This window comes from Oncorhynchus nerka, linkage group LG2, assembly GCF_034236695.1.
Source record: "Oncorhynchus nerka isolate Pitt River linkage group LG2, Oner_Uvic_2.0, whole genome shotgun sequence".
In the NCBI taxonomy this organism is placed as follows: domain Eukaryota; kingdom Metazoa; phylum Chordata; class Actinopteri; order Salmoniformes; family Salmonidae; genus Oncorhynchus; species Oncorhynchus nerka.
In genome coordinates this window covers 39,678,804-39,783,952 of record NC_088397.1, presented here as the reverse complement: position 1 = coordinate 39,783,952, position 105,149 = coordinate 39,678,804, and the positions used below count along the sequence as shown (strand labels likewise).

Sequence of the window (105,149 nt, the reverse complement as noted above, 5' to 3'; positions counted from 1 at the left end):
CTTAATATTTTTTTACCTACTTTGCAACTACTTAGCATGTTGCCTAATCCTTCTCCTAACCTTAACCCTGTTAGATAACCCTTCCCCTAACCCTAATGTTACCCTTAGCTAAAACATCCCCTAACCATAACCCTTTAACCTGACTCCTAACCCCTAGCCTAGCTAATGTTAGCCAGCTATCTAACGTTAGCCACCTAACTAGAATTCATAATGTATCATACGTTTTGCAAATTCGTAACATATAATACGAATTGTAAATAATAACATATCATACAAAATGAGTGATGGCATCCACAAATGAATACATCCAGAATAATATGAAATGCTCTGAGACCAGGTTGAAAATAGAGGTAAATTACTACCAGATAGTCTTGTCTTGTGGACCCGTTTGTCAAATTTAGGTGGACACACAACTCCGAAGCCATATCTTTGACACTGCTTGAGACCCATTGGTCTATTACATACAAAATTGGGTAGGCCTATAAACAATGTATAATAGGCCTACATTGCCTAATTATAACCTATGTAATAAAATAGAAAGGTGACATCAGGTATAGGTTTGTAACAGCGTATTAGGAGAAGTTGCAGCCATGCAGACTACAACAAAAAACAAACAATGGAGTGCTAAATCCTATATTGTCACTTAATAACTTTATCCCACTCACGGGGAGGGGTGGAATTGAGAGAGCTCTCAGCCGAATTGAGGTGGAACATTAGATTGTGTAGAGCCCTTAATCTAACGTAGCAGGCATAAAGGCCTCCCTGAAACGCAATACAACCAATGTTACATATATATATACACACTATTGTTCAAATGTTTGGGGTCACTTAGAAATGTCCTTGTTTTTGAAAGAAAAGCAAATTTTTTGTCCATGTAAAATAACGTTTAAATTGATCAGAAATACAGTGTAAACATTGTTAATGTTGTAAATGACTATTGTAGCTAGAAACAGCAGATTTTTAAAATATTTTTTTTATGGAATATCTACATAGGCGTACAGAGGCCCATTATCGGCAACCATCATTCCTGTGTTCCAATGGCACGTTGTGATAGCTAATCCAAGTTTATCATTTTAAAAGGCTAATTGATCATTAGAAAACCCTTTTCCTAAAAATAGGACCCGCAAAAAAACAGTCTCAATTTTAACAGTGAAGAGGCGACTGGAATGCTGGCCCTCTAGGCAGAGTTGCAAAGAAAAAGCCATATCTCAGACTGGCCAATAAAAAGAAAAGATTAAGATGGCCAAAAGAACACAGACACTGGACAGAGGAATTCTGCCTAGAAGGCCAGCATCCCAGAGTTGCCTCTTCACTGTTGACATTGAGACTGGCTGAGGACTTGTGAGGTGTCTGTTTCTCAAACTAGACACACTGATGTACTTGTCCTCTTGCTCAGCTGTGCATCGGGTCCTCCCACTCCCCTTTCTATTCTGGTTAGAGCCAGCTGTGTTAACCTAATTGCAAAAGGGTTTTCTAATGATTATTTGCCTTTTTTTAAATGATAAACTTGGATTAGCTAACACAACGTGCCATTGAAACAAAGGAGTGATGGTTGCTGATAATGGGCCTCTGTACGCCTATGTAGATATTCCATAAAAAATCTGCCGTTTCCAGCTACAATAGTCATTTACAACATTAACAATGTCTACACTGTAGTGTGATCAATTTGATCACAATATTACTACACTGTATTTCTGATCAATTTGCTGGTATTTTAATGGACAAAAATATGTGCTTTTCAAGGACATTTCTAAGGGAGCACAAACTTTTGAATGACACACAAAGTGCCTCAGAAATTATTCAGACTCTTGGACTTTTTTCACATTTTGTTACGTTACAGCCTTATTCTAAGATGATGTATTACATCAATCTACACACAATACCCCATAATGACACAGAAAAAAACAGGTTTTCAGAAATTGGGGAAAAAGTATTAAAAATAAAAAACTGAAATCACATTTACATATGTGTTCAGACCCTGTACGCAGTACTTTCTTGAAGCACCTTTGGCAGCGATTACAGCCTCAAGTCTTCTTGGGTATGACCCTACAAGCTTGGCACACCTGTATTTGGGGAGTGTCTCACATTCTCCTCTGCAGATCCTCTCAAGCTCTGTCAGGTTGCTGCACAGCTATTTTCAGGTCTCTCCAGAGATGTTAGATCGGGTTCAAGTTCGTGCTCTGGCTGGGCCACTCAAGGACATTCAGAGACTTGTCCCGAAGCCACTCCTATGTTGACTTTGCTGTGTGCTTAGGGTCGTTGTCCTTTTGGAAGGTGAACCTTCGCCTCCAGTCTGAGGTCCTGACTGCTCTGGAGAAGGTTTTCATCAAGGATCTCTCTGTACTTGCTCCATTCATCTTTGCCTCGATCCTGACTAGTCTCCCAGGCCCTGCCACTGAAAAACATCCCACAGCATGATGCTGCCACCACCATACTTCACTGTAGGGATGGTGCCAGGTTTCCTCCAGATGTGACGCTTGGCATTCAGGCAAAATAGTTCAATCTTGGTTTCATCAGACCAGATAGTCTTGTTTCTCATGGTCTGAGAGTCTTTAGGTGCCTTTTGTCAAACTCCAAGTGGGCTGTCATGTGCCTTTTTACTGAGGAGTGGCTTCCGTCTGGTCACTCTACATAAAGGCCTGATTGGTGGAGGGCTGCAGAAATGTTTTGATACCCTTCCCCAGATCTCTGTGCCTCGACACAATCCTGTCTCTGAGCTCTACGGACAATTCCTAAAACCTCATGGCTTGGTTTTTGCACTGACATGCACTGTCAACTATGGGACCTTAGGATGCACCTGAGCTCAATGTTGAGTCTCATAGGGTCTGAATAGTTATGTAAATAAGGTATTTTTAAAAATAATTTTGCAAAAATGTCTGTAGATTGCTAAGGAATTATTATTATTTATCCGTTTTAGAATAAGGATGTAACGTAACAAAATGTGGAAAAGGTTCAGGGGTCTGAATACTTTCCAAATGCACTGTATGATGGCTACCATAAAGAGACGCTGGGGATAGGTTTTCAATTTCATATCATGTGAGCGAGAGGTGGAGCCATATGACGTTAGCTACCGCGACCGCTATAAATAGGGGTGTATTCATTACACCGATTCTGTTGCAAAACTTTTCGTAAACGGAAGAAAACGGAACGAGGGCGAGACCTACCTGAATGTGTCCAATAGAAACTCTTGTTTTTGTTGCAAAACGCAACTTTTTGGACTAATGGTTACACCCTGTTGAGGAAGAGGCGGTGTGCTTCTGAACAGACTATTAGACCAACAATACGAAAGCCCCCGCGGGAATAGCCTATACAGTCGCTGTCATGATCGGCAACTAGAGAAGTCCAGTCCATTTCAGCGCAGGCCGTTTTTATAAAGATACTACACGTTTTTAGAGATTTACATTTGCTATATGCCTGTAAGAGTACTGTAGTGCAGGAGAGTACACCGCCATCTGTTACCTTAGTGCTGCGTAGGCACAATGATGAGCTCCGACGCGCTCCGGCCGACACAGAACTCCGGGCGCAAAGCGCTTGGTAAACTCGCCAGCAGGTTAGAAGAAGTGAAGAACCCATGGCGACAAGGCTCGACGCTCGAACTCAGCCACAACGAGGCGGCCAGGTTGGCAACCGACGCTCTGTTGGAGTCTGGGGAGAAGGAATACAGACGAGTTCTGACAGAGGAAAGGGAATTAAATTTTCTCTCGCCGCTTGAGATTCATTATATTACGGAGAATGCAGCCAGGAACTGTAGCTCCGAAAACAGCTCAAATGGCACCGAGGGGGACATTGGGGAGGGGGATACGGTGTCGGAGCTTACCTCGGGGACCTATTTCCCAATGATGTCCGACGAAGAGCCACCTATTCTGGAACTAGGGTGGCCAGAAAACCCCCAACGATACGGACCCTCAGAAACACAGATCTATTTCCAAAGGGACAAGACTCACAATGTGAAAGACCTCATTCGGTCGTTAATTAATAAAGCAAAAAGGGTAAGTCATTGAATTTTATATATATATACACACACAGAGAGAGAGAGAGAGTAACGGCCAATGGCTATGTTCCCCCCTTATTTTCCTACCTCTGTCCACTCCTGTGGTATGGCTATGGGCTTATTTTTGCTTTAATACAAACAATTGAACTATTTGACATGTCTAAACATGCCCATGTACTGTATGTTTTGCAATCTTATCTGGAAAAGCTGTGTGTTGTCGCTAAAACACATACATTTACATCCATGTATTTTAAAGGAAATTGGGAGACATTTACAAGCCTTTAAGGTTTCGTTTTGGAGCAAGAGGCCTCCCCATACAGTAATCCATAGGCCCAGGCTATAATTTTCTTAGGGTCATCAATGTTTCATACATTCATTTCAGCCTGTAATGTGTGTGTAATATTCATTTGAAGAAAAGGTAGCCTAGTGCAATAGCAATACTTTTTACTACAGCATGTACAGAGGCAAAAAGCCATGTAGACTTGTGTTGGATAAAAATGTTAACATTTCCTATGAATACCCTCTGCAATGTAATGCACACCATAGGTGTATTAATCATATATTCCTACATTCATATAGCATTATGACCAATACTATAAATGCCTTAAAAAGCTAAGTGTTTTGATGCCCTATATGTAAACCTCATTAAGAGAACATTATATTGTGCTCATCAGGGTATATTCCTATTTTTTTCAATAGGCTAAAAAGGGTATATTCCCATTCTCCTGCACACCCTCTAATACAGTGTTTCAAACAAAAAAAAAAACTCTCCTCTGGGACCCCCTGACGTTTCACAATTTTGTTGTAACCCTGAACTAGCTCACCTGATTGACTTAGTCAAAGGCTTGATGATCAGTTGGCAAGTTGAATCCGGTGTGCTAGCTCTGGAATATATCAAATACATAGAACGGCTGGGGGTCCCTGATGAGAGGTTTGAAAACGACTGCTTTAATACACCTAGCTGTCTTGCACACCAAACATGTAGTTGGTGATTCTGATTCTAAAATTGTATGATTTAACGTTTTAATTATCATTCATACTTGGCTGGTACAAAATACAGATGTGATATAAAAAAACAAGTATTATTATAGGCCTATAGATAAAATGACCAAATAGAAAATAGCAGCATTGTATCCTGTTGTCCATCCGTCAAATTAAATGTTTGTATTTATCAACTTTTCCCTGTATGTGCAGGTCATAGCGTTGGTCATGGACCTCTTCACAGACGTTGATCTGCTGTGTGACTTGATGGAGGCCTCAAACAAACGCAAGGTCCCTGTGTACATTCTCCTGGATGAGAAGAATCTCAACTACTTTGTTGACATGTGTGCAGCACTGGACATCCAGAACTCTCACCTGGGTGTAAGTATGGGATGTGGTGGGTGCATGGGTTGATGGATTGCTGAATAGAATGTACTATTTCTACTCTGTATTTCGCTCCCTCTTTTCTCCCCCTATCTCGCTGTGTTTCTGCTTCTCCTTCTCTCTTATTCTGTGTGTGTGTGTGTGTGTGTGTGTGTGTGTGTGTGTGTGCATGCATTCATTATACAATGTGCAGTGGTACACTTCTTCAGTGTGAAAATGGAAGATGGGTTGATACCATTTATTACCTGCAAACATACATCATGATTCGTTAGATATTGTTAATCTCATTGGTGTTATTATTTCCACAAAATTTGACATTTTCATTACCTTTCCAGAACATGAGAATCCGCAGTGTGTGTGGAGATACATACTGCACTAAAAGTGGGAAAAAATTCACCGGGCAGGTCCAGGAAAAGTTTATGATTATAGACTGTGAGGAAGTCATTGCTGGGTCATACAGGTAAGGATTGTACTCATGTCTCCTGGGAAAATACATATCAGTTATTTATCTATTCATTTGCAGTAAATCTAAAGCATAATAAGTGTGAACTGAGAATTCCTATATTCAGCTAAGCGCTAGCCTTGCTCTGGACATTGTCTACCAACATTGGGTGGCACTCTGAATTATATAGTAAGTTGACTCAGGCAAACATAGCTGTAATTTGAGTCATTAGGTAAACATCCCATTCCTAAGTGCTTTGTGCTCTCGCTCAGTTGAACCTTGGTACCTTGTACCGGCATCCAGAAGCCAATTGGTCAAACTCTTTGGAGAGTGGATGGGATAGGTCCTCTAGGAGGAAGGTCACCTTGTGCAGCAAGTGTTTGTCGTGTCCGTCAAGGCTGGGTAGCTGTGATCCCATTAGATGGAGAGCAGACTTTGATGGTTGTCTGTAAGCAGTTTTTACAGATAAATGGTTTAATAACAAAAACGTTATCACAACGGCATCAGGGGGACTCTAGAGGCAAAAAAATATAATGTTCCGCTATTTAATAGTTATAACAGCTAAATAACCACTGTGTTAAACTCTATCTTTGATGCTGATTAAATGTCTCCCAAAGCTAGTGGCCTACGGTGCTTTTATTTAAATTTTTGTATTTTTTTTGGGGGGTAGATCAGCCTTAATATTGCAGATAGATTGTAGCTTCCATCAATGTAATTGTCTGCATCATTTCCAATCATATACTCATTCAAGGGGTTTTCTTTATTTTTTTCTATTTTCTACATTGTAGAATAATAGTGAAGACATCAAAAGTATGAAATAACACATGGAATTATGTTGTAACCAAAAAAAGTGTTAAACAAATCAAGATATATTTTATTTTAGATTCTTCAAAGTAGCCACCCTTTGCCTTGATAACAGCTTTGCACACTCTTGGCATTCTCTCAAAAACTATTTGACAATGAGTAGGTGTGTCCAAACGTTTGACTGGTACTGTATATATTTAAAAATATATATATTTTCCCCGAACCATACCACCCCTCCCCTAATTGGAGTAAAGTGCTTTTCTTGTACGATTGATAGAAGTGGAAGCATTTGAAACAAGCAAATAATACTTGACCATGATAGAAGTGGTTATGAAATTAGTCCCAGTAAGTGTGTTTTAACAATTGAAGAAGTGCATACATGCACTTATTATCTACACTGTATTGCTCATTGCTCTTGTCACTTAATCTCATGCAAAACATTTGTACACCCTCCATTTTGAAAAGCAATGTGTTGGCAGTTTTGTCAACTGCCAACAAAACTAGTATCAGTTGAACAAACTTGTTCTTGAGAGCCCTCGGGCATTTTATGGGCTTGATTATGCCTAGAGGAAGGTGTGTAGAGGAACTTGAGATTAATGTGTATATTTCTTCCTTGGCCTTACACTTTTTCTATGTCTCACTTCACTTTATGGGGAATATGTAGCTTGTATGTTTAGATTTTGCCTTCATGTTCAGACAGGAAGATAGAAGTGTCAGCTGTTTTCTCAGCTGATGATGATTCATTACTGGGTAGGGAGGTCTACAAGGGTTTAACTCGGGGGTGAGTGTGCAAACAATGAGGTTTGTACGCATGTGCCAAGCCCTCAGTCAATGCAAAAGCATTTACCTGTAGAGTTTACTGGAAATATATTTGTAGTTCCATTTTATGTTCATCTTGAAATTCAAACAAAACACTTTTATATTTGGAAGTGGTAGCTATTTTGACTATCAAGCACATCCATCCGTATGACAGGCTTTACAACAATGAAAGGGAAATCAGTAGTACTTCAAACAAAAACAATTGCTCACATACAGAGGAACACTGAGATGCTATGTACCCAAGTTGTTCTTCTGGTTCAGTATTCAAATTGAATTCAAAGTTAGCCTGTTCATATTTGTTTGGTCGTTTTGAAAACATGCTTCCCCTAAGAAACTGTTGATAACACGGGTATTATTATACAGGCATAACGTATTATGTGGTCATAGTGCATTCTAAGTAGGGACCTCACAATATATTATCACAATACTTAAGTGCCAATACGATATGTATTGCAATTCTCATGGTTCTCACGATTCTATATTATTGCAATTCATTACTGAGATGATATTGTGATTTGTCCCAAACATATTGCTCACTATATGTCTGCTGCGGAGAGACGATATCATTTTATGATCAGTCATGGAAATAAAACTTTAACTTTAAGCATCAGCTGTCAGAGCAGCTTACAGATCATTGCACCTGTATAGAGCCCATCTGTAAATAGCCCACCCAACTACCTCATCCCCATATTGTTATTTATTTATTTTTGCTCCTTTGCACCCCGGTATCTCTACTTGCACATTCATCTTCTGCACATCTATCACTCCAGTGTTTATTTTCTAAATTTAAAATATTTTGCCACTATGGCCTATTTATTTTCTTACTTCATTTAAAACACTGTATATAGACTTGTCTATTGTGTTATTGACTATGTTTGTTTATTCCATGTGTAACTCTGTGTTGTTTGTGTTGTACTGCTTTGCTTTATCTTGGCCAGGTCGCAGTTGTGAGAACATGTTCTCAACTAGCCTACCTGGTTAAATAAAGGTGAAATAAAAAGGAAAAAGTGTGAAAAACATGTTAGCTCACTATTTAAAAAGAAGATGGAGAACAAGCTATAGGATGAAAAACACCAGAGTTGTGGCGCAGGTACAGCCGACTAACGCAAGCTAACCCTACCTAGCAAATAAATAAATACATATTTTTTTAAATATATTTTTCAAATCGATACTTGGAGTATCAATATAATATCATCCAAAATAATATTGCGATATGTAACCATCTATTTTTCCCCTATCACTAATTATAAGACTTGTCATAAGTATCTTTTAATTAGTTATAATGTGTGTCATGCTATAATGAATCAGAGTTATCAGTCATTTTTGCCTGTTGGAAATTGCCACATAGAAAAGACAACATTAATTTGATTTATAAAACTTTATAAGGCCTCAAACATGCTTAAAACAAATGTTTTATGACTATACGCCTTAAGTAAAGTGTTACTAAACTGTCATATTGCTTGCTGCATGTCGTCTAAAGCTGTTCAAAAGATATGTTGGTTTCTCACCAGAATTAGTTACCAGTTGCACAGTATGTACTTATATCTTTTTCTGAAGGTTTATAAATAGTGTGCAAACCATTTGTGAGTTGAAAAAGTTTTTATGCACTACAGGTCATTTGTTTTTAAGTAGAACATTACTGGGTACATTTACATTACATTTAAGTCATTTAGCAGACGCTCTTATCCAGAGCGACTTACAAATTGGTGCGTTCACCTTAAGACATCCAGTGGAACACCCACTTTACAATAGTGCATCTAAATCTTTTAAGGGGGGGGGGAGGTGAGAAGGATTACTTTATCCTATCCTAGGTATTCCTGAAAGAGGTGGGGTTTCAGGTGTCTCCGGAAGGTGGTGATTGACTCCGCTGTCCTGGCGTTGTGAGGGAGTTTGTTCCACCATTGGGGGGCCAGAGCAGCGAACAGTTTTGACTGGGCTGCGCGGGAACTGTACTTCCTCAGTGGTAGGGAGGCGAGCAGGCCAGAGGTAGGGTAGGGATGTATTTGCTGTATGGCATATTTAGCCCATTATGTACTGAGTACATTTGTGTGTACATACTGTACAACTACTTGTTGTTGAAGATGTCATTGTTTTCGATCATGTTCCCTTTCCTGTAGTTTCAGCTGGCTCTCAGCGCAGGTCCACAGCAATATGGTGATGCACTTCTCTGGGCAGATCACTGAGAGCTTCGACCGAGAATTCCGCTGCCTGTACGCTGACTCTCAGATCATTGACTGTTTCCATAACCCAGATGAGGAGGGTGTCTCTTACTACCCCTACCCTGTTACTGCGCCCAACATGGGGCTAGACTTCTTCCCCGAGAGGTCACGGGATAGGGAGAGGGTTCTGAGTTCAGAGAACTCCAGCAGCCAATCCAGTTGCAGCATGTCCAGCATCAAGGCAGCACCTGGCATGACCAATACGGTTTACAAGGTCACTCAAGGTCATGACAAGAAAGAGACCAGCAACTCTCACCTGAGCCCTGAGAGGAGAGGAGGGGCACTAACTCCCTCCCTTCATAATCAGACTGCCCAAGGCACAAGAGGCTCCCCCAATGGGACCAATCACAGCCCAGTTACAGAGCACGCTTCCTCTGGGATTGGCCAATCGGTTGGGATAGAGTGGTCCAAGTCCATCCCCACAGAGTTCCGCCAACCAAACGTTGGCGGAACAACGTCCAAGTTTCAGACTCTTGGTTTATACGACCAAAAGTCAAGCCTCTTCAACAGTAGCCCCAAGACACAGTCTCCAATGCCGGACAGCAAACTCTCTGCCAAGCAGAGGACTACCTCCAACCCCGTCCTCAACAAGCTCACCGACCTCTTCCTCCCCCCAACCAAGAAGGACTTCCTCCCCCCAACTGAGAAGGACACCTACATCTTCAGGAGGTCTCCTCCTCACAGCACAGCCTTTGGGGGGCCAGACCTCTCCCAGACAGAGCCGGAGAGCGAGCAGACTCCCCCGCCACCGCCCCCCCATGATAAACCGGAAGGACCAGAAACGCATGACCTTAGGCCACAGCAAACTTGACCTGGTCAACCACTACAACAAGATGAAGTCCAAACAGGTGTACAGCAGGTTTGAGTTAAAGAATAACAATTGAGGCTCTGCTGAGAAAGTACTTTACCTCCCCTACCCCCATCGCACTGGACCTCCAGGAAGCAGAGCACACCTTTTTGCCTTTTCTAGAGAACATTATAGCAGAGTGGCATTTTGTACCTTAATCCCCCTATAGGAGTTTAGAGGAGGGTAGAGTACAGCCTGAATTAGCCTGTTTACACTGAGTTGTAGTGATAGCTTTTTAGCATTTGCATGTAGACATTGAAGCTGTGGCGGTCCTGCCAATAAGTGACATGACACATGTTGCTTAGGGTCCCCAAAATGCTAGGGCCGGCCCTTCATTCAATGGCTGTGTATTGTGTTCTTATTTCTGTGTCTTTCACTAGCCAGTATGGCTTTAATGATTTAATACTGTATGAAATGAGTTGTAAATGGAGTTTTACTGGGGGTTTTTAAGATGTGTTTTTACTTTTGATCACACCTACTCATTCCAGGGATGTTCTTTATTTTTACTATTTTCTAATGTACTATTTTTACTAATGTAGAAAATAGTACAAATAAAGAAAAAACCTTGAATGAGTAGGTGTGTCCAAACTTTTGACTGGTACTGTATATCTATAAGTTTAAGTTAGTCTTTTTTTATATATATATATACTTTAGGATGATTTGGTGCGAAAATGAAAAGAGGGACTTCATCAAAGTGAGGATATTAATAGTGAGATGTGCAATGACATTTTGTTTCAATATTTTATTTATTTCATTAAAATAATATACTTGATTGAGAAAATGAATACCGTACTGTTTTAGACAGGGTAGCTGTGGTTCTGATGTAGTTGTTGAGCACAATGTGAACTTTAGTTTTAACCATCGATCATGTGTAAAAAGTAGAATAGCATGTTTTTGTGTTGTGCCGGGCATACACTACACGACTTTCCAACATTGCTGAGCCGCACACATTTAAACAACCGTCCTTCCTCTAGTTTTTTGTCTTGCCAACGTAATGTTACGCACACTAAACTATGTGGGACAGACGGTGGTAGGGGTCAAACACTACAATATTCTTCACTTGCCACGCTGTCTCGTGAAAACGATGTGGTTTAGATTGTTAACGTAACTAGAACGAGCTGTGGTTCAAAGCAGCCTAAACACATTTTCAGTCAGATATTCACGCTTGCCATACAAGTTGAAATATCTAGCCAATACATTTTAAATTGATTTACATTGTCTGTGAACTTCAGAGCTATAATTATTTGACACTAACTTTGGTTAAAAGTAAGTATAAACGCATACTAGTAGTAGTCATCACTAACGCAACACGTCTTCATCTCACTGGCATCTTCTTTGGCAAGCTCTCATTGGCTATTGCTTATTACTGTTCTCAAAACTTGTCGTTGCACATCTCACACTACAAGAGCATTGCAGATTTTGTGCGAATAAAATTAAACGTTTGAATATATCGGGATGGCTCAAAGACTGGATCAGTATCAGTAGCTCTCAGATTTCGGTAGCCCTCAGACGGCCGCGCTCCCCGAGTCGGCAACGACAGGAGACAAAATCCCAATATCTCAAGAACTTGTCTTGGACAGCTAAATCGCACCAAAATCATGTAGTGTACGCCCAGCTTTAAAGGTGCAATATGCAAAAAGCTCTCTGCAATGTCCTGATTGTTAAACTGAAATTAGGCAAACTAATAGAATTGTATGTGACAAAACAAGCAATGCATAATGTATAGAATCATTGTACCATCTAAACCACTGTGAAATATATTTTCCAGAACCAAATATATTGTATTTTCAGCACTTTGAAGCTGGTGAACGGGAAGCATAGAAATAGCGCACATAGAGCAGATCTACCGCTTCTTAGACTTGCTTTCAATGAGAATGACAGATCTATAACTCACCTTTCTATGTGAATTTGGTCGGGTCGCCCAAAAAGTTATATATTGCAGCTTAAAGATATGAGTTTGCAAATTAAATATGTGAACTAGAGTTAGAACTGTTACAAGGGCTAAGATTAACTGATTACAGTGTTACTGAAAATAACAATTTGCAATAAAGCTCTTTTTGATTGGGGTTCTAATCTAATTCTGTGTATGCCAACAAATATAAATACTGATGATGTAGGGTGGCCCCAGCCCACAAAGTGACCCTTATCAACTATGCAAGGATTCCTCTGTGTTGTCTTAGAAATGCTGCATTATCTCACCCCCATTATGTCACACCTCTGGGTAGCAGAGGTTCTATTGTGATATCATCCTGTAGATCTGAAGTCTGAGTGGAAGTTAACTCAACAGTTATGCAATTGGTCAACCACTCAGATTTTGAATCCGACTAACTCAGATGCTTATAAAAGTCTTAGATTCATTGTCTCTCTCCTTTGCTCCTGACCTGCACTGTTGAGATACTCTCTCACTCCCATGAGCTATGGTCCATGGCACCTTTGTTTTTCTCTCCCTATCTGATCATCCCTAGAATAATGCCTTGCCGTGCTTGTTAATGCTTTCTAACTTAAGCATAATGTAATCCTTCATTTCACAATGTAATTACATCTATTTGCCTTTGACAGACAATTCTTATTCCTGTACATTTTAGTCACTTAGCAGACACTCTTATCCAGAGTGACTTACAGTAGTGAGTGAATATATTTTTGTTCTTTTTCATACTGATCCCACATGGGAATCAAACCCACAACTCTAGCATTGCAAGCGCCATGCTCTACCAACTGTGCCACATGGGAGGATCTGTAACTCAACTAGACTAGCTGGCATATTGCTGAATCATCTTTATGGAGTCAGATAAAAAATGTAACAGGCTTTGTTAATATAGAAATTGCATAGTCTTATCACGGGTCACATGTGAGGTGTGTGTATATATAATATATACTTAGGCTATATGATAAATATTACCCCACTACTATGATGATGATGGTAATTACGATGAACAGATACTCTCAGTAAAACATGTATTGCTCACATATAGATTGCGCCCCACTTCTCTGCCTTTTTCTTAAAGTGTGCACTTGTACATTTCCCATCATGGATTTAACAATGTGCCACATAAAGATCCAGAATGGCCCTGGAGTTGGATAGGGTACCCTCTGATGCACGATTGACATGAGCCAGAAATCAAATTTGACCAAGCCGTGTGCCCTGACATATAATTACAGTATGTCCTTGTTACCCATGAATTTGCTGGCTTGCATCCCTTTTGGATAATTTTCAAAGGCCACTACCAATTGGCAAGCCGTCCAGGAGTTACGCCGTCACTAGTTTTGGGGGAGATGTGAACTCTTTGACCTGGTTCAGTGGTCCTTTGTAGGGCAGAATGGGTAACTATCTCTACTGGTCGTGTTTCAGACCTGACTGTCGTTCTTTAAGGTTTCACAACGTCAATTAAATAAGTGTACCGGTGTGAATGTACACCAACAGGTGTACATTTAGACCCCAAGGAGTAAAAATACATGATTTGTTTTTTAATATACAGTTGAAGTCAGAAGTTTACATACACTTAGGTTGGAGTCATTAAAACTTGTTTTTCAACCACTCCACAAATTTTTTGTTAACAAACTTTAGTTTTGGCAAGTCGGTTAGGACATCTACTTTGTGCATGACACAAGTCATTTTTCCAGTTAGGATCACCACTTTATTTTATGAATGAAAAATGTCAGAATAATAGTACAGATGATTTATAAAAAATTATTTCAGCTTTTATGGGTCAAAAGTTTACATACACTCAATTAGTCATTGGTAGCATTGCCTTTACATTGTTTAACTTGGGTCAAACGTTTCGGGTAGCCTTCCACAAGTGTCCCACAATAAGTTGGGTGAATTTGGCCCATTCCTCCTGACAGATCTGGTGTAACTGAGTCAGGTTTGTAGGCTTCCTTGCTCGCACATGCTTTTTCAGTTCTGCCCACAAATTTTCTATGGGATTGAGGTCAGGGCTTTGGGATGGCCACTCCAATACCTTGACTTTGTTGTTCTTAAGCCATTTTGCCACAACTTTGGAAATTTGGCATTTGGAAATTGCTCCCAAGGATGAACCAGACTTATGGAGGTCCACCATTTTTTTCTGAGGTCTTGGCTGATTTCTTTTGATTTTCCCATGATGTCAAGCAAAGAGGCACTGAGTTTGAAGGTAGGCCTTGAAATACATCCACAGGTACACCTCCAATTGACTCAAATTATGTCAATTAGCCTATCAGAAGCTTCTAAAGCCATGACATCATTTTCTGGAATTTTCGAAGCTGTTTAAAGGCACAGTCAACTTAGTGTATGTAAACTTCTGACCTTCTGGAATTGTGATACAGTGAATTATAAGTTAAATAATCTGTCTGTTCACAATTGTTGGAAAAAATACTTGTGTCATGCACAAAGTAGATGTCCTAACCGACTTGCCAAAACTAAAGTTTGTTAACAAAACATTTGTGGAGTGGTTGAATGACTCCAACCTAAGTGTATGTAAACTTCAGACTTCAACTGTATATATATCCTTCTGAAGTTGTAGGACTTTGTCAGGCAACTGGTTACCAACAAAACAACAACATTTAGCATGATTTGTGTTAATATGGAGAAATAAATCTCTTCTTGTAAAAAAAGGTAAATAAAATAAAAAGTGCTACTGTTTGACAAAGTGTATCTTTGCCATTTCCAATTTTTGGAAAATGTGTTGCCTCTTTTAGGGTTAAGGATGCAGGCAGGGGACTTCCTGGATAGTTACTGTTATATTTTCTCCTCTATGCACTGAACTCTGTTGAATTTTACTTCTCAGAACAGCCTTGGCCATCCTAATCTGGATTTGGGTGTCTTTGTTTCAGCTGTGTAGGCTTGGGCTAACCATGGCTTTTGTTTGTTCAATACACAGGGTTAAGTAGGCTAATCTGTTGTAGTTATTCACCAAGTTTCTGTTGACAATCAGAGAGGTAGATACTGTCACGTTCGTTATACGAATGAGACAAAGGCGCAGCGTGGTAAGCGTACATTCTTCTTTTATTATAAGAACGAACACTGAACAAATGAACAAAATAACAAAACGAACCGTGAAGCTTATATGAGAAGTGCAGACAGGCAACTACACATAGACAAGAACCCACGAACACAAAAGGTAAAATGGCTACCTAAATATGATCCCCAATCAGAGACAACAATAAACAGCTGCCTCTGATTGGGAACCATATCAGCCATAGACATACATACGACCTAGACCTACAAAACCCCTAGACATACAAAACCCTAGACAATACAAAAACTAGCATACCCACCCTCGTCACACCCTGACCTAACCAAAATATAAAGAAAACAAAGATAACTAAGGTCAGGCTGTGACAGAGGGTCCGGGTGGGCATCTACCCTCGGTGGCGGCTCCGGTTCTGGACGCAGTCCCCCCTCTTTACACTGATCCCTCCGCCTTTGTAGAACCGGACCGTGGATCATTGCCGGAGGCTCTGGACTGCGGATCTTTGCCGGAGGCCCCGGACCGGGGACCGTCGCTGGAGGTCTGTGGAGGTGCACTGGAGGTCTGGTGCGTGGTTCCGGTACTGGTGGTACCGGGCTGGTGACACGCACCACAGTGCGAGTGCGGGGAGCAGGCACAGGACGTACTGGACTGTGGAGGCGCACTGGAGATCTGGAGCGTAGAGCTGACACAATGCGTCTTGGCTGGATGCTCACTTGAGCCCGGCAAGTGCGGGGCGCTAGCACAGGACGCACTGGGCTGTGCAGACACACCGGAGACACAGTATGCAGAGCCGGCGCAGGATATCCTGGTCCAAGGAGGTGTACTGGAGACCAGGAGCGCTGAGCCGGCACCCTCCGTCCTGGCTGGATGCCCATTCTAGCCCGGCAAATGTGAGGAGCTGGAATAGATCGCACTGGGCTATGAATGCGAACTGTGTATCTCTGCATAACACGGGGCCTGACCAGTCACACGCTCCCCATGGTAAGCACGAGGAGTTTGCTTAGGTCTCCAACCTGACTCAGCCAATCTCCTCGTGTGCCACCCCCCATTTTTTTTTATTGGGGCTGCCTCTCAGGCTTGTCTCCTCATAACTGAGGTCATGTAAGGGTTTTCGTCCTCCTCTTCTAACGAAGAGGAGTAGTATAAAGGATCGGAGGACCAAAACGCAGCGTGGTAAGTGTTCATGTTTTTTAATGAATAACGAACACTGAACAAAACAATACATTTCTTCTCTTAATATCATCCATTTCAAAATCTTATACATTGCTGAGTGATGTCATTCACAACATACGCACAGGAGGGTTATTATTTTTTTAGCCCAGTGGATCTAAAGTCTTACACCTCTATGGTTTATTAAGCCTAAATGTTTCTGACTTTATATAGTGCCCCATCTATAATACAAATGTCAAAGATACTGTGAGTCAAGAGTAAAACCATTAGGGGTTAGATGCATCTTCTTTAGACCACCAACTGACTGTAAACAAAACAGTATTGTATAGCTTCTAATGTAGAGCTGTAAAATCAAGCTAAATCCGATATTTTGGAAGACTTAGTGAGCATGGGGAATACAAGTGTAAATGTATGGTTGAACGCTTACATATCAGCAAATGGCAGATGCATCATTGATTTGGCACATTTACACAAGAGAATGACAACACAATGCCCCATACACACTCTTCAAGTGGATGGTTTTAAGAGGAACTGAGGCACATGATTTATATCGCTTTGTCAATATTGATCTGTGTCAGAGATAATAGAGCATGAATCATCCAAGTATTTTCAGTTCCTAATCTTTAACTCTGCTCATCAGAGAAGAGACACAGGGGAATGAGTCATACTGTTGGTAAACTACTGCTGCCACTGCTACCGAATCCATAGGCAAAGTTCATACTACCATCGACCTTACTGGGAGATGACAGACGGTCTATTTATGTTCTTTGGTTGTTTAGGGGTAATGAATAAACTAGATAGGTGGTAGTAGAGTAGGGGTAATGAGTAAACTAGATAGGTGGTAGTAGAGTAGGGGCCTGAGGGCACACACTTAATATGTTGTGAAATTAATTGTACATTGTAAATCTATTGTAATGTTTTTCAAAATGTATAACTGCCTTAATTTTGCTGGACACCAGGAAGAGTAGGTGCTGCCTTGGCAGCAGCTAATCGGGATCCATATAAAATACAAATACATAATAGAACATTAAAAAAAAGATATGATTAACTACACAGGCTTTTGAATGGACACAAATTTACATTTACACTTGACATTATTTTATGTAATGTACACAAACAAGCCTTAAGCCTTAAGATAATAACTAAGAGATGGTGTTGACATGTGAACCTCCCATATTTCATTGAATTGGTTTACTGATAATATGCAACTAAACCTGTTGAGCACTTGCACGCTGGGGTGGCTACCATTTAGGAGCTTTGATGTCTTCCTTCGCACATTGTGTTTCACCTGAAAGGCTAATAGAGGAGGACTCTGTTTCTGTGTCGAACTTGAGCTAATGACAAATACAACAAATATGAGTTGTAACACAACTGTTGTGTGATATGTAAGTCGCTCTGGATAAGAGCGTCTGCTAAATGACTTAAATGTAAATGTAAATGCATTGTTTATACAGCCTGGGTGTCTTGGTTGTAGACAGTTGGTACAGTTTTACTTGATTGATCAGTTCTTCTAAGTATTCTTATTATTTACAATATTGTTCTTTGACAATGTGCATGTCTGACAAATGTTCCTTCTATATACTAAGGTACTTTTTCATTCATATCGATAGAATCCCAGTGCTCAGGATAATTTCTGTACTGCAAATCTTATCCAGAGGATAGTGGTAGAGAGTGAAAGAGGTATGAGGCATTATCATCAAGATATGAGCCAACAGGCCTTTTTAAATGCAAATATTGGAATACCATTTAATCATGTCCTCCTCAGCTCTCTTTTAGTTGTCTCTTTTGTTCAGCAGTGAATATGTGGATCCTAAGGCGAATGTCAGCATTCACATTTGATGAGCTGAGAATAACAACTTATTTTATTTAACCTTTATTTAAGTAGGCAAGTCATTTATGAACAAATTCTTATTTTACAATGACGGCCTACCCCGGCCAAACCCTCCCCTAACCCGGACGACGCTGAGCCAATTGTGCGCCACCCTATGGGACTCCTGATCACCTCAGGTTGTGATACAGAATGTGATGGAACCAAGGTCTGTAGTGACGCTTCTAGCACTAACATGCAGTGTCTTCGACCACTGCGCCACTCGGGAGCCCTTAAAACTTTGGCTTACACTTTACTTGAAGCACCTTTTAATTAAGTGCTATATTGCCATACAAACATATTCGTATAGAGCATTATTAATCTGTGATATATTCACAATACAACAAAGCCTCTTACGCCTTTATTGCTTTAGTACAGTGTTACAGTGGTCTATTACTGCATTATAAGATGTAGGCGATATAACACTAGGTAAAAGGCAGTGGAATGTATTCATGGATACCAAGGAAAGCCAGGCTTCCCACAAAAATTGACCAAGGAAAAAACATATAAAATAATGTGTCTTTCCCCTCTCTGTATTCAAATTAGTGGATTTGGCTATCTCAGCCACACCTGTTGCTGACCAGTGTATAAAATTGAGCACACAGCCATGCAATCTCCATAGAGAAACATTGGCAGAAGAATCGCCTCAATGAAGAGCTCAGTAACTTTCAAGGTGGCACCATCCATAGGATGCCACCTTTCCAACAATCCAGTTCGTAAAATTTCTGCCCTGCTAGAGCTACCCCGGTCAACTGTAAGTGCAGTTATTGTGAAGTGGAAATGTCTAGGAGCAACAACGGCTCATCCGCAAAGTGGTAGGCTACACAAGCTCACAGAACGTGACAGCCGAGTGCTGAAACGTGTAGCGTGTAAAAACCATCTGTCCTCAGCTGCAACACTCCCTACTGAGTACCAAACTGCCTCTGGAAGCAACGTCAGCACAATAACTGTTTGTCTGGAGCTTCATGAAATGGGTTTCCATGGCCGAGCAGCCTCACACAAGCCTAAGATTACCATGCACAATGCCAAGGGTCGTCTGGAGTGGTGTAAAGCTTGCCGCCATTGGACTCTGGAGCAGTGGAAACGCGTTCTCTTGAGTGATAAATCACTCTTCACCATCTGGCAGTCTGACGGATGAATCTGGGTTTGGCGGATGACAGGAGAACGTTACCTTTCTGAATGGATAGTGCCAACTGTAAAGTTTGATGGAGGAGGATTAATGGTCTGGGGCTGTTTTTCATGAGTCCCTTTGTTCCAGTGAAGGGAAATCTTAACACTACAGCATATAATGCTATTCTAGACGATTCTGTGCTTCCAACTTTGTGGCAACAGTTTAGGAAAGGCCCTTTCCTGTTTCAGCATGACAATGCCCCCGTCGAGATCGGTGTGGAAGAACTTGTCTTGCCTGCACAGAGCCCTGACATCAACCCCATTGAACACCGTTGGGATGAATTGGAACGCCGACTGTAAGCCAGGCGTAATTGCCCAACATCAGTGCCCGACCTAACTAATGCTCTTGTGGCTGAATGGAAGCGCATGCAGCAATGTTCCAACATCTTGTGGAAAGCCTTCCCAAAAGAGTGGAGGCTGTTATAGCAGCAAAGGGTGGATCAACTCCATATTAATGCCCATAATTTTTTTATTATATGTTTGACAAGCAGGTGTCCACATACTTTTGGTCATGAATTGTATTTCATGGAAAAAGCATTTGAGCAAGCGAAATAGCACCCCTCTGTTTCTATATGTGTAGGCCATCTGTCTGATGCTGTCTGGTTATAAAGCGTATGACATTGTTGCCACCCGTAGCATTGCATGCAAGGGAAGCCAGCGAGCATTTGGCCTCCCTTGATTAAAATAAAAATTGTTGCATCTTGTTGTGTTGTTTCCCTCCGGTGGCTAGCTAGCTAGATAAAATTGGCCTTTTCCTAAATTAGCTATGGATGGAGATAGGGATTTAGATTGATAGTTTTACTTAATTCTCCTTATACTGGCCAATTATTATAACAGCGATTCTGATCCAACCATAAATTCATACATGGACTGCGAGGATGGAAGTTCAATAGTTACAGTGTGTAGCTAGATGTAGAAGGCTAATGTTGCCATGAAAGGAAGTTAAGCTAGCGAGCAAGAATTTTAGCCAGGTAAATCAAATCAAATCAACTTTATTTATATAGCCCTTCGTACATCAGCTGATATCTCAAAGTGCTGTACAGAAACCCAGCCTAAAACCCCAAACAGCAAGCAATGCAGGTGTAGAAGCACGGTGGCTAGGAAAAACTCCCTAGAAAGGCCAAAACCTAGGAAGAAACCTAGAGAGGAACCAGGCTATGTGGGGTGGCCAGTCCTCTTCTGGCTGTGCCAGGTGGAGATTATAACAGAACATGGCCAAGATGTTCAAATGTTCATAAATGACCAGCATGGTCCTTGTTGTCCTAGGTAGCCTAGGACAACAACAAATAAAAGCCTGTACTGTATGTTAGTCATAGACTGTTTCATCAACATGAAAGAGAGGAGGATGGCATTGGCATTTCTCTACAAGTAGGGTGAGTCAACATGTTTTTCTACTTGCATGTACGCACACACACACACACACACACACACACATACAAACACACACATACACACACACACACACACACACACACACACACAAACAAATCAGAACCATGTACAACCACATAATATTTAGCTTACATTGATTTGATTAAATTGTTTTTGGTATCTTTTAGTTGTCACTGTACTAGACTAAGCACAGGGGATTTGATGATGTTGAAGTTGAAATGGTGCTGGAATAGTGGAGGCAGCTCCTGTTTTCTTTGTGACTGGCGGTAACTCTCAATGGTTCTAAATCAATAGTTGTTCAGTAGTCCGAAAAAGTCTTAAACATTAACTTGCTTGACCATGCTGAAGATCATGAAACTGTTTGTTACATACAATATACTTTGTGGACTACAACAGACAGAGTTTGCTCTCCGGCTTTGTGATGAAACAAAGGTGTGGTTTATTTTATTCTGCCCCTCTGTCTTCTTGTTATCTCGACCTTAGGCCTATATACTAACAGGCATATGAACTAATAGATTATAGAGCAAACAATACAATTATTACAACACAGGTTGTAATATGGCTTTTTTATTGGTTTGGCTTCCCCAGTGATTTTACCCACGTACCGCTACTGGTAAAAAGGTGCTTCAAGTAAAGTGTAACCCAACATTGTTCTTTCCTCTATTTGAACTGTAGTTGTATAGAGGTTGTACAGAAAACATGTTAACTTGTAGCAACTTCTAGAGGCCTCAGTACAAAAACATCTATGTACCTTAGAAGATCCTGTCCAGATGTCAATTGTGAGATATGGGGATTGACGTTTTATCAGAAACTCAGGTTTCAGGTTGAGGTGTTTTGGAAAGCATCCCAGTGGCATGAAGATATCTAGAGCACTGCAGAAATTAAAGGGACATGCCCTCTGCAAAGTTTAAACATTAAGGGGGCTTAATTCAAAGTCATCCTTGTGTAAATGTGAGAGTTTGGTATACAGTTGTTCTGAGTGTGAGTGGCTATAGGTTGCCATGTGAAAGTTCACCTAAAACCAAGACAACAAAAGCCCACATGGTTATACAGTATATTAACCTAATAGAGCTGTCAATTAGAGGATGTGGTAACATTCGAGTTACCTTTAAGGTTGAAACCTCCAATAGATGCTATTGTAGCCACCATGAATGTTAATTAAATGTCATTGTTTTGTTTATGAACCGAAATACTGTCAACAATGGAAGTTACTGTTTTCATCTTTACATATCGCACCACCTCATCTGATGGGCATGACGTATTCTCCTTAAATATTTTACTTTGCTGTAATACATTTGTTAGATACTGTATATTTGCTATACTGTACACTTAAACCTACTCCTGATAGCACTGTGGGAAAGCTTTCAGCAAGCACAGAGAACTATTTTTGGCCCGACAGCAGTGACCTCCTGTGGTGTAATGTGTGAAAGGTTTTATGATGGAAGTACTCATGGGAAATGGAGTCGTTTACAGGTCAGTGTTACAAGCACTGGGATATGTAGTTCATGAAATGAGTGGGGTTTGACATGGGGAGGATAAATAGGGTGAGAGGATGATGTTGGGCGTTGAATAGCCTTGAGGAGTGGGTCAGTGGGGTGGGTCAGTATAGAACACCGTTCGGGTCTTTACATGTCAAACATTTACACATCAAATAATACTCTTTGATATGTCAAATAACACTTCAAATAGGCTTTTTAATTTGAAGCGCCAATTAACAATGTTATATTAACGAATGTGTGCTCTAAATTTGCATTCGCAAGCCAAGCGTAACCACTACGGTCAGTAGCACTGTCAAAGCTGGATTTATTTAGTAAAAAGGCTGCAAACAGCCTCTACAATGTGTTTACAATACTGTGCTGGTAATATGCCACCATTTGTTCAACCGAACAATACACATAAAAATACGGAACACACTGTGTATTTACTGATGATGTTTAATTAGGTTTTCTGGACATAAAGGGCATCCCACAGGGATCGTTTCTTGGTCAAATGATTTTATCTATGTACATCTACAATAGTGGTTTATCTGTAAAAAACATATATATATACACTTTTATCTGTATGCAGGTGACACTGTGAGGTATGCTATTGATCCCACAGGCTCTGTCCGAGTTTCAATCTGCCTTTATTGCCCTGCAGAAATACTTTGTTGACTGAAATTGGTACTTAATGCAGATTGGATACTTTGGAGGGTGCCCTCAATGACTGTGTCCCTGCTGGGCATCTGGATTGAGAGCTTCTATCTTTCCAAAACATGTGAATGACTGAATTGTGGCATTTAACATTCAGAGGTAATCCTCTAGACCTCAGATTGTCCCTCTCAGGCCCCAGGACTTTGCGTGTCCCGAACCTGCCCGTGCGCCTGGGCCCCAGGTCCCTGGGCAACGGGAGTTGCCACTGATCCCTACCTAAAAGGTGAATGATTTTCTCGAACCAAGCATGTCTGGGCCGACAGGGAGCCACAAGAATCAATGATAAACCCTCTTGGTACACCTTCTCCAAGATGGGCTGAATCAGAACCCCTGCCACAAATGCATAAAGGAGCATCCGAGGCCACTGGTGCGCAAGAGCAACCATTCCCAACTAGCCTATCTGGTCCTTAATCGAGAAAAATAGACAACACTGTGTGTTTTCTTGCGATGTGTAAAGATCTTCGCCGGCCCTGCCGAACCTCTTGCCCATATCTGGGCAACCACCCAGGGGTGTAGTCTCCACTCCTGAGGATGAGGGCCCCCCGTTGCATAGTAGATTTGCACCCAAGTTGAGACAACCGGGAACATGCGTCACCTGAAGTAAGAGCAAATGCTCACTGATACACAGCAACAAGGAGTGAGCCAAGGTGAGAAGGGGAGGGACCAAATCCCCCCCTGCCTGTAGATGTATGACCCCCGTTGTCGGATCTGACTGGCACATGCTGGCCCGACAAACACGGGAGGAGGTGCCTGAGCATTAAGTACAAGTTCCAAGTAATTGATATGTCGAGAAAATCAAATGACATTTTATTTGTCACATGCGCTGAATACAACACTGCAATATACCTTACAGTGAATGCTTACTTACAAGCCCTTAACCAACAATGCAGTTTTAAGTGTTTAAAAAAATAGATGAGTCAAAAATAAATGTAATTAAAGAGCAGTAGTAAAATAACAATAGCAAGGCTATATACAGGGGGTACCGGTACAGAGTCAATGTGCGGGGGCACCAGTTAGTCAAGGTAATTGAGGTAATATTTACATGTAGGTAGAGTTAAAGTGACTGCATAGATAATAAACAGAGACTAGCAGCAGTGTAAAAGAGGGGGCGGGGACATTGCAAATAGTCTGGGTAGCCATTTGAATAGCTGTTCAGGAGTCTTACGGCTTGGGGGTAGAAGCTGTTAAGAAGTATTTTGGACCTAGACTTGGCGCTCTTGCACCGCTTGCCGTGCGGTAGCAGAGAGAACAGTCTATGACTAGGGTGGTTGGAGTCTGACCATTTTTAAGGCATTCCTCTGACACCACCTGGTATAGAGTCCATGGATGGCAGGAAGCTTGGCCCCAGTGATGTACTGGGCCATACGCACTACTCTCTGTAGAGCCTTGCGGTCGAGCAGTTGCCATACCAGGCAGTGATGCAACCTTTCAAGATGCTCTCAATGGTGCAGCTGTATAACCTTTTGAGGATCTGAGGACCCATGCCAAATCTTTTCAGTCTCCTGAGGGGGAATAGGTATTATCGTGCCCTCTTCACGATTGTCTTGGTGTGCTTGGACCATGTTAGTTTGTTGGTGATGTGGACACCAAGGTACTGCTCCACTACAGCACCATCAATGAGAAAGGGGGCGTGCTTAGTCCTCCTTTTCCTGTAGTCCACAATCATCTCCTTTGTCTTGATCATGTTGAGAGAGAGGTTGCTGCCCTTGCACCACACGGTCAGGTCTCTGACGACCTCCCTATAGGCTTTCTCGTTGTTGTCTGTGATCAGGCCTACCCTTGTTGCGTCATCTGCAAACTTAATGATGGTGTTGGAGTAGTGCTTGGCTCAGCGTTCAACACCATAGTGCCCTCAAAGCTCATCACTAAGCTAGGGTCCCTGGGATGAAACACATCCATCTGCAACTGGATCCTGGACTTCCAGGATCCAGTGAACAGGGAGTACAGGAGGGGACTGAGCACGCACCCCTGAGGGGGCCCCGTGTTGAGGATCAGCATGGTGGATGTGTTGTTACCTACCCTTACCACCTGGGGGGTGGCCTGTCAGTAAGTCCAGGAACCAGTTGCAGATGGATGTGTTTAGTCCCAGGGACCTTAGCTTAGTGATGAGCTTTGAGGGCACTATGGGTGTTGAACGCTGTCGTGTCTTTGGCATCATTAAAGTGTAGACTTATTTTATCAAATCAATTCTCTAATTATTATTACGTGATTAAACTAATCATGTAAATGTAATTAACTAGGAAGTCGGGGCACCAAGGAAAATCTTCAGTTTACAAAGTTATAATTTTCCTAATATAACTCTTCAGATATTTTAATATCTGACCAATTAGTCTTCTTATTAAGGAATTATTCTTTACGTCATAAATTGTTGGTTATCTGCACAAACCCAGCCTTTACTATGAATCATCCACACACCAATCGTCTTAATCATTTATTTACTAACTAACTAAATAATCACAGAAATGCATAAACAAACAACAGTTATGGTTACAAGGAAATGATAGGGGAGGTTCCCTAGTTGGCTAAGCCTATATGATGGCTTGGTGGACAAAGGGAAGTGGGTGTGGACGGAGAACAGCGGGAAAGACAAACAAGTAATCACTACACAGTTGATAATTATATTAATTTAAATGCTAATCCTTTGCACATGAACACTCACTCATTCGGGAATAACTGCAATCCAATATATATTTACGCTCAATGTGTCATCATGATCTCTGTTGGAATTGTCCGTCTATCTGTTGGAGAGTTCGTTGGAGTGTCTCTCTCTCTGCTCCCCTGGAGATCAAAGTCTTTCGTGGTTAGAACATCATTTGACATTATTTCTAGCTGCAGACTAGTAATTAGTATCTAAGATTTGCTCTTATTCTGTTGGGATCGATAGTCTCAGAGTTAACTATTTCCACCCTTGTAGCCAATGCTCCACGTGGTATGGTTAGGAATTCAACATCCATTCCAACCTTAGCGGACACTGAGGTTTTTGTGGTCTGAAGTTGATTTCCTTTTTTTTTTTAATTCGTAACTGTAGAAAAGGGCAGTTCCATGATGCCAGATCATGTCTGTGCTCACGGGGGTGGGCCAAGGACTTAGTTCAACTTTAATTATATATTTTTGTATTCCCTTTAAAGGTTTAACATATTACATCATTTCACAAATAGTTTAATCTATACTCATTCATTTTATACAAGAATTAGATGCAAACCCCATAATTGAGAAATGTACAAAGGAAATACACTTGTCATACCTGTCCCTTAAGTGTCCACGGACCATTCCCACCTCCTCACAAGTGGACATTTTATATCAAATCCCCATTTTGGGGATTTAGGATTTCGCCATGTGAAATGTCCTTTGTTCTCTCTGTGTTTCTTTCTGCGTGGCCAGGGGGAGAGAGTCTCCTCCAGGAATTTATGACCTGAGATAACAGAACTTTGGTGTAGGAGAGAGAGAGAGAGAGAAGGGTAACCCACTAGCTATACCCAAAAAGGGCCACTTCATGACAACACTGAGCTGTAGTCAATGAATAGCATTCTCACATAGGTGTTCCTTTTGTCTAGGTGTGAAAGGGCAGTGTGGAGTGCAATAGAGATTGCATAATCTGTGGATCTGTTGGGGCGGTGTGCAAATTGGAGTGGGTCTAAGGTTTCTGGGATAATGGTGTTGATGACCAACCTTTCAAAGCACTTCATGGCTACAGACGTGAGTGCTACAGGTTGGTAGTAATTTTTATTTTACCTTTACTTAACTAGGAAAGTCAGTTAAGAACACATTCTTATTTTCAATGAAGGCCTAGGAACAGTGGGTTAACTGCCTTGTTTGGGCAGAACGACAGATTTTTACCTCGTCAGCTCGGGGATTCGATCTTGCAACCTTCCGGTTACAAGTCCAACGCTCTAACCACTAGGCTACCTGCCACCCCATTTAGGCAGGTTACCTTAATATTCTTGAGCACAGGGACTATGGTGGTCTGGTTGAATCATGTTGGTATTACAGACTCAGTCAGGGAGAGATTGAAAATATCAGTGAAGACACTTGCCAGTTGGTCAGTGCATGCTCGGAGTACATGTCCTGGTAATCCTGCGGCCTTGTGAATGTTGACCTGTTTAAAGGTCTTAAACACATCTGCTGCGGAGAGCGTGATCACACAGTTGTCTGGAACAGCTGATGCTCTCATGCATGTTTCAGTGTTACTTGCCTTGAAGTGAGCATAGAAGTTATTTAGCTTGTCTGGTAGGCTTATATCATTGGCCAGCTCTCAGCTGTGCTTCCCTTTGTAGTCTGTTATAGTTTGCAAGCTTTGCCACACCCGATGAGCATCGGAGCCGGTGTATTACGGTTCGATCTTAGTCCTCTATTGAGGCTTTGCCTGTTTGATGGTTGGTCAGAGGGCATAGTGGAATTTCTTATAAGTTTCCAGGTTAGAGTCCCACTCCTTGAAAGCAGCAGCTCTACCCAATTAGCTCAGTACAGATGTTGCCTGTAATCCATGGCTTCTGGTTGACGTATGTATGTAAAGTCACTGTGGGGATGACGTAATCGAGGCACTTATTGATGAAGCCAGTGACTGATGTGGGGTACTCCTCAATGCCATCGTAAGAATCCCGGAAAAAATTCCAGTCTGTGCTAGCAAAACAGTCCTGTAGCTTAGCATCTGCTTCATCTGACCACTTTTTTATTGAGTCACTGGTGCTTCCTACTTTCATTTTTGCTTGTAAGCAGGAATCAGGAGGATATAATTATAGTCAGATTTGCCAAATGGAGGGCGAGGGATAGCTTTGTACGCGTCTGTGGAGTAAAGGTGGTCTAGAGTTTTTTTTCCCTCTGGTTGTGCATTTAACATGCTGGTAGAAATTAGGTAAAACTGATTTAAGTTTCACAGCATTAAAGTTCCCGGCCACTAGGAGCGCCGCCTCTGGATGAGCGTTTTCCTGTTTGCTTACGGCCGTATACAGCTCATTGAGTGCGGTCTTAGTGCCAGCATTGATCTGTGGTGGTAAATAGACAGCTACGAAGATTATAGATGAAAACTCTCTAGCTAGATAGTGTGGTCTACAGCTTATCATGATCAAATCAAATCAAATTTTATTTGTCACATACACATGGTTAGCAGATGTTAATGCGAGTGTAGCGAAATGCTTGTGCTTCTAGTTCCGACAATGCAGTAATAACCAACGAGTAATCTAGCTAACAAATCCAAAACTACTACCTTATACACACAAGTGTAAAGGGATAGAGAATATGTACATTAAGATATGTGAATGAGTGATGGTACAGAGCGGCATAGGCAAGATGCAGTAGATGGTATCGAGTACAGTATATACATATGAGATGAGTATGTAAACAAAGTGGCATAGTTCAAAGTGGCTAGTGATACATGTATTACATAAAGATGCAGTAGATGATATAGAGTACAGTATATACGTATACATATGAGATAAATAATGTAGGTTATGTAAACATTATATTAAGAAGCATTGTTTAAAGTGGCTAGTGATATATTTTACATCAATTCCCATTATTAAAGTGGCTGGAGTTGAGTCAGTGTGTTGGCAGCAGCCACTCAATGTTAGTGGTGGCTGTTTAACAGTCTGAGATAGAAGCTGTTTTTCAGTCTCTCGGTCCCAGCTTTGATGCACTGTACTGACCTCGCCTTCTGGATGATAGCGGGGTGAACAGGCAGTGGCTCGGGTGGTTGTTGTCCTTGATGATCTTTATGGCCTTCCTCTGACATCGGGTGGTGTAGGTGTCCTGGTGGGCAGGTAGTTTGCCCCTGGTGATGCGTTGTGCAGACCTCACTACCCTCTGGAGAGCCTTACGGTTGTGGGCGGAGCAGTTGCCGTACCAGGCGGTGATACAGCCCGACAGGATGCTCTCGATTGTGCATCTGTAGAAGTTTGTGAGTGCTTTTGGTGACAAGCCGAATTTCTTCAGCCTCCTGAGGTTGAAGAGGCGCTGCTGCGCCTTCTTCACGATGCTGTCTGTGTGGGTGGACCAATTCAGTTTGTCTGTGATGTGTACGCAGAGGAACTTACTGCCCTCTCCACTACTGTTCCATCAATGTGGATAGGGGGGTGTTCCCTCTGATGTTTCCTGAAGTCCACAATCATCTCCTTAGTTTTGTTGACGTTATTTTCCTTACACCACACTCCGAGGGCCCTCACCTCCTCCCTGTAGGCCGTCTCGTCGTTGTTGGTAATCAAGCCTACCACTGTTGTGTCGTCCGCAAACTTGATGATTGAGTTGGAGGCGTGCGTGGCCACGCAGTTGTGGGTGAACAGGGAGTACAGGAGAGGGCTCAGAACGCACCCTTGTGGGGCCCCAGTGTTGAGGATCAGCGGGGTGGAGATGTTGTTACCTACCCTCACCACCTGGGGGCGGCCCGTCAGGAAGTCCAGTACCCAGTTGCACAGGGCGGGGTCGAGACCCAGGGTCTCGAGCTTGATGACGAGCTTGGAGGGTACTATGGTGTTAAATGCTGAGCTGTAGTCGATGAACAGCATTCTCACATAGGTATTCCTCTTGTCCAGATGGGTTAGGGCAGTGTGGTTGAGATTGCATCGTCTGTGGACCTATTTGGGCGGTAAGCAAATTGGAGTGGGTCTAGGGTGTCAGGTAGGGTGGAGGTGATATGGTCCTTGACTAGTCTCTCAAAGCGCTTCATGATGACGGAGGTGAGTACCACGGGGTGGAAGTCGTTTAGCTCAGTTACCTTAGCTTTCTTGGGAACAGGAACAATGGTGGCCTTCTTGAAGCATGTGGGAACAGCAGACTGGGATAGGGATCGATTGAATATGTCCGTAAACACACCAGCCAGCTGGTCTGCGCATGCTCTGAGGGCGCGGCTGGGGACGCCGTCTGGGCCTGCAGCCTTGCGAGGGTTAACACGTTTAAATGTTTTTACTCACCTCGGCTGCAGTGAAGGAGAGTCTGCATGTTTTGGTTGCGGGCCGTGTCAGTGGCACTGTATTGTCCTCAAAGCGGGCAAAAAAGTTATTTAGTCTGCCTGGGAGCAAGGCATCCTGGTCCGTGACTGGGCTGGTTTTCTTTTTGTAATCCGTGATTGACTGTAGACCCTGCTACATACCTCTTGTGTCTGAGCCGTTGAATTGCGATTCTACTTTGTCTCTATACTGACGCTTAGCTTGTTTGATTGCCTTGCAGAGGGAATAGCTACACTGTTTGTATTCGGTCATGTTTCCGGTCACCTTGCCCTGATTAAAAGCAGTGGTTTGCGCTTTCAGTTTCACGCGAATGCTGCCATCAATCCACGGTTTCTGGTTTGGGAATGTTTTAATCGTTGCTATGGGAACGACATCTTCAACGCACGTTCTAATGAACTCGCTCACCGAATCAGCGTATTCGTCAATGTTGTTGTCTGACACAATACGGAACATATCCCAGTCCACGTGATGGAAGCAGTCTTGAAGTGGCTTATGGGCTAGGCTACATGAGGTGTGCAACTATGATTCGAAAAAGTCACGAAAAAAAAGGCATTGTTTCTTGCATTACGCTGGGCATCATTCGCAAGAGATAATATATAATTCACAAGTGATAGGCTAATATGGTCACCCATCAGACTATTCTTGATTTAATCTCGTCTTTCAATATACTAAATAATAAATATGTGAAATTTGTTTTGATTTAGAGTGGACCATTATCATACACCTGTCTCGAAACAGTGGAAGGGGAAAAAAATTATCTGTGCACTTAAAAAGCGAATGGAGGACGCTTTTCCCGTGGTTCATTTTTATGCCGACCAGGTAGGCTATACTCCTACTGTAAAGAGAAGCAATGTACTTAATATTAGGAAAGTTGAGAAATAAATATAGTAGGCCTAGCCTATAGAAAGCTGATGGGATCCTCCTCTTTTTAATAGAGGCCATCACTCTGTTTTCTCACGCAATTGCATAGCCTATAGAAATGTTACGCAACATGAGCTCATGGGTTCTCATGAAGTGCTTGATTAGATTTTCGATTACATTTGCATTGATATCTGAGTGATTAGAGGGACAATAGAGTGCTGAGTACCAGGCTGTTAGCAAGTTTAGTAGACTACTAATGACCATCAGCAGCATCAGAGCTTGGAGAAGCCTAATTACCATGACTAATTGGTCACGTGGAATTTGACTGCCTTCATGACTCGTGACCCTAAGCATGCTCCCTCGGCTGTCTCCGGAAGTATACAATCAGCTCCTTCGTTTTGTTGATGTTGAGGGAGAGGTTATTTTCCTGGCACCACTCCGCCAGGGCCCTCAACTTCTCCCTGTAGGCTCTCTTCATTGTTGGTAATCAGGCTACTGTTGTGTCGTCTGCAAACTTGATAATTGAGTTGGAGGCGTGCATGGCCACGCAGTCATTGCTGAACAGGGAGTACAGGAGGGGGCTGAGCATGCACCCTTGTGGGGCCCCTGTGTTGAGGATCAACATAGAGGAGGTGTTGTTTCCTACCTTCACCATCTGGGGGCTGCCCGTCAGGAAGTCCATGACCCAGTTACACAGGGCGGGGTTCAGACACAGGCCTCCGAGCTTAATCATGAGCTTGGAGGGTACTAGGGTGTTGAAGGCTGAGCTATAGCCAATGAACAGCATTCTTACATAGGTATTCCTCTTATCCAGATGGGATAGGGCAGTGTGCAGTGGGATTGCATCGTCTGTGGGAACTATTGGGGAGGTATGCAAATTGAAGTGGGTCTCGGGTGTCAGGTAAGGTGCAGGTGATATGATCCTTATCTTGCCTCTCAAAGCACTTCATGATGACAGACGTGAGTGCTACGGAGCGATAGTCATTCAGTTCAGTTACCTTTGCTTTCTTGGGTACAGGAACAAAGGTGGACATCTTGAAGCAAGTGGGGACAGCAGACTTGGATATGGAGAGATTGAATATGTCCGTAAACACTCCAGATAGCTATGCTCTGAGGACGTGGCTAGGGATGTCATGTGGGCCGGCAGCCTTGCGAGGGTTAACATGCTTAAACGTCTTACTCATGTCTTCCACAGAGAACGAGAGCACGGGACTGTGTCGAAACTCGTTTTTTCCGGGTTTCCAGTTGTCTTGAATTTACGGAAGTCGGGAGAGTTCCGAGTTCCCAGTAGTTTTCAACACGGCATTGAAAGGGCCAAACACATGGCTTGCGTCGGGTGTTGGGGGTTTACGTCATGACGTTGACGAGGAAGTGAACACGTGTGAGGAAAAATAAGAAGTCCACGTTTGCTGAGGCGAACCTTGAGTAGGTGAAGTTATTGTTATTTGCATAGCTAATCCGATATGTCAAACAGATCTGGTAAACATTCAAACTTAGCTCAATAACTATAGTGTGTATGGGAACCAGCCCGTGGTCTTGGATTTTCTTGAAAATGAGTTCAGTAAACGTTACTGAACTTGTAAACTTGAGGCAATTTCCACTCAACTCGCTAGATTGCTAACGTTAGCCATATGCATTGCGTCTTCATTTGTTTCAATTATGGGGTGGTAGTTGTCATGTATTTGTAGCTGTTGTATAGTCTTTGGATACTCTACAGTACATATTATAATCAGCAAATTGGGCTAACTGAGATGAGAGTTAACTGAGTAGCTAGGCTTGGCTAGAAGTAACTAATTGATAGTCAGCTAACGGTAACAAGGTAGGAATGGTGTAATATTAACGGGTATTTTATTTTGTTTCAGGAAAGTTCTTCCTCAACTGTGAACTTCAACATGGCTGTCAGGGCATCTTTCGAGAAGAACAACGAAATAGGCTGCTTCGCCAAATTAACAAACACATATTGCCTAGTTGCAATTGGTGGGTCAGAGAATTTCTATAGGTAAGATATGTAGCATCTTTTCCAGACGTTGCTTGCTAGCTAACGTTAACTGATCAGATCAAACTTCCAGCGGCATAGCTAACTAGCTTGAGATGGTACATTTATTTTCAACCAACCTTGACGATACTAACCTAATTTTCGAATAGAAAGGCACCAGTGTTTGTCTTTGTTAGGGGTCCTCATTAGCTACTTTTCCTGGGGTCCAAACATATTAAAGCACTTACATTTAAAAGTATATATGTAATGTAACCTTTATTTAACTAGGCAAGTCAGTTAAGAACAAAATCTTATTTACAAAGAATGTTTACTGGGGAACAGTGGGTTAACTGCCTTGTTCAGGGGCAGAAGGACAGATTTTATATCGCTCATCCATATATTTATATGTATATATTCTTATTCCATCTCTTTACTTAGTTTTGTGTGTTAAATATTACTGCACTGTCGCAACTTGAGTTGGGTGTCATTCAAAGCACACTTGATTTCTGAATCACGCTCATGAATCAGCACTGCGGTGGACACTCACCTGTCTTGATCAAGAGGACAGAGCATAAGAGTAAATTCCATAACAAATGGACAAGTAAAATTGTATTGAAAGCTTACATACAGTATTGTCAGCTTTCTCCAGGGAATGTTGTTATAAATGAGCATAGAGTACCATTTCCCTGTTTGACCACTAGGTTTTGAGTATTAACACCTCCACTGTGGGGCTCTATTGCTGTCATGGTAACATGAAATCAATGTTTTCAGTGTCTTTGAAGGCGAGTTGTCAGAAACCATCCCAGTTGTACATGCCTCAATAGCAGGATGTCGGATAATTGGAAGAATGTGTGTGGGTGAGTATAGCTCTGTAGGTCAAACAGCTAGGCTTTGTGCAAGTGCACAAAGAAACACAAAGCAATGTCATCAGTTCAACAGGAGAGTGGAATACTCAATTATGCTTTATGTAAGACCAATACTGCGCTTTCTATTTTCTGAAAATGATTTGGATAATTGACTGTCACAACGAATGTGCTAAATTTTAAACAATTTTGCACTTAGCCCAGCTAACCCTGCTCAACTACTTCCACAATAAATGTGCTATTCAGGGAATCGTCATGGACTCCTGGTGCCCAACAACACTACTGACCAGGAGCTGCAGCACATTAGGAATTGTCTTCCAGACACGGTGAAGATCCAGAGGGTTGAGGAGCGGCTCTCAGCACTGGGGAATGTCATAGCCTGTAATGACTATGTGGCCCTGGTGCATCCTGATCTGGACAGGGTGAGAAAAAACAACACCTCATACCTCTGTTTGTCATGTACAGTGCCTTGCGAAAGTAAAAAAAAATAAACATATCCAGCTGTTAGAATGGCCAAGTCAAAGTCCAGACCTGAATCCAATCGAGAATCTGTGGAAAGAACTGAAAACTGCTGTTCACAAATGCTCTCCATCCAACCTCACTGAGCTCGAGCTGTTTTGCAAGGAGGAATGGGAAAAAATGTCAGTCTCTCGATGTGCAAAACTGATAGAGACATACCCCAAGCGACTTACAGCTGTAAGCCAGCAAAAGGTGGCGCTACAAAGTATTAACTTAAGGGGGCTGAATAATTTTGCACGCCCAATTTTTCCGTTTTTGATTTGTTAAAAAAGTTTGAAATATCCAATAAATGTCGTTCCACTTCATGATTGTGTCCCACTTGTTGTTGATTCTTCACAAAAAAAATACAGTTTTATATCTTTATGTTTGAAGCCTGAAATGTGGCAAAAGGTCGCAAAGTTCAAGGGGGCCGAATACTTTCGCAAGGCACTGTATGATTGCAGTGCTGCCAACTCTCACGCATTAAGCGTGAGTCACGCATTTGACCCTCTTCCCAAGCCATACTTATTTCTCACGGGTTGAAAAAAGTACTGCTTTTATTTTCTAATTCAGTTTGTCAACTTTCAACTGTGCCTCCAAATCACTTTGAAATGGAAGCATATTGTGCCTGCAATTTTACATCATAAACGTTGTAACCTCGGAAGCTTCACCCGGGAGATCCACCATTTTCTGCCACCGCACTGTGAACCGCGGCAGATTGAAGCTTGTGATTTTGTTAAGGTTCCTGGGACCAAAGCGATTGGATGCGCGTTCGTAAAGAAATGATTAGCGTGGCGAAGGCAGCCACGGCAGACTGGATAGGCACGTTTGTTCTCAGTTGAACAAAGTTCATGAACTCAATTGTCAAAAGAGCAGCACAGGAAACTTGTAGCACTGTTTGCAAACATTTTTTAAAATTATATATATATATATATATATTTTTAAAACCTTTATTTAACTAGGCAAGTCAGTTAAGAACAAATTCTTATTTTCAATGACGGCCTAGGAACAGTGGGTTAACTGCCTGTTCAGGGGCAGAACGACAGATTTGTACCTTGTCAGCTCGGGGGTTTGAACTTGAACCCTTCCGGTTACTAGTCCAAACCACTAGGCTACCCTGCCGCCCCAAACATAATTGTCAACAAATGAATTTGCTGTCACTACTGTCCCTGTCGCAGAATGCTTCCTTTTGACAGCATGTGATAATATAGCCTGGTACTAGTTATTCAATCCTCCACTTGCATGAGCCTAAATCCATAGGCTACATTCACCATTGGCAATGTATTCACCATTGGCAATTTAGCACTAGGTTCATTAGGCTGTAACATCGAAAAGGCAGCATTCAGCAGGACATTTGGTAGGGTGACCTGATGTGTCGAACTGTATTATGAACATTATTTTGCCCAATCAGATTGTGTTCTTAACTGATTCTAGTGGGGGGACAATACATTGAAAGATCACTTAGGTTGGGTGTAGGGGCAGATTTTGGCTGTCATCGTGTCTTAAGGAGATTTGTCTTTTTTTTTCTTCACAATAGCTGATATAAGTCGTAACAATTCCCATCCCAAAATATAGACTAATTAGTGTTCTAATCTCAGCAAGAACACTACGGTTATTACTCATACTTATTATTGAACTTCTTACCATTTTTGCGTGTGTATTTAGGCTATTTGAAATCTGATATGCCAATTTGTCTTTTAATTTTAGATTTTTATTCAATGAGAATATTTTTAATAAGCTTTATGGACAGTGAGTATAGGCTAAGTCAGTGGTTCTCAAACTGGGGCGCACTACTAATAATTACAGTATAAATTGCGTTTAAAAAGGAAACCCTGAAACATTTTTAACTTTTTATGATAAGTGGTCATGAAATTACCTTTTTAAATGATGTATAATATAATCAACTGAAAACGGCTAGCTACAACAATTGTTTAAAAATTGCCTATATAGAGAGAGATTGTAATGGCGTCTTTTTGTAAGCACCTAACTCCGCCATGGTTCGTTGGACAAAGCCTATAGAGAGAATTAGTGCTGTTTTTGGATAAACGCTGGAATTAAGGTCTGTGTTGAACAAAAGCTTAGGAGATTTATGTTTTGTTTGCCATTCATTTTTCCCATAGGGATGACTGAATGAACAAAGAGGTAACTAATTTCCGGGTTTTATGACTACAAGCTGTCGAGCTCTCTTGTGCCATTGCCGTTAGAATGTTGGAAGCTTACCCGTAGAATTAAATGTAATGGGGCAGCTATGTTTTTGGATTGTAACTGGTGATAGAGGTACCAAATTGCATACACAGAGATGGAACAGGGTTTTATAAAGATTTGTAAATACAGGGCCATAGAATTCACACACTATCCCCACAGAAACATTTTTCCAATAGGGTCGCCAAGTACCACAATGTGGTCTTATTGGACAATTTCGCATTCCCATACCTGTGTGAAATGTAATTGTAATATGCCCAGAAATATCTTAATGTTCATACTGATGTAGAATACTCAACCAAATGAGCCAGATGTATAAATATGTTAAATTATTCACAGAATGTTGGTCAGAATTTGCCCAAAAAGCTGTCCGAATTGCTGATTTCTGAAGATTCTGTCAATTGCACAATAAGGGAGATTGGTTATATTATATATATGTTATATGTGAGGAGGTAATTATATACAATTTGAATGGTAATTCCATGACCTTTCAGACCCATTTGTTCAACCAGGTTTAACATGTATCGGGGTTTCCCTTTAAATGCAATTTATACAGGTAATTCTGATATGTTTCCTGGAAGTGAAAGTTCTGTTGACCTGAACATTACGAAAATGTGTATGATGGATCGAAGCTTTCCAATGATTTATGTTTAAAGGGTATAAGTGAGCAACAATTTGTTGTATATTGACATTGTTTGTCCTTGGGGAAATTAATGGGATGGAGGGATGAAATAAAGAGTGATTAAACACAGAACTACCATTGATGCACTTCTGTCAGACATTTTCCAACTCCAGGGACATAGACCCCTCCCTTCCGGCTAATTGACTATAGGTCATAAAATGCGAATAGGCTATATTGAAATGCCCCTTGCCTCAAATGTCCTGCATTTTAGTATTGTGCACAAGCTGCTAGGAAATGGTAGGCATAAATGCAAAATATCTTGCCTATGTAGAGTAAGATGATGGTTTACTTACCTCAATTTCGACTTCGACTCATCTGGGCTCTTTCTATAATTACAACCCAATTTTCAGGCTACCCAAGACTAAACGCTGGCGTTGGAGGCAAGGGGGGGGATTCTGACAAGATTAAGTAGACGGGAAAACCAGCCACCTCTTCCTGGCTAATGTACAGTCACTTGATAATAAGATGGGTGACCTCCGATCGTGGATTTGCTACCAACGGGACTCTTGAAACTGCAATATTCTCTGCTTTTATGAAACATGGCTCTCGGACAAGACACCCCATGGCTATCCAACTCGATGGATTCTTTATTCACCATGTGGACAGGACAGGGGAGTTAAGGAAATTGAGGGGGAGGAGTTCATCAACAACTGGTGTGCTGACTTGAGCGCGGTGGAAGAGCCGACCCGTTTTTCACCGACTTGGAATACATGTTCAAATGCCGACCCTTCTACTTCCGAAAGGAGTTTTCAGCTGTTATCGTGACTGTTGTATACATTCCATCCCTGGACAAGAAAAATAATAAGCTGCCACTTAACGAACTGTATGAGGCTATAAACAAGCAGGAGAACTTGCATCCACAGGCCGCTTTTCTGGTTGCCGGCGATTTAAAATAAATAAAATAATAATTCTGTCATTAAGACATGATGTGCAACTTCGATCAACACGTCTCCCTCGGCACTAGGGGCAATAAAGTCCTAGATCACAGTTATTATACCCTCAAGCAAGCATACAAGGCCATACCTCGTCCCCTATTCTGCAAATTAGATCATGACTGTACTCATGGTTCCTGTTTACAAGCAGAAGTACCCTAGACCAGGGTTTCCAAAACTCAGTCCTCGGGACCCCAAGGGGTGCACGTTTGTTTTTGTTTTTTTGTGCTAGCACTACGTAGCTGATTCAACTAATCATCTCGCTTTGATAATTTGAATCCGCTCTTTACTGTTAAGACAAAAACCAAAACGAGTTTGGAAACACTACCCTAGACCCACTCCCAAGCCCACTACATCATTGGGGCCGAGCTCCCTGCCGTCTAGGACCTCAATATCAGGCGGTTTGAAAGGAAGGCCTGGAAAATCGCTAGACTCCACTCACCCAAGCCACAGACTGACTGTTCTCTGCCCCCGCACGGCAAGCGGTGCTGGTGCATCAAGTCTGACACCAACAGGCTCCTGAACATCTATCCACAAGCCATAAGACTGCTAAATAGCCAACTACACCGAACTAAAATAAACACATGTAAAGTGTTGGTTTCATGAGCTGAAATAAAAGATCCCAGACATTTTGCATATGCACAAAGAGCTTATTTCTCTCATTTTTTGCTCAATTGTTTACATCCCTTTTAGTGAGCATTTCTCCTTTTCCCTTGGTAAATCCATCCACCCGACAGGTGTGGCATATCAAGAAGCTGATTAAAACGGCATGATCATTACACAGGTGTACCGTGGACAATAAAAGGCCACTCACAAATGCGCTGCTTTGTCACAACACAATGCCACAGATGTCTCAAGTTTTGAGGGAGCGTGCAATTGGACTGCAGGAATGTCCATCAGAGCTCTTGATAGAGAATTGAATGTTCACTTCTCTACCATAAGCTGCCTCAACATCGTTTTAGAGAATTTGGCAGTACGTCCAACCGGCCTCAACCGCAGACCATGTGTAACCACGCCAGCCCAGGACCACCACCTTCACCTGCAGAATTGTCTGAGACCAGCCAACCGGACAGCTGATGAAACTAAGTGCTTGCACAACCAAACCATTTCTGCGCAAACTGTCAGAAGCCATCTTAGGGAAGCTCAGCTGCGTGCTCGCTGTTCCTCACCAGGGCCTTGACCTGACTGCAGTTCGGGGTCATAACTGACTTCAGTGGGCAAATGCTTACCTTCGATGGCCACTGGCATCCTGGAGAAGTGTACTCTTCATGGATGAACCCTGGTTTCAACTGTACTGGGCAGATGGTAGACAGCGTGTATGGTGTGTGGGCGAGCGGTTTGCTGACGTCATAGTTGTGAACCATGTGCCTCGTGGTGGTGCGGTTATTGTATGGGCAGGCATAAGCCACGGACAATGAACACAATTGGCATTTATCGATGGATATTTGAATGCGCAGAGATACCGTGACGATCCTGAGACTCATTGTCGTGCCATTCATCTGCTGCCATCGCCTAATGTTTCAGCGTGACGCAAGGATCTGTACACAATTTGTGGAAGCTGAAAATCTCCCAGTTCTTCCATGGGCCTGCATACACACCAGACATATCACCCATTGAGCATTTTTGGGATGCTCTGGATCGACGTGTACAACAGCGTGTTCCAGTTCCAGCCAAAAATCCAGCAACTTCGCACAGCCATTGAAGAGGAGTGGGACAACAGGCCACAATCAACAGCCTGATCAACCATGCAAAGATGTATCACACCAGATACTGACTGGTTTTCTGATCCACGCCCCTAGCTTTGTTGTTTTTGATTAGTTGTATTTTTAAAATCATTTTTACCCCCTTTTATTCCCTCTTTTGTGGTTACGATCTTGTCATCGCTGCAACTCCCCAATGGGCTCGGTAGAGGTGAAGGTCAAGTCATGTGTCCTCGGAAACATGACCCGCCAAGCCACGCTTCTTAACAAGCACTTGCTTAACCTGTAATCCAGCTGCATCGTTCAACTGACGACTGTCATCAGCCTGCAAGCGCACTGGCCAGCGACAAGGAGTCGCTAGAGCACGATGAGCCAAGTAAAGCCACCCTGGCCAAACCCTCCCCTAACACGGATGATGCTGGGCCCATTTTGCACCTCGCTGTCGGACTCCCGGGAACGACACAGCCTGGGATCGAACCCCAGGCTGTATAGATGCCGCAACACTGCGATGCAGTACCTTTGACCGTGCCTTAGTCCATAGATAAGGGCCTAATGCATTTCAATTGACAAATTTCCTTCACATTATTTTTTTCATGCTCATCCCTAGTACGTTGTCTGATGTAGGGGATGTTAACACACTTCCCATGTTTGTTTAGGAGACTGAGGAGATCCTGGCGGACAGTCTGAAGGTTGAGGTGTTCCGTCAGACAGTAGCAGAGCAAGTTCTAGTGGGGAGCTACTGTGCCTTCAGCAATCAGGGGGGACTGGTACACCCCAAAACCTCCATAGAAGACCAGGATGAGCTCTCCTCCCTACTCCAAGTGCCTCTTGTGGTGAGCGGTAGTTGTCATAGTGGTGCTTATGCTCATTTCTACATTGTCCCTAGCTCCGACTGCAAGGCTCATGTGGATCTGAATCAATCTGATACATATAAGCAATGTGGCAATAGATCTACCTTGCTCTCTGATAGGCAAAGTGGAAATTTCTCCATATTGTTTACATTTTTGTTTTTGATCTACTTAAGTGCCCAGGGGGGCACATTACATCAAGTTGTTGCTGAGTTCTTGAGTTGTTGCCAAATCTCCCCCTCTCTGGCACTCCACAGGCTGGAACAGTGAACCGTGGTAGCGAGGTCATCGCTGCAGGGATGGTGGTAAATGACTGGTGTGCCTTCACTGGGCTGGACACCACCAGCACAGAGCTGTCCGTCATCGAGAGTGTGTTCAGACTGAGCGAGGCGCAGCCCAGTGCAATCGCTACCACGATGAGAGACTCTCTAATTGACAGGTGAGTGATCACTTCTGACACCATGAGAACTCACAAATTTTAGGCATCATCTAGAGGTTGCTTCATTTCCTTTTTTCACTAAAAAAATCTATGTATGACCTGAAAAGGCAGGGTTAAGATTGAGCCCGAGAGACAGGCATAGCCACCTCATCCATTTATAATGCGAAGTCGTCTTATGTCACAGCACGTGGCTTTTCGTTTTTGAAGCAGCATTTGGCCCTTGGGGCTGTATGTTTGAGGCCCCTGCTTTCATCCCTTTAGAGATCCGACTTTCATAAAACCATGAGCAATTTGCTCACGTTCAGCTGTGTTCAACACTAGACTGAATCTATTTTCTGACTAGGCTATTAAAGTTGCCATACAGCCTCCTTTTCACCTCTTATTATGTGATTTACCTGACAATGAGGGCTTTCGACTTGTTAGGCGAACTCAGCCAACTAGACGAAAGTAAATTAGTGAAGTCGGGGGAGGTGCATCTGCGACAACTTAGTCGGCCACTGTTGTGTTTTTCAAACGGCAAGGCTCAGATCAACATGGCAGTGTCAAAGTAGTACCATTATATAATTAAACTTTTAGAAAACAAAAGCATATAGCTCTATCCTCCATAACACAGACTAACTGAAATCATATGTGTGTATCCTACAACAAAAAAATCCGTATACATGAATTGCAACAAAGTTGGTTCCTGTTTCAGTCACATCTTTGGTCATGTTTGTGTGGGTCAAACAAAAACAACCTAATGATTGGTTGACAGTAGAGCCTCCCACAATACAGGCAATGGCTGCACTTTGAAGTTGTTGAAGAACTGCAGAAACATCCAGTCAACTTCATGACCTTTGAGCACATTAACATTTTCTGATATCAAAATGGGGTTGTAGGCCAAACATTTCTGGGTTGCGGCTGATGACGTAACAAATCACCTTTGTTGGTTTTTGGGGAGGTATTTTTCAGAATGCACAGAAGTCTTCAGAAAAACGATTTATCTTTTTTACACTTGAAGAGGAACTGTCACTGTTTTTAGCACTATTAAATCATATTAAAATGATTCATATAACCAGACTCGCAGGCGGACCGTGGTACAGATCCGGACCCAGAACGGGGTCAATGCGGGTCCCAATTTTATATATTTATTTTTGGAAATGTCGGGCTTTCATCTTACTGCTGTTGACAGTTGTAATAGTAGAATGCACAAGGTGCAATTCTGAAATTTGGTAGTGCGTGGGAAGTTTTTAATTGAACCTTTATTTAACTAGGCAAGTCAGTTAACCTCTTGCTTCTACTCGGGACGCTTGCGTCCCAACTAGAGCTCTGGAAATGCAAATGCGCTACGCTAAATGCTAATAGTATTAGTTAATACTCAAAAGTTCATTAAAATACACATGCAGGGTATCGAATTAAAGCTACACTCGTTGTGAATCCAGGCAACAAGTCAGATTTTTAAAATGCTTTTCGGCGAAAGCATGAGAAGCTATTATCTGATAGCATGTAACACCCCAAAAGACCCACAGGGGACGTAAACAAAATAATTAGCATTTCGGCGTTACACAAACCGCACAATAAAATAGAAAACATTCATTACCTTTCACCATCTTCTTTGTTGGCACTCCTAGATGTCCCATAAACACTATTTGGGTCTTTATTTCGATTAAATCGGTCCATATAAAGCCTAGATATCGTTATATGTAGACTGTGTGATAAACGAAAAAAACATCGTTTCAAAACGTAACGTCATTTTTTTAAATTCAAAAAGTCGACGATAAACTTTCACAAAACACTTCGAAATACGTTTGTAATGCAACTTTAGGTATTAGTAAACGTTAATAAGCGATAAAATTCATCAGGAGGCGATGTAAAGATCATTAGCTGTCCGTCTGGAAAAATGTCCGGCTAGAAACTCAACGAAAATATCCGGTCCTAGACCTGAGGAGATACGGTGCCCTGCATGTGTTTGACCAAGAAAAAACTCGAAGGGAAATGACAAGACTCTAGACACCGTGTGGAAGCTGTAGGTACTGCAACCTCAGTCAATTAATTGTGGTTCACCTTTATCAATGGGTTCAAGTAGCGCATGGATATATTTTCCCATTTTCAGTGATCAGTTTTTCCTGTGCTTTTCGATGTAAATGCCGTTCTGGTAAAGCCACAGCAGTGATTTAACCAGTTTTATAAACGTCTGAGTGTTTTCTATCCACACAGACTAAGCAAATGCATATACTATATTCCTGGCATGAGTAGCAGGGCGCTGAAATGTTGCGCGATTTTTAACAGAATGTTCAAAAAAGTAGAGGGTCGACTTAAGAGGTTAAGAACAAATTCTTATTGACAATGACTGCCTAGGAACAGTGGGTTAACTGCCTTGTTCGGGCAGAAAGACAGATTTTTACTTTGTCAGCTCGGGGATTCGATCAAATCAAAATCAAATGTATTTATATAGCCCTTCGTACATCAGCTGATATGTCAAAGTGCTGTGCAGAAACCCAGCCTAAAACCCCAAACAGCAAGCAATGCAGGTGTAGAAGCACGGTGGCTTAAATAAAACTCCAGAGAAAGGCCAAAACCTAGGAAGAAACCTAGAGGAACCAGGCTATGAGGGATGGCCAGTCCTCTTCTGGCTGTGCCGGGTGGAGATTATAACAGAACATGGCCAAGATGTTCAAATGTTCATAAATGACCAGCGTGGTCAGATAATAATAATCACAGTAGTTGTCAAGGGTGCAGCAAGTCAGCACCTCAAGAGTAAATGTCAGTTGGCTTTTCATAGCCGATCATTAAGAGTATCTCTACCACTCCTGCTGTCTCTAGAGAGTTGAAAACAGCAGGTCTGGGACAGGTAGCACGTCAGGATTCCATAGCCGCAGGCAGAACAGTTGAAACTGGAGCAGCAGCATAGCCAGGTGGACTGGGGACAGCAAGGAGTCATCATGCCAGGTAGTCCTGAGGCATGGTCCTAGGGCTCAGGTCCTCCGAAAGAGAGAATTACAGAGAGCATACTTAAATTAGCAACAGACACCAGATAAGACAGGAGAAGTACTCCAGATATTCCAAACTGACCCTAGCCCCCCGACACAAACTACTGCAGCATAAATACTGGAGGCTGAGACAGGAGGGGTCAGAGGGATATCTTCAACCACCAACTTACCATCCTGAGACAAGGCCGAGTATAGACCACAAAGATCTCCGCAACGGCACAACCGAAGGGGGGGCGCCAATCTAGACAGGAAGATCACATCAGTGACTCAACCCACTAAAGTGACGCACCCCTCCTAGGGACGGCATGAAAGAGCACCAGTAAGCAAGTGACTCAGCCCCTGTAATAGGGTTAGAGGCAGAGAATCCCAGTGGAAAGAGGGGAACCGGCCAGGCAGAGACGGCAAGGGCGGTTCGTTGCTCCAGAGCCTTTCCGTTCACCTTCACACTCCTGGGCCAGACTACACTCAATCATATGACCCACTGAAGAGATGAGTCTTCAGTAAAGACTTAAAGGTTGAGACCGAGTCTGCGTCTCTCACATGGGTTGGCAGACCATTCCATAAAAATAGAGCTCTGTAGGAGAAAGCCCTGCCTCCAGCTGTTGGCTTAGAAATTCTAGGGACAATTAGGAGGCCTGCGTCTTGTGACCGTAGCGTACGTGTAGGTATGTACGGCAGGACCAAATCAGAGCGAGCCTTTTGGTTACTAGTATAACGCTCTAACCACTAGGCTACCTGCAGCCCCAGTTTCTCTGCCCATTCACTGAAATACCTTAGATCTCTATCAGAAATATCCAGTTGATTAACTATTAATCCATGTTAGCTGGTTAGCCTAACTTACCTATCTATCTAAACTTTGTCGTTCATCATGGCCGGATTGTGTCCAGGGGCCTCGACCCCAAGTGGACCCCATTTGATTTTGTTGAGTCACTCTGGTATCATATGACCACACAAGACATGGCAAAATGTGTAGAATCTCAGGAAATTAGCTTTAAAATGGCACAATGTTCTCTCTGCCAACGAGGGGTGAGGTTTGAGATGTGGGGGTTTGTTACTACACCGATAAATTACAATATCCATCCAGCCACCTAGGAAATTTGTTGTGACCGGACCTTCTTAAATAGTAGTTGAGTATCCCTGATATACACCCTCGGGAAGAATTACACATTGTGTGACCAGTAAGCACATAGATGCGCTACTTTTCCTGTTTTTATAAATTCATAGGATGTTTAGAAATTACATGGAGTCTGGAATTTGTGAAAATTCTATACTGAACAAAAAAAATAACCGCAACATGAGCTGAAATAAAAGATCCCAGAAATGTTCCATATGCTTCAAAAAGTGTATTTCCCTAAAATGTGCACAAATTTGTTTACATCCCTGTTAGTGAGCATTTCTCATTTTCCAAGATAATCATCCACCTGACAGGTATGGCATATCAAGAAACTGATTAAACAGCATCATTGTTACACAGGTGCACCTTGTGCTCGGAACAATAAAAGGTCACGCAACACAATGCTACAGATGTCTCAAGTTTTGAGGGAGTGTGCAATTGGCATGCTGACTGCATGAATGTCCACCAGAGCTATTGCCAGAGAAGTGAATGTTACTTTCTCTACCATAAGCTGCCTCCAACCTCGTTTTATAGAATTTGGCAGTGTTTCCAACTGGCCTCAACCGCAGACCATGTGTGGGAGAGCAGCTTGCCTATGTCAGCGTTGTGAACAGTGTCCCTCATGGTGTCTGTGGGGTTATGGTATGGGCAGGCATGAGCTACGGACAATGAACACTATTGCATTTTATCGATTGCAATTTGAATGCACAGACTTACCGTGCATGGTAATGCATTGCGCTAGGATCTGTACACAATTCCTGGAAGCTGAGAAATGTCCCAGGTCTTCCATGGCCTGCATACTCACCAGACATGTCACCCATTGAGCAACTTCAGGATGCTCTGGATTGACAGCGTATTCCAGTTCCCGACAATATCCAGCAACTTCGCCCAGCCATTGAAGAGGAGTGGGACAACATTCCAGAGCCTGATAAACTCTATGCGGAGATGTCGCGCTGCATGAGGCAAATGGTGGTCACACCAGATAGTCACTGTGAAATGTGAATTTGGACCAATCCCTGACAACCCATTCATCAAAATGTAGCTATGAAGCTTTACTTTGTAACTGCTGCTGTTTTTTTTTCGTGTCTCTGAAAAATCAGAACGATTCCAGTCAAAAGATGTCCGATGGCCGTGAAACACCCTCAGGACTTTCCCATACTTCTTGGCGATAGTGTCACATCAGTCTTACTAGAATACCCTTCGCAAAGAGCAAATATGAAGACCTCGGGTTTGACAAAAAGGGCTGTCCCGCAGATTTTAACGTTCTTTGCGCTGCACTTACTTTACATTTGGCTCATTGAGTAAATATCATACCAGTATTACAATTTTTATAAATGGGAAACAACTGTCACTTATTATTTATGTATTTTGACAACCACATTGACATTTAGTGAAAACGGATTTGTTAACTGCTGTTTTTTTTCTCTCACATAACTTCCATTGTTTGTCGTGTCACCTAACACCCTACCTATATTAAATACAACACCAGCTTGATTTCGTTTTTATACATATTCACTTTTACAGAAAGTGATTTGATCAATTGATAGGGACAGTCACACATTGTATAAGATTACTTCCCAAGCAAAGTCCAATTTCTTTGGCTCCTTCTAAAGAAGGTTGTAGCTCAGCTTCTAAATGTCATGGAGACAAATCAAAGATATTCCCATGTTCATCAGTAGTGTCTTCCCCTGGCATTTTACAGCTTTTTTCTAGCATAAAGCATAACGTATTTATGCATTGTTTTAGATCGGTATAAACAATCGCGAACTGTAAAGTATATATTTTTTACCCCTCAAATCAAGGAAAGACCCGCCCCGCCCCACAAAACGTTGGCGCACCCTAGGTTGGGAACTCCTGAGCTATAGCCTTAGTCACGTACTGCATAGCAAGACTGACTGTGTTGATTCCCAATCACTGCTTTTTTCATCTGTTTTTGTCCAAGATATTGAGTAAGTGAAACTGAAACGGTGCATCGTCTGAATGGCTGGAAGCAGCAGAAAATGTACTAGCTGTGATGTACAACCTGATAGCAATATTTTTTTGACTACCTAGTGATTTATTAGTAAATTTTATTAATCATGCAGTGACTGCATCCATATAATTCTGCTAACAATAAACTTACTAGGCGCGTGATGGAACTTAGTTTTAAACCTCCAATTTGGTTTTGAAGCATAAATGGCAAATGTTATATTTTTGACAGATTATTAGACATTATCGGTTCGTTTCATTTCTGCACAGTAGGTCAAAGTGTCAGTTACTTTTAAGTGTGTATACAATACTGCATTTATACTTGGGATATCGTTTTTCAATGGGAAGTTATAAAATAACATTAAGATGCTGATGGAGATTTTCAGACATTCAATTACCAGTGCAGATAAAATGCTATACTGCTGCAGCATCATTTCTAATATAAAATTATTTCTCTTTTTCAGCCTCGCATAAGATGCCATTCTGCCTTCAATGAAAGGTTTGAGTCATCCCTGAAAATCTGTTGCAGAACACTTGCTGTCATTTGATATGGTTAACACCTTCCACGTTTAGCATTGGAAATATGTATGGTATGTCAATGCTAGACTTCCCAATTCCTTAAAGAGATGCTCCGGTACTAGGAAATTATTTTTTTAAACCTCCCGCTTTGGGCTGGATGTGTCAATGTGTAGATCATGCATAATATATGAGAAGAATACTTTCTTACCTCAATTAGCCATGTAATCCTTAGTTTGAAAGCGATTTTTCTTGAAGGTGTGCTGCACCATTTTCCTTACATGTTCCCCCATATGGTCCAGCACTCTAGCAATTGGAGTTCTAGATTGATTCCCCCCTCATCTATAGATTAATGAGGGGGGAATACTATTTAATCCATTTTAGATTAAGGCTATAAAGTTAACAATGTGGAAAAAGTCAAGGATCTGAACTTTCCGAATGCACTGTATGTGATGTAGTACGCAATTTTCGGGGACTACTTTTGGCTACTTTCATAAGTACCGGAAAATCTCTAACTTTGTCCAATTACCATGTTTGGTTATTGAAATGTCGATTTTTCTGTAAAACAGCATCATAAAATGTAAAATTTGAATGCCAGGTTTTCGTTCAACGTTTTTTAACCATTTTGAAACTGGTGTTAAGGTGGTTTCCTTGCTGTGGGAAACTAGAGAAATGTTAATGTTCCCAATGTGAAATGGAAAATGTACATTAAGTTTGTCTGCAAATCAATTACAGTTAAGTCTTGCATGGCAAACACGTGGTTGAGATATTCCCTGCTGATTTTTTGCAATATACAAAAAATGGATTCCCATATAAGATCATGTTGTATTTGTCACACTATCTGTTTCTTATTGACAATTAATCTTTGATTTTCTTACCTTGACCTTGAATGAGACTTTGGTTGTGGTCAAACCTTTGAGTGATGACATTATTTTAGGGCTGGATTGAATCGATTGCGCCGAAGATCAGCGTTATAGTATGATTGAAATTTAAAGGTAATCTTTCCATGTTCGTGGAGACTGCATAAGTTAGCGCTATTGGAAATTGCACTATAGCGCTGAACTTCAGTGATATGGTTTGATAAAGGTTGTTTTTTTACTCTCCCCTGTCCACCTACATGGGTATTTGGTGCCCTCTGCTGACAACTTACATTGAAAACACATGACTTTCTTTAGTTTTTTTTAGACCCACTCCCAGTACAGTGACATCTCATTTAATTTGTACATTATATAATGCACTATAAAGTATATAGCTTCTTTACTATATGCATGTAGCACATTCCTTAACACTAAGCTATTGGCAGTAATTTGTGAGTAAATGTCATGTACTAGGAATGCACCAATAAGCATTACTCTGGAAAAGCTCTTTTGACCCACTCCTAGTACTGCAACAGTTTGGAGTGAATAACATGTTCATTTTTGCATTTTATTTTTTTATTTGGATGAAGTCAAAGTTGAGACAAAGGTATTTGTCATAAGCCCTGTATAACACAATACACATCAAAATACAATATACACAAGAAGCTAAATGTAATCAATCATAAAACACATTCTTCAGCTGTCTGAAATGCCCTAAAGCCTGGATGGGCATCTGCGATCAATTTCCAAACAAACAAAAATGTTGGGGGGGTGGGGACTCTGTCGGGGTTCAAAACTGCAAATGTTTCTCTCCGCCCCATGGCAACGTGTAGATTTGCAGAAAACTCGCTTTAAAACGGCAACATTTTCTCTACGCCCTATGGCAAAATATGTACTACAGGAAATGTACTCTAAAACTTGTTTTGTCCTCTGTCAAGAGGGGGGTGGGCTGCTAAAATGTTTTGCGTGCCAGGTGCCCAACATTTTTTCGCTTAGGGCCCCTCATGATGAGTTACATTTTTTTGTGGCACCCACTCACATCAAAGTGGGCTGTAGAGGCACCAATACTATAGAGTAGATTTAGCATCTCTGTGATCAGGTCTGGTGACTCATGACTCTAATTTAACAATGAAGTAAGGCAGGAATAAATTACCTTATTGGTCGCTTAGGGCAGCAGGGTGCCCTCGACCCAGTTTATATATACATTTTTAAAAATATTTTTGGGGAACTGTCAGAGTCCCCATTTACTCTGACATTTGCATACACCCCCAGGCTGTATGCAATTTCAAAATGTGGTTGTCCATCGGGTGTTTCTCTCTTGTCGGTCACTGACAGTCAATCAGCCATGTCAGCTAAACCAAATGGATTGGTCAATTTAGTCTAGCCAGCTATCTAACAATACCCCATAATGACCAAGCAAAAACAGGTTTTATTACACCATGTTTCACCGTAGGGATGGTGTTGGCCAGGTGATGAGCGGTGCCTGGTTTCCTCTAGAGGTGACACTTGGCATTCAGGCCAAAGAGTTCAATCTTGGTTTCATCAGACCAGAGAATCTTGTTTCTAATGGTCAGAGTCCTTTAGGTGCCTTTTTGGCAAATTCCAAGCAGGCTTTCATGTGCCTTTTACTGAGGAGTGGCTTCTGTCTGGCCACTACCATAAAGGCCTGATTCTTCCGTTCATGAATGATGGCGGCCACTGTGGTCTTGGGGACCTTCAATCCTGCAGACATATCTTGTTACCCTTCCCCAGATCTGTGCGTCGACACAATCCTGTTTCGGAGCTCTACGGACAATTCCTTCGACCTCATGGCTTGGTTTTGGGACCTCATATAGACAGTGGGACCTCATATAGACAGGTGTATACCTTTTTAGAAAATAACTTTTCAAATCAAGTTAGTGACCCAGGATTTGTTTAAAATGGCCTGTGACATTGTTTGTGAAATTATATATAAAATGCGTGAATCCCAATAGAAAGAAAAAAAGGCATTTCCAGTAATAAGGTTTTTTTTATTTTTTATTTTTAAACTGTTTAACCTTTTAACCTATTGTTTTTATAAACAACTTATAAACATTCTTTAGATCGGTAGGGCTGAAAAAGTATCATATGAAACGGTACTACTGTATTCTAAAATCTTGGTATCATAACTAACATGACATTTTGGTAGCGTGATATTACTGTGGTACAGGTATATCTGAAGTGGGGCAGCGGTCTAAGGCACTGCATCTCAGTGCTAGAGGTGTCACTACAGACTCTGGTTTGATTCCAGGCTGTATCACATCCGGCCATGAGTGGGAGTCCCATAGGGCGGCGCAGAATTGGCCCAGCGTCGGCCGGGTTAATTTGTTCTTAACTGTGCAACACTAATGTAGACAAAGAGGACTGAGAATATGACCCCTGATATATTTTGGGATGCCTTTTAAGGTGTACATTAAGGGAATGATAATGTTATACTCAGCAAAAGTTCAATCTGATAAATAAGAAAAAAGCACTTAGAGAAATCACATAATTACCATCTTTTACTTTTGAAGAGAGCCAACAACTACAGGTTAAATTCAAATAAAGCATCTTCCAGATCTCACACAACGAATACATGCTAAACCAGTATTAATTTAGAAAAATAAAGATACAACAGCGGTAGTTAGAAACAACAAGATTTAATGACAATTTAAAAAACTTCTACGAAAGTTGGACGGATCCTATAGCCTTCTTAGACTCAACTCAATTATCAGCACACAAAAAAGAATCACAAAAACAACGATCACCCAAGAAGAAATGTTCGATACTGTTAAAACATTCGCATGGAGAAAGGCACCAGGAATGCATGGCTTTCACATAGAATTCTATTCAACATTTTGAGACAGTAGCACCCCTATTTACACAAATGACCCAATTCAGTACTTCCTAGTTCAATGTATCAAACAGTTATTTCAGTTTTACTAAAACCAGGAAAATCTGGAGTCCCTTGCTGATTGTAGACCCATAAGTTTAATAAATTGTAACAAAATAATAAAGTTTATAAGCAATAGAATGACAAGTCTTACCAGACTTGATACATAGCACATGGTTTATAAAAAATAGACAGATTTATTGATAATGGCTGTTGATGCCGAAAAGGCTTCGACCGTCTTGAATGGCTTTTTTCTTTTATTCAAAACTTGAGGCTTTCAACTTTCCAGCTGAAATAATAAATAATATAAACAATATTGTATAAATGTCTTAAAGCAAAAAGGGCACAAGACAGGGATGTTGCACTGGCAATTGGAACTGTTTGCAGAAGTAATTAGACAGGACCCAAACCTAACAGGTAAATTAAACTTATTTGCAGATGATCTCCTGATATACATGACATGACCAATATTGAAAACTCAATGCCCCTTTGCTAAAAAAAATATTTCCGGATATGAAATTAGTGGATAAAAATGAAATAATGTTAATAGCAAAAAGATGAATAACTCACGATCTACTGCAATCCTTTTAGTGGACCACAAATAATAAATATTCTTAAGTGACAAACAAATATATAAAGATAACTTTACTCCATAACTCAACAATATGAAAGCATATCTAATTAAATTGAATAATCTTCCCATAAATCTTACAGGTAGAATAACCTCTTTAGAATGGCATGACTGACAAAGTTTTTGCATTTATTTTCGGTAATACCAATTTATGTTTTTAAGTATACTCTGCCATAAGACTTTATAAGGGCAAATAAAAGGAAAGTTTTACATCTTCAATCTGAAGGTGGTTTTAACCTTACAAACTTGGAATTGTATCAACTCGCTACTCAAGGTTTTTACTTGCGACATATAGTTAAATGCACTAAAGAGGAACAATTGGTATACATTGAAGATGCGCCTGCTCATCCCCAGAATATTTTTGTGTCTATTTAAGGGACAAAGCTAAGAACACTATAACAATATGGGGGAAAAATGAAACGTAATCTACAAGAGTCAATATCACTCCCTACAAACAGAGCCTTATGAAACCATAAATGTACGGTGCATTTGGAAAGAATTCAGACCCCTTAACCTTTTCCACATTTACTTACGTTACAGCCATATTCTAAAATGGATTAAATAAAACATTTACCTCAATCTGCACAAAATACCCCATAATGGCAAAGGGAAAATGGGTTTTTAAAAATGTTTGCAAATGTATTAAAAATAAGCAACAGATTTACATAAGTATTCAGACCCCTTGCTATGAGACTTGAAATTGAGATCAGGTGCATCCTGTTTCCATTTATCATCCTTGATGTTTCTACAACTTGATTGGAGTCCACCTGTGGTAAAAGCAATTGATTGGACATGATTTGGAAAGGCACACACCTGTCTATATAAGGTCCCAGAGTTGACAGTGCATGTCAGAGCAAAAACCAAGCCATGTGGTAGAAGGAATTGTCCTTAGACAGGATTGTGTTGAGTCACATTTCTGCAGCATTGAAGGTACCCAAGAACACAGTGGCCTCTATTCTTAAATGGAAGATGTTTGGAACCACCAAGAGACTTCCAAACTGAGCAATCGGGGGAGAACGGCCTTGATCTGGGAGGTGACCAAGAACCCGATGGTCACTCTGATAGAGCTCCAGCAAAACGGCAGAGTCATGCCTTAAGTGTAAAACTAATGACTCAATAATCCATGCTTTGGGAATGCTATTAATGTCCAAAAGTTATGGGGGGAGCTATAAAGTTGTCTGTCAGAAGTATTACAATGTAAACTTACTTTTAATCCACCTGTCTGCACATTTCAAGACATGGCATACGGGGGTGTAGTGAGATACCCAATGGGCTGGACAATTCTGTTTAAAAAAACATATACTAAAAACTTGTGTGAGTGAGAAATGTTTTATGCTGTATATAAAAATCCTGGTACAAAGTTTTTTAAAGTTTTTTTTTAACTAGGCAAGTCAGTTAAAGAACAAATTCTTATTTACAATGACGGCCAAAGTTCTGCTTCAGCCAATTACAAATGTTGACATAGATGGATGTGAACAAACACTTTTCCGTCAGATCGTCCTTAACAAAGTCGAGCACTCACGGAGCGATGCACCGTGATTGGCTCAGTGTTCTGTCACTCATGGGGACGCTACGTCACCACCAAGTCTAAGGGTAGAGCTCTAGAATTCTAGCCCCTTGGGTGCTGCCATGGAGTTACATTAGAAGTTCCCATCCAAGAAGGCTCAAGGTCTTTGGCCACAGATAAAATGACGACAAATCACGTTATATCTACAGTAGCTTTGATTGGACTGATCATGTCAACATCATGCTTTCAAAATCTTAGCTAGCAGTCATCATGAATCAAGTTGACAATCTACTGGCAAATCCTTTTTAATCCTTGTCATATGATGAGAAATAATGAAGAGAAATTATAGATAAAATGTATCAGTGCTCATCGGCCAAAGGACATAAACATTCCACAACAAGTTGGAAATCACAAATTCAACAACGAGTGGTTTGGAAGGAATCATTGGCTAACTGCCAATACATTTTGAACTTTCATCCAACTCGCGCCACTTTCTACAGCTACAGCATCACCATGATTCAACCTTTTTTTAAAGTTCCCAGTTGTTTTGAAAGCACCATAAATCCAAAGAATGCCAGACTGATGACAAAGTTTGACAACATTTGGACCACGGCACCACCTTCCTGTTCCAAGTGAGCACAGCACAACAAGGTGAATCCAAACATGTCATGTATGCTGCTGCTGGATAAATGATGTAATATGCCAGGGAGATATGTATACTGTAGCTAAGAAAGTAATACTATTTTCACCTCTTCATTTCACCTACTGTTCTGACTTGGTGGCTCAAATGTAGCCTATAACCTGTTAAGAAATGTAATCATTGAATATTGTAAGAGCTTTCATTGTCTGCTTATATGCCCCCTTTATTTACCCTACGGTTCTGATTTGCTGTACAGGGAGAACACTAAGAACTGCCAATGTTCTGAATTCTGTTGATGTACATTTCAAATGTGCTGGCTGAACAAATAGTTCTATTTACACTTGCTCGCTCTTAACGTCTTAATCGAAATTAAGGATTGCCTCTTATTCGCTTGTTACCCCCTTATGCCATAGTTTGTACATCTCAATTGTCAGTAGAAACCACATTTGTTTAAGCAGGTCAGCCATATCAGCTATGTTTTTTTAAAAGGCAGTAAATGAAGCTGAATGAACTGTTTCACTGCCAGGCGTAGCAGTGTTATAGTGCAATTAATGTATTGTTTGTTTAGTGTTGTGGCTTATTTTTTGCCCCACCAAGATTTACATGCTAAAATCACCACTGCACCTGTCAAGCCACCAGGGTCTGACAATCTAGAATCTAGATGGAAAAATACTGAGGATAATAGCAGATGATATTGCCGCATCTTCAATTTAAGCCTACTAGAGAGCGTGTGCCCTTAGGCCTGGAGGGAAGCTAAAGTCATTCCGCTACCCAAAAATAGTAAAGCCCCCTTCATTGGCTCAAATAGCCGACCAATCAGCCTGTTACCAACCCTTAGTAAACTTCTGGGGAAAAATGGTGTTTGACCAGATAGAAATTTGTTTACTGTAAAATAGCATTGAAACAGAATTTCAGCATGCTAATAGGGAAGGACATTCAACAAGCACATCACTTTTTATTTATTTATTTCACCTTTATTTAACCAGGTAGGCTAGTTGAGAACAATTTCTCATTTACAACTGTGACCTGGCCAAGATAAAGCATAGCAGTGTGAACAGACAACAACACAGTTACACATGGAGTAAACAATAAACAAGTCAATAACACAGTAGAAAAAAAAGAGTCTAATATACATTGTGTGCAAAAGGCATGTGGAGGTAGGCGAATAATTACAATTTTGCAGATTAACACTGGAGTGATAAATGATCAGATGGTCATGTGCAGGTAGAGATACTGGTGTGCAAAAGAGCAGAAAAGTAAATAAATAAAAACAGTATGGTGATGAGGTAGGTAAATTGGGTGGGCTATTTACTGATGGACTATGTACAGCTGCAGCGATCGGTTAGCTGCTCAGATAGCAGATGTTTAAAGTTGGTGAGGGAGATAAAAGTCTCGAACTTCAGCGATTTTTGCAATTCGTTCCAATCACAGGCAGCAGACAACTGGAAGGAAAGGCGGCCAAATGAGGTGTTGGCTTGTTCAGTGAGATACACCTGTTGGAGCGCGTGCTACGGGTGGGTGTTGCCATCGTGACCAGTGAACTGAGATAAGGCGGAGCTTTACCTAGCATGGACTTGTAGATGACCTGGAGCCAGTGAGTCTGGCGATGAATATGTAGCGAGGTCCAGCCGACTAGAGCATACAGATCGCAGTGGTGGGTGGTATAAGGTGCTTTAGTAACAAAACGGATGGCACTGTGATAAACTGCATCCAGTTTGCTGAGTAGAATATTGGAAGCTATTTTGTAGATGACATCGCCGAAGTCGACGATCGGGAGGATAGTCAGTTTTACTAGGGTAAGTTTGGCGGCGTGAGTGAAGGAGGCTTTGTTGCGGAATAGAAAGCTGACTCTAGATTTGATTTTAGATTGGAGATGTTTGGAAGGAGAGTTTACAGTCAAGCCAGACACATAGATGTCCACATATTCTAGGTCGGAACCATCCAGGGTGGTGATGCTAGTCGGGCGTGCGGGTGCAGGCAGCGAACGGTTGAAAAGCATGCATTTGGTTTTACTAGCGTTTAAGAGCAGTTGGAGGCGACGGAAGGAGTGTTGCATGGCATTGAAGCTCGTTTGGAGGTTAGATAGCACAGTGTCCAAGGAAGGGCCAGAAGTATACAGAATGGTGTCGTCTGCGTAGAGGTGGATCAGGGAATCGCCCGCAGCAAGAGCAAAATCATTGATATATACAGAGAAAAGAGTCGGCCCGAGAATTGAACCCTGTGGCACCCCCATAGAGACTGCCAGAGGACCGGACAACATGCCCTCCGATTTGATACACTGAACTCTGTCTGCAAAGTAGTTGGTGAACCAGGCAAGGCAGTCATTAGAAAAACCGAGGCTACTGAGTCTGCCGATAAGAATATGGTGATTGACAGAGTCGAAAGCCTTGGCCAGGTCGATGAAGATGGCTGCACAGCACTGTATTTTATCGATGGCGGTTATGATATTGTTTAGTACCTTGAGCGTGGCTGAGGTGCACCCGTGACTGGCTCGGAAACCAGATTGCACAGCAGAGAAGGTACGGTGGGATTCGAGATGGTCAGTGATCTGTTTGTTGACTTGGCTTTCGAAGACCTTAGATAGGCAGGGCAGATATAGGTCTGCAACAGTTTGGGTCCAGGGTGCCTCCCCCTTTGAAGAGGGGGATGACTGCGGCAGCTTTCCAATCCTTGGGGATCTCAGACGATATGAGAGGTTGAACAGGCTGGTAATAGGGGTTGCGACAATGGAGGAGGATAGTTTCAGAAATAGAGGGTCCAGATTGTCAAGCCCAGCTGATTTGTACGGGTCCAGGTTTTGCAGCTCTTTCAGAACATCTGCTATCTGGATTTGGGTAAAGGAGAAGCTGGGGAGGCTTGGGCGAGTAGCTGCGGGGGGCATGGTCAGCCGTTGAGAAATGCTTGTTGAAGTTTCCGATTATGGATTTATCGGTGGTGACCGTGATAACTAGCCTCAGTGCAGTGGGCAGCTGGGAGAAGGTGCTCTTGTTCTCCATGGACTTTACAGTGTCCCAGAACTTTTTGGAGTTAGAGCTACAGGATGCAAATTTCTGCCTAAAAAAGCTGGCCTTTGCTTTCCTGACTGACTGCGTGTATTGGTTCCTGACTTCCCTGAACAGTTGCATATCGCGGGGACTATTCGATGCTATTCCAGCCCGCCACAGGATGTTTTTGTGCTAGTCGAGGGCAGTCAGATCTGGAGTGAACCAAGGGCTATATCTGTTCTTAGTTCTGCATTTTTTGAACGGAGCATGCTTATCTAAGATGGTGAGGAAGTTACTTTTAAAGAATGACCAGTCATCCGCAACTGACGGGATGAGGTCAATATCCTTCCAGGATACACGGGCCAGGTCGATTAGAAAGGCCTGCTCGCAGAAGTGTTTTAAGGAGCGTTTGACAGTGATGAGGGGTGGTCGTTTGACTGCGGACCCGTAGCGGATACAGGCAATGAGGAAGTGATCGCTAAGATCCTGGTTGAAGACAGCGGAAGTGTATTTGGAGGGCCAGTTGGTCAGGATAACGTCTATGAGGGTGGCCTTGATTACAGATTTAAGGTTGTACCTGGTGGGTTCCTTGATGATTTGTGTGAGATTGAGGGCATCTAGCTTAGATTCAAATCAAATCCCAAATCAAATTTCAAATCAAATTTTATTTGTCACATACACATGGTTAGCAGATGTTAATGCGAGTGTAGCGAAATGCTGGTGCTTCTAGTTCCGACAATGCAGTAATAACCAACAAGTAATCTAACTAACAATTCCAAATCTACTGTCTTATACACAGTGTAAGGGGATAAAGAATATGTACATAAAGATATATGAATGAGTGATGGTACAGAGCAGCATAGGCAAGATACAGTAGATGGTATCGAGTACAGTATATACATATGAGATGAGTATGTAAACAAAGTGGCATAGTTAAAGTGGCTAGTGATACATGTATTACATAAGGATGTAGTAGATGATATAGAGTACAGTATATACGTATGCATATGAGATGAATAATGTAGGGTATGTAACATTATATTAGGTAGCATTGTTTAAAGTGGCTAGTGATATATTTTACATCATTTCCCATCAATTCCCATTATTAAAGTGGCTGGAGTTGAGTCAGTGTCAGTGTCAGTGTGTTGGCAGCAGCCACTCAATGTTAGTGGTGGCTGTTTAACAGTCTGATGGCCTTGAGATAGAAGCTGTTTTTCAGTCTCTCGGTCCCAGCTTTGATGCACCTGTACTGACCTCGCCTTCTGGATGATAGCGGGGTGAACAGGCAGTGGCTCGGGTGGTTGTTGTCCTTGATGATCTTTATGGCCTTCCTGTAACATCGGGTGGTGTAGGTGTCCTGGAGGGCAGGTAGTTTGCCCCTGGTGATGCGTTGTGCAGACCTCACTACCCTCTGGAGAGCCTTACGGTTGTGGGCGGAGCAGTTGCCGTACCAGGCGGTGATACAGCCCGCCAGGATGCTCTCGATTGTGCATCTGTAGAAGTTTGTGAGTGCTTTTGGTGACAAGCCGAATTTCTTCAGCCTCCTGAGGTTGAAGAGGCGCTGCTGCGCCTTCTTCACGATGCTGTCTGTGTGAGTGGACCAATTCAGTTTGTCTGTGATGTGTATGCCGAGGAACTTAAAACTTGCTACCCTCTCCACTACTGTTCCATCGATGTGGATAGGGGGGTGTTCCCTCTGCTGTTTCCTGAAGTCCACAATCATCTCCTTAGTTTTGTTGACGTTGAGTGTGAGGTTATTTTCCTGACACCACACTCCGAGGGCCCTCACCTCCTCCCTGTAGGCCGTCTCGTCGTTGTTGGTAATCAAGCCTACCACTGTTGTGTTGTCCGCAAACTTGATGATTGAGTTGGAGGCGTGCGTGGCCACGCAGTTGTGGGTGAACAGGGAGTACAGGAGAGGGCTCAGAACACACCCTTGTGGGGCCCCAGTGTTGAGGATCAGCGGGGTGGAGATGTTGTTGCCTACCCTCACCACCTGGATGCGGCCCGTCAGGAAGTCCAGTACCCAGTTGCACAGGGCGGGGTCGAGACCCAGGGTCTCGAGCTTGATGACGAGCTTGGAGGGTACTATGGTGTTGAATGCCGAGCTGTAGTCAATGAACAGCATTCTCGCATAGGTATTCCTCTTGTCCAGATGGGTTAGGGCAGTGTGCAGTGTGGTTGAGATTGCATCGTCTGTGGACCTATTTGGGCGGTAAGCAAATTGGAGTGGGTCTAGGGTGTCAGGTAGGGTGGAGGTGATATGGTCCTTGACTAGTTTCTGAAAGCACTTCATGATGACGGAAGTGAGTGCTACGGGGCGGTAGTCGTTTAGCTCAGTTACCTTAGCTTTCTTGGGAACAGGAACAATGGTGGCCCTCTTGAAGCATGTGGGAACAGCAGACTGGTATAGGGATTGATTGTAGGACTGCCGGGGTGTTAACCATATCCCAGTTTAGGTCACCTAACATAACAAACTCTGGAGCTAGATGGGGGGCGATCAATTCACAAATGGTGTCCAGGGCACAGCTGGGAAGCTGAGGGGGGTCGGTAGCAGGCGGCAACAGTGAGAGACTTATTTCTGGAGAGAGTCATTTTTAAAATTAGTAGTTCGAACTGTTTGGGTATGGACCTGGAAAGTATGACATTACTTTGCAGGCTATCTCTGCAGTAGACTGCAACTCCTCCCCCTTTGGCAGTTCTATCTTGACGGAAAAAGTTATAGTTGGGTATGGAAATCTCAGAATTTTTGATGGCCTTCCTAAGCCAGGATTCAGACATGGCAAGGACATCAGGGTTGGCAGAGTGTGCTAAAGCAGTGAGTAAAACAAACTTAGCTTCTGATGTTGACATGCATGAAACCAAGGCTTTTTCGATCACAGAAGTCAACAAATGAGGGTGCCTGGGGACATGCTGGGCCTGGGTTTACCTCCACATCACCCGCGGAACAGAGGAGGAGTAGTATGAGGGTGCGGCTAAAGGCTATCAAAACTAGTCGCCTAGAGCGTTGGGGACAAAGAATAAAAGGAGCAGATTTTTGGGCATGGTAGAATATATTCAGGGCATAATGCGCAGACAGGGGTATGGTGGGGTGCGGGTACAGCGGAGGTAAGCCCAGGCACTGGGTGATGATAAGAGAGGTTGTATCTCTGGACATGCTGGTTGTAATGGGTGAGGTCACCGCATGTGTGGGAGGTGGGACAAAGGAGGTATCAGAGGTATGAAGACTGGAACTAGGGGATCCATTGTAAACTAAAACAATGATAACTAACCTGAACAAAAGCATACAAGGCATAAAGTAATCGCAGGTGTTTATTGGGAGAGCTAGCTAAAACAACAGGTGAGACAACAACAGCTAATCAGCTAACACAACAATAGCAGGTAAAATGGCGATGACTAGGCAGAGAGGGTCACAAATGACTGATGATTGGCTGAGAGAAATTAATTTATAAAATGATTGTGGGGTAGTCTTGTTAGACTTCAGTGCAGCTTTTGACATTGATCATAGTCTGCTGCTGGAAAAACTTGTGTTATGGCTTTACACCCCCTGCCATAATGTGGATAAAGAGTTACTTGTCTAACAGAACACAGAGGGTGTTCTTTAATGGAAGCCTATCAAATATAATCCAGTTAGAATCAGGAATTCCCCAGGGTAGCTGTTTAGTCCCCTTGCATTTTACATTTTTTACTAACGACAAGCCACTGACTTTGAGTAAAGCTAGAGTTTCTATGTATGCGGATGACTCAGCACTATACACGTCAGCTACTACAGGGACGGAAATGATTATTGGCTTATTTCACTGTAGAGCCTCTAGTCCTGCTCACTATACCTTATCCAACCTATTAGTTCCACCACCCACACATGCGATGACATCTCCTGGTTTCAATGATGTTTCTAGAGACAATATCTCTCATCATCACTCAATACCTAGGTTTACCTCCACTGTATTCACATTCTACCATACCTTTGTCTGTACATTATACCTTGAAGCTATTTCATCGCCCCCAGAAACCTCCTTTTACTCTCTGTTCCAGACGTTCTAGACAACCAATTCTCATTGCTTTTAGCCGTACCCTTATCCTACTCCTCCTCTTTTCCTCTGGTGATGTAGAGGTGAATCCAGGCCCTGCAGTGCCTAGCTCCACTCCTATTCCCCGGGCGCTCTCTTTTGATGACTTCTGTAACCATAATAGCCTTGGTCTCATGCATGTTAACATTAGAAGCCTCCTCCCTAAGTTTGTTTTATTCACTGCTTTAGCACACTCTGCCAACCCGGATGTTCTAGCTGTGTCTGTATCCTGGCTTAGGAAGACCACCAAAAATTCTGACATTATCATCCCTAACTACAACATTTTCAGACAAGATTGAACTGCCAAAGGGGGTGGTGTTGCAATCTACTGCAAAGATAGCCTGCAGAGTTCTGTCCTACTATCCAGGTCTGTACCCAAACAATTTGAACTTCTAGTTTTAAAAATCCACCTCTCTAAAAACAAGTCTCTCACCGTTGCCACCTGCTATAGACCACCCTCTGCCCCCAGCTGTGCTCTGGACACCATATGTGAACTGATTGCCCCCATCTATCTTCAGAGCTTGTGCTGCTAGGCGACCTAAACTGGAACATGCTTAACACCCCAGCCATCCTACAATCTAAGCTTGATGCCCTCAATCTCACACAAATGATCAATGAACCTACCAGGTACCTCCCCAAAGCTGTAAACACGGGCACCCTCATAGATATCATCCTAAACAATTTGCCCTCTAAATACACCCCTGCTGTCTTCAACCAAGATCTCAGCGATCACTGCCTCATTGCCTGCATCCGTAATGGGTCAGCGGTCAAACGGACCTCCACTCATCACTGTCAAACGCTCCCTGAAACACTTCAGCAAGCAGGCCTTTCTAATCGATAAGCATGCCCCATTCAAGAAATGTAGAACCAGGAACGGATATAGCCCTTGGTTCTCCCCAGACCTGACTGCCCTTAACCAACACAAAAACATCCTTTGGCGTTCTGCATTAGCATCGAACAGCCCCTGTGATATGCAGCTTTTCAGGGAAGCTAGAAACCAATATACACAGGCAGTTAGAAAAGCCAAGGCTAGCTTTTTCAAGCAGAAATTTGCTTCCTGCAACACTAACATCAAAAAAGCTCTGGGACACTGTAAAGTCCATGGAGAATAAGAACACCTCCTCCCAGCTGCCCACTGCACTTAAGATAGGAAACACTGTCACCACTAATAAATCCACTATAATTGAGAATTTCAATATGCATTTTTCTATGGCTGGCCATGCTTTCCACCTGGCTACCCCTACCCCTGTCAACAGCACTGCACCCCCCACAGCAACTCGCCCAAGCCTTCCCCATTTCTCCTTCTCCAAAATCCAGTCAGCTGATGTTCTGAAAGAGCTGCAAAATCTGGACCCCTACAAATCAGCCGGGCTAGACAATCTGGACCCTTTCTTTCTAAAATGATCTGCAGAAATTGTTGCCACCCCTATTACTAGCCTGTTCAACCTCTCTTTTGTGTCGTCTGAGATTCCCAAAGATTGGAAAGCAGCTGCGGTCATCCCCCTCTTCAAAGGGGGGGACACTCTTGACCCAAACTGCTACAGACCTATATCTATCCTACCCTGCCTTTCTAAGGTCTTCGAAAGCCAAGTCAACAAACAGATTACCGACCATTTCGAATCTCACCATATCCTCTCTGCTATGCAATCTGGTTTCAGAGCTGGTCATGAGTGCACCTCAGCCACGCTCAAGGTCCTAAACGATATCTTAACCGCCATAGATAAGAAACATTGCTGTGCAGCCGTATTCATTGATCTGGCCAAGGCTTTCGACTCTGTCAATCACCACATCCTCATCGGCAGACTCGACAGCCTTGGTTTCTCAAATGATTGCCTCGCCTGGTTCACCAACTACTTCTCTGATAGAGTTCAGTGTGTCAAATCAGAGAGTCTGTTGTCTGGACCTCTGGCAGTCTCTATGGGGGTGCCACAGGGTTCAATTCTTGGACCGACTCTTCTCTGTATACAGTGGGGAGAACAACTATTTGATACACTTCCGATTTTACAGGTTTTCCTACTTACAAAGCATGTAGAGGTCTGTAATTTTTTTATCATAGGTACACTCTCTCACAACTGTGAGAGACGGAATCTAAAACAAAAATCCAGAAAATCACATTGTATGATTTTTAAGTAATTAATTTGCATTTTATTGCATTTTATTACTTCTGGCCCTTCTTTGGACACTGTGTTAACAACCCTCCAGGCAAACTTCAATGCCATACAACTCTCCTTCCGTGGCCTCCAATTGCTCTTAAATACAAGTAAAACTAAATGCATCCTCTTCAACCGATCGCTGCCTGCACCTACCCGCCTGTCCAACATCACTACTCTGGACGGCTCTGACTTAGAATACGTGGACAACTACAAATACCTAGGTGTCTGGTTAGACTGTAAACTCTCCTTCCAGACCCACATCAAACATCTCCAATCCAAAGTTAAATCTAGAATTGGCTTCCTATTTCGCAACAAAGCATCCTTCATTCATGCTGCCAAACATACCCTTGTAAAACTGACCATCCTACCAATCCTCGACTTCGGCGATGTCATTTACAAAATAGCCTCCAATACCCTACTCAACAAATTGGATGCAGTCTATCACAGTGCCATCCGTTTTGTCACCAAAGCCCCATATACTACCCACCATTGCGACCTGTACGCTCTCGTTGGCTGGCCCTCGCTTCATACTCGTCGCCAAACCCATGTCATCTACAAGACCCTGCTAGGTAAAGTCCCCCCTTATCTTAGCTCGCTGGTCACCATAGCGTCACCCACCTGTAGCACGCGCTCCAGCAGGTATATCTCTCTGGTCACCCCCAAAACCAATTATTTCTTTCTTTCTCCTTCCAGTTCTCTGCTGCCAAAGACTGGAACGAACTACAAAATCTCTGAAACTGGAAACACTTATCTCCCTCACTAGCTTTAAGCACCAGCTGTCAGAGCAGCTCACAGATCACGGCATCTGTACATAGCCCATCTATAATTTAGCCCAAACAACTACCTCTTTCCCTACTGTATTTATTTTATTTATTTATTTATTTAGCTCCTTTGCACCCCATTATTTTTATTTCTACTTTGCACATTCTTCCACTGCAAATCTACCATTCCAGTGTTTTACTTGCTATATTGTATTTACTTTGCCACCATGGCCTTTTTTTTGCCTTTACCTCCCTTATCTCACCTCATTTGCTCACATTGTATATAGACTTGTTTCTACTGTATTATTGACTGTATGTTTGTTTTACTTCATGTCTAACTCTGTGTTGTTGTATGTGTCGGAACTGCTTTGCTTTATCTTGGCCAGGTCGCAATTGGAAATGATAACTTGTTCTCAACTTGCCTACCTGGTTAAATAAAGGTGAAATAAAAATAAAAATAAATACCAGGTGCCACAAAAAAAGGCCTGCAATTGGCTCAGAACAGTGCAGCACGGCTGGAACTTGGATGTACACAGAGAGCTAATATTAATAATATGCATATCAATCTCTCCTGGCTGAAAGTGGAGGAGATTGAATTCATCACTACTTTTATTTATGAGAGGTATTGACATGTTGAATGCACCGCGATGTCTGTTTAAACAACTAGCACACCCATGCATACCCCACAAGACAAGAGGTCTCTTCACAGTCCCCAAGACCAGAATAGACTATGGGAGGCATACAGTTACTAGATAGAGTTCCATGTTGTCATGGCTCTATTCCACATCAAGTAACTGACGCAAGTAGTAAAATTAAACAGAAAACCCCCCAGAAAAAAGAACACCTTATGAAACAGCGGGGACTGTGAAGCAACACAAACATTGGCACAGTCACACATTTATGATAACATACTCACTTTACATGCACATGGATTTAGGAATGTAGTGGTGGAGTAGGGGCCTGAGGGCACACAGTGTGTTGTGAAATTTATGAAGGTATTGTACTGTTTTAAAATTGTATAAACTGCCTTAACTTTGCTGGACCTCAGGAAGAGTAGCTGCTGCTTTGGCAGCAACTAATGGGGATCCATAATAAATACAAATCAACTGATCAATGCATCCTGCACGCTATTAATAAAGTGGTAACACAACCATTCAATGCTTTCAGGGTGTGTTCATTGTTATAGTGACAACTGAAAATCATATTTAAATGTAGAAATTCAACAGCAAACGCTATTTGGCCTGCACATCTTTTACAGCATGTCATTGCTTGCCTCGTTGCTCATGTGGTATGCAAGTGATATCCAATTTTCTAATGGTTGTCAAATCCTTTGGATCACCTTTTTCACTGTGCTCATCTGTCTGACCTGTGCAACTATTTACAATGCATCAGTGCAACCATTATAATAACCAGCCAAAGTGATCACACCAACAGCACTTTCAACTTTCCCAGATAGTTAATTTGGTGTATGCTGTAGGCCTGTTTTACATACATACAGCAAGTAGCTAGAGCAAGGCCTAGTATAAAATACACTGCTCAAAAAAATAAAGGGAACACTTAAACAACACAATGTAACTCCAAGTCAATCGTTGGGCAGGTGTATTCATTTGTGTCCTTAGTGAATGCAGGAGAGCTGTTGATGAATAGTATTGATTCTAGACTTTGCTATTGCCTTTGGAGGTTGTTGTTGGGGTGTGACAACATGAGAAAGACAGCAGTGTTGATGCAAAAGAAGCTGGCCGTCATAAGGCTCAGAAATGAAAATCAATCAATCAGGAACATTGCAAAAGCCCTGGGCATGCCCAAGTCAACAGTTTGGTTCATCATTAACAAGAAAAAAACAACTGCTGAACTCAATGTCAAAAGACAGAGGAAGGCCACTGTAGTAGATGACCGGAGAATACTCTCTATGGTGAAGAAAACCCCCTGACAACAGCCCAACATATCAGAAACACTCTCCTGGATGCAGGTGTAGATGTGTCAAAGTCTACCATACATAGAAGACTACACCAGCAGGACTACAGAGGGTACACAACAAGATGCAAACCACTGATGAGCCTGAAGAACAGAAAGACAAGATTAGTTTGCTAAAAAGCACCTAAAAGAGCCCCAAGAGTTCTGGAAAAAGTATTGTGGACAGATGAGACAAAGATTGACATGTACCAGAGTGATGAAAAGAGGAAAGTGTGGAGAAAAACAAGACATCCCCATGATCCAAAGCATACCACCTCATCCGTGAAACATGGTGGAGGGGGTTTTATGGCTTGGGCCTGTATGGCTGCCAGTGGAACAGGCTCACTTGTCTTCATCGATGATGTGACTGCAGACAGAAGTAGAACTATGAATTCTGAAGTCTACAGAAATATTTTATATGCTCAGATAAAACCAAATCCCTCAACTCATTGGACAGCACTTCATCATGCCTTAAGACAGTCCTTCTCAAATAGTGGGGCGCACCCCCCTCGGAGGGCTCGCAGCGATGCCAGGGGGGCGCGTGTGACCCCGGGGAACATGCTTTTTTTGCCGCAGGGAGTAGGGTTTTGTTGCATCGAACAAGAGCACACAGCACAGAGCAGGAGATATGAAGTGCAGATAAGAAACCCTTAAGAGACACCATGGAAAAATATTTAACAGGGATGAAAAGAAAGGCGGAGAGAGACGGAGATAATGAGACAAATGTAAGTCTCCCGGAAGCTAAGACGAGGAAATATGACGAAGCGTATGTAGCGCTTGGCTTCACTGTGACTACGGTGGGAGACGAGGAAAGACCGGTATGTTTACTGTGTCTAACAATGTTGGTAGAGGACAGCATGAAGCCAAATAAATTAAGGTGTCACTTAAAGAGATTACACCTCAATCACGCTGATAAGCCGCTTGAGTTTTTTCAGCGAAAACATGCCGAAATTTGCCAACAATCGTCCCGCTTTGTGAATGCTACTTCAGTAAACCAGCAAGGACTGTTAGCATCATATAAGGTGGCGTACCAAATTGCTCAGTGCAAAAAAAAAACACTCCATAGCAGAGAAGCTGATACTGCCTGCAGCATTAGACATGGTCTCTGTCCTGCTGGATGACGCAAGTGCTGCAAAATAAAAACTATCCCTCCGTCCAATGACACTGTCGCCAGACGTATAAATGACATTGCTAACGATCTTAAAGAACAGCTGGTAGATAAACTCAAAGACAAACGTTTTGCCTTACAGTTCGATGAAGCAACTGACAGCAACAAAGACTGTTTGTTTATCGCTTATGTACGTTTAGACATGACAAACTCCCTGTGTGAGGATCTACTTTTTTGTAAATATGTCAGACAGAGCAACAGCTGAAGAGCTATTCAAAATGCTGGACTGCTTCCTGACTGAGAATTGTGGGAGAACTACATTGGTGTTTGCAGTGATGATGCACAGACCATGGCAGGGATGAGAAAAGGACTTCGGGCACTCATCAAGAAGGCCTCGCCTAATGCTGAGTGGACACACTGTGTTATACACAGAGAAGCACTGGCATCAAGGCACCTTTCCTCTGAATTAAGTGAGATTATGACTGACATTGTAGGTGTAGTCAATTTTATAAAAACCAGACCACTAAAAACAAGAGTCTTCTCTGCTATCTGTGAGGAGATGGGAGCTGAACATCAAACTGTGCTGTTTCACAGTGAAGCAAGGTGGCTGTCACGAGGAAAATCTTGTCCTGAGTTTTTGAGCTCAGAGAGCAGATAAGAATGTTTTTGGAGCAGGAGCACAAGTATGACCTCGCAGAAAAATTTTGTGATGAGAACTTCCTTGCGAAACTGGCCTACCTGAGTGACATATTTGGAAAGCTAAATTAACTAAATCTACAGCTTCAAGGGAAAGATAAACACCTCCCTCAGGTCACAGACAAAATCAGCTCTTTCACTCGAAAGCTTGCAATGTGGGGCAGGCGACTTGATGAAGGAAATACTGATTAATTCGAGAACCTGCATGAATTTGTCGACACTGCTGACTATGATGCCACCTCAGTGATTCCATATATTATAAGGAGCATATTTCATCACTGATGGGATTCTTTAAAAAGTACTTCCATGAAAACAGTTCCCAATATGACTGGGTGAGAGATCCTTTCAATGCACCAGCTCCAACTGGTTTCAGCTCTGCAGAGGAGTACCAGTTCATTGATATAACGTCTGACTCCACATTGAGACTGAGGTTCACATCACAGACACTGAGTGAATTCTGGCTGAGTGTAGAGAGGCAGTGTCCACTCTTAGGGCAGAGGGCCATTCTTCTTCCTTTTGCCACATCTTATCTTTGTGAGACTGGCGTCTCTGCTGATGCTACACTGAAGACCACGTACAGGTCCCAGCTAAACATTGAGCAGGAGCTGAGAGTTGCAGTATCATGCTTCAAACCCCACTTCGAAAAACTGTGCTCTGCAAAACGTGCTCATTGTAGCCATTAATCCTGACTTCCTCATTTTGATTTTTTTTAAATCAGCACAAATCGTTTTATTCATTTTTGTTTTATAGGTCAAGGTGTTTCATATATTGTGCTCCTGAGTTAGTTGCTGATCAATTTGAATTTATTATTATATTTTATTTTATTTTTCAGTATCAAATGGTCAAAAAATGTTTACAGTTTAAATAAGGATTACATTTATTTTATTTTATTTCAGGCAAATTGATGCACTTTAAGTATTTTCTGTTAGACTAAAAAACAATGTTAATAAAGTTATTCTTCGTTGTAAGTTTATCTATATTTCTTTCTTTAATGTTAATAAGGAAACAATGTTATGCAGAGGTGTACTTATAACAATTTTATAGACAAATTATACTATTTACAGTCGCAGCAGAGAGTTGGGGGACGTGAAATGTTTACTTCTTCCTAGGGGGAGGCGTAACAGAAAATAATTGAGAAGCACTGCCTTAAAGACAATGACCCTAAACATACTGCTAGAGCAACGAAGGGGGGAAATCCTTGACTGGCCGAGTCAATCACCGGATCTGAATCGAATTGAACATGCATTTTAAATGCTGAAGAGGAGATTAGTCCCCAAAACAAGCAGGAACTGAAGATGGCTGCAGTACAGGCCTGGCAGAGCATCACCAGGGAAGATACCCAGCGTCTGGTGATGTCGATACATCGCAGACTTCAAGCAGTCATTGCATGCAAAGGATATGCGACCAAATATGAACAATGATTACTTTATTCTACATTATATTAAACTGCCCAAATGTTTTTTGATGCCCGAAAATTGGGGTGTGGGGGGGAGAGAGACTATGTACAAAAGCTTCTATAATTTCAGTTCATCCGATATGTATGAAAATATCCTCAAATTAAAGCTGACAGTCTGCACTTCACCCTCATTGTATCCTTTCAAACTCAAAGTGCTATGGTACAGAACCAAAATAACAAAAGAAATGGTCACTGTCCAATGAATTATGGTGCTCACTGTGTATATATGCACACACATACAGTTGAAGTTTGAAGTTTACATACACTTAGGTTGGAGTCATTAACTCGTTTTTCAACCACTCCACAAATGCCTTGTTAACAATCTATAGTTTTGGCAAGTTGGTTATCTACTTTCTTATCTAAGTCATTTGTCCAACAATTGTTTACAGACAGATCATTTCACTTATAATTAAATGTATCACAATTCCAGTGGGTCAGAAGTTTACATACACAAAGTTAACTGTGCCTTTAAACAGCTTGGAAAATTCCAGAATATGTCATGGCTTTTTAGAAGCTTTTTATAGGCTATTTGAAATAATTTGAGTCAATTGGAGGTGTACCTGTGGATGTATTTCAAGGCCTACCTTCAAACCCAGTGCCTCTTTTGCTTGATATCATTGGAAAATCAAAAGGAAAAAAATGGAGTACTATTGATTTTTTTTACTGAGTAAAGCAAATTGTTGACCACAAGTCTGGTTCATCCTTGGGAACAATTTCCAAACACGTGAAGTTATCACGTTCATCTGTAAAAACAATAGTACGCAATTATAAACACCATGGGACCACGCAACTGTCATACCGCTCTATATCCACAGTAAAGCGAGTCCTATAGCGACATAACCTGAAAGGCCGCTCACATGGGAAGAATTTACTGCTCCAAAACCGCCATAAAAATGCCAGACTACGGTTTGCAACTACACATAGGGACAAAGATCATACTTTTTGGAGAAACATCCTCTGGTCTGATGAAACAAAAATATATAATGACCATCATGTTTGGAGGAAAAAGGGGGAGGCTTGCAAGCCGAAGAACGCCCATCCCAACCGTGAAGCAGCATCATGTTGCGGGGGTGCTTTGCTGCAGGAGGGTCTGGTACACTTCACAAAATAGATGGCATCTTGAGGGAGGACAATTATGTGGATATATTGAAGCAACATCTCAAGACATCAGTCAGAAAGTTAAAGCTTTGTTGCAAATGGGTCTTCCAAATGGACAATGATCCAAAGTTGTAGCAAAATGGCAACAAAGTCAAGGTATTGGAGTGGCCGTCGCAAAGCCCTGACCTTAATCCTATAGAAAATGTGGGCAGAACTTAAAAAGTGTGGGTAGAAATTAAAAAGCGTGCAGCATAAGCTCTCTACACAATTTCAAAACAGCTGGGTTAGCCATATTTATGAATCTGAAGTATTAGCACTGGACAAGCTTACCACAGTGGGATTCCCCAGAGCTAACAGTGGATTTCAACTTTATGGTCACAAGATTAGGCTGGTAACATGGTTATCTGTAGAAGTATGATGACGCTATGAAATAATTACCTGAACACTTAAGCACCTAATATTGAGTTGCACCCTCTTTTCCACCCAGAACAGCCTCAATTCGTCATGGTATGGACTCTATATAGGTATAGCTAGCAGCCCATGTTGACGCCAATGCTTCCACAGTTGTGTCAAGTTGGCTGGATGTCCTTTGGGTGGTGGACAATTCTTGATAAACACAGGAAACTGTTGAGTGTGAAAAACCCAGCAGCGGTGCAGTTCTTGACACAAACCAGCATGTCTGGCACTTACTACCATACCCTGTTCAAAGGCTCTATTGTCTTGCCCATTCACCCTCTGAATGGCACACATACACGATCCATTCCTCAATTGTCTCGAGGCTTGAAAATAATTATTTAACCCTTCATTTACACTGATTGAAGTGGATTTAACAAGTGACATCAATAAGGGATCATTGCTTTTACCTGGTCAGTCTCATGGAAAGAGCAGGTGTTCCTAATGGTTTGTGCACACATTGTATGTACCTTGCTACCTATACATGTAGCACAATCCTTAACACCAAGCAATTGGTGAGTATACACATTTGGGATTTAAAGAGTATTACACTTAAAATAAAATAAGACACTCACTGTACAGCAAAGAGATACACCAATATATTCTTGGCAATAATAGTGAATGTCCATATAAAAAAAAAAAAGAAAGTATATCCATCAGAATTTATTTTCCACAAGTATAAACACAAAATAAACTATTATTTTGACTGACTGCTCACACCATACAAGACGCCCGTGGTGATGGTGCTGCTTTTATGCAAATGTATATATCTGCCCAGATTATCAGTAATATGAAGGCTGTTATTGCTTGCCCCTAATTTGTACTCAACATTGACACTGGTTACAATTGAGGAATTTAAATAAACAACTTCAGTATTTTATGGTTTATACACACACAATTGTTAACATACATTTTTCAGTTTTTGGTTTGGAAACAGTTCTAAAAATAAATGTTTTAATACACTTACAATTATTGTATGCCAAAATCAATACAAAAAAACTATGAAAAACATGCAAGGTATGTAGTAGTGCATCACAAACCCATAGTTTCAAAAGTCATTTTACCAAAGGCATACGTACAGAACAGTGTTCTAAAGGAGAGAATATCAGATACAAAAGAATAAAATGTGTTAGTCATTTATTTCTTTTCAATACTGAGTCTTATTATAATAGTATAAATGTATATGTGCAAAGAAGCGTATTTATTTCTACATTATACATCTGTTTCCACTACTCAATTCTAAGTACTAGCTTATATCACAACACACATACCCACCACTACCTGTTATGACTGTACGGATGGTCATCTTGCTCATGAAACCAGTCAACTGCTAAAGGTGACAGACAAACAAATTTGATTAATCTGATTGATTATTAAACAGTACTTAAATGGAGGGAGAGGGGAGAACAACCTAAAATACCCAATGCGCTAGCAGATTTAGGTACAGGGATATTGATGGCTTAGCCTATGGTAGAGCAAATTGCATGTCTTGTTGTGTAATTAATTCACTTGCACTTTTGGCAGACTTGTGCCAGAAAGGTAAGCTGTGTCAATATTGGGGAAACTCTAGACAAGATTAATAACCATTGGTTTAGGCAATAGCACCTATGACCACGTAAGTAAAAAGGTGTTACAACACCTAAAAAAAAACACTAACAGTGTTCTACTCTATCTGAAAAACCAGGTTCCAGTTGGAAATAAAATAATGAACTATAAAATCAAAACCAATGGGCCAAAAACACTGGCCTATGACTAAAGGAAAAAAAGACTCCTAATAGAAATGTACTTCCAACGAATAACGGGGGGAAAATAGGGAGGGGGATGCTGCACATAGCGTTCCTGTTTACCTACTAGTGTCATGAAAAGACATGGTGGTGTCTGTTTAATTATCCTTAAGGGAACTCAATCATCCTAACGCTACCTCGCCTCTCTCTGTACCCCTGTGCCTCCTATCTCACCGATATCTTTGACCAGACTTCCCTCACTCCTAGTATCCAAAAGTCTCCTGAGAGGCGTAAACCATGTAGAGAAACCCATCCTCGTCGTGCTCCTGCTCGTAGATCTCGGAGATGGGCGTGGAGACGCTCACCATGCTGTGCTGGTTGACCAGGAGGAAGAAGGCCTGCGTGGGGTTGAGCTGCAGCCGGCGCCTGGAAGGGAATGGGTATACAGGGGGTCAGGGCTGGTCACTACAATCATTAGGGCACACTGTGGTAAAATGAAAACAAGCAGTTATTTGGCGAGTCCAGGTAGTCCTTCCCTGCTTCAGTCCATTTGGTGCCTAAGAATATGACCCATCTTTTTAGCTTGAACCACCGAGAGGTGTTGCATGGTTTGTGTATTCGGAGTACAGGCAAGCATTTCATGCAAGCAAGTTTAAAATCCACACACAGCATTACTATAATTGGCATCAGCTTGAATGTCTACCTTCAAGGGGCAGGTCATAGAACGGGCATCGCTTTATTGAGGATTCAACAATTAGCAATGGATGCACAGAATTAAATAATGGTACTTGCTTGTTGACACTGTTAGCCGTGATTGTTAGTTTGTGTAAGACTGAACAAAGGAGGTGGGACCAAGTCACTATTATTCGAGACACAAGAAAGTCAAGTCACAAGGTTCGAGTCTCAAGTAAGAACAGGTTGAGTCTTGAGTCAAATCCAAGTCGTGAAAAAAAAAAAATCTATACATACAATGACTTGTTCAACTACAAATCTGTCTATTGAGGCTCCCAGACAGACCTTTTCATTATTTTGTCTACAACACATTTTGATTATGTAAATTGTAAAATAAGGACCTTGTAGCAATTGTAACAGGCATGAAATCAGCACAAAGCAAGGCAAGTTGATGTGCTCAGAGTGTAGATTTATTTACAGGTCTTGGTGACCCAATGGTGAAAGTGCCACATATAAAATATACAATCATGGCCAAAAGTTGAGAATGACAAATATTAATTTCCACAAAGTTTGCTGCTTCAGTGTCTTTAGATATGTCATAAATTACTATGGAATACTGAAGTAGAATTACAAACATTTCATAAGTGTCAAAGGCTTTTATTGACAATTACATGAAGTTGATGCAGAGTCAATATTTGCAGTGTTGACCCTTCTTTTTCAAGACCTCTGCAATCTGCCCTGGCATGCTGTCAATTAACTTCTGGGCCACATCCTGACTGATGGAAGCCCATTCTTGCATAATCAATGCTTGGAGTTTGTCAGAATTTGTGGGTTGTTTGTTTGTCCACCCGCCTCTTGAGGATTGACCACAAGTTCTCAATGGGATTAAAGTCTGGGGAGTTTCCTGGCCATGGACCCAAAATATTGATGTTTTGTTCTCTGAGCCACTTCGTTATCACTTTTGCCTTATGGCAAGGTGCTCCACCATGCTGGAAAAGGCATTGTTCGTCACCAAACTGTTCCTGGATGGTTGGGAGAAGTTGCTCTCAGAGGATGTGTTGGTACTATTCTTTATTCATGGCTGTGTTCTTAGGCAAAACTGAGTGAGCCGACTCCCTTGGCTGAGAAGCAACCCCAAACATGAATGGTCTTACGATGCTTTACTGTTGGCATGACACAGGACTGATGGTAGCACTCACCTTGTCTTCTCTGGACAAGCTTTTTTCCGGATGCCTCAAACAAATCGGAAAGGGATTCATCAGAGAAAATGACTTTACCCCAGTCCAATCCCTGTACCTTTTGCAGAATATCAGTCTGTCCCTGATGTTTTTCCTTCCCTTCTTGACACCAAGCCATCCTCAAACCCTTCACCTCACACCTGCCTGCTGCCATTCCTGAACAAGCTCTGTACTGGTGGTGCCCCGATCCCGCAGCGGAATCAACTTTAGGAGACGGCCCTGGCACTTGCTGGACTTTCTTGGGCGCCCTGAAGCCTTCTTCACAACAATTGAACTGCTCTCCTTGAAGTTGTTGATCCGGCACGTTGTTCCTTCTAGGTAACCATGGTTGACAGAGGAAGAACATTGATTCCAAGCACCACCCTCCCTTTGAAGCTTCCAGTCTGTTATTTGAACTCAATCAGCATGACAGAGTAATCTCCAGCCTTGTCCTCGTCAATACTCACACCTGTGTTAACGAGAGAATCGCTGACATGTCAGCTGGTCCTTTTGTGGCAGGGCTGAAATGCAGTGGAAATGTCTTTTGGGGATTCAGTTCATTTGCATGGCAAAGAGGGACTTTGCAATTAATTCCAATTCATCTGGTCACTCTTCATAACATTCTGGAGTATATACAAATTGCCATCATACAAACTGAGGCAGCAGACTTTGAAAATGAATATGCATCATTCTCAACTTTTGGCCACGACTATACACAGGCAATCACCTAAAAATAAATAGACTATCAGGCTTAAAAGTGATAGTTCAACCAAATTACAAAATAATTCCTTACAGTGTAAGGAAACTATGGACAAGGTATGACAGCAATCTATGCTTTGGTTTAGTTTCGCTGGGACTGTTTACACATGCTAATGTTTTAGCATTTGTGGCACAGATCCCATTCAAGTCATGGGACTGATATTTTTCACACATCATGTTCAAATCATCTATAAGTGACAGATTCCCAATCAATTTGAGATCCTTTGATGATTTGTACATGATGAGCAAAAAATGCAAATATCGGTCCCGTTACTTGAATGGGATTTGTGCCACAAATGCTAAAACATTAGCATGCAGAAACAATGCCATGGAAATTAAACCAAAGCATGAATTGCTGTCATACATTGTCCATAGACTGGAAACCAATGTGTCCTTTTTAATCTGGGTGAACTATCCCTGTAACCTGTCCTATCTGAACAGAAACAGGTAGGGGGCAAAACTGCACAGCCTCCCCTTGAAAAACCAAATCAGTCTAATAGGAGTTCAAATTGGTACATGTAAGCACTTGGCCCCTCCCAGGACCATACAATTACCAAATTGGTCATTACAACCAATAAACTCTCTACAATATAAAAAGTCAATTTTCACATCTATCGGTAAATTCATCTGAAATCAGGCTTAATGATTCTTATTCAATGTACTGACACCAAAGCATGGCGTCCAGGCCACGAAGCCTATTTCTTTGTGAACAGAGGCACGCGCACTCCTATTATGCAACCAGAATGACAGACATAGGAGAGACACACGGAACTCCGACATAACCTGGTAAATATGAACTAAGTAAACCATACATTGAATGAAATAAAACGGAAACAGAAAAAAAGGTGTTGCAATAAAAGGTTTACGAATTAAACGAAACGCTAGCAAATATTGTAGGATTAGATGGAATATAGATTCACCACATATGCATTTACACGTGGGAAATCAACAGCAAACATTTCAACAAGAGAACAAAGCACTCTCCATGGGTGGGAGTTTGGCAAGCGACATGCCTTTATGGTGCATCTTCGCCACAGTAATAATAATTACATAAGTAAATAAATTATTCATGATTATTTCAAGTAATTTTCACATAGCAAAAGACCAGTAGGCATATGCTGGTAATTGTTGCTTGGTGTCCCATTGCTGGTGAGTTGACAAAGTAAATAGTTAATATTCTTGATCACCAAACCATTTTTGGAGCTGCATATTTATTTAATAATTATGGCAATCCTCTCTCCCTACAATGAAGTTTGTGAGGCACCTGATCCTATAGCAGTACAGCAAATCAGCAATCTGTTCGCTAGCTCACCCGACCTGTGTTGAATGCCAGTTTGCTGGTCCAATCAAAGGGCCGAGTGTGCGTTTCACTATGTGAACTGTGTCAAAGGTTACTAGCCGGGTCCCATAGCTACACCACCAGAAGGCTGCAGCGGGTGATGGCAAGTGGCACATTTAGCCCTTGGTCACCTCTGGTGTGCCACAAGGTGGCATGGTTTCACCATTAATGTTTTGTCTTGGCCATTCACCCTCTGAATGTCACACATACACAATCCATGTCTCGATTGTCTGAAGGCTTAAATCCTTCAGACAATCCATGTCTCGATTGTCTGAAGGCTTAAATCCTTCTTTAACCAGTCTCCTCCTCTTCATCTACACTGATTGAAGTGGATTTAACAAGTGACATCAGTAAGGGATCATAGTTTTCACCTGGTCAGTCTGTCAAGGAAAGAGCACTCAGTGCAGACCATGCATAGGATATATGCATGGCCCAATACGTTAAAATAATTTTGCGATAATTTTGCAAATATGTTAGTGGCAAATATGTTAGTGGAAATTATATTTTGAATGGTTTCAGCATAATTTTATTTGAAATGTATATTTTGGAGTAGAATGTCATTTTAAAAAAGGTCACTGGAACAGAGCACCATCCTAAAACGAGGAAACACTTGTCTAGTTGTTTATTTTTATATAGCCAATATTCCCTTCCCTCTGCATTCGATAGGATATGAATATTGTTTTATGCATGGCTTTCTCCTGATCAAATAACGAATGTGACAGAGTTCCATCTCAAAACGTTATTTGATTAGGTCGACCGATTTATGATTTATCAACGCCAATACCGATTATTGGAGGACTAAAAAAAAGCCGATACTGATTAAATCGGCCCGAGAGATAGATATATCTATATATATTTGCAAATATGACAATTACAACAATACTGAATGAACACTTATTTTAATATAATACAAATAAATACAAATCCATTTAGTCTCATAATGAAACATGTTCAATTTGATTTAAATAATGCAAAAACAGTGTTGGAGAAGTAAAAGTGCAATTATGTGCCATGTAAAAAAGCTAATGTTTAAGTTCCTTGCTTAGAACATATGAAAGCTGGTGGTTCCTTTTTAACATGAGTCTTCAATATTCACAGTTAAGAAGTTTTAGGTTGTAGTTATTATAGGACTATTTCTCTCTATACCATTTGTATTTCATATACCTTTGACTAGTGGATGTTCTTATAGGCACTATAGAACTGTAACGGAACTTCTTTTTACTTAGTCTGCTCCTAGTGAAAGCGCGTCATGAATGTGGATAACTGGACTGAACACGCAAACAAAAGGAGTTATTTTGACATGAATTATGGACATTATCGAACTAAACAAACATTTATTGTGGAACTGGGACTCCTGGGAGTTCATTCTGATGAAGATCATCAAAAGGTAAGTGAATATTTATAACGCTATTCTGACATCTGACTCCATCATGGTGGATATCTGTTTGGCTTGATTTGGGCTCTGAGCGCAGGTACTCAGATTATTGCTTTTTCTGTCAAGTTTTTAAAAAATCTGACACAGCGGTTGCATTAAGGAGAAGTGTATCTATAATTCCGTACATAATACTTGTATTTTCATCAACATTTTATGAGCATTTCTGTAAATTGATGTGAGTCTCTGCAAAATCACTGGATGTTTTGGAACTACTGAATGTAACGCACCAATTAAACTCAGATTTTTGGATATATGAACTTTACCGAACAAAATATACATGTATGGTGTAACATCAAGTCCTATGAGTGTCATCTGATCAAAGGTTAGTGATTAATTTGATCTATATTTCTGCTTTTTGGCTGAATGCTTTCTGTGACTAGTTGCTGACCTAACATAATATGTTCTGCTTTCATCGAAAAGCGTTTTTGAAATCGGACACTGTGGTTGGATGCTAGCGTCCCACGTACCCTAGAGAGGTTAACAATGTCTACACTTTATTTCTGATCAATTTGATATTTTAAATTGACAAAAGTGCTTTCTTTCAAAACCAAGGACATTTTTAAGTGACCCCAAACTTTTGAACGGTAGTGTATATATATTTTTCCATTCAAGTACTCCAGTTCAATATAATTTGTCAGAACCTAAGAAAAATATATATGTTCTGTTCAGAAAGATGCACACTCACTGTAAAGAAACAGTGTAGATGTCAGGAAATTGAAAAACAATTCTGAGAAAAAATAATAATTGTACTGTGCTCAATGGTACATTGTGGGAGGCAACCAGTCTGTCTAGATAAACTACTAAACAACTCAACATGGAAACTATAACATTACTAATTTGTTACTATTGACACTACACAACATGGCATAAGTTTAGTTAAGTAGTTTCCTGCAATAGTCTGACACACAGAGCAGTGGTGAAACAGTTAAGGTCTACTCCCCTCCCCCACAAGTCATTGACATGGCTGTAATATGAAGAGACAAGCACACAAAACAGGAAGAGAGTCTCTCCCAATGATAACAGGGTGTATTTTGGTGCTAGAGTGTTTAAGTGTTTCCAGCAGAAGTCCCGAGGAAGTCGGGGTCAGTGTGTGCACCAATTATTGGCACACTGTGGCTCGGCCCGCTCTCTGGGTGACACACTCCAGACAAGTAAACAATCTGGTCAACATGATCTGGGGATACAGGCACGTACACAGTTCATTTTCAGACTTTGAGAGAATGTGTTGACTGAAGGGAGAGAAAGGCACAGTGTGTAAGGTGTTGAAATGATCTCACCATAAATGGACATTCAGGTTCAAAGTGTGGGGTATAGTGTCCATGACTCTGTTACCCATGGACTACCACCATGTCATCAAATCCAAACCTTATTAAGTCATGACTCAATGGTCTTACCTGATTATCTTCACTAACTCGCTCATGTTGACATGGTCAGGGACAAGAAACTTTGTCTTGTCCAACACAGGCAGCTGCTTCTCTCCCTTATAACGCTCAATGATTACCTGTAGGGGAGCACCATGCAATGATAAACAGTTATAAGATGTTATTCCACCACCATAACACCAATTAATACTGAATATATTACATCAAATATATGAAGGCCCTAAATAAGATATGGTGGATGAATATTTCATATACTAATCGAAAAAGATAGCATTCAGTGTGCTTCCTGGCTATAGCCTTCCACTTCTTCACAATTCTCAACTCAGACAACTGCAGTTGGCATGTCTGAGTATCATGTGAACTACATCAAGAAAGGCTCTTACTGTAATCAATTTACTGATATATAAAGAGAGCTTTCAGGAACAATAGCCAGACAACCGAATTCTACGCAGACAAGTGTAATGTAGCTCCTCATTTTGTGTGGTGAGCAGGGAAAATCAATGTAGTCAGAGCCACAATTATTGGCACCCTTGATAAAAGATGAGTGCTCATACAAAGATGACTGCTCATACAATATACCTCAGTATTTATTTTAGTATTTTTTGCTCATCAAGGGCGCCAATAATTTTGGATGCGACTGTGTATTCTGTTCTATAGAGGGCAGTGTCAGCGTAACTTACTGGGATTTTGTTGGGGTGCTGGTCACGGATTTGATGCACTTCTTTGCAACGATCAGCTGCAGATAAGAATTTGTATGTATTTACACAGGGAGGTCAAGGTCTCTTTCTCAAGGGAGCACAGTATTTTGCAATTTTACAATACATTAATATAAAATACAGAATTACAGACACAAATTCCACAGGAAGGTGGTCTATGATCAACATTTTGAACCACCCAAGAGGCACCAATGTGTCCATACATGGGGTGCATAGCAACTAAAGGCTGTTTTTCCTAGGTCTGTAGCAACAGACGGAATTTCCAGGGTTAAACATCCCTGTGATCGGTATGGTAACTTGTACTTCTATGGGTAAGTGAAGAGGTCAGGTAATGTGAGTTTTTCCAATAGGGTTTTATAAATGAATCAAATGCAATGTTTTAACCTAGGCAACATCAAATGAGGGCCAACCTACTTTCCAATACATCAAGCAGCAATGAGTTTAAAACCTGTCAACCGTGATAAAACTAAGTGCACTATGGAAAACTGCATTTCATTTAACGGCCTCAAAGAAGTGGCAGCAGTATTCATCTAAATTATGTTACCATAGTCTAGGACAGGAAGAAACGTTGATTGATAAGAGACAATCAATGAAAAGGTCTTTCTGATCAGTTGGAAGATAAAACAGAATAGCCTACAGGGTCTCAAAGGTAGATTGTGAGCTACAAGTACCTCGCAGCCCACCTATGAGTAGCTCGCCAAGAAATTCTGAAAGTACCTACATTTTTTCGCATATTGTCAAAACTATAAAGTTCCCGGCTACTATCCAATCAAAGACACATTGACATTATCCCACCCATGTTTAGCCACTATTGGCTTGGCAAATGTAACAGTACCTATCTGCCAATTATCAATATTGCCCCCCCGTCTGTTTATTATTCCATGTAGCCAGTTAGCAATGCTAATAATACCCGTCTTGTGGGTAGACAAATACTTTCCCCAATAACCGTCTCAATTAAAATGTTAACTGCAAAGTTGGCCTTCCTGAAATAACTATGTCATGATCAGAGCATTGAGCGGAGCATCCCCAACTTGACTGGAGCATAGAATGCGTTTCCCAAAGGCTGGAGGGTTGGCTGCCTCGCCCGCTCCATTTAGGAGCTCAGGGAATGCCCAGCGCAGCACGCATTTGTAGGCTACTTGTGTGCTGCTATAGCCCCTTGCTTTAGCTACATCATGCAGTGGGCTAAATATCATGACGTGCTGCAGCAGTAGGCCTAACAGAAACATCGCTAGACCAACACAGACCCCCCCTTGCTTGATACGCAATAAAAAGGTGGTGTTTGAATGTCCAAATGTATTAGTTTTTTCCCCAGACCTAAATAATTTACTGTCTTCTGATTTCAGCATCGACATGGGCTCAGAAAATACATTTGTTGTTTCTCTTTGACTAATTGTTCTATTGAGAGTAAAAACCAAAACCAGGAAAAATAAAATGAAGAACTTTGCCATGCCAAATACTGTTTAGTAACCATTATTTCATCAGGAATATTGACATATATTGTACACCAAGGACTAGTTGCAGGGTAGAGAAGAAGAATTTGCATATTTAAAAGCTATTTAAAAACTGAGTAGCTCAGGACATGTAAAAAAAATAATAATAATTAAAGTAGTTCTCATGCTAGAAAAAGGTTGGAGACTCCTGATCTAGGCAGAAATGTCTCTTTTATATGGGGTGTGCAACTGCAAACATGATCAACATAGAAAATCATAGGCTGTGACTAAACAGTCGAAGAGTTCTCAAAATAGGTATACTGGTTTCAGTAATGCCAATGGTTTTCCACAGAAGTCCAGGGCTCTACAGTGTGAGTATTTCACTCGCATTTGCCCCTAAAAATAGATGTGGGCACCGGAAAAATGATTTACGAACAGTGTGCAATTAAAAATTACAACCTACCGTAATCTATTTTTCCCCCGCTGCTAATTGCTTAAAAACTACAAGTCCCACATTCCAAAATAGTATCAGTACAGGCTATAAGTTAACGTGCAGACATCGCTAAAAATGAAGCCCATTCAATTTTATTTTAAGCGAAAAAGACGAGGAGAAAGAGGAATCCGGCGAGGGGTATAAAGTTGACATGGCGGCTAACGTTAGGGATGCTGAGGCTAACGTTGACATGGCGGCTAACGTTAGGGATGCTGAGAACAACGTTAGCGAAGCTACCGTGACCCCCGTGGTCACTAGCCGGTGGAGGGAGAACATATAGATTCAATGTGAATTGGCTCAAAATGTTCCCATGGCTAAGGATCAAAAACAACGTCATGTTCTGCAAATATTGTTGAGGGCAGAAACGGGCGGGCAACTTGTCCTTCGAGTCAGAAAACCCACATCTGAAAAGAGATAGCGTAGCGAAACATAACATCTCGCGGCGGCATATCCAGTGCAGAGATCTGTACCTGTTGAGACGGGAGAAACCATCAGGCATGGTGTCAGCAGCCTTGAGGAGGCAAGTGCTGCTGTCTGAGGAGAAGAGGATGCAGCTGAAAATAAAGATAAACATCGCATGCTTCATTGCGAAAGAACCTTTCGTCAAATTTGGGCCGCTTAGACCACAAAAATGGAGTTGACATCAATCCCACATATGACAATGATGTAAGACGTGCGGAGATGATCGGTCAAATTGCTGACTTAATGAGAGAGCCTGTCAGCGAAGCTGAAGCCGTGAAGTATCCTGTCGTTCTAATAGACGGAGACACTGATATATCCAACACCGAATGCAATATTGTCTACGTACGCTTGTTGGAGGATGGGAAGCCAGTCAATCTCCTGGTCGGACAACAGACCCTTGAGCACTATCATGCCATTGGTAAGTTGTTCCTCTTTATAGGTTCGGTGTGGATATTTGCACACAGTCTAGCATCAAGGGAACTCGCTGGATCCCCCATGTCCACAGAGCCCTCAAAGTGTGACAGTTTATTTACTGACTACCTAACAGATAAAGTTGGAAATGGGGAATGCACTCGTGTATTCTGCCATTTTCTTTCAGACATGTTTGAGGAGCTATCCTCACTTAGCCTCACCATGCAAAGGAATGACCTGATCCTCCCCCAAGCCACAGAGTTGAGGAAGACCGTGACCAGACTGGAAGCACTACAGCTTAGGGCAAAGGCAGATTCTAGGTGTGTTAGGATGAGAGCTTGTTAAAATGTAAGAGAAACTGATTATTAAAATCAATGATCAAGACATATTCTCAGTGTGAGATTCAATGTATTCGTTGCCCAATAGAACCATTTCAGGATAAGGAGGGAAATGCAGAGAAGTCTTTACTTTCTTCTTTAAAAAAAAATGGGAGACAGACAAATGGCCAGACATTTCATTGTGTGTTGGTGTGTGTGTGTTATTTCTGTTCAAATGGAATAACACTAAAGGGGAATCTGAAAGGCTTTACGGACCTCACCAATCCCCAGCTAAAGCAACACATGGAGGCGGCCATCAACATCGGCGTAAATGATCTCAGTCAGGTTTGGTGGTTTGCTGAAGGATGAGGGTGTCCAGACCCCAGTGGAGTCTTTCAGAGTGCTAAACCCTGACACATGACCAGGCCAGCCTTCTCACCTTTGGCAATGATGGTGTGGCATACCTCATGATGCATTTCAAGGAGCCTCTAGAGAGGTAAGAATTTATTTGACACTGCACTGCCATATGAGACAATGTTATATATTTGCAAACTCACTTGCTCTGTTTAATCCTGCAGATCAGGGTGCAACATGGCTGCAATCCAGGATGAGTGGCAGGGGTTGAAAATCCTGGTCAGCCACAATTTCAAGGACAAGTCCTACAGTGGCCTGTGGGAGACCATATTGACAAAGGATCCCTACAGGCATGATTACAAGGTAGGCTAATCCTGGGTGGTTATGTATGGTATCCTATGGTTGATTTTGATAAGTTAATGTTAAGAGTTTAAATGAAATTGAAAGATATCATCTTTTCCCTAGAACATACTGGAGTTGGTGCTGCCCATTTCAGCCACTCAGTGTGAGCAAGGCTTCTATGCACACAACCAGATTAAGAATTTGACAAGAAGCTGCCTTGGGGTCTCCACCAGCAAAGACCTGATGAGGATCAGCCTGGAGGGGTCTTCTGTCGAGGAGGTGGATCCCACTCCTGCCGTGGACCAGACGGCCAACATACAAAAGCAGCTGGACAACTGATATCCTTTGCGTCTAGTAGGCATGGATCAATGTGTGATTTTGGTGGTATGTGCTGTTCCACAGATGTGTCCCTTAGTACACACACACGCAGTATAAATATGTATGTAATAAAAACTCTGTTACATTTTTCACTGTGCTCCTAAATTTCTTTGTGTGCTACTACATTTTTTCATTTAGGAGCGCAAGTACTCCTTGGGAAAAAAGTTAGCGTAGAGCCCTGCAGTAGTCAAACCCAAATTAGCCTACATCAGCAGTGCAAATGCGTGTGTAGACATTGAGGACATGTGATTATTGCTCTATCAATTACGTGTTCCACTGCACAGGGTAATAATTTAGAATGGCCTGACACAAATATACATATCATGCAATCTTGTATGGCACCCATGCACAATCCAGTTTGTGTTTCAAGTCCAACTGTAATAAAGCTCAGGGATGGTGCTTGGCAAATGTAACCACTTTCAAATTCATAGGGTGAATACCCCTGGTGTAGGCTGAGGTCCGGAGCTTGATAGGTTTTCTGTTCTAATTAATTGTACCCACCTGGTGACCTGGGACAGGTCTAAATCAGTCCCCGATTAGAAGGAAACAATGAAAAAAATGCAGTGGAACTCAAGTATGGGTAGCTGCAGCCCAATATGGCGACGGAGTATGGGAGTCGGAAGGAGTGGGTGTACGGAAAGCCAATCAGCTAATTGGGCAGATGTATTGCCACTCAAGAAAGTTGTGTGTGTCTGACTGGACAAGTCGTTAAGTGCTTTCTACTGGGTATCACAGTCGTGTCACTGGCGGTAGCTAACGTGGCCATTTTTTTTCTCACACAATTTTATTTCAAATAAGATAGCCTACACAATAATTAATAACCATCTAGATGTCACCTTTATACATAGCCTACGTACAGACTACTATCAAATCAAATGTGTTTGTCACATACACATGGTTAGCAGATGTTAAAGCGAGTGTAGCAAAATGATTGTGCTTCTAGTTCCGACAATGCAGTAATAACCAACGAGTAATCTAACCTAACCTAACAATTCCAACACCACTACCTTATACACACACACACACAAGTGTAAAGGGATAAAGAATATGTACATAAAGATACTACTCAATGGGGAGGGCATGAACAGCAACACCGGGACATATTGGCCTTTGCGCCTGCCTGACAAGCACAACTGTCCGGCAAAGGCGTGGGAAGTAGCTACATAGTAGCCAATATCAGGGTGACAGTCACAGTAAGTACAGGCATACAATAACAGTACACATCATAAATCCCCACTTTAAATTCCTGAACAGCTCCAGAACATCAAGATTAAATGTATTTTGTTCCAGCAATACGGTTTACTTGGATCTATGGACTAGGAAACTCAAACGGAAGTTTCTGAAGTAGGGATCGGCAATAAAAGGCAGCACAGAGTTGTCTTTGACTGTAGCTAGCTAGAGCACTACTTCCCCACAGTTATGTTAATGGTGGCGAGGGCAGTTGTTCGGCAGGCGGGAGCGAAGGACACTGCTAGGACTCTGGCGGTACACAGCAGGTGGGATAGGTAGCTAGCTAACACAATGGTAAACGGTGTATTTCACCCCCGCCTGTCGGGCATTGTTTTTCCGCAGTTCTGTTAACAGCAGTTATTCGGCAGGCTGGAGCAAAGGACACTGTGCTAGGGGGCTGTAACCAACAGGATACTCAAGGGGAAATGAACGCCCTGAATTGTACGCCGCCTTGATTTGTCAATTTTTTGACCATTTTTAGACGCCGTAGTCAGTTCACACTTCTTCAAAAGTCTCAACTAATCTAAGATAACTCCAACAAAAAAAACTCCTTCATTTTGACGTTTTTGCCGAAGAGATCTTAGTCGCACAATTTTACATCTAATTTTATTTGCAGAATTTTTCAATTAAAATAAATTGCATGAAAACAAAGTGTCTCTCCTTGAATGACAAATACTTTATTTTAGATGCCCTACTGTTGACCAATCACTGACGAAGGGGCGAATACTTCGGCTCTAAACTATGGCTTGCCTCCTAAAAGAAAATGTGCGGTCGAACAGCCGAAAAAACATTCACCGAAGTACAAAGACGTCACACTACATGTACGAATTCAACCATACTGTTTCGGCTGGGAAGCATGCGGATGCCTTTATTATTGACGTTGTTAACTGATCAACTAGGCTAGCTAGCGTAAGCATGCTAACGTCAGTATCAAAGTTAAGGCCTCTCTGGCGTTGGCTGTGTTGTCAACAAATGTATTCTAATTTACATTAGGTAACTACCATTACACTTACATTCATAATGACGAATACGGAGTACACTGTTGAGCTGTTTTCAATAATACAATATTGCCTGTCCAGTAAAGAATATGCCTAGCTAGCTAAGGTTAGCTCAAAGATCTGTGGTTAGCAACTGGTAACAGCTGACGTTACTTACCGAATGACCTTCTTTGTTTGAATGGTCTATCGGATGGCATCACTGTAGATTACGTTGTGGTTTATAAATGAGATAATATACTAGTAAATATCTCAAGTTGTTTATGGAATCCTCAACAAATGCTGTCTCTTGCTTGTCTGTCAAATCAGTGCTCACTGTAGCTAGAAAAACAGCTTTGGTTTGGAATAAACTAGCCAACGTAGCAAGCGTTTCCTTTTTAGTCCTCACGAGAGATGGGGGAGGCTATCTTCTGCACTGTTCTACCGATCTAGTAAATGTGGAGGAGGAGTTCACAAATGGAGTGTCCGAGGGTTGTCAGTAGTTACCAAATCCATGGTGCATTGTGGGTAAAATGGTAACTTGACCTGATCTACAATAATGAGTAGTTGTTTATCATATTTATTTATGATGCCAGGTGATTTGTAGATCAGTCAGTCGGCAGTGGTCTCCACTGTCAGCAGGCGAGAACTACAACCCCAGTCATTGAACCGAACAAATGCAAGGGCTTGACCGCTGTACTGCAGGCTTTGTTTGCAAATAAAAGGATCCCCCATTATAGTGAAGGGGAAAATAGCAATATTCATGGTCAATCTTCGTGTAAATAAATACACATTTCGAAGCAAATCCAGGTACCCATATATGCTTCCATTACACCAGATGTATGTCCCTGAAACGAATATTTAAAACATCGCACATAGAAGAAGTTATACGAATAATTGAATAGCTAATGGCAGCCTGCCGTACCCCGGTCGGATTTTAACTTGACATACTCAATGAGAGGTGGCAGCACTGAGCTAGCCTGCAACCTCACTTCCCGGAGTAGGTCAAACTGCTCATGTTATGTCTTCGTAAATCAACTGTTTTTTATAGATATATTTTTTTTTTTATTTTTTTTTTATTAACAACAAATCAATACATAAAGCACATGAGGGAACACAAAGCATACATATATTACAAACAATGGACAATCGAGCTAGGGGTATAATATCACATTACAATTACACAAGGACCTTAAGGGACATATATATATACTTACAATTCTAACCGTTCTTTTGTTAGAAGAGCATTTAACCGTCTTAAAATACAGTTACATTTCTTTTTGTAGGGTATGAATGTGGTTTTCTATTTGTAAATGTACATTTGTGTATATGAAATTTGGCTGAAATAGTAATGAAATTAATTACATAAAAATGTTTCAGCTTAATTCTATTGTATGTAAAGAATCCAAACAGTACATCTCTCCACAATAGTGTAAAATCTTCATAAATGTGTTCAATTATAAACCTACTGATGTCTTGCCACAGTTTTCTTACATGCATACAATGCCAAAAAAGATGCAACACTGTTTCTGAGTGGTCATTACAAAAAGAGCAATTTGAGTTTATGTTGAATCTTCCTTAATTTTGTTAACAAGTTGGTACAGTGGGGAGAACACATATTTGACACTACTTACAAAGCATGTAGAGGTCTGTAATTTTTATCATAGGTACACTTCAACTGTGAGAGACGGAATCTAAAACAAAAAAATCCGAAAATCACATTGTATGATTTTTAAGTAATTCATTTGCATTTTATTGCATGACATAAGTATTTGATACATCAGAAAAGCAGAACTTAATATTTGGTACAGAAACCTTTGTTTGCAATTACAGAGATCATATGTTTCCTGTAGTTCTTGACCAGGTTTGCACACACTGCAGCAGGGATTTTGACCCACTCCTCCATACAGACCTTCTCTATATCCTTCAGGTTTCGGGGCTGTCGCTGGGCAATACAGACGTTCAGCTCCCTCCAAAGATGTTCTATTGGGTTCAGGTCTGGAGACTGGCTAGGCCACTCCAGGACCTTGAGAAGCTTCTTACGGAGCCACTCCTTAGTTGCCCTGGCTGTGTGTTTCGGGTCATTGTCATGATGGAATACCCAGCCACGACCCATCTTCAATGCTCTTACTGAGGGAAGGAGGTTGTTGGCCAAGATCTCGTGATACATGAGATCCTCCCCTCAATACGGTGCAGTCGTCCTGTCCCCTTTGCAGAAAAGCATCCCCAAAGAATTATGTTTCCACCTCCATGCTTCACGGTTGGGATGGTGTTCTTGGGGTTGTACTCATCCTTCTTCCTCCTCCAAACATGGCGAGAGGAATTTAGACCAAAAAGCTCTATTTTTGTCTCAGCAGACCACATGACCTTCTCCCATTCCTCCTCTGGATCATCCAGACGGTCATTGGCAAGCTTCAGACGGGCCTGGACATGCGCTGGCTTGAGCAGGGGGGACCTTGCGTGCGCTGCAGGATTTTAATCATAATGGTTTTCTTTGAGACTGTGGTCCCAGCTCTCTTCAGGTCATTGACCAGGTCCTGCTGTGTAGTTCTGGGCGGATCCCTCACCTTCCTCATGATCATTAATCTTGCATGGGGCCCCAGACCGAGGGTGATTGACCGTCATCTTGAACTTCTTCCATATTCTGATAATTGCGCCGACAGTTGTTGCCTTCTCACCAAGCTGCTTGCTTATTGTCCTGTAGCCCATCCCAGCCTTGTGCAGGTCTACAATTTTATCCCTGTTGTCCTTACACAACTCTCTGGTCTTGGTCATTGTGGAGAGGTTGGAGTCTGTTTGATTGAGTGTGTGGACAGGTGTCTTATATACAGGTAACGAGTTCAAACAGGTGCAGTTAATACAGGTGGAGAACAGGAGGTCTTCTTAAAGAAAAACTAACAGGTCTGTGAGAGCCGGAAGTCTTACTGGTTGGTAGGTGATCAAATACTTATGTCAGGAACTATTCTGAGAAATAAAATACAAAATAACAATTTAAATAAATAAAAGGTTACCTACTATTTTAAGTGCGTATGAAAACTGATCATAAAATAATTGAATAAAAAATGTTTTACATATACACGTTCCTAAGACCTTTTTTTGGAAATAAGTATTAATAACTAAATAGAACAATAACCGTGTAAAGTCAGAGCAGACCTGTATGCCCTTTAAAACAGTATCTTAGTTACTGTATACATAAAAAATAAATACAGCTTTCAATCTTCTTCGTAAGTTTGTAAACAAAATAGGTCTTCTGGTCATACAAGAACAAACTAATAAATTGAAGTACCTGAGTATTCCTGAAAAATAGTCACCTGATGCTTGTTAGGTAAACAACATAAGGAAAATGAGAATACCATGGCTGAAACCATCAACCTGTTCCTTCTGGTGAGATTTTAGGGAGGAATATGGATTTCTGAACCGTTGACGAAGTAAGCAGCCTTTCCCTCATTTCGTGCTATCTTGATTGTTGGCCACAACTTGTTCCTTCTTTCTATGTCCTCCGGGCTGAGATGCCCGGCGAAACGCATACCATGGCGCTGAAGGAAGGCGTTCTTCCTAGAAGCTTTCCAGACAGCATCCCTGTAGAATCTGGCAGTGAAGAGGATGATGATACCCCTTGGTCTTGAATCATTTTGCAAGTTGCCGAGGCGATGCACAACGTCGATGGTATCACCAACTTTGTTCTTATCTGCAGGGATAACTTCTTTGCAGATGCGGATAGCCTCTCCTCGCACATCTTCATTCTCCACCTCTGGCAAGCCGTAGAGTCTCAGGTTCCATCTGCTTGTGTATTGTTCCAGATCAGTGAGTCTATGGTAGACATTGTTATTCTTTTCCACCTTTTCCACACTTTTTTCAACTTTTGTCACTCGTTTTCACATCCTTGATTTCACCACATGCAAACTCCACAGTTTTTGTCAAGCCTTCGATAACCATGGTGTTCGCGCCTACCATTTTCTTAATGGCGTCACACCTGGAGTTGATGAGTAAGGAGAGGGTAGCCACGATGTCAGAGTTCATGTTGGGTTTTTTGGAGGGTGGAGGTTTGCACGGAGTAACCGGTAAAGAGGGGAATTCGTCATCTTCAACAGCATTCGAAAGCACGATATTATCCATAGGCCAAGCGTAGTTATGGCAGTTGTCTATAAGCACATTTCTCTCTTGGCAATAGAACGGCTAACTTCTTCCTTTCTTTTTTTGTCACAACTTTGCCTGGACATGCTGAAATAAATTATCCGATTATTATTCCAGTCACAGGAAAGGTCTTATATCTTGAACAAATAAAAATAGTAATGACTGTAAACTGTTTTCTTTTTTTTTCACAATCTTTCTGAAGTTTGGTACGGAGCTCGGTAAAAAAGCGTCTGTTCAAGCCGCCATCTTGGCACCTTCCCCTCTACGTAAATCTCCTATGAGACTACCATTCGTTACAAATTGCGCTATTGTGTCTTCACGTGTATGAATGGTGTCATGTGATCCATGGCTTCCTCCATTCATTCATTCATATATACAGTAATTAACTTGCCCGATATTTGGAAAGTTTGCATAGAAAATATTGCAGATGTGACAATTGCCTGCTAGGGTGCATTTCCATTGAACAATCTTGTGTTGATCAAAACAGCTGGACGTAATGATGTCACACCTAAAAAAACATAATTTTTAGCTAAAACCTAGTGTTGAATAAAAATGTATTGGTTGAAGTGTTTCTATTACCCATTTAGCGACAGCATGTATGTCAGGATATAGCATGCTGGCTGGGGTTCTCTCTACAATTCTCTTATTGCAAGTTATTCATTAGTAATTATGAATGTCTAATTTCCCTTCAATGCAAACAATCTACATCAACGAAGTGAAGGAATTGTTATGCTATATATTAGTGGCTTTATAAGATGACATCATAAATGCTCATATAGCAAGTCATTCATTCAACACATAGGCTCTGTTATTATATTCCAATGATATTCCTGTATCCTGCAAGCTACCACCTGTTAGAGCGTTAGGTCGGTCTTCTACAGAACAAATTAAATAAGTGTCAATTCCCCCCCCCCCCCCCCGCGAAAGCCAGCATAATTTAGTCATATTTGCCACATTCTAAAAATTCTCATGTACCAACGTATCGCAACGGGCCGTGCCATGGTGAAACTTGGAGAGCTGAACTAATTGGATGGGGAAACTTGCCAGCCAACCAGAAAAGCAAGGCGAGGCAATTCAGGCATTCTTGAAAGTCAGGACAATCCTTGTCCTGCAAAGAAACATCATTTTTATAGTTGAACATTTTTATTTTGCTTAGCAGTATGCATTTAGAATTAAATGTGGAGTAGAGATTTATAGTTATGCGGTGACAATCACTTGCCCCACGTACCTTCAAAATGATTTGTCAATCATAATTTATTCGAAAAACACAGTTTCCATCATAATTTTCCGCAATAAAGAAAGTTTGAAACCTGCCTATTGACTGTCGGCTTCAATGTCGAACAAGCCCCTTTTTGACATCCAAAAGCAGATGTCGCGTCACAGGCTCAAATGTTGTTGTTTTTTACATTGACAAGACAGTCGAGTGTGACCGCTCAAACAATGGAAATACATGTCCTTAAAGATGGAAGGCTGTTGTGTGGTTGTTTTCTGTAAACATTGCCTGCATTTTCACTGTCGGGGTTGAATTTCGTGGCTTCAATGAGAGTGGGCAGTCGTTCTCCCTTCCGACAGTACCAACTAACTGATCACTTTGAATTCACGTTAATTGACAACTCAACCAAATGTAAATCCAAACTAGACATGGAACAGACGGACGTCTGTGTCACGTTCTGACCATAGTTCTTTTGTGTTTTCTTCATTTTAGTGTTGGTCAGGACGTGAGCTGAGTGGGCATTCTATGTTGTGTCTAGTTTTCCCATTTCTATGTTTGGCCTGATATGGTTCTCAATCAGAGGCAGGTGTTAGTCATTATCTCTGATTGGGAACCATATTTAGGTAGCCTGTTTTGTGGTGGGTTTTTGTGGGTGGTTGTCTTCTGTCTTCGTGTGTCTGCACCAGACAGAACTGTTTTGGTTTTTCCACATTTGTTGTTTTGTATTTTGTAGTGTTCACGTTTATCGTCTATATTAAACATGATGAACACTAACCACTCTGCGCTTTGGTCCTCTCCTTTGTCCACAGAAGAAAGCCGCTACAGAACCACCCACCACAACAGGATCAAGCAGCGTGGTAACAGGCAGCGGCAGCAGGAGCAGCGCAAGAAGGAGGAATGGACATGGGAGGACGAGTTGGACGGAAAAGGACCCTGGGCAGAGCCAGGTGAATATCGTCGCCCCAAAGCAGAGCTGGAGGCAGCAAAAGCAGAGAGGCGGCATTATGAGGAGCTAGCACGGCAGAGCGGCTGGAAGCCCGAGAGGCAGCCCCAAAAATGTATTGGGGGGAAACAGGGAGAGTGTGGCAGAGTCAGGAGTCAGACCTGAGCCAACTCCCCCTGTTTTCCGTAAGAAGCCAAGGAGGAAACCAGAGCCGGTCAGGGCGGTAATGGAGCAGTCTGCGAAGTTGAGGGGTGAGTCTGAGATTTTCGAGGAGTTGTTGGACAGATTGGAGGAGAGTGAACGGAGGGGAGATTATAAGACATTCGAGGAGTTGTTGATGAAATTGGAGGAGAGAAAGCTGTTGGTTTGGCGCAGTATGCACGGCACTCGTCCTGAGGTGCGTGCTAGCCGTCTGGTTAAGACTGTGCCAGGCCTCCTGTGCACCTTCCTAGCCCTGCACGTCCTGTGCCAGCTCAGCTCTACAGTGCTCCTAGCCGTGCTAACCGTGGCGGGCGTTGTACTGGTCAGGCACCATGTTATGCGGTGGGACGCCCGGTGTCCCCAGTACGCGTGCTTAGCCCGGTGCGCTACATCCCAGCTCCCCACATCTGCCGGGCCTGCTCTCAAGATCTCCAGTACGCCTTCACGGTCCGGTCCATCCAGTGCCACCTCCACGCACCAGCCCTCCGGTGGAAGTCCCCCGCACCAGGCTGTCTCTCCGTCCTTTGGCTACAGGTGCTCCCGCCTGTCCAGCGCTGCTGGATCTTTCCTCCTCTCCAGCGCCGCCAGATTCTCCCGTCTCTCCAGCGCCGCCAGATTCTCCCGTCTCTCCAGAGCCGCTAGAGTCTCCCGTCTCTCCAGAGCCGCTAGAGTCTCCCGTCTCTCCAGAGCCGCTAGAGTCTCCCGCCTGTCCAGAGCCGCTAGAGTCTCCCGCCTGTCCAGAGCCGCTACAGTCTCCCGCCTGTCCAGAGCCGCTACAGTCTCCCGCCTGTCCAGAGCCGCTAGAGTCTCCCGCCTGTCCAGAGCCGCTAGAGTCTCCCGCCTGTCCAGAGCCGCTAGAGTCTCCCGCCTGTCCAGAGCCGCTAGAGTCTCCCGCCTGTCCAGAGCCGCTAGAGTCTCCCGCCTGTCCAGAGCCGCTAGAGTCTCCCGCCTGTCCAGAGCCGCTAGAGTCTCCCGCCTGTCCAGAGCCGCTAGAGTCTCCCGCCTGTCCAGAGCCGCTAGAGTCTCCCGCCTGTCCAGAGCCGCTAGAGTCTCCCGCCTGTCCAGAGCCGCTAGAGTCTCCCGCCTGTCCAGAGCCGCTAGAGTCTCCGGCCTGGCCAGAGCCGCTAGAGTCTCCCGCCTGTCCAGAGCCGCTAGAGTCTCCCGCCTGTCCAGAGCCGCTACAGTCTCCCGCCTGTCCAGAGCCGCTACAGTCTCCCGCCTGTCCAGAGCCGCTAGAGTCTCCCGCCTGTCCAGAGCCGCTAGAGTCTCCCGCCTGTCCAGAGCCGCTAGAGTCTCCCGCCTGTCCAGAGCCGCTAGAGTCTCCCGCCTGTCCAGAGCCGCTAGAGTCTCCCGCCTGTCCAGAGCCGCTAGAGTCTCCCGCCTGTCCAGAGCCGCTAGAGTCTCCCGCCTGTCCAGAGCCGCTAGAGTCTCCCGCCTGTCCAGAGCCGCTAGAGTCTCCCGCCTGTCCAGAGCCGCTAGAGTCTCCCGCCTGTCCAGAGCCGCTAGAGTCTCCCGCCTGTCCAGAGCCGCTAGAGTCTCCCGCCTGTCCAGAGCCGCTAGAGTCTCCCGCCTGTCCAGAGCCGCTAGAGTCTCCCGCCTGTCCAGAGCCGCTAGAGTCTCCCGCCTGGCCAGAGCCGCTAGAGACTCCCGCCTGTCCAGAGCCGCTAGAGTGTCCCGCCTGTCCAGAGCCGCTAGAGTCTCCCGCCTGTCCAGAGCCGCTAGAGTCTCCCGCCTGTCCAGAGCCGCCAGTCTGTCATGGGCCGCCAGAGCCGCCAGTCTGTCATGGCCGCCAGAGCCGCCATTCTAGCATGGAGCCGCCAGTCAGCATGGCATGGAGCCGCCAGGGCCGCCAGTCAGCTTGGAGCCGCCAGGGCCGCCAGTCAGCCAGGATCCGCCAGAGCCCGTCAGCCAGCCAGGAGCCGCCAGAGCCCGTCAGCCAGCCAGCCGCCGCCAGACCCGTCAGCCAGCCAGGAGCCGCCAGAGCCCGTCAGCCAGCCAGCAGCCGCCAGAGCCGTCAGCCAGCCAGCAGAGGACATTAAAGCGGACAAAGACTATGGTGGAGTAGGGTCCACGTCCTGCGCCAGAGCCGTCACAGCGGACAGATGCCCACCCAGACCCTCCCCTATAGGTTCAGATTTTGCGGCCAGAGTTTTTGTGTTGGGTTTTTGTGGGAGGTTGTCTTCTGTCTTCGTGTGTCTGCACCAGACAGAACTGTTTCGGTTTTTCCACATTTGTTGTTTTGTATTTTGTAGTGTTCACGTTTATCGTCTATATTAAACATGATGAACACTAACCACGCTGCGCTTTGGTCCTCTCCTTCGTCCACAGAAGAAAGCCATTAGTCTGTGCCCAGTGGGATAGGCCAATACGGGGATTATAGGTTCTGTCTTTCTACTGACAATATTTGTGCACATTTGTTCTTTCATTGTTTGAATAGTTTTTTCAACTACCTTCCTTTGTTAATGTATCAATTCCCTGTTACTAATCCTGATCATTTACGGTGCATTCGGAAACATTGCATTCGGAATGTTATGGCCTTATTTAAATTTTTTAAAATAAATAATTTCCCTCATCAATCTACACACAATACCCCATAATGTCAAAGCAAAAATAGGTTTTTAGACATTTTTGCAAATCTATAATAATATACATTTTAAAATACCTTATCTACATAAGTATTCAGACCCTTGGCTATGAGACTCCAAATTGAGCTCAGGTGCATTATGTTTCCATTGATCATCCATGAGATGTTTCTACAACTTGATTGGAGTGCACCTGTGCTGAATTCAATTGATTGGACACTATTTGGAAAGGCACCCACCTGTCTATATAAGGTCTGACAGTTGACAGTTTATGTCAGAGCAAAAACCAAGCCATGAGGTCGAAGGAATTGTCCTTAGAGTTCCGAGACAGGATTGTGTCGAGGCACAGATCTGTGCAAGAGTAGCAAAATATTTCTGCAGCATTGAATGTCCTTAAGAACACAGTGGCCTCCATAATTTTCCATTTAGGGGCAGCAGGTGGTTAGAGAGTTGGGCCAGAAACCAAAGGGTTGCTAGATCGAATCCCCAAGCTGACAAGGTAAAAATATGTCGTTCTGCCCCTGAATAAGGCAGTTAACCCACAGTTCCTAGGCCGTCAGTGTAAATAAGAATTTGTTCTTAACTGACTTGCCTAGTTAAATAAAACATTCTTAAATGGAAGAAGTTTGGAACTACCAAACTGAGCCATAGGGGAAGAAGGACCTTGGTCAGGGAGGTGACCAATAACCCGATGGTCACTCTGACAGAGATCCAGAGTTCCTTTGTGGAGATGGGAGAACCTTCCAGAAGGACAACCATCTCTGCAGCACTCCACCAATCAGTCCTTTATGGTAGTGGCCAGACTGAAGCCACTCCTCAGTAAAAGGCAAATGACTGCCCACATGAAGTTTGCCAAAAGGCACCTAAAGGACTCTCAGACCATGAGAAACAAGATTATCTGGTCTGATGAAACCAAGATTAAATTCTCTGGCCTGAATGCCAAGCGTCACGTCTGGAGGAAACCTGGCACCATCCCTACGGTGAAGCATGGTGATGTCAGTATCATGCTGTGGGGAGGTTTTTCAGCAGCAGGGTCTAGCAAACTAGTCAGGATCGAGGGAAAGATAAACAGAGCAAAGTACAGAGAGATCCTTGATGAAAACCTGCTCCAGAGTGATAAGTACCTCAGATTGGGGCGAAGGTTTACCTTCCAACAGGACAACAACCCTAAGCATACAGCCAAGACAACGCAGGAGTGGCTTCCGAACAAGTCTCTGAATTACCTTGAGTGGCCCAGCCAGAGCCCAGACTTGAACCCAATCGAACATATTTGGAGAGAACTGAAAATATCTGTGCAGCGACAGTCCCCATCCAATCTGACAGAGCTTGAGAGGATCTGAAAAGAAGAATGGGATAAATTCTCCAATACATGTGTGCCTAGCTTGTAGTGTCATACCCAAGAAGACGCAAGGCTGTAATCGCTGCCAAAGTTGTGTAAGGGAATTTTAATGTTTTGTGCTTTTCTTATGACTATTTTCTGTGTTCTATTCATGTGTTCTTCTATAAACCAATTTCTGTGTTCATGTAAGTGGCTGACTGTACAAATTCTCACTATCAGTAGCTGCAATTTGGCAGTACGCCCAGACCTTGTTTTGAGAATGAACGAAAGATATCTCAGTTTCAAGGTCTCAGCTTAGAGAGAAGTAGCCCCGTGAGGTGTTGGTCTGTCAATTAAATAAAACGGTAATGATTGATTAATTATGCTAAATCATGCAAATATAACTTGTCTGTGTATAGCCGTATATAAGACAACTGCTGAGACTGCCCAGGCAGAGCTCCTGATTGACGTGTACTATGGTGCATTGAGTTGTTGGAACCTCTACCGTGTGCTGACAATAAACAATGATTAATTTAAGATTGACTTCTAGTGTCCCTGTGTAAGAATTTCCACGACAGGTGCTACAACAAAGTACTGAGTAAAGTGTCTGAATACTTGTGTAAATGTGATATTCCAGTTTTTTATTTTCAATATGTGGGCAGGAGCTCACCAGCGCTGAGTAGCCTACCGGCACCTCAAATGTTCTACTGAGCTCCTGTACCTCATATAGAATATTAGCTCAAAGGTATTGTGTATAAACAGTAGCCTACCAGCAACCAAAATGAACAGGTCACTGGCACCTATTTCAGTCCACGTCAAACACTGATTGTATCACCAGTAAATGTTCACCATTAATCCCCATTTCTGAAATCTAGGCTACAATGTTTAAGGTAATTAATGTTAATGCATTTCAAACTGCTAGCCTTTTCTTGTAATCAAGAAGTTTTTATTTATTTCATATCATTTTGAGTTTTGACAATTTCTTCAAATCTATAAAAGATGGGATGTTTGATAGCCCAGTATTTCTTATTGTCTTAACACACCACCAATGAGCAAATCCATTAGCCTACCTCTTGGCCAGCAAAAGCTATTGGTGGGTCTGAGCCCTTAGAACCCCACAGTCCTGCTCAGTGGCGGCACAATGAAAGTTTCACTGGTGTAGCTATGGGGTAGCTTGGCCATTGCATTGTGGTAGAAGGGCTGCATTTACTGCCGGATGCTCACAGGACCATGGGCCCAACAGAGATCATTGCAGCATGGTCGTCATTTTTCATGCTGCGGGCAGAAGCCGGTGGTCAGACTGACAACTGGTTACTATATTCTAGGCTATAAAATCAGTCTTACTTGCTCAACTTTATTGTTAATTCATCCTCTCCTCTCCCCAGTTTGGGCCACGGGTGTGTGTTGTGTGCCGGTGAGCTGATTAATAAAAATAAGTCTTTATATACAGTGGGGCAAAAAAGTATTTAGTCAGCCAGTAATTGTGCAAGTTCTCCCACTTAAAAAGATGAGAGAGGCCTGTAATTTTCATCATAGGTACACTACAACTATGACAGACAAAATTAGAAAAAATATACAGAAAATCACATTGTAGGATTTTTACTGAATTTATTTGCAAATTATGGTGGAAAATAAGTATTTGGTCACCTACAAACAAGCAAGATTTCTGGCTCTCACAGACCTGTAACTTCTTCTTTAAGAGGATCCTCTGTCCTCCACTCGTTACCTGTATTAATGGCACCTGTTTGAACTTGCTATCAGTATAAAAGACACCTGTCCACAACCTCAAACAGTCACACTCCAAACTCCACTATGACCAAGACCAAAGAGCTGTCAAAGGACACCAGAATCAAAATTGTAGACCTGCATCAGGCTGGGAAGACTGAATCTGCAATAGGTAAGCAGCTTGGTTTGAAGAAATCAACTGTGGGAGCAATTATTAGGAAATGGAAGACATACAAGACCACTGATAATCTCCCTCGATCTGGGGCTCCACGCAAGATCTCACCCCGTGGGGTCAAAATGATCACAAGAACGGTGAGCAAAAAGCCCAGAACCACACGGGGGGACCTAGTGAATGACCTACAGTGAGCTGGGACCAAAGTAACAAAGCCTACCATCAGTAACACACTACGCCGCCAGGGACTCAAATCCTGCAGTGCCAGACGTGTCCCCCTGTTTAAGCCAGTACATGTCCAGGCCCGTCTGAAGTTTGCCAGAGAGCATTTGGATGATCCAGAAGAAGATTGGGAGAATGTCATATGGTCAGATGTAACCAAAATATAACTTTTTGGTAAAAACTCAACTCGTCGTGCCTGGAGGACAAAGAATGCTGAGTTGCATCCAAATAACACCATACCTACTGTGAAGCATGGGGGTGGAAACATCATGCTTTGGGGCTGTTTGTCTGCAAAGGGACCAGGACGACTGATCTGTGTAAAGGAAAGAATGAATGGGGCCATGTATCGTGAGATTTTGAGTGAAAACCTCCTTCCATCAGCAAGGGCATTAAAGATGAAACGTGGCTGGGTCTTTCAGCATGACAATGATCCCAAACACACCGCCCGGGCAGCGAAGGAGTGGCTTCGTAAGAAGCATTTCAAGGTCCTGGAGTGGCCTAGCCAGTCTCCAGATTTCAACCCCATAGAAAATCTTTGGAGGGAGTTGAAAGTCTGTGTTGCCCAGCAACAGCCCAAAAACATCACTGCTCTAGAGGAGATCTGCATGGAGGAATGGGCCAAAATACCAGCAACAGTGTGTGAAAACCTTGTGAAGACTTACAGAAAATGTTTGACCTCTGTCATTGCCAACAAAGGGTATATAACAAAGTATTGAGATAAACTTTTGTTATTGACAAAATACTTATTTTCCACCATAATTTGCAAATAAATTCATAAAAATCCTACAATGTGATTTTCTGGATTTTTTTCTCTCATTTTGTCTGTCATGGTTAAAGGCCTCTCTCATCTTTTTAAGTGGGAGAACTTGCACAATTGGTGGCTGACTAAATACTTTTTTCCCCCACTGTATATATATATATGTAATGGGATTTTTTGGAGTGCAAGTTAATTTTACACAGTATAAAGTCAAAAACAAACTATAAAAACGAATGAAAATGCATATGCCTATCAATTTGTTGCATGCAAAGACCAATTTAAACTTTATTTTTATTTAACCAGGTTGATCATTTTCTATTTAACCTGGAATTTTAACTTTATTCAACCTGATCGGTCTAATTGAGATGAAAATTGAATAATAACATTCAATATAGCAAAACACTTCATCTCATACAAGCAACCTATAGCCTGCAGAAATAAACGACACGGTTAATTTTTGCAGCACACTGTAAAAAATATATAGGTTAAAACAGTTTGTATCCTGGCTGCTTTCAAATTGTATCTCAAGCACAATTTGGATTTCGTGTTAACTTAATCTAAAGTTACTTCAACCTAGTAAAGTTAGTGAAACTGCCAATTTTGTATTTAATAACTTGTTGCGTGAACTTGATACTTTTAGTCAAACAATTATTTCAAAATACTTTTTTGTTGTGTTAACAAAGCTACTCAAGTTGTTTTGACAAATTACCAAGGGGAGAGGACAAGTATTTTATAGTCAGAAAAACAAAACTTTTAGTTGTATTAATTTACGAAAGTTTGTAATCTGGATGCCTAAACATTTTAAGTTAAGTCAACTTACCATACAGTAGAAAAAACTGCTTTGATTTTTACACATTTCAGGACTGATTAAGTCTTTCAAATTATATAATACAAATCTCATTTTTTGCTAACTCAGCTTGATTTAATACGTTTTGACATTTTAAGTGTTAAGGTCAACTCAATTAAATACACAGTTGTCAAATCAACAAATTTGGCTAATTTAGTTGACTTGGCTCGATAAAACGAGTAATTTTGACTGAATATCAGTAAAACATTTTTTACAGTGTACAAATACAACAGCTCTTGTTTCATTATACCAGGGCTCTCCAACCCTGTTCCTGGATATATACTCTCCTGTACAACCCCAGTTGTAACTAACCTGATTCCGTTGAACAAACCAGCTAATTATTAGAATCAGGTGCGCTAGATTGCGGTTGGAGCAAAAACCTACAGGACGTTAGCTCACTAGGAACATTGTTGGAGAGCCCTGGTTAAACTATATCTATTCTATCCATAATATTGTGAAATTTTGTTCCTTTTAAACAGTACGAAACAATTGATCTCAAACAATATTTAGTGTAGCCTGAAGTCGCACGCATGGCTACAAACACAGGCGCATAATTATTGAAACTATGAGATGATTCTGTTTTTGTAATTCGTTTGAATGAACAGTATATAGGCCTATATAAAACTTTGCAAAACATTGCTTTATTGTATATGTCTATGTAGCCTACCCCACTGTATGAGAGAGAGCTGCATGGAAGAATACCAATGCCTATGTTAGAAATTACAAATAGAGGCATTTCTTCTCATTTCTTTGACTGGCAAAAATTGGCACTTAGGCCTAATTGAATTCTATGCCATTCTATGCCATTTCTATGCCATCTCCAATGACTGGAGACATTAGCATAATCTTTTTAAAATGACAACAAATACAGGGTAGCTTGGCATTGACAGTCCATGCACTGCCACTGACGGATCTGTGGGTTTGTTGTATAAATTAAATAATTTCTCTCAGGCTGTTTTTCTTTCAATAAATCAGTGCAGCAATGTATCAATTTAGCCAATGTGACCACATCACACCAGAGCTACAAGTCACTCTCGCCATTCAAACTTCCCCACCAGTTCATTGCCAACACTGTAGCCTACTCTATAGCAATTCAGCAGGCAAGAGGATTGATCCATGCTTCTCTCTGCGAATAGGCCTTTCAAAATTGCTCGAAATAAGTTTAAAATTATATTGCAGTTCATTGTCTATATATAGCCTACACTACTCGTTTAAGAGCTAGAGAAAGGGGGAAGAGATGGGCGAGTTCCCAGTGGAGATGCGTGAATTGAGCAACAGCTGATAGGCTATGGACAGGTTGCGTGCATGTGTTTCTATTTTCTATTGTTTACCGATTTCATCTTCATATAGCCGAGGCCTATATCATAACTGTCTTTATATCTTGCCGTTAAAACTTTCCTCGTCGATTTATATGATAGGCTACAATGATTTAGCACGATCCTGTAATGTAAACTAGTTTTTGATACCCTACAGAAAGGATTTGAAGCTAAGGCAAGGTTTTTAAATTTTATTTGGGGAAAGAAGAAATGCGATTGGTTACGTGTCTGAGTGAAATTTGATTGATGGGTCATTTTAGGTGTATGGGTAGGTGAATATGTATGAGTTTGCTAATTCTCTATATGTCCGTTCGGAAAGCTTCCTAAGGGCCTAGCCTGTCTGGATATCTTTAATCAGATGGGAATAAAACTGTGGTCAGCATGTGCGATCGAGCAATGACAACAGGTTCCAGAGTTGCATTTCCTCTCTTATTAAATGGATTGCAAAGAATTAAACGTAGGAAAAGGATGATCATCCTAATATTTTCAGCAATATATTATAATTTCCAGTAGGCCTAGTACAGTTGAAGTCGGAAGATTATTTACACTTAAGTTGGAGTCATTAAAACTCGTTTTTCAACCACTCCACACATTTCTTGTTAATAACAAACTGTAGTTTTGGCAAGTCTGTTAGGACATCTACTTTGTGCCTGACACAAGTCATTTTTTCCAACAATTGTTTACAGACAGATTATTTCACTTACAATTCACTGCAGATTATCTCCAAGTCATTAAGGTTTCGAGGCTGACGTTTAGCAACTCAAACCTTCAGCTCCCTCCACAGATTTTCTATGGGATTAAGGTCTGGAGACTGGCTAGGCCACTCCAGGACCTTAATGTGCTTCTTCTTGAGCCACTCCTTTTTTGCCTTGGCCGTGTGTTTTGGGTCATTGTCATGCTGGAATACCCATCCACGACCCATTTTCAATGCCCTGGCTGAGGGAAGGAGGTTCTCACCCAAGATTTGACGGTGAAGTTGTCCTGTCCCCTTAGCAGAAAAACACCCCCAAAGCATAATGTTTCCACCTCCATGTTTGACAGTGGGGATGGTAATTCTTGGGGTCATAGGCAGCATTCCTCCTACTCCAAACACGGCGAGTTGAGTTGATGCCAAAGAGCTCCATTTTGGTCTCATCTGATCACAACACTTTCACCCAGTTGTCCTCTGAATCATTCAGATGTTCATTGGCAAACTTCAGACGGGCATGTATATGTGCTTTCTTGAGCAGGGGGACCTGCAGGATTTCAGTCCTTCATGAAGTAGTGTGTTATCAATTGTTTTATTGGTGACTATGGTCCCAGCTGCCTTGAGATCATTGACAAGATCCTCCCATGTAGTTCTGGGCTGATTCCTCACCGCTCTCATGATCATTGCAACTCCACGAGGTGAGATCTTGCATGGAGCCCCAGGCCGATGGAGATTGACAGTTATTTTGTGTTTCTTGCAAATCTTCCACTGTGACACTTTCTTCCCAGACACTTTGCTGCCGCACCCACAGTGATGTCCAATTTATTTGACTACCTTGCTACTTGAGCCGTGCAGTTTATCACAGTTGCAATGAACATCACAAAATACATTTTCTTTACATACAGCGTAGCTGGTTCTCTTGGTTGACAAATATTCACTATGTGCTGTGCCCCACACTACCATCTCTTCAACACTTGTGTCACTTGCTCTCTCAATTATTTTGATTAACTCCCCATAGGAGATTTGATGGACTGCCACATCAACCTTCTTCACCCTTACAGGGCACCTGTAAGAATTATAATGATGTAATTACTTGTTGCAGATCTCCATTGGGTATCTCTACGTGGACCGAGTTCTACTTCTGTCTTCTTCCTCTATTCCTCAGACACAATTCATCAAGACAAATCTCTAATGGATTTCACTTTTCAGAGCAAATGGTTCACCCTATTCCAGACCCCAAACGGATCTCCCATATAAACATACTTATTTAAAAAATTGCATCCCAAGAAGAAACCTTGTCCGACATACACTTATCAATTTCAATAGTTTTTTATTTTTCATTCCGTTCTTAGATGCTATTGATGTCCATTCATCTTCTCCAAAAGCCACTTCTTGTTTCAGATTTAACATCCACTTCCATTTTGATTCCCACTGCCATCCGGGTGAATTCAATGGGTACCTCCCACAATGGTCATCCAAACTTTGATATTCAAAAATCGCATCCCAAGAAGAAACAAATCCTTGTCGAACATAGACTTATCAATTTTGATACTTTTTTCATTCATATTCTCCAACTCTACTTCTTGTTTCAAATTCGACAACCATTTCCATTATGATTCCCTCTGCCGTCTAGGTGAAATTCAATGGGTACATCCCCACAACGTGCCACAACATTTACGTTTAAACTTTTTTTTCCCCCTTGTACAATTTTTATTGTTTTATTTTATATAAAGTGACTCATAAGAACTTACTTGATGTTGTATCTGTTGTATTAATTTTATATCAGCCATTCATTTGATTTTGGTTGCCACCTACTGGAGCAAAAATATTTAAGGCATAGGCCTATGCATAGGCCTATGCAGTGTGGTACACCAACCAATGGTAATGACAGGGTGCCAGTCCTAAATTCTGGATACTGTGTGATATATTTCCCTCAATCTATAATTAGGTGCTATATTTGTCCTATTCTACACATGTATATGTGTGTATTAATACAAGTGTAAATTGTAAACAAGTTTTTTTGCATATGCCAAATCTCCCAGAGACACCCTCAAAGAGGGAGGGGTCAAGGCCAAGATCTGCCATTATCAACAGCGACCCTGGAGTAAGGGCACATCAACAGATTTTTCACCTTGTCGGCTTTAGGATTCAAACCAGTGATCTTTCGGTTACTGGCCCAACACTCTAACCGCTAGGCTACTTGCCCTTCAAGCTGCAGGCTGCTTTATCAGTGTAGCCTTCCCACTCTGAGTTCCATATAAGCTGTCCCCTTACCATTTTTTCAATTTGTCCATGTATGGTTTATTTATGAACAATTACTCATGTCTGCATGTTCTCTGTCGGTTCTGATTTCCCACACTCAATCCACCCCAATGAAAAATAAGACAAATTGAGTTCAAATATA

The 105,149-nt window shown here is 42.1% G+C and overlaps 3 protein-coding genes across 4 annotated transcripts; 2 read left to right on the top strand and 1 right to left on the bottom strand.

Annotated features, from left to right (window-relative positions):
* The first annotated feature begins 3,125 nt into the window (after nt 1–3,125).
* Nucleotides 3,126–12,553, top strand: fam83c (family with sequence similarity 83 member C). Its single transcript, XM_029669522.2, is given in 5 exon segments — nt 3,126–3,989; nt 5,186–5,353; nt 5,692–5,816; nt 9,539–10,399; nt 10,401–12,553. Coding segments are annotated over 5 exon segments (1,788 nt in total). The 5' UTR covers nt 3,126–3,479; the 3' UTR covers nt 10,525–12,553.
* A 19,791-nt stretch (nt 12,554–32,344) lies between these two features.
* LOC115135144 (eukaryotic translation initiation factor 6-like) lies at nt 32,345–48,550 on the top strand. Of its 2 annotated transcripts, none has more exons than XM_029669499.2 (7): nt 32,345–32,451; nt 32,889–33,025; nt 33,773–33,858; nt 34,111–34,286; nt 40,535–40,711; nt 40,984–41,165; nt 47,681–48,550. In XM_029669499.2, the coding sequence occupies exons 2-7, from the start codon at nt 32,919–32,921 to the stop codon at nt 47,688–47,690; spliced, it is 738 nt and encodes a 245-aa protein (XP_029525359.1). In that variant the 5' UTR covers nt 32,345–32,451; nt 32,889–32,918; the 3' UTR covers nt 47,691–48,550. The 2 variants fall into 2 exon arrangements, with proteins under 2 accessions (XP_029525359.1, XP_029525367.1); XM_029669507.2 differs by lacking the exon at nt 32,345–32,451 and adding an exon at nt 32,454–32,505.
* Nucleotides 48,551–71,632: 23,082 nt separating this feature from the next.
* map1lc3a (microtubule-associated protein 1 light chain 3 alpha) lies at nt 71,633–87,091 on the bottom strand. The gene is made up of 4 exons (XM_029669471.2): nt 86,809–87,091; nt 80,198–80,253; nt 79,530–79,636; nt 71,633–73,139 (listed from the first exon to the last, which is right to left on the bottom strand). Exons 1-4 carry the CDS (start codon nt 86,846–86,848, stop codon nt 72,977–72,979), a joined length of 366 nt encoding a protein of 121 aa, XP_029525331.1. The 5' UTR covers nt 86,849–87,091; the 3' UTR covers nt 71,633–72,976.
* Between the last annotated feature and the right edge of the window lie 18,058 nt (nt 87,092–105,149).

Excerpts from the sequence above, each read along its gene's own strand:
- map1lc3a (XM_029669471.2), bottom strand. The coding sequence starts at position 86,848 with ATGCCATCCGATAGACCATTCAAACAAAGAAGGTCATTCG. Across the intron at positions 79,637-80,197 it reads AGCACCCCAACAAAATCCCA|GTAATCATTGAGCGTTATAA; the intron begins GTAAGTTACGCT and ends GCTCCCCTACAG. Across the intron at positions 73,140-79,529 it reads GAGTTAGTGAAGATAATCAG|GCGCCGGCTGCAGCTCAACC; the intron begins GTAAGACCATTG and ends ATTCCCTTCCAG.
- LOC115135144 (XM_029669499.2), top strand. The coding sequence starts at position 32,919 with ATGGCTGTCAGGGCATCTTTCGAGAAGAACAACGAAATAGGCTGCTTC. Across the intron at positions 33,026-33,772 it reads GGGTCAGAGAATTTCTATAG|TGTCTTTGAAGGCGAGTTGT; the intron begins GTAAGATATGTA and ends CAATGTTTTCAG. Across the intron at positions 34,287-40,534 it reads TGCATCCTGATCTGGACAGG|GAGACTGAGGAGATCCTGGC; the intron begins GTGAGAAAAAAC and ends ATGTTTGTTTAG.